This window comes from Odocoileus virginianus, chromosome 7, assembly GCF_023699985.2.
Source record: "Odocoileus virginianus isolate 20LAN1187 ecotype Illinois chromosome 7, Ovbor_1.2, whole genome shotgun sequence".
Taxonomy (NCBI): Eukaryota; Metazoa; Chordata; class Mammalia; order Artiodactyla; family Cervidae; genus Odocoileus; species Odocoileus virginianus.
In genome coordinates this window covers 68,621,051-68,764,401 of record NC_069680.1, presented here as the reverse complement: position 1 = coordinate 68,764,401, position 143,351 = coordinate 68,621,051, and the positions used below count along the sequence as shown (strand labels likewise).

The following is a 143,351-nucleotide window of genomic DNA, read 5'->3' as shown; positions in this document are numbered from 1 at the left end:
GGAGTAAAATTTTTCACACAGACATGAGGCTGCCTGGTAGGGTTAACCACAAGGTCACAAGCCTATTGGAGTCAACTGAGAACAGGCTAAAGGCTTCATGGGAGCCTCCAAACCAGCCCTGAAAGTCTACATCTGAATTTGTGAGGGCCGCATCTTATCCTATGAAGGAGGGAATGGTAACCCACTCCAGTATTCTTGCCTGGAGAATCCCATGGACGGAGGAGCCTGGTAGGCTACAGTCCACTGGGGTCGCAAAGAGTCGACCACGACTGAGCGACTTCACTTCACTATCTAATCCTAACAGATACAATGTACTATATGAGAAACTGGCTTTAAAATCCTTAAAAATCCTAAAAGTCAACAAATAAGAAATGTCATATTAAAAGATTCAGAAAATAGTGTAAACAGAAAAGTTACTCTTTGACCAAAAGTAAACAAACTCTGACAGAGCTATCTAATATCCCTATTGAAGCATTAAAGCATCATAAATTTGGTGAATTTAGCAAACTGATAATTCAGCAGGTTGGCTTTGAGCACACTGGGTTTTGTTGAGATGATTTCAAGTAAACTGCCCATTGAATGTACTGTATTTTCTCAAATTGAATTCTAGCCATTTTCTTGCTTCTTCCTTTCATATAGGAGCACTTGGTTCGCTGAACAAAAGAAAAACAATAGCTAACATTTATTGAATTATTGCCTTATGCTGCCTCTAAACTGGGCTTCCCAGGTGGCACTAGTGGTCAAGAACCCACAGGCCAATGCAGGTATGTGCAAGAGACATGTGTTCGATCCATGGGTCAGGAAGATCCCCTGGAGGAGGGCATGGCAACCCACTCCAGTACTGTCACGTGGAGAATCCCATGGACAGAGGAACCCGGCAGGCTACAGTCCACAGGGCCAAGGAGTTGGACACAACTAAAGCAACTTAACATGTATACAACTCTAAATTAACCATTTTCCAAGCACATAAAAAAATCAGTGTCCTATAGACCCAAAATCCCACAAAAATCTAATTATCATAATCCCCACCATCATCAATCTTCACCATTATTTGAATTTGAAGATATTTTTAGGGGAGGACAAACACATTCTGGTTCCCCCAGAGTTTCACCATGCCCTACTAGATACTTCTGCCTCCTTCATCCATTTAATTTAATGTCATGAGGACATTTCTGTTTGCAACCCTTGAATGCAGGATATCATATTTTAAGGTCAAAATGGTTGTATTAGAACATCAAAGTATACTGCTTATGGTACATCCCTATTGATTTGCCTGTCATCAGAAGAGCCTCTTGATGAAAGTGAAAGAGGAGAGTGAAAAAGTTGGCTTAAAACTCAACATTCAAAAAACTAAGATCATGGCATCTGGTCCCAACACTCTATGGCAAATAGATGGAGAAACAATGGAAACAGTGACAGACTTTATTTTCTTGGGCTTCAAAATCACTGCAGATGGTGATTGCAGCCATGAAACTAAAAGACGTTTGCCCCTTGGAAGAAATGCTATGACCAACCCAGACAGCATATTAAAAAGTAGAGACATTATTTTGCCAACAAAGGTGTTCTAGTCAAAGCTATGGTTTTTCCAGTAGTCATATATGGATGTGAGAGTTGGACTATAAAGAAAGCTCAGTGATGAAGAATTGATGCTTTTTAACCGTGGTGTTGAAGACTCTTGAGAGTACCTTGTACAGCAAGAAGATCCAACCAGTCCATCCTAAAGGAAATCAGTCCTGAATATTCATTGGAAGGACTGATGCTGAAGCTGAAACTCCAATACTTTGGCCACCTGATGCAAAGAGCTGACTCATTTGAAAATATTCTGATGCTGGAAAGATGGAAGGCAGGAAGATGGAAGGAGGAGAAGGGGACGACAAAGGATGAGATGGTTGGATGACATCACTGACTCAATGGACATTAGTTTAGGGAAACTCTGGGAGTTGGTGATGGACAGGGAGGCCTGACATGCTGCAGTCCATGGGGTCACAAAGTGTTGGACATGATTGAGAGATTGAACTGAACTGAACTGACTTTGCCAACAAAGGTCTGTCTAGTCAAAGCTATGGTTTTTCCAGTAGTCATGTATGGATGTGAGAGTTGGACTATAAAGAAAGCTGAGTGCCGAAGAATTGATGCTTTTGAAATGTGGTGTTGGAGAACACTCTTGAGAGTCCCTTGGACTGCAAGGAGATCCAACCAGTCCATCCTAAAGGAAATCAGTCCTGAATATTCATTGGAAGGACTGATGCTGAAGCTGAAACTCCAATACTTTGGCCACCTGATGCAAAGAGCTGACTCATTTGAAAAGATTCTGATGCTGGGAAAGATTGAAGCTGGGAGGAGAAGGGTTCTACAGAGGATGAGATTGTTGAATGGCATCACCAACTCAATGGACATGAGTTTGAGTAAGCTTCAGGTGTTTGTGATGGACAGGGAAGCCTGGCATGCTGCAGTCCATGGGGTTGCAAAGAGTCGGACATGATTGAGTGACTGAATTGAATTGAGAACTACACTGTGGGGACTTCCCTGGCAGTCCAGTGATTAAGACTTCACTTTTCAAACAAGGGCATGCAGGTTTGATCCCTGGTGGGGGAGCTAAGATCCCACATGCTCCGAGGCCAAAAAAGTCAAAACATAAAACAGAAGCAATATTGTAATAAATTCAATAAAGTCTTCAAAAATAAATAAGAAATGTATTAGAATTATTAAAATAAAAAAAAAAAAGAACTCCAGTGTGCCCAACCTGAAGCCTGGGCTGCATTTGTCTTATTCACATGTGTATCTCCAGGGCCTAGCAAATATCTATTGAATATTTGAGTGACTGATGCAACCTTTTCTCCATTTACTTTATATAGCTCCATCAATCTTTCATTTTCCCTGCTTTCCCTGCTTCCAACTTTACCTCCAGTGCACACCAGACATTTTCACTCCAATAATTAAAAAAAAAAAAAAAAAGTCCATCTCTGACTCACCATGGCTAAGGGATCAAGTAAAAACTCCTCACTTTGACACTTGATGCCATTCATGATCAGACCCTACCTGCCCTTCCAGCCTCACCTTCCTTCATTCAGTTTCACACTGTTCCTTCTTGAAACAATAAATTGCTCCTAATTCTCTGGACACACACTGCTCTATTCATATTTCCATATATTTGCTTATATTGCTCTCCTCTGTTCCCCACAACCCTGGAAACTGTGAGGGGTTTGCCATATCAGCATATGCTCATTCTATCCTACCTTGTCATCAGAACTTGCCTAAGGGTTCTTGTGATACTGCATTATTTGTAAATTTGTATTGGGGGTGGGGAGTGAGTTCAAAATAGTCTTTCCCAAAGAGATAACCAATCAATCGTTCACTTGTTCCTCTTTAATCTGAAATGGTGCTGAAGGGGAGCAGAATTTCTCACCTCAAAAAAAAACCCACCTTGACAGGAGGATTATTTTCTGCTAAAGGCAATCAGATCTTTGAAGCTTCAAGAAGAGTTCTTTTCCTCTCCCTCAACTGCCTAAATTTACATTGGCAGGGCTATCTGTAGCAGGATGAGAGCTATTACCACAAATGCCTTTTCACCAGGAGACTTATTTGTATAACAGGGCCACCTTGGTTTCCTGTGAATGGCCTTCCTCACCTTTGTATCCCCAAACACCTGCTCCTTTGCTCTGCTCAAGATATTACATGAGCTTCAATTACCTGACTGCCCTTTCAGTTTTTTATATCTTTAAGGGAATTTGTGTGATTTCATTTATTTATCCTGTTGTTCTTGTTCCCAAACCCCAACAGGTCAGTGATCCCTCTATCTTTGCCAGTCACAAATGCCTATCAAACAAAACAAGTTTCTATATAGCAGAGGAGAAACTTTATTAGTTAATCAAGGAATGGAGAAGGGAGAGCTCATGCTCTGAAAATACCTCTCTCTCAAGGGAGGACAGTGAGAGAATTCAAAGGGGTAGCAGGTAGTCATGTCATCAGGGCTGCAAAAGAGGGGCAGATTTCCAGGGGCAGCTGAGGGGCAGCTGGAGTATGCAGTCTTCCATGCTTCTCTGCACACTGCATGACTTGTGCCTAGCAGAGTACAAACCTCCCTCTTGGGGCAGAGTCTTAGCATGGTAATGAACCAAAGGTAATTGTCTGGACACCTCCAGGTCTTGTCTGTGCAAGTGCATTCTTGCAGTCAAGTCAGAGCCAGTTTGGGGTGCTTGACCACTACCTATCTCTTAAAGCACAGCTGCAAAATATCTCTGTCAAATATCAGATGCTTTTAAAACACACAAGAGAGATAAATTAAGGCAAGGATCCTTTAGGTTTCAGGGCCTGATGTGGGTGACAATCTATTTTATATAAATTTAATTATTAGATCAGCCAAAGAACCTAGAAGGGAAGAAGAGAATATTTTTCTGCCTGCACATGATCTTTATCATAAAATAAATGTTTGGGTACATGTCAGATCTCTCCAGTATTCTTTTCCATCAATGTATTTGATTTGCATGTCAAATACCAAATGTTTGGGATTTATTTATTTAGGCTGCATTGGGTATTGCTGAGCTCAGGCTTTCTCTAGTTGTAGCGGTGGTGGGGGAGCTACTCTTCACTGTGGCACATGTGCTTCATTGCAATAACTTCTCTTGTTGAGGAGCAGAGGCTCTCAAGTCCATGGCCTTCAGTAGTTGCATCACACAGGCTCAGTAGTTGTCCTGCATGGGCTTAGTAGCTCTGCTGTTGTTCAATCATAAGTTGTGTCTGACTGTTTGCAACCCCATGCACTGCAGCACACCAGGCTTTCCTGTCCTTCACTGTCTCTCAGAGTTTGTGCAAACTCATGTCCATCGAGTTGGTGATGCCATCCAACCATCTCATCCTCTGTCGTCCCCTTCTCCTCCTGCCTTCAATTTTTCCCAGCATCAGGGTCTTTTCCAATGAGTCAGTTCTTCACATCAGGTGGCCAAAGTATTGGTGCTTTGGCTTCAGCATCAGTCCTTCCAATGCATATTCAGGACTGATTTCCTTTAGGATTGACTGGTTTGATTTCCTTGTGGTCCAAAGGACTCTCAAAAGTCTTCTCCAGGACCACAATTTAAAAGTTACCTGGATAGTGTTACTTTTTACCACTCACCAGCAGTTGGCTCTGTCAGATGGAAACCAAGCTTGAAACTATCCCAAGATCTGTCTCCAAAGTAAGCAGCCTCTCCTCTTTGACGTTGAATGAAATCAGTGTGTCCATCCTCCTGTGTGTTCCTCCTCATACCTCCTGTAGTGGTTTTCTAGGGCTGAGTTTTAGAGGCTGGAAGTCAAAGACTGAGATGCCAAAACTGCTGGGTTCTAGGGAAAGCCCTCTTCCTGGTTTGCAGACAGCAATTTTCTCATGAAATACAGTTGCTGCCAAGAGAGAATTCCATTCCATGTAGTCAGTAGGGACCCAGAGGGACAAAGGTTCCAGCATCTTCTACACAAGGCTTGCATCACTTCCATGGTTACCCTGGATGTTATCTTCTAGTTGCCCTGAGGCATGTGGAATCTTCCCAGACCAGGGGTCAAACCAGAGTCCCCTGCATTGGTAGGCAGATTCTTATCCACTGTACCACCAGGGAAGTCCCCAACTGTTTTTAATTATTGTTGTTGTTTTATTCACTCACTAAGTCATTTCCAACTCTTTGCAACCCCATGGAAAGCAGCACACCAGGCTTCCCTGTCCTTTACTATCTCTCGGAGTTTGCTCAAACTCATGTCCATCGAGTCATTGATGCCACACAACCATCTCATTCTCTGTTGTCCCCTTCTCCTCCTGCTCTCAATCTTTCCCAGCACCAAAGTCTTTTCCAATGAGTTGGCTCTTCGAATCAAGTGGCCAAAGTATTGGAACTTCAACTTCAGCATCAGTCCTGTCAATGAATATTGATTGACTGATTTCCTTTAGGACTGACTGGTTTGATCTCTTTGCTGTCCAAGGGACTCTTGGACAAGAGTCTTCTTCAGGACAATTAGAAAGCATCAGTTCTTCAACACTCAACCTTCTTTACAATCCAACTGTCACATCCACACATGGCTACTAGAAAAACCAAAACTTTGACTACACTGACTTTTGTTGGCAGAGTGATGTCTATGCTTTTTAATATGCTGTCTAGGTTTGTCATAGATTTTCTTCCAAGGAGCAAGTGTCTTTTAATTTCATGGCTGCAGTCACTGTCCGTGAAATGGAGCAGGACCCTATGATCTTTCCCCCTGTCCCCACCATGTCCTCTGCCTGCCTTTTTTCTGTGGAAAATTTTAATCAAAGAATAAGTTTAATCAGAGAAATGAGAATATGGGAAAACAAAGGAAAACAGCCAAAGGAGACCAAACAATAATAATGTAAATATTAAGCATAGTCATTGACTTTTAGTTCCTTCTCAAGAACTATAGACAATATTCTGAGCCATATCCTGTGAGTTATCTTACAGATACTGAACCCCAGAGGGGAAAATTAACTACATGATGACCCAGACTGTACCCAGGACATGAGCTACCACAATTCTGAAAACTGACCACAAAGAAATGGGAACAAATGGACCCTAGAACTGAAGATTAACTGTACCTAAAACAACCAAGATGATGCTGTTAAGACCACTGATGACCAATTTGAAGATGACTGTTAGAGATGACTGTGCTGTTTCTGTTCGTTGACCCCTGCTCTCCAAATCTGTCCATAAAAGCTCTCACTCCCTGCTTGTTGGGGTGGAGCAGGGATCTGGCCTTTGGACAGATGTTCACCACCCTCCCCATCATATTGCCAGCATCTGAAGTAAAACAAACTTTCCTTTCCACCAAGGTGGCTTGTTTATTGGCTTTTGAGCAGCGAGCAGCCAGATCCCACCATTCACCTTTTGGTAACAGATTTTGGTGCCCAGCATGGGGCTGGCCACTGCTGGCTCCAGTGCTTTCATGGCACCTGGCTCTCCTGCCTCTTCCAGGGGAGAGCTGTGGCCATGACATGTATTAGGTTGCTGCTCATGGCTAGCTAGCCCTGAGTAGGGGTTTGGGGGACGTTCCTAGCAGCTGCCAAAATCATTTGTTTTGAGGATCTTCCCTGTTTCTCCCCTGCTCGGCATTGGCTGCCAACTTACACTTTTCCTTGGTGGCACAGAAACTTCCATTTGGGACATGCTGATGAGCTCCAAGACCAGGTAAGTCCACCGGTGTGCACACAGGCAACCTTCCCATTTGTGAGTACTGACTGCTATTTGGATGTTTTTGCCAATTGGTTCTGATGTCTGTCTGCCATTGAGGACCATTTATGAGTATGAAGTGCTTTTGGGGCATACTTGCCAATTGGTTGTGACATTTGCCTACCCTTGAGGACCATTTGTGAGAACTGAGTGTCATTTGAACATTTTTGTCAATTGGTTCTGATGTCTGACTACCACTGAAGACTGTTTGTTTCGGGGTGAGTGTTTGTTTGGGACTCTACCAGTCACCCTAGGAGAGGGTTTGTGACAGATCTGTTTGGTGTGTAAATGGGTATTCCATTTGTATGACCGGTATTCTTGTTGCCTTATGTAAAATGGGAAATTCAGGTTCAAGTCATTAAAAAAAAAATTTATCTATGGAATCATGACTAACAAAAAAGACACTTTTTTTTGGACAGTGTATAGCAACAATATTCTTTAGACTCTGGAGAAAATTGGTTAAGATGAAACTTAATTGGTAAAGTTTGGAATTAAGTTTGAAAATTGGTTAAGATGAAATTTTAAAAAAACAGCTCCTTTTGCATATGCAGTTAGAGAAAGCTAGCTTGATGAAACACTTTTTCAGACCCTGTAAAAACAAAAATATGCCTAGGAAAAAGCTTAAAGTTAACTCTTATCAAGTACTTGAAATACAAACACATTCCACTTTGCTTGGAACTCAAGCCTTGGGTTAATTGTAAAACTTCAAGCTAGAGAAAAAATAAATGAGTGTTTACAAATCAAATAAATCTAAATTTACCTACTTTTGTCTTCTTGTAAGACCAAAAGAGAAACTAAAGTTGTTTGGGTTTATTAAACATACATGTTGTACCACTAAAAAAAAAAAAAAAAGAAAAGCTATTAAAAAATGATGTTTTCAGAGGTTATTAAATATGTTCTCTAGTTTGCCAATCAAAATATACTGGCATAACATTTCAATCACTTGTGTCTTAATTTTTTTAAGGTTTCAAAGGTTAAAACTTGTAATATTTAAAAATGATAAGGAAAACATGTCTGTGTGTAAAATAAGTATGATGTGTGTTGTTGACAAACAGAAGATAGGAAAAAAATGGAGATATTTTTGTTAAAGAAAAATAATAATAATTTTGCCCTACAGTTGTTTGTTTCTGGATAGGGAAATAAAGGATAAATTTGTTTGGATCCAGAAAATGATAAAAAGTTTATTAAAAAAAAAAGAAACTTTAAGAAAAGAATTTTGTATGTTTTCAGGATTAAAATTAGACTAAATTTAATTAGGTATATATATTTTGTTATTAAGAACAAACTGATACAAGACTAAATTTTTCCCTCTGTTAAGAAAACAAAGGTCTCCTGGAATATTGATCTGATTTTGGTAACAGAGACTTCTAATGGAAAGTAATTGCTTTGTTTCTAATCATATTTTTGACCCTAATGTTCAGGATGGAAAAACTGTCCAGTAAAGTTCTCACACAGTATAACCATTCATAATGTGTAGCACTACTGGCTTTAAGTTTACTACTTAAAGCACATGTACAATGTTTGTGTGACAATTAGATATAAATGATAAAATGTATGGTCTATAAAACATTTCTCTATTAACATACCTCTGAGCCTGTTCACAATATCTGATAAATAAAAAGGAAATCTAGCACTAAGAGACATCAATGGACTCAAAGCAGACAAAACAGCCACTCTGGCAATGCTGAAAAATATATTGATTATCAATACTTCCTATGAAAGGAGTTACAATTAAAAGGGGAAAATGACATCCACCTCCCTCCCTACCCTAGTCACCAGCATCTGAAATAAGCTTTCCCTTCCACCAACCTGGCCTGTCTATTGGCTTTTGAGTGGCAAGCAGCTGGACCACACAATTCTTTTGGTAACATCGGCAGTGATTTTGGAGCCCAGAAAAATAAAGTCAGCCTCTGTTTCCACTGTTTCCCCATCTATTTACCATGAAGTGATGGGACCAGATGCCATGATCTTAGTTTTCTGAATGTTGAGCTTGAAGCCAACTTTTTCACTCTCCTCTTTCACTTTCATCAAGAGGCTCTTTAGTTCCTCTTCACTTTCTGCCATGACTGTGGTGTCATATCTGCATATCTGAAGTTACTGATATTTCTCCCAGCAATCTTAATTCCAGCTTGTGCTTCATCCAGCCCAGCATTTCTCATGATGTACTCTGCATATAAGTTAAATAAGCAGGGTGACAATATACAGCCTTGACATACTCCTTTTCCTATTTGGAGCCAGTCTGTGGTTCCATGTCCAGTTCTAACTGTTGCTTCCTGACCTGCATACAGGTTTCTCAAGAGGCAGGTCAGGTGGTCTGGTATTCCCATCTCTTTCAGGGTTTTCCACAGTTTATTGTGATCCACACAGTCAAAGGCTTTTTCCCTGAAATATATCTAATTATCTAATGGCTTGTTTTGCCTGTTTCCTCAAAGCACTAAGTGGATCATCCTGTTCTTCATCCTCAATTCCTTTTAGGTCAGCAACTGCAGTGACTAATAACTTGATCCTTGTACAGCTGGATGATGGGCAACATTCTTTGTTTTACAGTGCTTTTATTACAAGTTCTGACATTTAATTCATCCACATCTCTGAGGTAGGAACCAATATATCCCTACTTTACAGATAAAGAAACTAAGGCACAAATGGGCTAGATAATAGTCTCAGCTTGGAAAAGACCCTGATGCTGAGAATGACTGAGGGCAGGAGGAGAAAGGGGCAACAGAGAATGAAATGGTTGGATGGCATCACCACCTCAATGGACATGAGTTTGAGCAAATTGCAGGAGATAGTGAAGTACCAGGAAGCCTGGCGTGCTGCTGCTGTAGTCACGCATTTCAGGAAACAAACTCACTCAGAAAGACAATGCAGACAGTGGAGTGGTTTATTACACCAGCAGGCCCAAGGCAGAGTCTCCTCTTAGCCAAGGACCTTGACTAGTTATTGTGAAAACCTTATATACCCTAAGTGTACGTGCCCAAACCCACCTCCCCACATTCCCCGAAACTAGCCTCAACAAAGAAAAAGAAAGATAGAATCAAAGTTAACCTGTGATTCATAAGCCTTAAGCCTAGGTAGTTAACAGTGGACAATTATCAATAGGCCTGTGGTCATAGCCCAATAAGCATAATAGAATTTATGATTCTATTTGGTTACACAGATAATTAGGGTATTCTTTTAGGCGACAGCGAGTCTAGGTATGAGCCCTGGGGCTGTTCCATTGGCTGAGGGGGTGGGGGTTTGGTTTTCCAGTTGGTATGCCATTTCCATAGATCTGGGCATATAGCTCAAAGTTCACAGTCCAGTCCAAGATGGGAGTCCTGCTTTCAAGATGGAGCCTGTTCTGTCTGTTTCCTCCTTCATCACAGTCCATGGGGTCACAAAGAGTTGTACACGACTTAGTGACTGAAAAACAACAAGCTTGCACAAAATGTTAATGGCAGAACCAGGACTTAAACTCAGTTTCCCTGGTGACTCAGCTGGTAAAGTATCCGCCTGCACTGCAGGAGACCTGGGTTAGATCCCTGGCTTGGGAAGATGCCCTGGAGAAGGAAACAGCTATCCACCCCAGGATTCTAGGGAACAGCTACCCACTCCAGGATTCTGGCCTGGAGAATTCCATGAACTGTATAGGCCACGGTGTTGCAAAGAGTTGAACTCAACTAAGCTACTTATTCACTTTCACTTTCTATCTGTCCACCAACATTGCTCATAAGTGCTGTGCCATATGGATCCATACATCTTTAGTAATGAAGAGGAAGGGCATTATTTCTGTTGACCTAAAACTACTTAGACTGCCACATACTTCTCCAGGAAAAATAGATTTATTCCAGGATCAGCAGAGAATTACAATTTGGGGTCTGCAATCATGTGAACAACAACACAAGCTCCTGCCGCCCCACCAAAGGGAAGAACACTTTTAAGAAGAAAAGGACATTGGGAAGGCTGTAGAAAACAGAATCCATGGGTTTTCTTTGGCTGAGTCCTTGTCAGGAAAGAAGACTGGTCTTCCTATCAGCCTCTGCTAGCCTCACAAGGTGTGAGAGTGCCCCCTGTCAGTATCCCAAGTCTATTTAATTGTGGTTTTTATTTATTATTAACTTTTTGCATTTCCCACAGACCACAGTAGAGCTTAAGTTCAAAAATTAGCCTCAAAAATTAGCCCCACAGTGAACAGGATACATAGCCCAGAAATAAACCCATGCACTTACAGTAACAAAAGAAGCAAGACCACACAACGTTGGAAAGACAGTCTTTTCAACAAATGGTGCTGAGAAAACTGGACAGTTACATGTTAAAAAAAAAAAAATTACATCATTCTCGAACACCATACACAAAAATAAGCTCAAAATAGATTAAAGACCTAAATGTGAGACCAGACACTATAAAACTTCTAGAGGAAAACAGGCAGAACACTCTGACACAAATTGCAGCAATGTCTTTCTCAATCCATCTCTTGGAATAATGGAAATAAAAACAAAAATAAACAAATGTGACCTACTGAAAAACTTTTGCATAACAAAGGAAACAATAAACAAAATGAAAAGACAACCTACAGATTGGGAGAAAATATTTGCAAATGATGTGACCAACAGGGGATAGTCTCCAAAATTTACAAACAGCTTCAAAACAAACCCCATTAACTAGTGGACAGAAGACCTAAATAGACATTTCTCCAAAGAGGAGATACAGTTGGCCAAGAGGCACATGAAAAAATGTTCAACATACCTAATCGATTAGAGAAATGCAATCAAAACTACAATGAGATATCACCTCACACCAGCCAGAATGGCAATCATCAAAAACCCACAAACAATAAATGCTGGTAAGGGTGTGGAGAGAAGGGAATACTCCCACACTGTTGGAGGGGATGTAAATTGGTACAGCCACTATGAAGAACAGTATGGAGGTTCCTTAAAAAAATCTACAACTAGTGCTATCATGGAGAAGGAAATGGCAACTCACTCCAGTGTTCTTGCCTGGAGAATCCCAGGGATGGGGGAGCCTGGTGGGATGCCATCTATGGGGTCACAGAGAGTCAGACACGACTGAAGCAATTTAGCAGCAGCAGCAGCAGAGCTACCATATGATTCAATCCCACTCCGGCATGTATCTGGAGAAAAACATGATCCAAAAGGATACATGCACCCCAATATTCCCTGCAGCACCATTTACAATAGCCAAGACATGGAAGCAATCTAAATGTCCATCTAGAGAGGAAGGATGAAGATGTACATATATGCAGTGGAATGTCACTCAGTCATTAAAAAGAATGAAATAATGCCATTTGCAGCAACATGGACGGACTTACAGATCGTCATACTGAGTGAAGTAAGTCAGAGAGGGAAAAATATCACTGTACAGCACTTATATGTGGAATCTAAAAAGAAATGATACACACGAACTTACAAAACAGAATGAGATTCCCAGACTTAGAGAACACCCAGAAGTATCACAACATTGTTACTCAGCTATATATACCCCAATACAAAATAAAAAGTTGAAAAAAAAAACTAGACCCATAATTATCGCAAGCATAACGCACCATCTATTCCAACACCATTATCTTAAGCTCCACAAACTCGGGGTGGGGGGGGGGGGGGGTCTCTCCTGCAAGATGATGACCAGCCCACCAGGCCTGAGTGGGTGGGAACTCTTTCCAAGTTTCAAGCCAACAGACTCTTCTCCCTTAGGGGAGAGAAGGGAGGAGCTTTTGCCGTGGCCCCGCCCCAGCCTTGTCTTTATCTCCCCACGCACTGCGGGTGGCCTGCAGGGCATCCCAGGGTGTCCGCTGCAGCGATGGGGAACGCAAGAGAAGATGAGACCTACTTCCAGAGGAGCAGTCTGTTCTGTGTTACTGTCATCATCCTCTGTTTTGGCTATTACACAGTAAGGACAGTGGGCCCCGAGGAAGGCTAGGTGAGGGGCTGGAGTGCTGCCTGGAGCTGCAAGGTCCCACCTGGAGCCGTGGAGTGGCGGCAGGCGCATTCGCGGCTCTCGCGAGCTCTGAGCCAGGGGACTAGACCCAGGAAGAAAACGCAGGCGCACTCGTCTGTCTGCGCGTTTCGCCTGTGTTGAGATCTTGAGAAACCAGCTGCCCACGCTTTCCCTCCCCACCCCATGACTAGGTGACTAGATCTTTCAAAATGGCGGCGAAGTCTGAGGCTAGCGGGGCTGCTGCCTCCTACTTCCGTGTAGCCAGACCCCTGCCGTCGCTGGTCACGGTCCTGGTGCTGGGATATTTCGGGGTAAGGTGTAGTACGGCACGGCGCTTTTGTTTTGGCCCGCCAGGCTCCCGTAGAGCGAGGGGCACTGGGGAGCGGGGGGAGGAGGGAGGTCTTGCGCTTGCGCGTTTGGCGGTTGCCTAGGTAACTGGCGTAAGCGAAAGTTCGGTGGGCTTGTCAGGTTTTCGCTTGGAAATGTTCCTGCCTTTGCGTCTCCAAGGTTAGTAGGACTTATTCAAGTCTGAGTACAACTAGAGGAGAAAGAGGCCAAGTTGACAGTTCTAGGCCTGCCAAGTCAAGATAGGGCTTCCAAAGCAGAATGTTTGAGGCAGTTGGAATTGCTTGGAAAAGGGGGATAAACCTAAAGGTTGGGTTGAATTTAATTGGTAAGAAGGGATAGAGAGGATGTGCATATTATGACATAGATGTAAAATCAAGAAGACAATCTCTACTGAGAGGAGCAGGAACTTTTTTTTTGAGAGACAGAATTCGTTTAAATACAGTGAAAGTGAAAGTCGCTCAGTCGTGTCAGAGTCTTTGCGACCCCATGGACTATACACAGTCTATGGAATTCTCCAGGCCAGAATACTGGAGAGGGTAGCCTTTCCCTTCTCCAGGGGATCTTCCCAAACCAGGAATTGAACCCAGGTCTCCTGCATTGCAGGCAGATTCTTTACCAGCTGAGCCGCAAGAAGATACCCAAAACAGTGGGTTGTGGACTACTACATTGTGGAATTCAGTAAGAACAGAAGTCAGCTAACCTGGGCACTAAGTCTGATAACCACATAGTTTCCTTGGCAGAAACCTTCCACTGGAATGGCTTTTCAAAAATAGAATTCAAGAATTGAAGCCCATATGGCTTGGTTCAGAGTTGCTTTGGTCTGTTATTTGTTCTTGAAGAATCAGGATTATTTCATAGCCTTGGTTAAAAATACATTTAAATGATCTAAAAGCACTCTGGTTCTCTTTCAGTGGGTGGTCTTCTGGCCTGAGAGTATTCCTTATCAGAACCTGGGACCATTGGGATCCTTCACTCAGTACTTACTGAAGCATCATCACACCCTCATGCATGGTGGGTAAGTAGAGCTCCAGAAATGGGATGTGGTCCCCACAGCTCCTGTCTCCCTGGAAGGCCCATGGTTGCCTTCTAAAAGTGGTGCTCGTTCATATTAAAGCACCTTTATTTTGGAGGTTTTTCTGTTAGATCTCATGAGCAGAGGACCATCACCTTAAACTAGGCTGACTTTTTTTTCAGATATTGGCTTTCCTGGATGATTCACGTAGGAGAGTCCTTGTTTGCCATTGTATTGTGCAAGTAAGTGTTTTAGTAGCTCTTTGTTGCTTTTCTTTTGGTATCTAATATAAGTTAAAAGTAGCCACATTTGAATAATTCATGCACTTGTAGGCTGAGAACACTCTCAGGATAGAGTTGAAGTCCCACACGTAATACTGAGCTTCACTCAGTACTCAGAGGCAGTACTCAGTAAATAGTTAATGAATGAATTCATTTCGTTTGTATTAATGAGTCAATTATTTAGTCATTTAATTTAGATAATTTTTTTTCTTTTTTTCTAAAATCTCCTTGTAGCCCCAACTAGAAGGAAAGAGTAGGAGGCTGCCTTCTATTTTGAAAAAAGAGCTATATTGACCTAGCCCAATGACTCTCAACCCGTTAGTTTTGTAACCTAATCACCTGAGGAGCTTTCTTAAAATTCACCTCTTTGATTTCCAGACCCAGAGATCCTAATCTGGTAGGCCTTGCTTCAGGCACAGGAATGTGTGTTATTTTTTTTCAAGTTCTGTAGATGATTCTGGGGTGCAATGAAAGCTAAAAGTCCTGTGACTAGGCCCTACTCAGCAAATGCCAGTGTAAATAATAAATGTGAGAAAACTAGAAAAAGCTTTTCTCTACATTTAGACTTTATGTAAGCATACACAGAAAGTAAATGGTTATAGTAATGCCAGATTACTTTACAATTGAGTTTTTTTTCTTTGGCTCAAGATTAATTACTACCTCTGTTTTTGTGGTATTACTTCTAAAAGTGGAAAGTAAGATACTTTATTATGTTTTAATAATAAAAATAATTAATATTTCTTGGGTGCACACGATGCCAGACAACTGCTAACTGACTTAAATACATGTTACTTCACCTTCTGTTTTACTAAACAAGCTGGACTTTCTGAGGGAGGAGCATAAAGCAGCTTTATTTTTTTAACCTCTCTCTAATCCCCCATGGATTATTGTCTGCCTCTCACCCTAACCCTGGATAAAATCTAAAGCAGGTCCATAGATTGTTCAGTCACTATCTCATATTTTCAAGTCAAGTTTTAAAGTTATTAAAACTATGAACTTTTATCAGATTCAGTACATCTGTTCTTCAGCCAAGGCTCAGCAGGCTGCCATGGGGAAGACAGTGTAATTAACGTCTTCACTCTCATTCTAACTTTGTTCCTTGCTCACTAGCAGTAGTTGTTTATGGCCCCTTGGGGTGCTGGAAGTATATGTAAAGGAAGCAGGGTATGATCTGCCTTGTGATCAGGCAACTGGGTGATGTGGAAGTTGCATACCCATTGTTGATTCTTTCTCTCCAAAGGGTCCCTGGTGGATTTTTGAGAAACCACCCATCACCAGGGATCTCCCTTCCACAGTTCCCTTGATGGTTCCTTCAACCTTAGTCAGCATGTCACTTGACACTTAACAGTTTCCCCTTAGGGTTGATGATATTTTCCTCTTATTTAGGTTTCTTCTGCCCTTTAGTTAGGCCTCTGTGGCAGGGTCGCTTTTAAGCCCATGCATACCAGTGCCCTTCCACAAGACCTGTAAGGCTCACAATGACAGCTTCCTTATCCCTCCACTGGGATAAATCTGCAGGTGTGTGCCGTTTCCTGCGCAGCCATGTATCCTATCAGGCAGCTCTACTGGTATTTAAACTTGTGAGTCAGATGTTAACCCTCCCCCAAATCACAGGGGACTCTTGTCAGGCTCTCTGAATGGTTCTTTTGAAGCTGCTTTTCAGGGTGACTTGTGATAGGAGGTGCCACAGCACCAGTACCTCTTTCTGAAAGCCTCTTCACTTCTCAGTGAGAGCTCAGCTTGGAGGTGTGCAGTCCAGCCCTCCAAATTACAGTGTTGGAGTACATGACACCTATTTTGCAATTGGCATATGAAGCCTCTAATGAAAACAAAAAGACTCGAATTGAACATCCAGCTCTCCAGTTCTCTGAGGGGAAGCAGGAGAATAGGCATAGAGAGGTTAGGGCACTGTTATTATGTTCCTGAAATCATTTATTTATGGACTAACATATTGCAGTATATCATTGGTCACTGTAAATCAGAATGAGTATTCCTTTTATGAATGAATGAATACATTTAAATGAAAAAATCACTAAATGTGTTGTTGTAAGGCAGAATAAAGCAGTTTTTCTCCAATTTAAAAAAAAAAAAGAATCATGAAGACATGCAGAACATTTGTAGCCCTCGACCCCAAATTCCACTGTCCAGCAAAAGAAAGGAATTGATGAATTCTATTTAACTAGACATAAGATTGGACTAGATGTTTGACTTTATAGCTGCCATATATATATACATAATAGACACAAACTCTTCTATAATTTTTTCTATTGTCATATATACCTATTTTCCCATGTCTATACCTGTAAATTGAACTCATTCATTTCATAAGTACATAATATATAGATGTGTCCTAATGTATTTAACAAATCTTCCTTCTGATGGACTTTTAAACCTCTAGCTTTTCTAAACTACTATAAATAATTCTGTGTGAATGAATTTCTTGTATGTCCTGACCCACTGTGATATATATTTCACCTTTTTATTGTTTGGTGGTAGAATCTATGAATATAGTTGATGCTTATCTACTGACCTCACACCCAGTGACCTTGGTAAATTCATTTTTGAGTTCTAATAGTTCTAATTGTTCAACATTAATGATTTAAAAGATTCATTTACATTTTCTAGGTACCCAGTTTTATTTCTTCCTTTCAACTCCATATACCTTTTATTTAAGTTTCCTTCATTGCACTAGCTAGTAATGAAAGGTTGTTGCTGAGTAGTGAAGAGATGCTGGGATTCTCAGTTTCCGGAGGGGAGGAATTCAGTCTGGGGCCAGTGATAAGGCTTGATTGCTCAGAGGCTTTATTTTTGTGTAATAAAGTTTTGTTAAAGTATAAAAGAGATAGAGAAAGCTTCTGATATAGACATCAGAAGGAGGCAGAAAGGCTACTGCTAGCCTTTAGCAGTAAGTTATATACCTATTGAAAGTGAAAGTGAAGTCACTCAGTTGTGTCTGACTCTTTGTGATACCGTGGACTGTAGCCTACCAGGCTCCTCCGTCCATGGGATTCTCCAGGCAAGAATACTGGAGTGGGTTACCATTTCCTTCTCCAGGGGATCTTCCCGACCCAGGGATCGAACCCGGGTCTCCCGCATTGGAGGCAGACACTTTAACCTCTGAGCCACCAGGGAAGCCCATATACCTATTAACAAGCTGTTAATAGGAGAAAGGAGATGTCTCAAAACTCAGAGTGGCACCAAAGCCCCTCACCCACAACATGCATTTTGAGATAACATTGGCACCAGGTGAGTCATCCCAGGCCATAAACCGATTGACATGAATCTTGAAAAGACAGTTTCCAAGTAAATACATAGTTTCATTAACATAGATTAGGAGAACAGTGTATGAGTAAAACATACAGGTTTGTTGAGCCCTTATCAGTTATGGAACCAGATGCCATGATCTTAGTTTTCTGAATGTTTCTGAATGTTGAGTTTTAAGCCAACTTTTTCATCTGGTCCCATCACTTCATGGCAAACAGATGGGGAAACAGTGGAAACAGTGACAGACTTTATTTTGAGGGGCTCCAAAATCACTGCAGATGGTGATTGCAGCCATGAAATTAAAAGATGCTTGCTCCTTGGAAGAAAAGGTATGACCAACCTAGACAGCATATTAAAAAGCAGAGACATTACTTTGCCAACAAAGGTCTGTCTAGTCAAGACTATGGTTTTCCAGTAGTCATATATAGATGTGAGAGTTGGACTATAAAGAAAGCTGAGCACTAAAGAATTGATGCTTTTGAACTGTGGTGTTGGAGAAGACTCTTTGAAAGTCCCTTAGACAGCAAAGAGATCCAACCAGTCCATCTAAAGGAAATCAGTCCTGAATACACTGGAAGGACTGATGTTGAAGAAACTCTAATACTTTGGCCACCTAATGAAGAACTGACTCATTTGAAAAGACCCTGATGCTGGGAAAGATTGAAGGCAGGAGGAGAAGGGGACGACTGAGGATGAGATAGTTGGATGGCATCACCGACTCAACGGACATGAGTTTGAATAAACTCCAGGAGTTGGTGATCGACAGGGAGGCCTGGCATGCAGCAGTCCATGGGGTTGCAAAGAGTCGGACATGACTGAGCAACTGAACTATCAGTTCTGAGTCTTAAGCAGAGCTGACTTGAAGAAAGACAGAGTCTAGGGTAAATACATTGTTCATTAACATAGCTTAAGACAAACATTTCCATCAGAAAAACGCATTGGTTACCTCAAGGTTTGAGAACAGTTAAGTTTAGGTGGAACCAGGTGTCATCATGGCAACACAGAATTTTAAGAGAAACCTTTTTAAATTTGTATAGAGAAGGGAAAAAAATATAACACTAGTAGTTTGTTTCCTGGCCACTTAAGAGAGAGATAAAAAATGTCTGACACTTGTAGCCTATTTCCTCTGTTTGGAGACCCCTGACCTTCCTGCCTGTTACCCTCTCAGTAACCCAGTTCACTGTCAACTCAAAGTGGTAACAGTAGGCATCCTGGCCTTGTAAACTTTCAACACTCTGCGTCATGTTTTTTCTAGAGTTGTATATTGTATAGATCTATCAGATTAAAGTTCTGTTGTCTGAGTTTTCTAAGAACTTGTATTATTAAGAGTGGATGTTGAAATTTATCAAATGCTTTTTCTGCATTTTTTATGATCATACAATTTTTTCCTTTAATCTGTTAGTATAGAAAATTATATTGTTTTTGCATCTATTTTTTAAAATATATGAGACTTATTTATATACAGATGAAACTGTAGCAAGTCAGTCACTTGAACTGGGCCATTTTCTTTTGACCTTGGTGTTAAGCAGTTTAGTTTGAATGGGTGTATAAACAGTATTTATTATTTCCATGTGCCAAGCCCTTCACTAACCACTTTGTGTAACTTATCTCAAGGTGAGATAAATACTATTCTTCCTGTTTTTTTAGATGAGGAAACTGAGAGTGAGTGAGTGACTTGCCCAAGGTCATGCTGGTAGTTGGCCAAGCTAGGATTTGTTTTTTGTTGTTGAGTTCCTAAATTGTGTCCGACTCTTTTTGCTACTCCATAGATGGTAGCCCGCCAGGCTCCTCTGTCCAGGGGATTTTCCAGGCAAGAATCCTGGAGTGAGTTGCCATTTCCTTCTCCAGGGAATCTTCCCGACCCAGGGATGGAACCCGGGTCTCCTGCACTGGCCTCACTGAGCCACCAGGGAAGTCCAAGCTAGGATTTATATCTAATCTGTCTTCAAAACACTTGCTGTGAAGCTGTCCCAGTGATTTTTTAACCCTATATGCTCATCAAATCATGTGAGAAATAGTTTCATAATATCATCCCCTAGGCAGTAGCCAGACTTTCTCAGGGAGGGGTGTACCCTCCTACATGCATAAGAAAAACTAAATGAACTAACCATTCAAGTTAATAAGTGGGAGGAAAGTGCAAAATAAACCCAATGAAAGTAGGTAGAAGTAATACATTTTTAAAAACTGACTCGTGAAACCATAACACTTAAAGATTCTGGTGGATAGACTTCTCTCTTTTCTCTTTTTAGGTCGAAAGGCATCACAAACACCTGGACCCAACTGCTGTGGTTCCTACAGACGTTCCTTTTCGGGATGGCATCTCTCTATTACTTGATTGCTTTTAGACCAAAACGCCAAAAACAAACTTAAAAAAGATATCCAAAAAAACTGAAACACTTTATTGTACACTTGAAACTAATATAATATTTTTAACCAACTATACTTCAATTTAAAAAAAAAAGAGAGAGAGAAAATATAGCATATAAAGTTCCTAGGGGGTGAAGAGAAGATACTCAAAAGCTTTCTCTACACTTTGATATTCAGCCTCATCTTTTTTGAGGGGTGCTATGTTTACTTGATCTTCCTACTTTCTAGAAAGTTAAGGCCCTGGAGTTATTCATGATCTCTACATCAGCTTTAGTTAAAGTTAAATAGATCGTAGGAAAAGATTTTAGCTTTCCAATTACGCAGACTAACGTATTTGGCAGGGCACTCCCAAGGACCTTCCTGCGGTCCTTGGCTGCAGTGACATTCTCCCTGTCACCTGCTTTAAGCCACATACTAAGTTTGGGATACCTTTGCTCACACCTTCTGATTAAAACACCTTACCCTTAGCACCATCATCTTATCAGTTCTCCTTTCCTCCAATTTCCTTCTACCCACTTGGTCCAAAATAGAGTGAGGCCTCCACAGCACATCAATTCCACCCACAGTTATTAGACACCTGTGAGGCAGGATCTTCTCCTCTCGGGCTTCCATTTCACATTACAGAGAAAGATAAGACAAACAAGTGCCTGGAATGGGGTGGGCTGAGCAGTTACACAGGGGACATGCTAGGAATCCAGAAGAAAGGACTGGAGAATGCCTTTTCTGCCCTCCCAGCCCGAAGCGGTGTCTCCTTTCACTTGGGCCCTCCGACACAGCGCTCTGCACTGTGCAGGGTCTGACAGCCACTTTCAGGTCAGCACCACAGCTGAGACAGCTGCTTTTTTAACCCTAACACTTGTCCCACTGCCTCACACAGTGTTTACTCTGATTTCACTTTGCACTAGGTTCAGCAGCATTCCAATTTTTATCTGAAAACTGCAGGACCTGTTTAGTGTACACCTGTCTCAAGAGAAAAGCAGAGGACTGCCCTTGACTCCCATCTTTCTGTGGGTCTCCTTCAATGTGGGAAACCTGTATCATTTCCACACTATCCTTAATTACTTTTCTCCAGACCCTGTAGATGTGTCCTTCCAGTTCTGACTCACTCAGCCATTCCTGTTCTAGAGAGTCTAGCTCATGGTTCTCCAACTAATGACTGCCTCGCTCATTCACCTGGCTATCTCTTATAACTACTAACTGGTTGGGGCAGAAGGGTTATTGACTGCCACCTCTAGGAGATCGTAGGGTTCCTTTCCTGAAGGCCCCCTTGCTTGCAGGTTCACTAGGAACTAGACCTGTTTTTTTTTCCATGACACAGTACATCATGTTATTTGTTTTAAACCTAATATTTGTGAGAAACAGATCCCTCTCCCCGCTCCCCCCAAAAAAGAGGCTCCAAGTAAAACCACAGCCATGAAAGATGGTAGACTGAATTGCTTTTGGTGGAGAGTGACTTCTGCACAAAAATCCGGGTCTTTCCCACTGCTTCTTTTGTGATTGAGGGATTATTAATGGTTTCAAGGATAATATGGCAGATTACTGAATAAAATGTGAGTTGTATCTCCAATTAAATGCTTTACTGGTATGTCAGTTTTTTATGCATTGCCACACATTTGATACTATTCTTTCTCCAACTGACTCTATTCTGGAACTATTTTTAACAGGGTTTTGTTTGTTTTTTTCCTACTGCAGACAAAATGCAGGGGATTTCCCTGGCCATACAGTGGCTAAGACTACGCTCCCAGTGGGCCCCCTCTATGCAGGGGGCCCAGGTTCGATCCCTGGTCAGGGAACTAGATCCTACATGCCACAACTAAGATCCTTGCTTGTGTTTCAAGAGCTGCCTATAGTCCACATAACTCCTCCACATATACCAAGTCGTGGGTGGATATGAGTATCTCCTTTCACTGTAGGATTGGCCTCCTTTTGTTTCTATTACATTTCATTCGGTTTGATACACTGTATGCAGAAAGTAAATGGAGTACTGTCTTTAAAGGCAGAAAGTATAAAATGCTGTAATCTTATTTGGGGTATTATCATGGCTTAGAGCAAAACACGGATCATAGCAAACGGTGTGGGTCATTGATTTTTTGGAGCCATAAGCTGCATCCCATGGGGTGAAGTGACACACAGAGGCCAGACTAACTGGATCTCCTGTTCCTCTCCTCCCTCTCCCACAGCCCAGGAGTTTAGGAGTAAGCCTGTGAGGCAAATAAACATAGAGACATCTTGGACTTGTGTTGCAGTCACAGTGGTTATATGGGAGAAACATCTATGTGCAGTTTGGATGAGAAAAGGCCAAGCATGTTGGAAGCAACCATGGAGGGCAAATAGACTAAAATCCCAGAAATGACAATAGCAGATCGAGTTTGGAAGAACAAAGAAGGACCAATGGGAGGAACAAAAACAAAACTAATGGCCTTGTTACCAAAACCGTGGCTCCCTGTCCACCAGTGCCAGAAAGAAATACAGAGAGAGTTTGGAAGAAATGGAAAAGAGCAGCTTTATTATTTTTGCCTGGCCAAAGGGAAGCACAGCAGGGTAGCACCTCAAGAACTGTGCCCTGTCCTTCTCAGGAAGAGGGAGAGGTTTTATATCCTTTAGAAGGTCTTGCATTTTTTTTTCCTCTTGCAAAGTTTCAGAATGGCCACAGCTGGCATCAGACAATTCAGCAACCAGGACTTGTCTCCCTGAAGTTATTGGCCCATGACCTTTTTTCTTAAATGCAGAATGCTACAAGAGAGTGTTGGAGAAGGAAATGGCAACCCACTCCAGTATTCTTGCCTGGAGAATCCCAGGCACAGAGGAGCCTGGTGGGCTGCCGTCTATGGGGTCGCACAGAGTTGGACACGACTGAAGCGACTTAGCAGCAGCTGGTTTACATTTGGAGAACGGAATGGCAATCCACTCCAGTATTCTTGCCTAGAGAATTCCACAGACGGAGAAGCCTGGAGGGGCTACAGTCCATGGGGTCGCCAAGAGTCAGACACGACTGAGCAACTAACGCACGCACACACACACACACACACACACGAGTGTAGGGGGAAAAGTATGCTAGGTGCAGAATGTAACCTGTATGGAGTCAGAGTAATGAGCTCTGTGAAGGACAAGTCCAGTTACAAGTGTTTGTTAGAAGAATAATGAAGATTGTTTAACTCTTGTAGGCTTGTTTGGCTGGTACGTGCCAAAGGCTGTTCACTCATTTCTGTTTTTGCTGCAACAACCTCACAACTTAAAAACAGGCCACATGTATAAACTAACACTGTTCCCTACACTCAACGTGTTTATGACTCCATGCAATCCAAGTCCAAACATATTTTATAAGCCATGGTTTTAAAACAAATCTTGAGGTTATATTCCAGATGTGTAAAGAGGTTCTTTAGCAAAACAACTTACCATCTTGGGGCCTGTATGTATTTACACGGAGGACATGAAAGCACCAAAGAGACACTGGAGAACTGTTTGCCTTTGAGGTTAGAGTACAGAATGCAATCACATCATTAGAATTAGCCAGGGCCCTTGCTGGAACCTTGTTAATTAAAGCTCTTAGTTGAGCAATTTGGCTTATAAAAAATATATAAATATTTTTCCTTCCCTTCTTTACAAACAAACAAAAAAATCTAGTGCAGTCAAGTAATATATGAATCTATGAGACCCTTCTCTCTGCAAGGCTCCTTGTCCACATTGAATTGGAAATTATAGTTCCTTTTTCTGTCAGGGTTAGACAATAAGAGTGTGTACTTATCATTTTACATTTATTTTTATTTATGAAGACTTACACAGTGGACACTTAAAAATCTTATCCAAAATACTGCATTTGTAATTCTATCAACAAACATTTTAAGATGGCTCTTAAGCTTTCTGAATAGGTTTGAGTTATACTGGTATAGGTTTGAGTTATACTGGTCACCTCATTTCTGTTTATAGTAAGGCATAACGCTGGATTAGGGATTAGGGAAAATACTTTTACATGCTAATACTATTCAGAGAAATATTCATGAAGAATTTTTACTTTTTCTGTGTACCAACACAATGCACTAGATGTTTGTAGTAAATAAAAATTACTCATTATAAATTGTCACTAAAATCAAAGTTTTGACATTGCTGTAAATGAAAGAGGGATAACATCTATAATATAAAGTAGACAAGTGTTCCCTGAACCTGGAGCTTGGAGAGACCACGCTCAAAACTTTAGTCATGTCTACACTACATCCGAATTCACTTAGAAAACCTTCTCAAACAAGAATAATTGAAATGCCACTCCTGGTTAGTGTGTTCATTATATTTTTATACCTAAAATCACCATGCATACTAATGCTACACTCAGCACACTATTAATAATCAAAAAGTATTCTATCATCCACTGAGACTGAAGTTGGGGTTCACCTGGCTCTAGACATATGATTTTAGGCAAGTTTGTCACCTTCCTGGACTTCAGTTTCAACATTGAATATGAATAATTTTATATTGTGGCTGGGATGAAAATAAATGAAATCATCTATGTAAAGCAACTTTCTAAACTGTAACATTAAACAAGAGTATAGTTTTTGCTGGAAGATTGGTCATGGCTGATGAAATATGCTACGTTTCTCAAATTTGACTGTGCAGATGGATTCCATGAGATCTTGTGAAAAAGGAGGCTCTGATCTAGTGAGTATGGAGCAGGTTCAAGATTCCACATGTCTAGCAAGCTCCCTGGTGATCTGTAGACCACCTTGAATAGTAAGAGTTTTAGAGAAATTTTAGAATAAGAACCCACATGGTTTGACCCTGATTTCTTGATATTTGGGGTTGATTTCTAAACATGATAACATGTTTGTGTCAGTAATTAACATAGCTAAACACCTTCACTGCGAGCCCAGCACTCAGTGTAAACAATACTTGGAGTCCTGACAATGGTCAAAGAACACTGCTGCAGAGCTAAAAATGCTATGAATTTACAAAACACAAACAGACTGAAAGACAGAACAGACCACTAGTGGTCACCTGTGGGGAGAGGCAAGACAGGATGGGGGATTAAGAAGGTAAAGATAAGCTACAAGGACATACTGTACAGCACAAGAAATATAGAGTATTTTATACTAACGTTAAATGGAGTATAAAATTTTGTTGTACACTAGAAACTAATTTATATCATAAATCAACTACAGTTTTTTAAAAGCTGATGAAATTAGTTAATTGGCATATCTGCATACTCCCCCCTCTTTGAGAATAAAAATTTGGGATTGAGGTCTTTTGCAAGTGTTAGGTAGGAAGTTAGACATGAGCAATGAGGGCTGGCCTAGCCTAAAAGGATGCAAGCTTATCTCAAAACCCCATCCCAGACATGCCCAGGAGAGCTCAGAGATATGCTACAAAAATAACTACAGAGACTTTATCAACTCCTGCACATGTGCCCTAGGCACACAGTAGATACAAACTAACCACAGGGGCTTCTCCAACTCCTGCACATGCGCCCTTGATGCACAGCTGTGTCCTCAAGTAACCATAGTCAGCTAGGAGCCCATTAAGTGTTCATAAATATTCTATACACACACGTGTCTGACTGTAACAGACTGAATTATGGGAACGACATGAGCAATAGAGCCTGTTGTTATGTAACTTGCAACTGTCAGTTGGCCTTGAGCATACATGTATTTGCATTCCCTTTCCTGACTGGTGGCAGATACAAGCCCTGTTTTTGGACAGGGCAGAACCAAGAAGAGATAGAGAGTATAACAGTAAAAGCCAAGGGGTATCGTGGCCACTCCTTTGCAGCCAGCCCACTCCTACATCTTGGGGGTGAACTATCCACTGTCTATTTAACCGAACTGTAACCAGTCTGTTGTTTCAAGAAATCCTGCCTGCTTGAGCTGTAATTAGTCCATCATTCTAAATCTTTTTTACCACAAGAACAGAGGAAGAGAAGTAAACCAACCTGACAAAAGTTAAAACACACACACACACACACACACATACTCAATACTTTTCAAATATTAATTTTGTTCTAGACATTGATACAAAAATACCCAACATCCACAACACTCTGAGATAACAACTTATCACAGGGAGGGGAGATCCCTGCCCAGACAGCCAACTAGCTCAGGCCACTGAATCCTTCTCCCAAGATCAACCATGAAGAAACAGTAAATGTTTGAGAGAAGCATGAATTCCTAAAACCAAAGAGAAAATGTAGGGAAAGTCCTCCCCACTCCCGCCCCACTCCTCAGACAGAAAACTAGAATTGGTGTTGGGGGTGGATGAATTGGGCAGTAGGGAGTAGGTTGGTGGACAACTTTTAATCTGTTCTTGTCTCTCCATCAAGTTGAACATAGCTATGGGCCTGACCCTTCTGCACAGAAGTGAGCAACAGCAGGGCCCATGACAACTTCTGTTGATATTAGCAACACAAAAGCCCACTGGATGATGAGAGAGAGTTCAGGACAACAGACTGACAGCCCTCGGGCAATCACCCCTATACTGCCAACCAAAGCACCAGGATTGTGGACCACACTGGTAATTCTTGCCAAAGGCTCAAAAGTGAAAAACCTCAGGCAAAAGAGTGACCAATGGAATGGTATCAAACAGGGGTTCTTTAAGGGTTCTATGGTTCCTGGATTTTCATCCTTAAATCACTGATTTCAGTGTAGACTAGTGCTTGGCTTTAGCCCTCCCCCCAATGCATTATCAGACCTGCTGGTTGATGTCCCAAGGGATACAAGATTACAAATTAAAGCACTGGAAAGTTGAGAATCACAAATATATGCTAAGTCACACCTGTCATCTGAAACAGAAGTGTTGAAACAGAAGGACCTGAAATCTAAAAATTCTCCTTGAGTAGATGAGGAGTTAAAAAGAGAAGATGTTAGCAATACAGTATATGAACAAGAAATCACAAAAAAGAACTAAGTAAAAATATTAGGCATAAAAAATAAAATAGTTCAAGTAAAGATTCTATTAAATGAAAATAGAACACATGAAATAAAATGGATATAGTTGAAGAACAAATTTGTAGACAAAGGTCTATGAGTGTCTCACAGTGGGAAAATGTAAAACATAAAATACAAAAGAAGCTTGGAAATGTGGATGATAAAGAAATGCTAACACCTAGGGGCATAAGTTCCAGATAGAAACATAAAAACGGAATAGAAAAAATACTTGAAAAAAAAGTGGAGAAAAATTTCCCACAAACAACTGTATTTGGAAGCTCTTATAAGGGCTTCCCTGGTGGCTCAGAATCCCATCTGCCAATGCATGAGACACAGGTTTGATCCCTGATCCAAGAAGATCACGTGCCGTGAAGCAACAAAGCCCATGTGCCATACCTATTTAGCCTGTGCTCTAGACCCTGGGGACCACATCAAGAGAAGCCACTTCAGTGAGAAGTCGGGCACCACAGCTAGAGTTGCCCCTGATTGCCACAGAGAAAAGCCTGCACAGCAACAAAGATCCAGCACAGCCAAAAATAAATAAGTGAAAAATTTTTTGAAAATTTTAAAAAGAAAGGACTTATAAAGGGCCAAAAGAAATAAAGCATACTAATCTCTAGGCATAACAATAAAAATTGACAATAATCAAGACAAAGAAAATTTGTTAGTTTCCAGAGGGAAAGAACAGATCACCTCCAGAGGAACGACAATGAACAGATATCCAACAGCCACACTGGGTGCTAGAAGACAGGGAATAATAGTTTAAAAGTACTGGGCAAAGCTACTTTGAATGTAGAATTTTTCTTTGGTCAAATTATCATTCAAATGAGAGACAGTGATGGGGAAAAAAACAGTTCTCCGCTTTCAAGAGCTCAGAATGTTTGCCCTACAAAGACCCACATTGAAAACACCTGGGGGAAAAGTCCTTAATAAAAGGGAAATAAGTGAGACAATGCTGCAAGAGATATAGGGGAGGGAGAGGGAGAAGCATCAAAATAAATAAGTAAATAACAGGAGATAAGCCCAAATTTAAATTATATACACTGTAGTCAGTTTCCACAATGGGTAGGTGTATGAGTGTATGGAGGCGGGGGTGGGGGCTGGGGCGAGCAGCACTAGGATAAGTTAACCAGGCATAACAGTAAGTTGAAATACAGAGCTTCTTTGGTTATGTCCAAATAAACCCACTGTATATGTGTGCTAAGTTGCTTCAATCCTGCCCAATTCTTTCTGACTCTTATGGACCAGGCTCCTCCATCCATGAGATTCTCCAAACAAGAATACCAGGGTGGGTTGCCATGCCCTCCTTCAGGGGATCTTCCTGACCCAGGGATCGGACCTGTGTCTCTTTATGTCTCCAGCACTGGCAGGCAGGTTCTTTACCACTAATGCCACCTGGGAAGCCCAAACCCATTTCTACACTGAATAGTAAATTAAAAATTCATTTAATACAACTAACCTACCTAGCATCATAGCTTTGCCTCCATTCAGTTCAGTTCAGTCACTCAGTCTTTGCGACCCCATGAATCGCAGCACGCCAGGCCTCCCTGTCCATCACCAACCCCCCGGAGTCTACCCAAACCCATGCCCATCGAGTTGGTGATACCATCCAGCCATCTCATCCTCTGCCGTCCCCTCCTCCTCCTGCCCCCAATCCCTCCCAGCATCAGGGTCTTTTCCAATGAGTCAACTCTTCGCATGAGGTGGTCAAAGTACTGGAGTTTCAGCTTCAGCATCAGTCCTTCCAATGAACACCCAGGACTGATCTCCTTTAGGATGGACTGGTTGGATCTCCTTGCAGTCCAAGGGACTCTCAGGAGTCTTCTCCAACACCATAGTTCAAAAGCGTCAATTTTTCGGCTCTCAGCTTTCTTCACAGTCCAGCTCTAGCATCCATACATGACCACTGGAAAAACCATAGCCTTGACTAGATGGACATTTGTTGGCAAAGTAATGTCTCTGCTTTTTAATATGCTATCTAGGTTGGTCATAACTTTCCTTCCAAGGAGTAAGCATCTTTTAATTTCAAGCCTGCAGTTACCTTCTGCAGTGATTTTGGAGCCCCAAAAAATAAAGTCTGACACTGTTTCCACTGTCTCCCCATCTATTTCCCATGAGGTGATGGGACCAGATGCCATGATCTTAGTTTTCTGAATGTTAAGCTTGAAGCCAACTTTTTCACTCTCCTCTTTCACTTTCATCTAGAGGCTTTTTAGTTCCTCTTCACTTTGTGCCATAAGGGTGGTGTCATCTGCATATCTGAGGTTATTGATATTTCTCCTGGCAATCTTGATTCCAGCTTGTGCTTCATCCAGCCCAGCATTTCTCATGATGTACTCTGAATATAAGTTAAATAAGCAGGGTGACAATATACAGCCTTGACATACTCCTTTTCCTAGTTGGAACCAGTATGTTGTTCCATATCAAGTTCCAACTGTTGCTTCCTGAACTGCATACAAGTTTCTCAAGAGGCAGGTCAGATGGTCTGGTATTCCCATCTCTTTCAGAATATTCCACAGTTTATTGTGATCCACACAGTCGAAGGCTTTGGAGTAGTCAATAAAGCAGAAATAGATGTTTTTCTGGAACTCTTCCTTTTTCGATGATCCAGCAGATGTTGGCAATTTGATCTCTGGTTCCTCTGCCTTTTCTAAAACTGGCTTGAACATATGGAAGTTCACTGTTCACGTATCGCTGAAGCCTGGCTTGGAGAATTTTGAGCATTACTTTACTAGCGTGTGAGATGAGTGCAATTGTGCAGTAGTTTGAGCATTCTTTGGGATTGCCTTTCTTAGGGAATGGAATGAAAACTGACCTTTTCCAGTCCTGAGGCCACTGCTGAGTTTTCCAAATTTGCTGGCATATTGAGTGCAGCACTTTCACAGCATCATCTTTCAGGATTTGAAATAGTTCAACTGGAATTCCATCACCTTCACTAGCTTTGTTCGTAGTGATGCTTTCTAAGGCCCACCCGACTTCACATTCCAGGATGTCTGGCTCTAGGTAGGTGATCACACCATTGTGATTATCTGGGTCGTGAAGATCTTTTTAGTACAGTTCTTCTGTGTATTCTTGCCACCTCTTCTTAATATCTTCTGCTTCTATTAGGCCCATACCACTTCTGTCCTTTATCGAACCCATCTTTGAGTGAAATGTTCCCTTGGTATCTCTAATTTTCTTGAAGAGATCTCTAGTCTTTCCCATTCTGTTGTTTTCCTCTATTTATTTGCATTGATCACTGAGGAAGGCTTTCTTATCTCTCCTGGCTATTCTTTGGAACTCTGCATTCAAATGGGAATAGCTTTCCTTTTCTCCTTTGCTTTTTGCTTCTCTTCTTCTCACAGCTATTTGTAAGGCCTCCTCAAACAACCATTTTGCCTTTTTGCATTTCTTTTCCATGGGGATGGTCTTGATCCCTGTCTCCTGTACAATGTCATGAACCTCCGTCCATAGTTCATCAGGCTCTCTGTCTATCAGATCATCTTAAATTTTGAAAAACTTTCCACTTTGTAACCCTCTAGAGTCATCTAAATCTCAATGAACTAGAATTACTCATACTGATACAATCTCAGGAAACCCAAGTTGCATTAACCTTAACTTTCTGCTTCCCTGGTGGCTAAGAGGTTAAAGCGTCTGCCTGCAATGCAGGAGACCAGGGTTCGATCACTGGGTCGGGAAGATCCCCTGGAGAAGGAAATGGCAATCCACTCCAGTATTGTTGCCTGGAGAATCCCATGGACGGAGGAGCCTGGTGGGCTACAGTCCACGGTATCACGAAGAGTCGGACACGACTAAGCGACTTCACTTTCACTTTCTAACTTTCCTACTACTAGGAAATGAAATCACCCAAAAAGATAAATCTCATAAAGATAAAAGAGACAAAGAGAAAGCTTCCTAAGAGGGAATCTTGCAGGTATTCTACTTTCCAAGGGAAAGGTAACAACATAGCAACTCTCTGAGAGAACTGATAAATTATTTTTGTTGTTCAGTGGCTCACTCATGTCCAACTCCTTGGGACCCCATGAACTGCAGCACTCCAGGCTTCTCTGTCCTTCACCATATCCCAGGGTTTGCTCAAACTCCTGTCCATCGAGTCAGTGATGCCATCCAACCATCCTGTCCTCTGTCATCCCCTTCTCCTCCTACCTTCAATCTTTCCCAGCATCAGGGTCTTTTCCAGTGAGTCGGCTCTTTGCATCAGGTGGCTAAAGTATTGGAGCTTCAGCATCAGTCATTCCAATGAATATTCAGGGTTGATTTCCTTTAGGATTGACTGCTTTGATCTCCTTGCAGTCCAAGGGACTCTCAAGAGTCTTCTCAAACACCACAATTCAGAAGCATCAATTCTTCAGCGATCAGCCTTCTTTATGGTTCAACTCTCACATCCATACATGACTACTATGGATAGCCATAGACTACTACGGTTTATCCATATGAAAACCCACAGCTTTGACTGTACAGACCTTGTCAGTAATGTAAGGTCTCTGCTTTTTGATATGCTGTCTAGATTTATCATAGTTTTCTTCCAAGGAGCAAGCATCTTTTAATGTCATGGCTACAATCGCCATCTGCAGTGATTTTGGAGCCTAAGAAAATAAAATCTTTCATTGTTTCCATTATTTCCCCATCTATTTGCCATGAAGTGATGGGACCAGAAAATATTTGTTTTCTGAATGTTGAGTTTTAAGCCAGCTGTTTCACTTTCCTCTTTCACTTTCATAAAGAGGCTTTTTAGTTCCTCTTCACTTTCTGCCATAAGGGTAGTGTCATCTGCATATGAGTCTACTGGTATTTCTCCTGGCAATCTTGATTCCAGGTTGTGCTTTATCCAGCCTGGCATTTCACATGATGTACTCTGCATAGGAGTTAAATAAGCAGCGTGACAATATACAGCCTTGACGTACTTTCCCAATTTGGAACCAGTCTGCTGTTTCATGTCTGGTTCTAACTGTTGCTTCTTTTCTGCATATGTTTCTCAGGAGGCAGGTAAGGTGGTCTGGTATTCCCATCTCTTTAAGAATTTTCCATAGTTTGTTGTGATCCACACAGTCAAAGGCTTTGGCATAGTCAGTGAAGCCAAGGTAGATGTTTTTCTGAAATTCTCTTGCTTTTTCTATGATCCAACGGATGTTGGTAATTTGACCTCTGGTTCCTCTGCCTTCTAAATCCAGGTTGGATATCTGAAAGTTCTTGATTCACGTACTGTTGAAGTCTAGCTTAGAGGATCTTGAGCATGACCTTGCTAGCATGTAAAATGAGTGCAATTGTGTGGTAGTTTGAACATTCTTTGGCATTGCCCTTCTTTGAGATTGGAATGAAAGTTGACCTTTTCCAGTCCTGTGGCCACTGCTGAGTTTTCCAAATTTGATGGCATATTGAGTGCAGCACTTTAACAGCATCATCTTTTAGGAATTGAAATTACTCAGCTGGAATTCCTTCACTTCTACTAGCTTTGTCTGTAGTGATGCTTCCTAGGGAGCACTTGACTTCATGCTCCAGGATGTCTGGCTCTAGGTGACTGGTCACACCATCATGGTTATCTGAGTCATTAATATCTTTTTTGTATAGTTCTTCTGTGTATTCTTGTCACCTCTGCTCAATATCTTCTGCTTCTGTTAGGCCATACCATTCCTTTATTGTGCCCATCTTTGCATGAAATGTTCCCTTGGTGTCTCATTTTCTTGAAGAGATCTCTAGTCTTGCCCATTCTATTGTTTTCCTCCACTTCTTTGCACTGTTCACTTAAGAAAGCTTTCTTATCTCTCCTTGCTATTCTTTGGAACTCTGCATTCAGATGGGTATATCTTTCCTTTTCTCCCTTGCCTTTTGCTTCTCCTCTTAGTGATTTGTAAGACCTCCTCAGACAACCATTTTGCCTTTTTGTATTTCTGTTTCTTGGGGATGGCTTTGATCACTGCCTCTTGTATAATGTTATGAACCTCTGTCCAAGGTTCTTCAGGCACTCTGTCTATTAGATCTAATCACTTGAATCTATTTGTCACTTCCACTGTATAATCATAAGGGATTTGATTTAGGTCATTGATAGATAGCAAGTCACATTTCAATCTATCTGTAATTGTTATGCATATTTCCACTTAAGAGCAAAAGTCAGCAGGGTGTAATGTCACTCCCTTTCCCTTTGAGTGACAGCTCTCTTCAAACTGTCACCTAGTACTTACTAGCTATATTAGTGATACCTTGGATAAATTTCATGTCTTTGAATCCCAGTGTCTACTCCTTTCTTGTTTTATTTCCTTTTATCCCCAACACTCCTACTGCCCCCATATCCAGGCAACATTTCCAACTTGTTTGCTGTCCCTATTCTTAAAAAATGTACATTGTTTTGTAAGCAAGTATTTCTGATTTAAATGAAAAGTTATATATATGTATACACACACACACACACAGGACTTAAATACCCAGTAATAGTGTTGCAGAAGACTCTTGAGAGTCCCTTGGACTGCAAGGAGATCCAACCAGTCCATCCTAAAGGAGATCAGTCCTGGGTGTTCATTGGAAGGACTGATGCTGAAGCTGAAATTCCAATACTTTGGCCACCTCATGCGAAGAGTTGACTCATTGGAAAAGACCCTGATGCTGGGAGGGATTAGGGGCAGGAGGAGAAGGGGATGCCAGAGGATGAGATGGCTGGATGGCATCACCCATCATTCGATGGGCATGGGTTTGGGTAGACTCTGGGAGTTGGTGATGGACAGGGAGGCCTGGCGTGCTGCGATTCATGGGGTTGCAAGGAGTCAGACAAGACTGAGCGACTGAACTGAACTGAACGTTGCTATATGTCAACTGCTACTAAACTTTGGCATCTTGAGAAGAACTCCCAGAACTGCAAGTTTGGTAACTTAATCTAATTTTATTTAATTCTTGACTATTTGCCACAAGATTGCTTAGTTGCCCACATTCCTGTCGCTCTCCTGGAAGGGGAAAAAAAATCATCCCTGAGACAGTGTGGAAGCTAACCAGAACCTGCAAGATTTGTGAGCAAGACAGGAAATGATAGAAAAAGGAAGTCCAGGCTGGCCAGCTAGGATAGCTCATCTTGGATGCCTCCAAAAAGCTGTCTTAACTTTGTTTAGCTTCACTAGAAGCGTTTAACTACACAGGGAATGAGATCAAATAATATTTGTCAGCCACTCCTAATCAGAATTTCTTCATGAATCACAGCCTTGTTGTGGTGAAGGGGCTTGTGTAACTCAGTGAAGCCATGAGCCATGCTGAGCAGGGCCACCCAAGACAGACAGGTCAGAGTGAAGAATTCTGACAAAATGTGGTCCACTGGATGAGGAAATAGCAACCCATTCCACTATTCTTGCCAGAAGAACCCCATGAACTCTATGAAAAAGCAAAAAGATATGACACTGGAAGATAAGATACTCCTCCACCCCATCCCCGCCAGGTCCGAAGGTATCCAATATACTACTGGGGAAGAGCAGAGGGCAATTACAAATAGCTCCAGAAACAATGAAGAAGCTGGGCCAAAGCGGAAATGATGCTCAGTTGTGGATGTGTCTGGTGCTGGTTAAAAGTAAAGTCAAATGCTATAAAGAACAATACTGCATAGGAACCTGGAATGTTAGGTACAGAGGGGCCTAGCATGCTATAGTCCACGGGGTTGCAAAGAGTCAAACACAACTTAGTGACTGAACAACACCATCAGAATGTTGTAGGGGATTGCAGAAATCTTCAGAAAGACAACCCCCCCCAAACACACACACACCCGCATTTTACATCAGGAGAAATCAAGTGCCTACAAAGGTTAAGGCAACCACCAATGTCACATGATCAATCTGGTGGCAGACCTAGGTCTCTGACTCCTTGATATTTCACCAAGCTGCCTGTCAGCAGTGTTGGATGAACCACCAAAGTAATGCTCTCTACAGCATGGCTCACCTCCCAAATATTTTACAAATATTATCCAAGAAAGATGCATTAAGAGTGAGAATATTTTCCATCACTGTTGTTAGAGGCCCTAAACCCCTACATCCTGTTCATGTTACTGGCGCCTGCCTTTGATATTGTATCCATAGCAATGTACAAATACTGTAAACATCTGCAGACCTAGGGGATGTTCTTGCCATTGGTTAAAGGTACAGCAATAATATGTTGCACATGTACATTGAAAAGGGGTATTTATAGCATTTATGAAGCTTTAACATCTGTACAGCTTAGGAATTGGCTGGGCTTATGTTCTGAATATTACAGAACATTTCCTAGGAAACGGAAAATAAATATATTACGAAATTTCCATTTTGAAATACATTTAGTATTGTCCTGGCATCCTGTAATGCCTGTTGCAAAACACACTGTAGATATTATTAACTAAAGTACAGATTTTATTCAAATTTCACGAAATTTTATGCTAGTGTCCATTATTTGTTTTTATACTTTATTCGAGATCCCACATTGTATTTAGTTGCATTGAGAAGCTTCAACTGCATGCAACAAGTTCTGATAAATAGTCTTTTCATTTTTAATCTGTTACAAATATTTTCTAATTTTCCTTGTCATGGCTTCTTAGATACACCATCATTTAAAGCGGACACTTAATTTCCAATACATGGGGCTTTTAAAGTATCTTTAATATTAATTTCTCACTTAAATGCTTTCTTCTCTGTAATCACCCTTTGTGTCTCTGCAGTCTTTTAACTTTATTGAGGCTTTCAGTGGCTAAGTCAAAGATCTCTCTTGGTAACTATGACACTGCACTTGAAAATATGTGGGCTATTTTCAAATATCTTTTGATATTGATTTTTAACATAATTCCACAGTGACAAGAAACAGCCTCTGTATGATTTCAATACCTTTAGACTATGAAATTTTTGCACCTTGTTTTATGTTCCTGGATATGTTGCAGTGTCTCCTGGTTTATAGCCTATGGGAACTTGAATAGAATTTGTATCCTCCTATTGTGTGAAAATTATATAAATCTTAATTATGTTGAATTGGTTCATAATGCTTTTCAGGCCTACTACATCCTTCTACTTTTCTGTCTATTCATTCTATTAATTTATGGAAGTTTGATATTGAAACTACAACTAAAAATCTTAATTTATCTACTAAAAAATAACTGTAATAAGTAGTGGAATTATATGTAACTTGTTTTGTATTTTCAAAGTCTCCTGTAAATGTGTTACTATACTTTCATAATTTAAAAAATAAAGAAGGAAAAAAGTTTTAAAAAAAGGAAGAATGCTGTCTCCTCAGGAATTCTGGTTAATGCATCATACAACACAAACTAAGGAGGAAGGAGGAGACCCCAACAGGTAACGAAAATTTTTATGTTTGGGTTTCTTGTCTTGCCATAAAATATGGATTTCATTTCATCATATCTATACAGTGGAAATACCATGTAATAGTGTGCTGTGTCTCTTCTCTGCTTGGTGGTTGGTAATGTCATGTTGGTAGCTTAAAATCATCCACAACGGGAATATGTACACCAAGGAAATTGGTGAATGCTATGTTGGTTGATTTATTGTTTTGCTGCTTATCTAGATTTAAGAAAGTCAAGGAGAAAATATTAATAATGCAGATTAAACTTCAAAGTCTGAATGACTAGAGCTCAAGGTGAAAGAGGATGTAGTTCAATGAACATAGTTTGTACAAGAGTGAATTTACCAGTAGATCTTATCGTATGTAAGACAATCCATTTATTGGGAAAAAAGCAGACTGAGATGCAACTTCATATGCCAAATCATGGTTGAAATGCACCCATGATTTGACTATGGATTCAAGAGCATCCTGAGAGGAAAATCAACTATATCGGATTTGTAGGAAAGAAAACTGTGTATTTTATACTATCTGTAAATGTATTTTGTAAATATACATGATTAATATCAGTAAAACTTACCATAGTGTATGTATTAAACACATACACACACACACTGTAGGCCAGAGACAGGCATTCCTTATGTAATCCCATTATATCCTTTGAATTTGCAGGAATCCCACAGAATGACTTCTATGTTAATAACAAGAAGAAAAACATTCATTGAACAGTCACTGGGTGGCCAGGCATTATGCTTAGAGCCTTGTTTGCATTCTTTGACTTAATCCTCACTTTAACCCTTAAAAGGTTTGTCCTGCCATCCCATATTTCTAGTTATAAGACTGAGGCCTAATGAAATTAAGTAGCTTGTTAACAATCAGAGCTAGTGAGTGGCAGAACCAGGAATCAAATCAAGATCCCTGTGACTCTAAAACCTATGTTTGTTACATGTGTGCTTGTAGCCTATTGGTAAATTACAGATGCAACATAGTGTATTCATAGTCAAATACATTGCTCTGTGAAATACATATTTAAAATGGACTCCATCATCTAAATCCTTGTGTAGAAATTACTTGATTTCTACCTCAAGCAAGCAATCCATATTGTCTTTTAAAACAGAAGAGAGTATTTATAAGGATATTAGGGGATTCTTGGTTCTTGGCATTTAACAGAATAGATAATTCTACAATCCTTCCACTAAATATACAGACAAACTGTAACAAGAATCTATTAAATGCATGGATGAGATTTCAAGGAAGTAACTGACTTCCAGAGGCAAAAAACAAAGTAAGCTTAAGTGAGAGAACAAAACTAAACATCTGAGCTGATACTCTGCTGGGCCCCAAGGTGGGGTGGTAGGATTGGCCTAAATAGTCTGAAAGTATGAGTCTGAATTATCATGAAAGAATAATGCAAATGGAAATTTGTAAAATATTCACTCAATAACAAAACATGTCTCGATTAGCCTAGGCTCAAACAGGGGAAGAGATCCCTCCTACCAAAATCCTAACCATGGTTCAGGAAGTCACAGTTCAGAAAACTGCAAATGACCCTGATTGAGTGATATATCCCTGGGATCTCTGGTACAAGCAAATACAAAATCTCTTTGCAACCCACTTCTGGCCGAGCTACTGCTACTGCTGCTAAGTCACTTCAGTCGTGTTCGACTCTGTGTGACCCCATAGACAGCAGCCAACCAGGCTGCGCCGTCCCTGGGATTCTCCAGGCAAGAACACTGGAGTGGGTTGCCATTTCCTTCTCCAATGCAAGAAAGTGAAAAGTGAAAGTGAAGTCACTCAGTCGTGTCCGACTCTTAGCGACCCCATGGACTGCAGTCCACCAGGCTCCTCCATCCATGGGATTTTCCAGGCAAGAGCACTGGAGTGGGGTGCCATTGCCTTCTCCCTGGCAAAGCTACTACTACTACAGATAAAGCTATATTACAGGTTAGATCACATCCCAAATGAAAAACATTGAAGGAAACAATCTACCACATGTGTGTATGCTAGTCACTCAGCTGTGTCCAACTCTTTGCGACCCCGTGGACTGTAGCTCACCAGGCTCCTCTGTCCATTGGATTTTCCAGGCAAAAATACTGGAGTGGGTTGCCATTCCCTTCTCCAGGGGATCTTCCCAACCCAGGGATCGAACCCAGGTCTCCTGCATTGCAGGCAGATTCCTTACCCTCTGAGCTACCACGGAAGCTAGTCTACCATTAAATCCTTTTAATAGTTTTGTTTTTATATACAAAGATATTAACAGGAGTAGAGTCTCTGGCTTCCCTCGTAGTCCAGTGTTTAAGAATCTGCCTTGCAATACAGGAGACACAGGTTCAATCCCTGATCCAGCAAGATCCCTACATGCCATGGGGCAACTAAGGCCGTGTGCCACAACTACTGAGCCTACACTTTTGAGCCCAAGAGCCGCAACTACTGAGCCCATGTGCCCAAGAGCCCATTCTCCACAACAAGAGAAGCCCCTGCAACTGCAGTGAGAAGGCTATGCACCACAACTAAAAAGCCCTCGCTCTCCACAACTAGAGAAAAAGTCCACACGCAGCAATGAAGACCCAGCACGGCCAAAAATAAATAAAAAGGATTAGAGCCTCAAAGAACTTTTTAGGGAATCAATCTCTGCTGTCTTCAGACATACAAGTGCTCCCGGGAGGAAAGGGGGACGTCACCCCTGCCTCAGAGGCAAGTTTTACATGAAATCTGGTCTTGCTGGCTAACCACCAGATGTGTTAGAATCGCCATATCACTCTCTGCTGCTTCAAAACATCCCTTTGAATTGGCATCTAGAAGGAAAATATGTTTTCCATCTGAACATGAGTCTAACCAGGAACTGGTTAGAGAGGCCTCCTCTGAAACCGCTGAAGCTTGGGCCTTGTAAAGACTGCAATGATGCTTTCTGATTTCTCGTCGTAAGGAGTTAATTAAGAGGTGGAGTGGGAAGGCCAGCTCAGGAGTCAGAGCCAGGGAGCTGAGTGGGAGGGTTGATGTGGCTAGGAAGCAACATCTAAGGTCAAGTCAGTGGCACTGAGGGCTTCTGGGGGTACCCGACCCCTCGCCTGAGAGGGTACATGTGCTATTTTTCTATAATCACTGTGGCAAAAATAGATCCAAATCCTTGTCAACTGTAACTATCCCCAGGAGTACCACTTCTGGTGTGAAGACACTGGCAGAACAGGTGGAGCAGGTAGGGAAATGGACATTGGCCTTCAGGGCCTATGAAACCAGGCATTTTTTAAACAGTATCAGGGTGGCGGTTAAGAGGCCAGGGGAACTAGTGAGGGCTGGGCAGCAGAAAGGACTGTGTCTAGGAATGGGGCGAAGCTGAATCATCCCTGTGACTCTTGGGTGGAGGGAGGGGATTGCCTCCTAAAATGTAGCAAGGAGAACTCAGCCTTCTTCATTTAAAAGTTCTAAAATAGAGGTTTTTTTCCCTGGATCCAGGGATGAGTTAGTTAATCATTATCTGGGATCCAAAAAGACTCAACAGACAGCCTGGGGCCTCCAGGAACTGTTCTCTGGGGAAAGTGGGGGGCACGGGTGGATACAGTACCAAAGAGCTCAAAGGCACTAAGGAAAATGGATGGAGTAAATAAGACTGGAAGAAAGGAGCCGCTGCCACCTAACTAGCCACGTAGCCTTGAGCAAACCTTTTACCTCTTGAACTTGGGTTTCTTCATGAGGCAGTTGAACTTGAGATTTACATTAAGATTTCAGCTTTAAAATTCCATGAAATTCCAGAAGCACTATTGGTTAGTGAAACAATTAACTGGGAATAGTGAGTTTCCTGTCACTGGAAGTATTCAAGAAGAATGAGGATAGCCACTTGTCCAGTATGCCATGCCAAGAATTTCTATATTAGTTAAGAAGTTAAGATTTGATTTTGAGTAGTAAAAACAACAGAAATAGGGACTTCCTTGATGGTCCAATGGTTAAGAATCTGCCTTGCAATGCAGGGGACATAGGTTAGATCCCTGGTTAGGGAACTAAGATCCCAAATGAGGCAGAGCAACTAAGCCCGCATGCGACAACTACTGAGCCCATGCATTCTGGAGTGCAAGCAACACAACCAGACAGCCCGAGGGCTGCAACTGCTGAAACTACATATCACAACTAGAGAGTCTAAGTGCCACAGCTGAGACTTGACATGGCCAAATATACATAAATAAGTTTCAAAAAATTATTTTAAAGATCAAATAATAGTTAACATTGATTGAATGTACAATATGTGCCCAGCACTATTTCTAGTCATTTATACACATCTCATCTGATTCTCTCAAAAACTCCCAAAAGGACACAGTTGCTATTAACATCCTCATTTGACACTCAGGTCAGAGACAGCAAGTTACCAGAGATCTCTCATCTAGAAAGAGGCAGAACTGAGAGCCTAGAAACCATGATTCTCTGACTCACCCAGCTCTTAACCATCACCCAGTTCTGCGTACAGCCCCTGATGCAGCCAGGATGGGCATGCCTTCCTCTGGCCTGGGCTCTGGGTACAAGGTGATGTGACTGCCTCCAACTACATCTTCCTCCAAAGTGAACAACTGAGTGTGGAATGCAGACAGCCAGTATGCCAACAAGGTTGCTTTCCTAAGTCTTGTGATGTGAGCAGGAAGGAGCTGCCATCACTGGAGTTCCTTCCACCCACCACTTCATTTGGCAGAAGAGGACCCTAGCACCTAGAGAGGGTGAGCTAACTACCCAAGCACACACAGCAAAGAGCAGCAGAGCTGGGAAACAGCTGCCTTGAGGCCTAACTTCCAGGCCAGTTCTCAACATTGTTTTGTTTTGTTTTTCAGCTTAACTAATACATGTATAACATAAGAGCTGTGAATTGAGATTATTCAGCATCTTAGTTAGAACTATAGCCCAGGAGACAGCCCCTCAGACTGCTTTGAAGAACTGCTCTGAAAACGTATGTGATTTTGGAGGAGTATGTGCAATCAGGCACACATCTCTGCAGAAGGTTGCTATCAGTCACAAGGATCAGATATCTCAGCTAATGATTTTAGTGCTTTTCTAAGCATGGGCTGATACAAGAATTTGGGTTCATAAAAATTTCTCCTGAAAATATCTAACTATCTGAGGGCCTGTTCTGTCAGTTTTCCCAGAGCACAGAGTGCCTCATTCTTGAGCTTCACCCTGAATTCTTTCCAGAGAAAGAATTTTATGTCAGTATACGTATATACGTGCTATATGTCAATAACTGAAGTGGCATTTAGTGACTTGAGTCTTGTAGAAACGGGTGACAAGCAACATTCCTTAATTGGAGAGTTAATTCCTATGACCATGGTAGCTCACATATGTCCCTTGGTTTTCAGATCCAACATATACACATTTTTTTCTGATGAACCACAACAAATTAGAGATCCACATGAGTAGCAATTATTTAAATTCTCTGCCTCTCCTAAAAATTCAAATCTAACCTTGCCCCACACAACGGAATTTACCTCTTATTGATCCTGAATCGGTATTTCTGCCCCATCAAGCAAATTTCTTCACTAACATTGACCCAAAAGTACATATGCCCATCTACTAATCTTTGTCCAGGCCATCAGCTCAGCAGATTTCTCTCCAGGAGCCTCTCTTCTTTATCAGGGCAAACTGAAAATTCAGGCTCAAGTAGTCACCCTGAGCAGAAAGCAATCATTGGAACATCTGTTTTCAAACTAAATTTATACCTCAGTCAGAAACATGAAACTTCAGTCCCCCATTTAAGCTTCAGCACAACACACAAAAATTTCAATATATTTTAGATTTACAAAGGAATAAAATTTGCAGACTGGTTGGAACAGTTTAGAATTCTCCACTCATCTATTCTTTGGTCCTAGGGAACAGAGCTAAAGCAGAATTATTCCAGAGATAAAATGTCAACACTTGCATATACCTTCTTTTTTCTCTTCCTTCCTCTTGTTTCATTTCTGTTCTGGTTTTGTTCCTTCTTGGTCAAGTTCAGTGATGTTCAAATTTTGGTTGCAAAAATTAATTTAACTATGATTTTTTTTAAAGGTTTTTCAAGGCCTAGGTAAGTGTAGGTAAGTGTCACATGCTAGTTTGGGGATCAACTCTTAGTAAAATGCACTTTTCATATCCAGAGGCATAATCCACAGTGAGGGACAGGCTTTGGAGTCCACTGTGACCTTGGGTAGGTTTCTTATCTGTTCTCAGTCCCATTCATAAAAGGAGGGCAGTGAAGGTGGAATTAGTGGGTCCTGGGCTGTTCCATCCTGCTCTCTGGCATGCACTCCCTGTGCCTCTTCAGCCTCAGCTGCAGTTAGGATTGTCCTCAGCATCATTTCCTCAGTCAGCATCGTGGCCACCTCTGCCAGGTCCTTCACATGCAGGATCTGTGACCTATGCTGGGGCCCAGAACTCTGCCCTCTCCTTTCTCAAGGACCACGGAGCTCTCAGAGTTTGGGAGACAGGGCCCAGCCCCTTTTCTCCCTTAACAGTACATTTTCTACATGGTCTCCCCAACTGGGTGTCGTATACTCACCTCTGGTCCCTCCCAGCCTTGCTTTCTCATCTACTTCTCATCTGGCTGCTAACCTCCCAGCTGGACTTGGGCAAGGCCCCTTCTCTGGGCCTCAGTTTTCTTTCCTGGAAAAGAAGGAGTGGTGCTGCAACAGGAGTTGTTACTGCCATTACAAAGATATCCCATGCTTGCTGTGACACATCAAATCATTCAACAATGAGAAATGTCTAACACAAAGTTCCCAGTTAATTAGTACCCTCACTCTCTTCCTAATTCCTGTGTATAACAGTGATTGCACCTTTAGCAGCCGACTGTCCATTTTTTCTAGATATCAGTTATATAGAGAGTGACATGTATAACATAGTGTATAATATACATGCATACAGATTCACAGATTTACTTCTGGGCCCCAGCATAGGACACAGATCCTGAGTGTGAAGGACCTGGCAGAGGTGGCCACGATGCTGACTGAGGAAATGATGCTGAGGACAATCCTAACTGCAGCTGAGACTGAAAAGGCACAGGGAATGAGTGCCAGAGAGCAGGCTGGAACAGCCCAGGACCCACTAATTCCACCTTCACTGCCCTCATTTTATGAATGGGACTGAGAACACATAAGAAACCTACCCAAGGTCACAGTGGACTCCAAAGCCTGTTCCTCACTGTGGATTATGCCTCTGGATATGAAAAGTGCATTTTACTAAGAGTTGATCATGATGAGATCGTATTCTGCACATTTTTCTGCAAATTGCTTTCTTTATTCAACAGTAAATCTTGCAGGTAATTCCATGCTGGCATACATAGATAGTATCCACTCATTTAATTCATTTACTTACAGTTTTATTGACATACAGCACTGTGTAAGTTTAAGGTGCACAGCATAATGATTTGACTTATATATACATCATGAAATGATTATTGCAATAAGTTTAGCAGACATCTATCATCTCATAGATTCAAAATTAATAGAGAAAAATTCTTCCTTAATGAGAACTCATAGAATTTACTCTTTGAACAACTTTCATACAATATATAACATACAGCAGTGTTAATGTGTTAACTATATTTATCATTTTGTACATTACAACCTTAGTACTTATTTATCTTATAATTGAGAGTTTGTGCATTTTGACGGCCTTCATCCAGTTCCCCCTCTGACCACCCACACATCTGATCTCTTTTTTTATGAGTTTGTGTGATTGGATTTTTCAAAATATCATTGACTACAACACTGTCTTAGTTCCTGTTACTCAACTTAGTGATTTGATGTGTCTATACATTTCAAAATGATCACCATGATAAGACTAGTTGTCATCTGTCACCATGCAAAGATATGACATAATTGACTCTAATTCCCTACTCTATACATTTCATATCTGTCACTCATTTATTTTCCAACTGGAAGCTTGTACTTAATCTCTCTCACCTATTTTTTCTTCTCCCAACTTCCATCCCCTCTGGTAACCATCTTTTTGCTCTCTGTATCTATAATTCTGCTTCTATTTTGCTATGTTTGTTCATTTGTTTTTAGATTCCACATATATGTGAAATTATACAGTATATGTCTTTCTCTAACTTCTTTCACTAAGCATAATACCATCCAGGTAGACCATGTTGTCACAATGACAAAATTTCATTCTTTCTATGACTAATATTCCATTTTGTGTGCATATATATATATATACACACATCATCATCTATTAGTCGACACTTAGGTTGCTTTCTGGGCTCCCCTTGTGGCTTAGCTGGTAAAGAATCACCTGCAATGTAGGAGACTTGGGTTAAATCCCTGAGTTGGGAAGATCCCCTGGAGAAGGGAACAGCTACCCACTCCAGTATTCTGGCCTGGAGAATTCCATGGACTGTATAGTCCATGGGGTCACAAAGAGTCGGACATGACTGAGCAACTTTCACTTAGAATTAGATTGCTTTCATATCTTGGCCATTGTAAATAATGCTGTAATGAATGCAGGGATACATATGTTTTTGTTTTCTTTGGATAACTACCCAGGAGTGGAATTGCTGGATCATATGGTAATTATAATTTTTAATATTTTGAGGAATCTCTATACTGTTTTCCACAGTGGCTAAAAATTCAATGCAATCCTTATCAAAATGCCAAGAACATTTTTCACAGAACTAGAACAAATCTAAAATTTGTACAGAAACACAAAAGGCCCTGAATAGCCAAAATAACCTTGAGAAAGAAGAACAAAGCTGAAGGTAATATGCTCCATGATTTCAAATTATACTACAAAGCTATAGTAATCAAAACAGTGTGGGGTGGAACAAAAACAAACACACAGATCAAGGGAACTTAATAGAGCCTAGAAATGAATCCAAACAATCTATGCTGAAGGAGGCAAGAATATACAATGAGGGAAAAAAACCTCATTAACATGATGTTAGGAAAACCAAACAGCTACATGCAGAAGAATCAAACTGGACTACTCTCTCAAACCATGCTCAAAAATGAATTCAAATGGATTAAAGAATTAAATGTAAGACCTGAAACTATAACACTTCTAGAAGAAAACAGGCAATAATCTTTTTGACATCCATATTGGTAATATCCTTTTTCGATATGTCTCAGGCAAAATAAATAAAAATGAACAAATGGGACTATATCAAACTAAAAAGCTTTTGCACAGTGAAGGAGACTATCAACAAAATGAAAAGGCCACCTACCAACTGTGCAGTGCTTAGTCGCTCAGTCGTGTCCAACTCTTTGTGACCCCATGGACTGTAGCCTGCCAGGCTCCTCCGGCCATGGGGATTCTCCAGGCAAGAATACTGGAGTGGGTTGCCATGACCTCCTCCAGGGGATCTTCCCAACCCAGGGATTGAACCCAGGTCTCCTGAATTGAAAGTTGATTCTTTACTGTCTGAGCCACCAGGGAAGCCCATGCCAACTGGGAGTAGATATTTGCAAATGATATATCTGATATATATGTATTTTTTTACTTGTGTGTGTGTATACAATGCCTTTTTAAAAAATTATTATTTATTTATTTTTGGCTGCACTGGGTCTTCACTGCTTTAGGCAGACTTTCTCTAGTTTGGCAAGTGGGGGCTATTCTTTGTTGTGGTACTCAGGTTTCTCATTGTGGTGGTTTCTCTTGTTGCAGAGCACAGGCTATAGACGCATGGGCTTCAGTAGTTGCAGCTCTCAGATTCTAAGGCATGCAGGCTTCAGTAGTTGTGACTCACAGGTTCTAGAGCACAAGCTAGGCAACTGTGGTTCATGGGCTTAGTTGTTCCACCGCATGTGGAATCTTCCCAGACCAGGGATTGAACATGTGTCTCCTGAACTGGCAGGCAGATTCCTATCCACTGCGCCACCAAGAAGGTCCTTGATAAGATGCTAATATCCAAAATATATAAAGAACTCATACAACTCAACAGTAAAAACAAACAAAAAACAAAACAACTGATTTTAAAATGGGCATATCTAGACAGACATTTTTCCAGAGAAGACATACAGACAGTCAATAGACACATGAAAAGATGTTTAACATTACTAATCATCAGGGAAATGCAAATCAGATTTGGGGTGGGGGATGCCACACCATGTGGTAAAGAATCCACCTGCAATGCAGGAACCACAGGAAATATAGATTAGATCCCTGCATCAGGAAGATCCCCTGAAGGAGGGCACAGCAACCCACTCCAGTATTCTTACTGGAGAATCCCATGGACAGAGGAGCCTGGTGTGCTACAGTCCATAAGATTGCAAATAGTGAACACACTTCAGTTGGACACGACTGAAGCAACTTAGTGCACATGCATGTACCATGCCTAACTTCTGTGACCAAGGATCAAAACTGTGCCCCCTACAACGGAAGTGTGGAGTCTTAACCACTGGATCACCAGGGAAGTCCAAGAGAAATGCAAATCAAACCATACTGAGATACCATCTTGCACGTGTCAGAATGAGTGAAAGTCACTTAGTCGTGTCCAACTCTTTGCCACCCCCATGGACTGTATAGTCCATGGAATTCTCCAGGCCAGAATACTGGAATGGGTAGCCTTTCCCTTCTCTAGATCTTCCCAACCCAGGGATTGAACCCAAGTCTCCCAAATTGCAGGCAGATTCTTTACCAGGTGAGTCACAGGAAAGCCCAAGAATACTGGAGTGGGTAGCCTACCCCTTCTCCAGGGGCTCTTCCTGACCCAGGAATCAAACTGGGGTCTCCTGCATTGCAGGCAGATTCTTTCCAAGTGAGCTATCAGGGAAGCCCACGTGTCAGAAAGGCTATCATCAAAAATGGAGAAAAGGGAAATTTGTTCACTTTAATTTCTCCTTAGTACACCATATGCCTTCTGTGTACTTGTGTTTCATTATCTAAGTGAAATTGTAAAGTTAGAGTATACACATTCAGAATTGTTGTGGAAACTGGCAAATGCACCTCCACGAAAGCTGTACAAATTTACATTCCCACCAACCGTCTATGAGGCTTATATCATGGAAAGGGAAAGCCATCAGAAGAACCAAATTTGAGGAGACAGGTCAGTTTTAGGCCCATCCGAGCCTGAAAAGATAATCCTCAGCCCAGGGGCACTGGGAGAAATCCTCCCTCCACCAGGTTAAGAGCAGGTATAATAGTGACCTCCCCACAAGATACTCATGTACTAGAAAAGGGAAGGCAGCAATTCTGCAATGGAGAAGCCTGACAGACCTCACCTTTACCACATCGTCTTTCAAGGTTAACACCACCAGCAATGAGACAGAGCAATATCCTGCATGACTTCCGATGTGCCTTACTACAAAGTGAAAATCACTCAGTCGTGTCCCACTCTTTGTGACCCCATGGACTACACATTCCATGGGATTCCCCAGGCCAGAATACTGGAGTGGGTAGCCTTCCCTTCTCCAGGGGATCTTCCCAACCCAGGGATCAACCCAGGTCTCCCACACTGCAGACAGATTCTTTACCAGTTGAGCCACAAGGGAAGCCCAACGCTGGGGTGGGTAGCATATCCCTTCTCCAGCAGATATTCCTAACCCAGGAATTGAACCAGAGTCTCCTGCATTGCAGGCAGATCCTTTACCAGCTGAGGCACAAGGAAGCCCAACACAGCATCACTCGTATGAGATTCTCACCAAAAATGCGTGACCTCAAAGTCTTCATGAAAAACACAAGTTGAGGGACATTCTACAGAATAATTAGCCAATATTCTTCAGAAGTGTCAAGGTTATGAAGGACAAAAATAACTAGCCAAAACTCTTAAAAACTGTCAAAATTATGAGAGATTAAAAAAAAAAGACTGAGGAGCTGTTCTAGATTAAAGGAGCCTAAAGAGATACGACAACTGAGTCAATGTGGGGTCCTGGACTGCATCCTGTGCCAGAAAAAGAACATTAGTGAGACAACCAGCAACATCTGAATAAAGTCTGTAGCTTATGCTGCATCCCACCCCCAAGGCCACAGATGCAAGGCCTTGCACCAAGGCCACAGAGGTGGAGTCCAGAACCAAGGTCACCTCCGAAGCTGCATCCCTTTGTAACCATTGCCAAAAGTCCCTGATCATCACTAACAAGCTTCCTGACTCCCAGTCAGGCAAAGATGCCCACTCCAGTAAACACTCTATAGCACCCCAACCAATCACCTAACGCCAACTTTTCAGCTGGAATTTTCTCTGAGGCTATAAACATTAGCTATTAACCCACGAAAATTGTCAATTCTCCCTAGTGTGTCAAGAGGTCAGCCCGCTGTGCTCACAGTGCCCATATTATCTCAGCTCTTTGTTCTTAATAAACTCATTCCCTTCTGAAACGCTCTGTCTGGAAATTCTTTTCCAACCTGTGCTCTGACTGCCCCAGCAGCTTATTTAATGGTATTGTGTTAATGTTAACTTCCTCACTTTGATAATTCTACTGTAGTTTATAAGATGTTAATATTTGGGGAAGCTGGTGACGAATATCTGAGAACTCACTGTATAGTTTTTTTAAGTTTACACTTATTTCAAAAGAAAAACTTTTTAAAAAAGAAGGGGGTTAGCATGATTGAGTCATCCTTAAGCCAAAAACCCTGCCAGCACCTCTGCCTACACCATAAAGGGTGACTCTCCTAGAGTGTCATTCAAGGCCCTCAATAAGCTGGCTAAACATTCCCCAGATTTATGGCTCCCCTTCTCCTGTCACCTATCTACACCCCACCAATTTCCATGGCACACAGTACATACTGCTTAGAAAAACCCTACTTGGCGGGCAGAGTTGGGGAGGGAGGTTCAGAAGAGAGGGGATATATGTATACATGTAGCTGATTCACTTTGTGGTACAGCAGAAACACAGCGCTGTATAGCAATTGTCCAATTAAAAAGAAAGAGAAAAGAAGAACCCTCCTCATGTTCAAAGGCCTCCTTGATGAGGCCTTAACTCTGCACCTACTTCAGGAAGCAGAGTTAGCTGCTGGCCCTTGCTTGGTCTACAATTGACTTTCCTGACTCCCTGTGTAATAGGGAAGAGCAAATCTGACTCCATATTGGATCTGTTTCTTTTACTTTTACCTCTGTATTCCATTGCTTTTTCTATAAGCTAATCACTAAAAGGATGTTGTCTATACCTTTAAGTAGAGGTCCCCAACCCCTGTTAAGAACCGGGCTGCATGGCAGGAGGTAGGGGACACATGAATTAGCCAAGCGCCTGCTGCTCCCCACTGATCCCCATTGCTGGCTCAAGTTACTGCCTGAATCACCCCCTTCATTGCTCACATTTAGGTCTGAACCAACACTCACCATACAGCCTGCCCCAAGCATCTCTCCCCACCCCCCACCACTAATCTCCGTGGAAAAACAGTCTTCCACGAAACTGGTCCCTAATGCCAAAAAGGTTTGGGACCACCATCTTAAAGTATATATAATAGCCCATCTCTGAGAACCCTACCTCACATGCCTGAGCACTAAGCTAAAATATTTTTGTTTAAACTCACAGGAAACATCCTGACCAGGCCCATCTGTGACTGGCTTCTGGAAAGAAGAAATTAACACAACCCTTCCAGAGTCTGGCCAGAGTCAGGAAATATTTGCAACAACTTAGTTCCTTTTTCACTTGACACCCTGGCCTTCCCTTCTTTGTTCCATAAAAGAAACTAGAATCCAAACCTGGGCAAGATGGTTCTTTGGGAAACTAGTCCACCATCTTCTCAGCCTGTAGCTTTCCGAATACAGTCAATATTCTTTGCCCCAACAACTCTACTCTCGACTTACTGGCCTGGCCTGCCCTGCTACGAGCAGTTTGAGCTCAGGCTTGGTAACATCTGAAGACCCTGAACTTCATCTGAGGGCCTCTGCCAGCCTGTGCATTGCTCGCATCTTTTCCACCCTCAGCAAACTCCCAACCTGCAGATAAATAAGGTGAGGAAACAACAGTGACCAGCCCAGAAAAGCTTCTCAGAAGCAGGCAAGGCAATTCTCATTCCTTACTGTTACCCCCTCTTTGCTGGTGAGGCCGTTAGGTGACTTACCTAAGGCTACGCAACCAATAAGGGCAGAGTCAGTGGTTGAACTCCTCTTCTGATGGATTCTAACTCCAAAATGCTTTGAATAGTCAGCCAACTGATTTGACCTTGGACCTTTACTGCAGTGTTTGCACCTGGACAAATGTCTCCTGGAATACAAATAAATATAAATACAATGGAATACAAATAACACTATGAAAATAACTGCATCTTGCAATTGGGGCAAATCAAAAACAAGATGCAAAAAGACTATAAACCCAATGGCCTTTTAGGAGGTGTCAGAAACAAAAGCAGGATACAGTGCGTGAGCCCTGCCTGCAGCAGCACCGAGAGGGTGGGCACACGACCTAAGCCACTCTTCTAATTCAACCTACGATCCGCCCCTCCCCTCACCCCATTTAAAGGACCAGCTCCCCCTCCCTCAGGGAGCAAGCAAGGACACCTGCTACTTGTTTTCACTCCCTTCTGCTGCAGCACAAGTGTTAGTCCGAGCAAAGCTTTGCCTGCATTTCTCATCTGGCCTCTTTATCACTTTCTGCTGATTAAAGTGTCCAAGAACCCACATCAGTACACAGATGTCCTTAGTTTATATTTTTTATCCCAGCTCCAGTCTTGAAGAGCGAAATGAGATCATTGCCCCCAGAGAACACTGATAACAAGGTTCTCACAGAGCTGGGGGAAATGCCAGACGGCTCCCTACCCGCCAGGCCCACAGGACCCTGGAGTCATAAATGAACACATTGTTGGGAAATGTCTATCACTTTGACAATGGACTGAATTGACGCTGAGCAATGTGAATCTGCGTAAAAGATATCTCTAACTAAGCAGGTGGGATACCTTTAAGCTGGTTTCCTCCACTTTTAAATGTGGATTCATCACACTTCAAAAAACACCAGGTGGGAAGCTGCCCTTACCAACCTCTGGGATAACCACAGAACGCCGCGCTTACAGTACCAGCCGGGATGAACGAAGAAACAAGAACACAGTGCTTGGAATGGTACTTGACATAAAGTCGGAATCAATGAATGTCAGCACCAGTGAGTGTCGGCATCTAGGACTACAATTACTGATGGTATACTGGTTAACGTTAGGCCTGTACACAGCAGATTTCCTTACCTTCCTACATCTTCCCCTATCTGGGAGGATTTGGGACTGTTTGTCAGAAAGGGGATAGAGTTTTAAACAAAAATAAAACACAAAAGATTTCTTAAATCACCTTGTTAGGTCCCCTGCACCTTCTATCCCCTACAGAGGCATCTATACCCACACTCCACTGGTTCATTCTCTCCGCATGTAACTTGTGTGGCCATGGGCTAGCAACCCTGCTCCATCTGTGTGGAGGAGGGGTGGCCTGGCCCCCGCAGGGCTGAGACCTTTCTGGAACCAGTCTTGTCTGCCCAGAGACAAGAAGACAAGGAGGCTTTTGTGGACTCTGACCCTCCCAGCCACTGAGCCCCTTCGAGCTTGGCAGTCCCTCTCCTCCCCTCCACCTCCAGAGAGATGGCCAGCTCCCACTTACCATTTGCCTTGGCCCCTTGCCTTTGGGTGTGGGCTGGGGGAGAAAGCCCTGCCAGATGCCCCCTACCCCCTTTTATCGCCACGGTAGGCCAGCCTGGGAGGCCACATACATCCTGCAGTATTGCCAATGGGTGCACGGGTATCCTGGGAGCAAGTCTCCACATTTCTGTGTGACCTTAGGCCACCCCCTGACTTCTCTGAGCGTCACACTCCGAGTGAGGGTTCAACTGTGGATCTTGGTGGTAACTGCCAGGGCGGAAGCATGAGAGGAAAAGATGACTTCGCACGTTACAGCACTTTAACTATGCAGGCAGTTATGGGTCGTCTTTCCCTAACTTAAGAACTTGCCACTCTGAGCCTCCAAAGACCCAATTTGCCCTCTTCTACCTCCACCTCCCTCCAGATTTCCTCACTACCTAGTTACTCTCCTGGAGCCTGATAATGCTTCAGAGTGTGAATTTTAGAATCAGGTCCACCTGCCTTCCAACCTGGGATCTGCAGTTTTCTGATCTAATCAAATATATCTTCTCTGAAAATATATGGTTTTCACTGAGTCAATGATGCCATCCAAACATCCCATCCTCTGCCGCCCCTTCTCCTCTTGTCCTCAATCTTTCCCAGCATCAGGGTTTTTCCCAATGAGTTGGCTCTTCACATCAGGTGGCCGAAGTACTGAAGCTTTAGCTTCAGCATCAGTCCTTCCATTGAATATTCAGGGTTGATTTCCTTTAGGATTGACTGGTTTGATCTCCTTGCTGATATTAATATATCAGATTAATAATCAGAATACATAAAGGAAAGAGGGAAAATAGAAAAAAAAATATTTGAATAGGCAAACAAAAGTCAACTTCACTCATAAAAAATAACAAGGTAATTTTTTGCATCATCAAACTGTCAAAATATTAAAAGATAAATATCCAGTGTGCAAGAATGTACAGGGCTGCCAGTAGGACAACTTCAGGTCTCCCCACTGCAGAAGTATTTTATGTAAATGGCGCCACCTGCAGCACAATTCCAATACAGACTGCACTGTAACTGTGTGCCTTGGAGCCCTGCTCTCAGTGGCTCGCCCCTCCTTTGGGCTTAGGGAAAATCTCTGGCATATCCAAGAAGAGGCCAGCTTGGCTAGATTCCAGTCCAGTTCCCTCAGCTTGGTAGACTCTTCCAGTTCCTTGTCTATGTGGTTCCTAATATAAATTCAGACACAAATGTGTATACATGGAACTGAATAACATATGGAAAGTGAAAGTCTCTCAGTCCTGTACAACTCTTTGCAATCCCATGGACTATACCGTCCATAGGATTCTCCAGGCCAGAATACTGCAGTGGGTAGACGCTCCCTTCTCCAGGAGATCTTCCTAACCCAGGGATCGAATCCAGGTCTCCCACATTGCACACTGGTTCTTTACCAGCTGAGCCATCAGGGAAGCCTATATTTGGGGATTTTTACTTTCATGCTTTTATTTTCATGTTCATCTCATCAAATTTTAGAGATCATTCTATGTTAGTACACCTAAATCTGAGACAGGCTGGGACTGTCTCAGGGACTGAGACAGGCTGACCCTTTGCTCCGGTCCTTGATCCTGGACAAACTGTTTTCTCCAGCAAGAAAATACAAAGAAACTACAGGGGACTAAAAATAACTGTGCGGTTGTACAAACTAGGAACAACAAGATACAAAAAGACCAAAAACCCAACTGCCACTTCTGAGGGGTCAGAAACAAAAGCAGGGTCCTATGCATCATTAGTGCGCCCAGCACCACCAAGAGGGTGGGCAGACCACCTAAACACACCCCTCCAGCCCAGGCAGGATCCACCCCAACCCTGGAGCCATTTAGGAACCAGCTCACCCCCTCCCCCAGGGAGCAAGCAAGGGCACCCATACCTGTAATCTGGCGTGCTTAGGTAAGAGATCCAAAGCCTTGCCTGATCTGGCTTTGTATCAATTTCTTTTTTAAGTTTATTTGGTTGCCATCATATGGGATCTTCCATTGCAGCAAAGGGACTCTCTACTTGTGGCGCTCCGGCTCAGCAGCAGTGGCATCTAGGCTTAGTTGCTCCCCAGCGTGTGGGATCTTAGTTCCCTGAACAGGGATCAAACTCAAGTTCCCTTCATCGCAAGGTGGATTCTTAACCACCAGACCACCAGGGAAGCCCCCATCAATTTCTATTTAAGAACCCGGGTCAATAACAAATCCACTATAGTCCTTTGGAAAGTTATCTTTTAACAATACTGTTACTCCTTTAGAAGGAGAAAATTTCAGTGGAACGCAGACCATTTCTGAGCCTCCCTCTCAGATCGACACTGTCTGATGTCATCAGAGCTGATTACTCCGTGAAGTTAGGGATTCAGATCCTGTGCCAGAGGCGTGGGTGGCACTTCTGGAAACTGCAGCCTGCCGGTCTGTGAAATGGGCTCATAACGGATCACTGGGCCCCCGGTTCCATCATCCTCTGTTCTGTGCTCGGGCCCGGGGGAGGCGCGGGGGGCTCAGAGCGCGGCCCCTTCCTGGGGAGGCGCCCAGCCTGGCACATCGCCCCTCCGCTCGCTCGCGGGGTCTCTGGAGGGGGCGGGCTCGCTGGAGCCAGAAAGCCCGGAGCCGCCCAGGAATCTTGGCTGGAACTGCGAGCATTTCCTCCCAGGCGGGCCGGCGCGATCCCGGGGAGGGTGGGGAGGTCGGCCGCGGGCAGAAGTGGCGCTGCGCTCCGCCGGCCGGCAGCATGCGGCCACTGCTCTGCGCGCTTGCCGGGCTCGCCCTGCTCCGCGCCCCGGGTGTCTTCGCCGGTGAGTGGGGCCGGGCAGCGGGGCGAGGGCTAGGGAGACCGCGGACCGCGAGGAAGGAGCAGAAGAGAGGGAGGGAGGTGGGAACGGAGCCAGATGGAGAGAGAGATGGAGAAAGAGGGAGATGCAGGGGAGGGGAGAGAGACAGATGGGGAGAGAAAAAGGAAAGACGAAACAGAAAAAGGCTGAGAGATAAAGGCACCGGGACATAGAAAAAGGAAAGAATAAAGAGAGGAAGGGAGAGGCTGGGACAGAAAGATTTAGGAGATAAACAGATGGGTGTGAACTATGAATGAGGACAGAGAAAAAGGAGTTTAGTAGGAAAGAAACAGAGGAACTAAAATGGCAAGAGAAAGGGGAGAGAGGGAGAGAGGATATTGAAGAAAAGAGTAAGATTTGAGAGACAAAAAAAGGAGAGGGGATGGAGAAACCCAGTGCCGCAGGTGGGGAGGAAAGAGAGGAGGGGGCCAGGATCAGGAGGTGAATGGTCAGGTCGGCTGGGTGGCGCTGGCCTGCGAAGCACCCAGGCCTCCTCTCCTGGGGAATTTCCTGGGATGCTGAGCCCCAATAGGCAGACGACCCACGTCTGATCCGGCCCAGCTGGTAGGGGCCAGGCAGGCGGCCCCTGGAGGTCTTGGCTTTACCTACCTGGTAGTCTGAGGAGGTTCTGCAGTAGAGGAGAGGAGGCCAGTTGTCAGCCTTTTGGAGACATTCGCAGAGGGCCTGAGCAGCCTTGGGTGGGTGGGGAGGAGGCTGCAGGAAGGAGAAGCCCTCTGGGTGCTCCAGGCTGGGTTCCTTGCAGTGCCTTGTCCCCTGCACCTCCCCTGACAGCAGCCTTAGAGCTGTCCCCTCCCAGGTGAGGCTCAGACAGGAAGGCTGCAGGACTAACTGTACTGTACACATAGATGTTCCTTCCACCACAGCAAGACTCTGCACTTTATATGGCACTTTACAGTTGACATTTACCCAAGCTCTCTTGCCAGCCTCGACCAGAGATGGCTGATGCTCACAGCTGTGCACGTGAGGGGAAGGCTCAGTCTGTCCAGGCACGCGGGTCTCCTGACCCCTCAGCCACACCCTTACCCCATGTCAGGCTGCTCCCCCATCCCCCTGGAGCGGGCGGAAGTGCCCCGTGTCAGGATGGAAGCTCCCCTGACAGGGAACTAGGAGCCCCAGGGGAAGGGCTGAGGCCGGCCCTGCTCCTGGCCAGCCCCCGGCTGAGTGACCTTGGGGGAGTCGTGTCACCTCTCTGATGCTGTTTCCTCTTCTGTAAGTTGGGGAGAACGGTGGCCACCCGGAGAGCTGGCGGAGAGGGAGGTGCCCGGCGCAGAACGCCTGTCAACACAGGTTCCCTCGCCCCCTCAGACAGCTCCACTGACCTCTCTGAGCCAGTTCCTCCACTGAGCTTGGCAAAGGAGGACCAACAAGCCCTTCCTCACAGGCTGAGTGAGGAGTGGCTGACACCACCCAGCACTGAGCCTGGCCCACAGTGCCATCCTCCCCACCCCTCCTTTCCCGGCCCACCCCGTCCCCTCTTCCCAGAGACCCCACCTCCAGGAGCTGAGGGGACAAAGCCGAGTCTGTGCTCCCCAAGAGGGAGAAGCTGGCCACTGCCCACAGCGGCTGACCTTCTGTGGCCCTTTAGCTATGACTGGTATATACATTTTGTCTCAAAGCCATTTTAAACATTTTCTTCCTGATCATTTTCATTGCTTCAGATTAAGAAAAAAAGAAGAGAGTATTAATGTATTAATGTAATTTCACTTTGTGTTCGAACATTTTTGTATATAACCTTTCAGACTTCAATTATACCATTTTTTTTTAAACTGTTGATTATCAAATCTTTTGGATATATACACAGAATAGTGTAAGGAACTTCCATGGATTCTTGACAGATCTTAATTCATCTAATCCACCTTCTCTCCCCTCCCTCAGATTAAACTGAAACTCCAGGCACTGTATATTTTCATCTATAAGTATTACCTTATGTATTACTAAAGCATCAATAATCTTTTAATACCTGAAATACCACTATCACTCCCTAAAAATGGATAATTACTTAATATCATCAAATATCTAGTCAGTGTTCATGTCCCTAATTGTGTCATGTTTTTATATTTGGTTTGTTTGATTCAAATGAGGTGGATACATTAGGTTTTTGGTTGATATGTCCATTAAGTTTCTTTTAGTAAGCTTTAGGTTTCTTTATAAGGTTCTTTTCTTTTTTCTTAAAGTTTATTTGGTGAAGAAACTGCATTGCTAGTCCTATAGTTTTTCACATTTAAATTTTAGCTGATTGCATCCTCTATATGTCATTTAAATGTTCCTTTCCCTGTATTGTCTATAAACTGGGAATTAGATATAGAAGCATCATCTAATTAATTCCAATTAGCCTTTTTTTTGCAAGAATACTTTAAAATGGTTTATTGCTTTAATTTTCATTTCTTTGATTACTGCCAAGGTTGGATTTTTCTTCAAATGAATATTGGTCATTTCTAATTCTTGTGAATTGTTTTGGCCTTTTCAATTGTGGGATTGTGATTTTTCACATTGCTCTATAAAAGTCCTTTATGTGTTGAGTGAAACAGACTGTTCTGTGTTATTTGTAGAGAACTTTTTTTTAAGTTAAGGCTTCAGCTGAATTCCTTTTCTATTTTGCTATCAGAGGGATCTCAAGTCCTAGAGCCTAGTCCCATTAGCCATTCTCATCCATGCCTCAGGGCCTACAGGGATCCACCACCACTCCAGGTCCCTGTGGACTGTCTTCCATTGGGATTCTGCTTGTTTACTTTGGGTGAAAGGAGAATATGCTCAGGCTATGGTCCAATCTTCCCAGGTAGCACTAGTGGTAAAGAACCTGCCTGCTCAAGAGACTGGGGTTCAGTCCCTGGATCAGAAAGATCCCCTGGAGGAGGGCATGGCAACCCACTCCAGTATGTTTGCCTGGAGAATCCCATGGACAGAGAAGCCTGGCAGGCACTGGGATTGCAATAAGTCGGACACAACTGAAGCGATTTAGCACGCAGCACGCATGGTAAGGATCGCTGCATTTCTTCTTACAAAAATGGATGACGGGGGAGCAAACCTCTCAAAGTCAGTTTGATCCAGTGTACACAGTTGGGCTCTTGTTGGCCTCAGGACAAGTGCACAGGTGTCATGCGTATAGGTACTTTTTGCCCCATGATGGTCCAGCCTCTCACTTTACAGAGGAGGCAGCCGAGATCCCAAGATGGGAGGCCCTTAACTCCTCATAGAACTCCCAAAACACAGCATGGTGTCAGGCAGACACTATGGCAGACAGACACATATGTCAGGCAGACAAATCCTGTCCCCACCATCTACTAGTCGTGTCCGTGTAGTCTTAGGGTGTGTCTCAACCTCTTTGATCTTTGGTTTTCTAATCTATGAAAAGGTGATTCAGAGTACTGAGCTTACAGATAGAATTAAATGAGAATGCAGATGAGCACTGAACAAAAAGCTAGGCACATAATAAGTGATCATAAATTGATAGTGGATTCAAATATAGAGTATGGCTGTGCCCACTCTAAAGGTGGAGAAACCAAGGATCCAGCCAGTGGGACTGGCTTATAATGGAGCCCAGAGAGTCCGGTCAGCCCTGAACCCTCAGTGTGCTTTTTGGCAAAGCCCCTCCCAAGCACCCCTTGGATCCCTGTACTCTGTAGTCCCAGAGCAGATGCCTTCCCACCTTGAGGAGACCTAGCCAGAGTTACCTAGTGAAGAACACTGGCTCCATGTGGAAAGGAAAGACCATGAGGGCATACTGACCTGCTCAGGCTCCAGCCCACCTGATAAATGCCTTTCCTGGCATTTGCACATCACCTGGCAGTTCTCAGGTACCTTCCAATGCAGAATCCCCTTGGATCAGCACAGCAGTCCCGCCAAGAAGGCCAAGTAGACGGAGCAGGGAGGATTCCTTGCAGAAGAAGCTGAGTGAGAGGCAGAGAGCACAGTCAGTCAGCAGTGAAGGTGGGACCACACCTCTGACTCCCAACCTTGTGCTCTGTTCACAGCATGTGGGGAGAAGTTAATCCTGGATGTCTTCCTAGTCCTTGGCATGGTGCGGGTTTAGGAATGTTCTAGTACTTTATAACCCAGTGGATTAAAAAACGCAGGATTCTGAGGTAGAAGGAATCTGGTTCCCTGTATGGCCTTGCGGGGAGCAGAGCTGCCTGCCAGCCCAGAGCATCAGCCAGTCCACCTCTGAACTGATAAGTGAGAAAGAAAGAAACAACGTGTGTGACTGGGGGGCGGGGGAGGGCTCTTTGTTACAGCAGCTCAGCTTGTATCCTCACTTAACCACCCACTGACTGCATTGGTAAGCTCTCAGAGTCACCAGCAGGCTCAAATCCACCTCTGGAAAATGACCAGAGAACAAGGGAGACAGCACATGGCTCCCAAAATAAAAGTTTCCCAGCATCTGAGCTCCCTCTGAGGGGGCTTAAGTGGCCTTCTCCTGTTTCAGCCAGAGCAGGTCCACAGATTAGAGTTCTTCATATAATTGTTTGAAAATAGCATTCTTCTGCTTAAAAAACAAAACAAAACACTGGTTTGGAATGAAGCAGAAATTTTAATACAAATATTGAGTGTGGTCAAATTTATTAGACTATTATATTGAATGTGGTCACACAGAATTAAGCCCCAATCTACAAGTGTAGCTGGTCAGAGCTGCTCTTTTCAGGATCAGAAATCATTTGAGTTGTGCACTTTCTTAGTGAGTGTTCAGGTCCAGAGAAAAAAAAAAGTTCTCCTATGTCTGTCAGTGGGAGGGGGCCGTACTCCCGCCTCAGAGGCCGGAGGCCCAGTGGCGCCTACCCCTTGCGTCTACGCTGGGCCTCTGGTCCCACTCCACCCCCAGCCCCCACCGGCAGCCTGCTCTCACGATGTTCCACCCAAGGCTGCAGTCCAGGGTGCACATCGGCCCTGAGTGGGCGCCAGGCCAGGGAAAACAACCTTGCATCCAAGAAGGTCCATTTCCCAACTGGTCAGGCAGGGGAGGGAGGGAGCAGAGGAAGGCAGGGAACACTGGGAACCACAGCCTTGGCCGTCCGTGGTCAGGCGGGATAATCCTGCCACCTCCCCCACTCTTCTTGCTCTGGTTTGAGCTTCCCTGGAGCCCCTGAAGCCGGGGGGGGCATTATCAAGAGCTCCTTAAGACTGCGCAAAGAAGGGAATCCTTGCCTAACTCTTGCTTTGCTGGAGTTTCTGGGCGGAGAAGCAACTTGTCCTTAGACTCGTCTCGGTTCTGTCCTGGTAGCTCATTTGAGGTCTGAGAGACAGAGAGGAATCTTGGGTGTGCTGCATCTGTTCGGGAGTGCCTCGCCCTCCCCACCGCCCCACAACCCTTGTTCTGAGGAGGCAGCAGGGGCTCAGGGAGCAGAAAGTTCCCACGGCCGCACCAGTGCACGGCTGAGGCTCCAGTGTGTTTCTGCCTTCAGGCTTCGAGGTCAAAGCCTTGAGAAGCCCCGTGGGGAAGGGCGCGGCGGGGCAGGGTGGCCCGGCTCTTCCCGCCACCCCCCCAACCCGCCCTCTTAGCAGAGCTCCCCGGGAGGCCTGGATGAGCTCACAGACAGTTGTGCCGCAGCCCTGGGCGCAGTTGTGTCCAGATGCGACGGATTACTGCCATGTGATGTGGAGAGCAGCCTCAGCCCAGCCTCTTCCCTGGAGGGGTCTGGGAGCCAAGTCAGACCTCATCGCAGACACGCAGAGAACAGGATGTTTTAGGCTGAGCGAGGGGAGCAGATTCATGTTGTTCGTGACTTAGAGGGCTGGTAGAGCCCCGCTTGGCCGGCAGGGTCACCCTGCTTCCTCTTGGCCTACGTGCATGGGGGAGGGGGAGAGGAGTCGTTTAGGGTCTGGGAGAGGGCAGGTGGGGTGCAGGGGAAGGGCTTGGCCAAAGGCCCCTCTGGGCAAAGCCTGCAGGAGGTGTATGTGAGCACAGACCTAGACCAGGACAGCCCTCTGTGTGGCTGAGAACAGCACTGCCTGCCCCCTCCAAGTCCTTTCTCTCTAGCTGAGCACCCCAGTTTTCTCAACTGAGACATATGAGTCAACATCTAGAGTGCCTTCACAGTGACCCCATTAGACCTGCGCCTGCCTGTCCAAAGCCTTCTCGCAGTGAGTGACCCAGAATGGAGCACAGCCCTCCAGGTGGGGTCTCTCAGAACAACCCCCAACACACATCCAGAACATTTTGCATCAATGCACAAAGCGCATGATGACTTATGTTTTTTGCTGACAACCTCATTGGACAACTGCCTTACATTGTGGAAAATTTCAAACCAGGCATACAAAAGTAGACTAGCAGAGTGAACCCTCCAACCCCCACCCCATGTCCCCATTACTCAGTTTCAACAATTACCAGTCTTGGTCAGTCTTGACCAATATTCAATACTCCTACCCACGCCTCCTCCCACTCCCAGGCCTGGATTATTTTGAAGTAAGGCCAAGACATAATAGCATTGTATCTATAAATATTTCAGGATAGCTCTCTAAAAGGCTCCTTTTAAAAAGATAACCAGAGTGACACTATAATATCTCCTCCCTCGTCAAAGTCAACAACACGACCAGTGTTTTTTGAAGAGGCATTTCTAAGTTCAGTGGATGGATGTAATAAAAAGCATAAAGTAAAAACTGAAATCTTCCACAGAAGATGCTCAGAGTGGAAGGAAGTTTTGTCCCTGTGCTTGGCTCTCACCCCTGTGTGGAAGAGCTGGGGTCCAGATAGAGTTGGGACTAGAGACTCTTAGGGCACAGGGACTCTGGAGAGCTCCAGAAAACCAGCTGGCTGACATGGGGCCAGGAGGAGGCCAGGGTCCTTGGAGTTCAGTCATTTGCCAACTGTGTGATCTTGGACAAGTCACCCAGCCTTCAGAGTTACACATTCATCACCAGCAAAATGGCTTATCATCTCCATCCTTACCTCAAGGCCTGCCAACCTTCTAGGCAACTTTATATCATCCCCTTGGGCAACCCAGCCAACACTGAGGTCTTAGAGTTACAAGAGTTTTACATTTACAAAGATCAAGTCCAATAACTCTTACCCCCACTCAGATTCAGATGCCCACAGCCGTGGTATTGTCACTGTGAAGCTGCTCCACCTCTCAAAGCTAAAAATTGCAGTAAATTCCATTACTCCCATCATTGCATCAGGACCTCTAGTGCCTTCAGACCCTCCCTTTGTCCCAATTATTCAGTCTTCTTATTGGCCTTTCCCCCTTCCTTATTCAAGCTAGACTCCAGAACTCAGCCACCTAAGCCCTGCTGGTTGAATCGTCAGCTCCTTTCTCTTCTGCCCTTCACCACATTCATCCCTCGGACTCCCAGGTTTCAGCTTGTCCACCCATCTGTCTTTGCTGCTAACACCTACCTGCTGAGCTGCCGGGGTGGGGCTTCCTTGGCACTCTTACTCTGTATCAAACTCTTAACTCCTTCTGTCATTCTCCTCACCCCCTCTCTTTATTCAAGCTTCTTACCCAGGGGCGCTGATACACTGGCTCTTGGGAAACAAAGCGTTTGTCAGTTTCCATGGTGAAAGTACTCTTTGCCGTGGCTCCCATTTTAGTGACTGTGTCTATCAGCCTGCTCATAGAATTCCCAATAACTTCACAATGAACTCTCCTCTGCTAACCCTGCATGAGTTTTCAGCAGATGATTCCCCTCTTCACCGAGTGAATAGCAGTTATTAGGTGGGACTCGCTCAACTTCTTGACTCTTCTAAGTAGAACATTTTACCCATTTCTGCAGCATGTCCTCTCTGTTCCTTCCACGTGTGACCATCCCCATCACCATTTCTGGATTCTGTGGCCTCACATCTCTTCAGGAAATGCATTCTTTCAGTTCTCCTGGGTTCTTCCTGTCCTCAGGCTAAAAGCGTGAGTTTCTTCAATGCTTAAAAACCTGGAAATAACAATAAACACTTCTTTAGACATTGTGATCTGATCTCCCTTCGCAGCCAAGCTTGGTGGTAATGTTTTCCAGGATCTCTGTTTCCTTCTCCTGGCCTTTGCTTCCCTTCTCACCCCACTGTGACTACACTCTGCTCCGCTGGCTCCTCTTCACTAAACGCGCTGGGATGGCATTCAGCATCAACTTCTCTGTTGGTCTGTGTCTCAGTCTTTATCTTGCTAGACCGCAGTGCCTCTTTAGGCCATGCTGTTTCGTCATCTTTAAAGTGCGTGGCTTCTCTTTGTTTCTGGGGCAGTGTCCCCCTTCCTGAGTGTCCAGGTTTTCCAAGGATCCAGCCAACTTGGATGTCCTAAAAACATCTCAGAGCCACCAACCCTGCAACTTAATCTCAAAACCGGGCTGTAAGACTTCTGGTGTGAAGGTTGCTGGTGCCAGGAAGAATCAGGGAGGAGTCAACAGTGGGGAGGAAAATGATGTTGAACAAGTTGAACCTCAGAGCTTCTACTTACTAGCTGTGTGATGTTGGACCTATCATTTCACCCCTCTCAATTTCCTTATGTGTAAACTGTGGATAGTAATTGGTTGTAGAGGTTGGCTGAGTTTACACATTTGTTGAGCACACCATGTGGCACATAATGCTATTTCTAAAATATCTCCACACATATTCTTCCTCTTTTCCTACAGCTGCCTCCTTTCATCAGTTCTTATGCTGATTACTGCGATACTTCCTGCCTTTAAAGATGAATCTCTCCAATTCATTCTCTGTATTTTAAAAATTCATATATGACTACGTGACTCTCCTGTTAAAAGAACCCTTGAAACATCATGATTGATTTATTAGGCCCCGGCTTTGTTTCCACCATCCACCTCTCCAGTCTCATCCCCACCCACCCGGTACTTTCCAGCCACTCCAGACTCCCAAGGGTTTCTGCACTGAGCCATGCTACCTCATGTCTGTCTTTGCACATGCATTCTTTCTGGCTAAAACATCCCTTCCCTTCCTTTTCTTACCCAGTTCAGGCCTCACCTCCTTGAGGATGCCCACTTGGGTCTGTAGGTGACCATGGCCCTAGAGATGAGTGAGTAGGGCAGCCCTACACTCACACCCTGGCCCTCTCTGCTTCTCTTTGGACTGTTTTCAGGACTCACCTCCTTTGAGCCAGGTACTTTGTAGGAGACTCTAATGTTACAGGGAAACCGAGGGCCCCACGTTGACAAGACTTGTTTTCCCACAGCTGATGAACCCTTCATCCCCTCCCGAGGAGACTCAGCTCAGAGCACAGGGTGTGACAGATACATGGCTGTCCACAGTCGGCTGGATGTCATAGAGGAGGTAATGTGGGTGACCTGGGAGGACATGCAGCTTCGGGACCATCTGCCAGCTGGAGTGCTCAAGCCAATCTGGCTTTGGAAAATTGGGGCGATCTAGGCCAGTTCTCCTCCCTGGCCACCATGTTAAACATCTCCGTGCCCTACCTGTACTGTTAGGCTGACCAGCCCCCAACAGACCCTGCCTCCCCTGGGAACTTGCTTGCCTCCAGCCAGAGATCTCTGCGTATTCACCAGATGAGAAGGTGGAAATTCAGTTGCTGTGTTTTGTTATACAGCCACTGCTTGTAACCCAAGGTCCATAAACTTGTATGGGGGGGAAAACTGCACTTTATTTCACAAACCTTTAGCTGAAGTTTAGCATTCTCATTCACTATAGACAATAAACCACTATAGACAAAAAACAACTGTACCTTGACTTTGTCATCAATAGAAATCACAGATAATTTCATCCCATTATAGTCACTGTGAATATCTCAACATATCATTTATTCTAATCAGCGTGTCAAAAATTCAGTGGTTGCTAGGCCTGCTGTTACTTGAGCTAGGAAGTTTTATATCAAAATTAAATACTTTAATATTTTAATGCAGTTTATGTCCTTGGAAATCCTATATGTTTTCTCAATGAAAGCAGTCTTCTAATGGGGGTCTATAGGTTTTACCATACTACTAAAGGGATTCATTTACAAAAAAAGTTAAGAACCCCGAGTTAAGAAAATTTCAAAATGCCAAAACGGTCATTTGGCAGAGTCGCCACCAGGGGGCGGGGCAACAAAAGGAATGTGAATTCCCAGTGGTGTCATCTTGAAATAGGAAAAGGGATCCCAGAGTCCATCCTCGCACCCAAACCAGTGATTAAGTGAAACCCCTGAGCGCCAGAACCAGGAGAGGCCTTGAGTGAGCCCCTCAAATCTTGTCATCTGGAAGCCGAGAGGCAGATGCGGGCAGAGCCTGAACCAGGAGGACCCAGGTCTTCCCACTGCACCCTACTGGACTGCCATGGGCTCTGGAGGATGTGGCTGATGAAGCAAGATTGACCTCACTCTTGTCTTCCACTCCCCTACTGTCCTCCGCCTTCTCTCCTTGCTCTAGACGGTGGAGAAGACGGTGGAGCACCTGGAGGCAGAAGTCAAAGGCCTGCTGGGTCAGCTGGAGGAGCTGGCCTGGAACTTGCCCCCGGGGCCCTTCAGCCCGATCCCCGACCTCCTCGGAGACGGAGATGGTGAGCAGCTTGGGTTGCAGAGATGACAGCCTCTGGAACTGGGCAGCAGGGTAGGGACGACTGCTCCACTCCACTGTGTAACCTGGACAAGCCAGGAAGTCTCCAGCTTCTCTTTGGGACAGAATTGGGAGGAATCCCCCCCAACTCCCCCTCAAGAGTTGTCTGCCCACACCCCTGGGGTTGCTGCAGCCCAGCATCAGAGTTCCACTCTCAGCACCACCCTGACGCGGAGCAGCTGCCTCCTCCTTGAACCCTGTGTTCCTGGCACAGGAGTCCCTGGGGGACTGGGAGGGGAGGGCAGGCAGCAGTCAGTACCCGTTCGCTCACCCCCCAGGTTGCCCCCTCTCTTTCAGATCGCTTTTGAGCACCAGAGCTGGAGCCGCCCAGCAGCTGGCAGTGACACAACAGCTCTCCTCTGAGAACAGAACAGGCATTCTGGCCTGGCTTCCTCAGCTTTGTGCAAAATAAAACCTACTCCTTTGGTCCTCTCTGTGTCTGCTGACAGTGACCTCAGGAGCCACAGCCCCCTCTCCGTTTGCTCCCATGCCCTGAGACTCACACCCCTGCAGACTCAGACGCAAGAACACCAGTCCATCTGCACGCTTCCACCCTTCATATTTACAGGGATGGACAGGGCAGGGATGGGTTCAAGAGGTGAGGCCCCTGAAGCCCAGAATTTTAAGGCAGCACAGTGGAAGGGCCCTCTGAGTAGCCTTGTTAATCAGCATGTGACCATGGGTGAACAGTAAAGGAGTCACCTGGAAGCTTATCAAAAGTGCTGAATTTGGGGCCCTGCCCAGAACCTACATTTTAATGAGACTGCCCAGGGGATTTGTATGCATGTTAAATTTTTCTCGACTAAAGAAAAAATTTTTTCGACTAAAGTAAAATTCATGTAAAATTCTAAATTTTAACTGTTTAAAATGGTACAGATTCAGTGGGTTCACAGTGTTGTGCAATCACCACCACCTAATTCTAGAAATTTTCATCACCCCCTAAAGAAACCCTGTACTATTAAGCTGTCATTTTCCATTTCCCCTCCCATCCTCCCTTGGAAATCACTAATATTTTGTGTCTGACGTTTTTTCACTTACCATGTTTTCAAGGTTCATCCATGTTGTAGCATATATCAATATTTCATTTTTGTTTATAGCTGAACAATATTCCATTATGTAGCTATCACATTTTATTCATCCATTCATCAAATCTGTGGACATGTGGGTTGTTTATACTTTGGAGTTATTATGATTAACACTATGAACACTCATTCATGCATAAGTTTGGGTGGGTATGTGTTCTCATTTCTCTTGGATGTAATTGTTCAAAGAGTAACTCTTTAAGTTTTTGAAGATTCACCATTTTTGCATAGCAACTGTACCACTTTATGTTCCTACCAGCAATATATATGTAAGATTTTCAATTTTTCCTTATCCTCCCCAACACATCTCATTGATTACAGCCATCACACTAGATGTGAAGTGGTATCTCGTGGTTTTAAGTTGCATTTACCTGATGATTAGTGATGCTGAACATCTTTTCATGTTTGTCTGTCACTTTTGTTATCTTTTGGGGGGAAAGTCTATTCAAATCCTCTGCCCATTTAAAAAACTAGGCTGTCTTTTTCCTGTTGAGTTGTAAGAGTTCTTTATGTACTGTGGATACTAAATTTTTATCAGAAATATGATTTGCAGGTGTTTTCTCCCATTCTGTGGGTTGTCTTGACAGTGTCCTTTGATATCCAAGTTTGTTTTGATGAAATTCAGTTTATCTATTTTTTGTTATTGTTGCTTGTTCTTTTGGTATCAACCTAAGAATCCACTGACATATCCAAAGTTATGAATTATTTATTCCTGTCTCATAAGATTTTTATAGCTTTAGTTCTTACATTGTTTTGTTTAAAGCTATTTTAGGTCAATGTTTGTATGTGGTGTGAGGTGAAGATTCAACTTCATTAATTGGTTTGTGGGTAGCTGTTGAAGAGAACATTCTTTCCCCATTGAATGGTCCTGGCACCCTTGTTAAAAATCATTTTAGCATAAGGTTTACATCTCAATTCTATCCCATGGTTCTATATACCTTCTTTATGCCAGTATCACAATGAATTACTACAGCTTTGTGGCAAGTTTTGAAATTAAGAACTATGAGTTCTCTGCCTTTGTTCGTTTCTAAGGCTCTTTTGGCGTTTTGAGGAATTCCATGCACTTCCTTATGGATTTTAGGATCAGCCAGTCCACAAGGACAAAAGGCAGTTGAAGTTCTGGTATGTATCGGATTGAACTTATAGATCAATTTTTAGAGTATTGCTATCTCCACAGGACTAAATCTTCTAATCCATGAGCACAGGATTTTTTTTTTAGTGTGTCTTAACACCACCTTGGTTAAATTTATTCCTTGAGCATTTTGCTCCTTTTGTCTGTTTTATCCAATAGGGTAAGTGAAGTGTTAAAGTCTCCAACCACTATTGCTTAACTATTTCTCCCTTCCATTGTCATTTGTTTCTGACTTTTCTGGGGCTCTACTGTTAGATGCATATGTTTACAGTTGTTATATCTTGATGGATTAAACATTTTATTAGGGTATGTCCTTGGTCTGCCAACATCTGCCTCTTAATTGGGAGCATTTACTCCCTTTATATTTTAAGTACTTATGGGCTTCCCAGATAGTACAGTGGTAAAGAACCTGCCTGCCAGTGCAGGTGTAAGAGATGCAGGTTCAGTCCCAGGGTCAGGAAGATCCTCTGGAGGAGGAAATGGCAACCCACTCCAGTATCAGTGCCTGGAAAATCCCATGGACAGAGGAGCCTGGCAGGCTACAGTTCATAGGATGGCAAGAGTTGGACACAACTGAAATGACTCAGCCACATTAATAACTTATACCACTTAGCTATTTGTTTTGTATCTTATAATTTTTGACTCCTTAATTCCTCCATTATTGCCATATTTTGTTAGATGATCTCAAGTGTACCACTTGATTCTTTCCTTTACTGTTTTTTTAGTTATTTTCTGGGATTACATTAACATTTTAATTTATAACAGTCCAGCTTATAACAGTCCAGTCCAGTACCAAGTTTCAATAGTAGACCAAAACTTTATATATGTCCTGTATAACTCCATCACCCACCTTTAATGTTATTGTCACAGAATACATCCTTATACATTTTGTGCCAACTATAGTATTATAATCATTGTTTGGTGTCAGTTTTCTTTTAAATCATATAGGAAAAAAGTACTATAAATTTAAAAAATACATATTGATATTTATATTTACCTGTGTTTAACAATATTTTATTTCTTCATGTGGATTTTAATTACAGTATCCTTTCATTTCAGTTTGAAGGACTTTCTTTGGCATTTCTCATACAGAAAATCTACTAGCAAGAAAACTGTCTCAATTTTTGTTCACCCAGGAATGTGTTAACTTTTCCTTCATTTTTGAAGACTATTTTGCTAGGTATAGGATTCCTGTAGACATTTTTTCCCACTGCACTGAATATGTCATCCCATAACCCTCTAGCCTCCATCGTTTCTGACAAGCAATCAAATGTTAATATTTTTGAAGATCCCTTGTATGTGACAAGTCAGTTCTCTATTGCTGACTTCACAATTCCTTGTCTGTCAACAGTTTGGTTATATGTCCCAAAGCAGATCTTCATAAAAATACCTCTTATGATTTGAGTTCCTGGGATGTGTGGATTAATATCTTTCATCAAATTTGTAAGATTCCAGCCACTGTTTCTTCATATATTTCTGCTTTCTCTCTCCTATGACTACCATTATGTGTATGTTGGTATACCTGATGATGTCCCACAGGTCTTAGGCTCCATTTTCTTCTCTCCTCAGATCGGGAGATCTCAATTGACCTAAAGTTTGCCAACTCTTTCTTCTGCTCTCTCAAATATCTTCTTGAACCTCTCTAAGTGATCTTGTTTTTCTGTATATGGGTCATATTTTGTTTCCTTGCATGCCTTGTAATTTTTGTTGAAAACTGGGCATTTGTTGATTATGTGAAAACTCTGGAAATCAGATTCTTTCTTTCCCTTCCTGAGTTTGTTGTTGCTGCTTGCTGAATTTCATGTAGTTTGTCTAATGACTTTCTGAACTGATATTTTAAAAGTTTGTATTCTCTGTCAAGTGTGGCCACTGAAGTATCTGTTCAGCTAACTTAATGGCCTCTAGTGATTCAACTTTAACTCCTGGAACAACAAAACCCCAATCTCCCAGTTACAAGTGTGTTCTGTGTGTATTGGAGGCAAATCTTTTGATACGCAGCCAGCCAGACTGTGACTCTGCAGTAGCGTTCACTTCCTGCAAATGCAGAGCCTGAAGGTCTGCCAGAGGTGAGAGTTTAGGGCCCTCTCAAGTCTTCTAGGCATATGGCCAGCCCTGAACATGCATGCGGCCTTCCAGATTCCCAGCAATTAGTGGAAGCACCCCAAAACCATTACTCCACAAAGCATCACACTGTCAGCCTTTGCTCCCCAAACTTTTCAATTTGTCACCTGTTTGTCCCAACTGTTATCCCTCTCTCCAGGCATTAGTGCTAATGAAACTGCCTTCAAATGTCCCTAAAGGTTGCCACCTCCAGCTTGCAAGAGTTCCATATTAGGTAAAATAAAAGAAAGTCATTTCAGTCAGTCTTCCTGGCAGCAACCAGACAGGTCAAAACAACCAACCATACCTCTTGAGAACAAGGTCCATTCTGCTCCATCCATTGCTAAGGACCTATAAAGGACTGTGAATATTGTTCTTGAGTCTGCCAAGCTGGGGTGAGGAGGATAAGGCTGGGGTAAGTGAGAATGCCACAAGACCCTCTTACCAAGACTCAGTTTTTGTTTTTTTTAAAGCTTTTTTTTTTTTAATTGCTGCAAACTTTCATTTTCAGATTTCTCATAAAGTTGATTCTGACATCTTATCACTTTTTTGGAGGAATAGGCTTTTCAAGTTCCCTACTCTACCATTTTTGCTGACAAGAATGAAGTTTAAGAAGCTCTGATCTATAGTCTCCCCTTCACTTTAGGCCCAAAGAGGAGAAGTAACTTACCGGGGATCACACAGCAAATCAGTAGCTGAGCTGAGGCCAGAACAGGGATGCCTGACTCCTGGACCAGTGCTCTTTCTGCTTCAGGGCTGCACTGGGTTCAGAGTGAACACCAGTATTAGGCCAAAGTGAGTTTTCCAAGGAGTGGGAGGGGATGAGAGCCCCTTGTAGAGATGGGGGCTTGACTGATTGAATCCTTTGCTGAGATTGAACCCTGTATAGGGCCAGGTGGAGAACTGAGTAACGATGTCCTTGTTTTTAGAACACAAGCAGAGAGCTTTCAGGTTTCATGAAGCAAACATTTTAAGCTAGTATCTGCCTGGGGAAATGATTTAGCTTGATTTCTAGGCTAGGACTATAACTCCCTGCCAAAGCACAAGGATGGCCAAGCATGCTGGGTCTTGGTCAAGTGGCTCCAGGCATGGGAACTGAGGCAGAGCTGAACTGACAAGCAGGGCCTGCCTGCCTTCCATTCCAGAGCCCACAGCAGCCTTCTCTGGCAGGGTAGAGCAGGCTCTGTCCAGCTCATGCCCCTTAGGCCATCTCCTCTTCTGTGTCTAGAAGGCAGGGAGGAGACAAACTGGTGTCCCCAAGCAGATGTCTACTTTGTGAACAAGGCACTCCCTGTGGCCTTTCCTAGGGCTCAGCAGGTTTGGGCTCCCACCCTGGCCTCTGGCTTCTCTCCTTTCTAAACTTTCATCGTAAGAAACTACAAAGGGAGTGGAGATCACTGACCAGAAGACATGCTCTGGGCTTCTGGATGAGATGCAATGATTTCTAGAAACTCTGCCCCTTCTGGACTCGCCTTCTCCGGATACCACCAACAAAGGGGCAAAGGGCCCCCCAATAGACCACAGCCTGGAGCTCCCTTTCAGACTGAAGCGTCCCTGTGGGGAGGAGCTGATCTCATGCCTCTCTGACTTCCTGTTGTAAGGCTACCCCCAGGAGTCATGCACACTCCCTTCTGTCTGTGCCCTTCCTTCCAGACCCGGGGAAAGAACCACACTCCTCCTACTTGCCCTAATGGACTTCACTGCACCCACATCTTACCAAAAACCCCGTGTGCCTTTTCAGCATGCGGGCCCTGAGCAAAGATTTCAGGAACCTCCATTTCTCATGTCCTTAAGACCCAATCCCTGCATATTACTTATATTCAGGGTTTCCTAAGCACAAGTTTCTATTTAAAGCCATATAACTTTTCACGAGCTAATAAGGCTGGAACCCCTAAGCTACAGGGCAGAATCATGAAGCATGGGAAAGCAAACTGGCACCAGGAAAACACTTCCAGAACATTCCAGAGCTGGGTGACTTTAATTTGGAAACAGCATTTGGCCATCGACATTCATGTTTAAGGCACATTCTCAATTATAAGAAGCCCTGTCACTGGCAGGGAGCTGGCTTTGTTCTTGTGGTTTGCGTGGAAGACAGAGGAGATGACTTTCCGGCCTTTTCTTTTCTAAAAAGGAGTGAGTTTGGCAATAACAAAGCTCTTGACACATTTTCACCAGATGCAGATTGTGTAACCTTAAGGGTTTTCCCTTTTACTCCTCAGTGAAGACAAGGTACTCCAACCCCCACCTCTTTCACCCAAACTTTGTATGCAGCAAAGATGTGTATGCAACTGTCTGCAACTATATATTAAAAAAAAAAAAAAACCTTCTAAACATACGAAATTACATGACTAAAAGGAAGCCAAGAGTTTCAGCCATAAGCAAAGGGGAATGACTGCATGAGTGAGGAAACAAAACATCTACTTTAGCTGCAAGATGCTGTGAGGGGTGGGGATGGGCAGGAGGCGTCCTGAGACTGACGAGGTTCAGCACAAGCACAGTGCACGGATCAAGAGGGTGGGGGAGGAGCTGGAAACACGGCTCTACGGCTGGTCTGAATGGTGACACCTGGGGGCGGTTTTGTAGATTTGTTAGAAACAGACAAATGTCCTTTTGGCCTTTTCCTGGCACTGCTGTTGCCAGCAGGTGGAGAGAAGTGACCCACCAGCCACTGCTCAGTCGTTGCCACCACAGATCTTCAGCAGGATCTTCCGGTAATCCCCTGAAGTGTCTCCCTGGTCACAGGAAGGAGTAAGACATCAAGTTAAGAAAGGCTCGACCAGTTCTGGCTCCCTGGCTCTTGATTTTCTTCTGCCCAAAGTGCCCTTACAGAGAGGTGGCCCTATCTTATGAAATTTCCCATTCTGCTGAGAAGGCGAGCAGCTCACATGCTGGCATCACAAGTGCATGGACCATGGACAGTGTAGTTCAGCCTCCCTAGTCTCCTCCATTAAAAAAACTGAAAGCTGTACTCACCCCAATGATCAAAGTCAGAATTTGAAAAACAAACACAAAAAATTTTTGAACAGCCAGAAACACCCCTACCCAGGTCTAACTAATGGCGGCCTTTGCCCAGTGCATTTCTGTTGCACTCAACAGGGATTATACCATAAGGCACTGCTGTGTCCTGTACCAGAAACGTCATCTACTGTGATACGATCATCCAGTGGAGGAGACGGTTACTATTTCAGCTCCCAGTTCACATTAAGCTCTCCTCCAACTGTCCACTGCACTTAGACATAAGGCCACAGTGAGCTAATTTCTAATTATTTTCTTCCTTGAGGGCAAGGAGTATGGCTTATTCCAGATGCCCACAGCCTACTGGCAAACACAAGATTGCTATCAGCAGCATTGTTTCTATAGCCAAGAAAAGACAGAGAAGCTTCTCTCAAGAAGATGCCCAACATCAGGACCTGGGTGTGGCCATTTAAAGATTCATGTGAGCTCAGAATTTAACTATCAGAAGGCCCCTCCTTCCCACTCCCCCTGCAATAGGAATCAATTCTGTCAGACTATCTCTAGCACACAGTGATAAGAGAGGCACTACTATCTATCAGATACGTACATGTCATACAATATGCTTTACATGGACAGCTTCCTTCAAGATACAACACTTCTGGGGGTGGGATCATCTCAAGGATGATGGAACTAGGGTTCAGGGAGGTTTAAGCAAGCTGTGTGAGATCACACAGTGAGAAAATACTAATAGAAAAGCCAGAATTAGAACCCAAGTGGTGTGACCCCCGAGCCCTCGCTCTGAACTGCCTTCCTGTGCTGCCTTCACCATAAAGCTGAAAGAGGTGACTCGTCAGGAAGGGCTTGGGACCTGAGTTCTCACTGATGGATGCCAGATCCACAGGGTGGCTGGACTCTGGAGGTCAGGCACCAGGTGTACATGTGTGTGGGGGGTGGTACTGTGTGTCTCTCATGCTGATTGTGGACCCTCCTCTGCCAACCATTTCCTGAACAGCAGTTGTGCTAGATGCTGGTATAGAGGGAGGGTCAAGACCCTCCCTGCCGTCAGGTGCTGACAAGCTGCTGCTGTGCAAGCAGGTGAACAAGTGAAAGCTGAAGAGGGCAAGCAGAGGACCACAAACAAGATGCCTTGCTTGGCTGAGGCCAAGCCTATAGGCGCTCTGAGGAAGAGCAACGGGGATAGTGGGGGCGGCCAGGGAGACAGCCCAGACAGCCCCCAGGGGCCCGTACCGTGATATCGTGGTACAGCGACTTGCCATACAGCCGCTTATACTCCGCTCTGATGTCCAGGAGGTCGATCTCGCTGCGAGACACCATGATGCGGATCAGGGTCCTGTCTTTGGTTCCTGCTCCCTAAAGAGAGTGGCCCAAGGGCATGAGCTATGGACCTCCTCACCATCCAGTCCCCACCATTCCTGGGCCCTGGGCCCCTCCCCGCCCCCTCTGGAGGAAGGGTGGCTCTCCTCAAGCTTCCTCCCCTGAGCAAGGTCCCAATCACAGGATGGGCTGAGACACCCCCCTCACCCAGACCCTACACCTGGGGATTACCTACCCTCATGGCCTTGTTGAGCCTCTCAGCAAAGAAGGCTGGGGTATTCTTAAGACATTTCACTGGAAGAGAGAAACAGCATGAACTGATCTGCAGAAAACTCAGTCAGGGGGACATGGGGCACACAGCCGCCTCCTAGAAGGCCGGCTGTCCATCAAACACACCAGGGAATCCATCTTCCTCCCCCCCTCATCTCCTCAGGCTCAATTATCCCACGATCCTGGCTCCAGCCCTCTGGAATAGAAACATGCAGCCTGGACACCAACGCAACTCCTTTCCTGGTAACCAATGTGATGGAGGAAGCTGGTAGGGAAGGAATGTGGATGGTCGTAAGGAACCATATGGCTGCTCAGGCAGGAGGGGACCCACTGGGGATGGCGTGACCCTCGGGGGGGAAGGCTGTCTGAGCAGAATGAATATCTAACTAGGGTTCTCAGGCCATGATACCTACCCTGGGGGACATGGGGGAACCTGTCCCATTCAGAAAGCTCCAAGAAAAGCAAAGCAGAAGATGGACAACCCATGAGAGTCCCAAGTGGGTATAAAGAGGGGCCAAACCCGCAGGTGGTGGGCAGGGGGAGGACTGGTCTGGAGCATGCCAGGCCCTGCTCTGAAGGACGGGACCCGGGCACTGTGGGAAGCGCACAGCGTCCCGGGAGCTATGCCAGTTTTCCTCAGCCAGGGCCTGTTTTGCTGTTGCAAGTAAAAAAAATCTTTCCACGTGTTCCCATCACAAACATCTGACAACTGCCTGCAGGGATATATTTTTAGAGAAGACTTGGCAGGATGTGAGTCATCTTCCTCCCGGAGAGCGGCTGGTCGTGCTCCCACTGGTGCTCACACTGCAGCTCCCTCCCCGAGGCTGGGCTTGAAATATAAACAAGACCACTGGGGGCACAACCACACACAGTTATCCAGGAAGCAGCCTGATTTCCCACTGCGTAGGCAGCTGGATTTAACAATCTTGGACCCTTTCACTATGCTCATCCTCAACCGGAGGGTGGGTGAGCACCCAGAAAACTCACAACACACCCCAGGCTCCAGCAGGAGGGCTGAGACACCTACCCACAGCCAGCATGCCCTGCTCCAGGTCCCCGGACATCTCCCGGCAGATGCTCTTCTCAATGTCACGTCCTGTCATTCTCTGATACTCATTAAAAACTAGTGGGAAGACAGAGGGACACGTTATGAACTGAATTCTGTCCCTGACACTCTCCCCAAATTCCTATGTTGAACTGTCCTAACTCCCAGAACTTCAGAATTTAACTGTACTTGGAGATACAGTCTTTAAAGAGGTAATTAAGTTAAAATGAGGCCCTCAGCATGGGCCCGAATCCAATCTGGCTGGTGTCTTTTTAAGAAAAGGAGATTTGCACACACAAGCAAACACCAGGGCTGCAAACACAGAGCTAAGAGCATGCGCAGACACACCAAGGAGGGGCCGTGTGCAAGCCAAGCAGGGAGGCCTCAGGAGAAACCATCACTGCCGGCACTTTGATCTTGGACTTCCGGCCTCCAAAACTGGGAAAAAATAGATTTCTGCTGTTTAAGCCACCTGGCCCATGGTATTTTATTATGGCAGCTCCAGTTGACTCAGACAGGACACATGGTGAGACCTCTGCCTCTTCCCAGAGCCCCTCTCTCCGACTCTGCTCCTGGCACTCTAGGCGGTCCCAATGACCACACTAGCCCAGCTCTCAAGTCTCCCAGTTCTTCACCCCAAGGCAAGTGTACTCCCCCACCCCCCCAGGCCTGCTTACTCAGTCCCCTTACCAGCACCTCTGCTTACCTATTGTAACTCAATCCCCTGTCCAGGAGCCCTGACACTGATATGCTCTTCTCAGATCCACCACTTCCAGCCCCAGCCCTTCTCCATCATTCTATGTGTCGGTCTTTCTCAATCTGACTGTAAGCTAACACCCCTCCAGCACCCCAGCTTACCCTGGGTTGGGCTGAGCACCCGTGGGAAGTGGGTTGTGGGTTCTAAGAGAGGCAGGTGGAGCCATGGAGACCTGGGTCCTAACTTGATTCTGCCCCCAGGATGTAACTTCCTCTTCTCTGGCCAAGGTCTCAGTTTCTGTGTTCTCCAAACTGCTGTCATTTGCGTATCAGAATCATGATTTCTACTACCTCTGTATCCAACTCAGATCAGCTCCTCTTTCCTCCTGACTAGTGTGCAGTTGGGGTTCTGATAAACATATCTCATACTTACTAAAATAAATAATGACCAAGATGAACGTATGTGCACTCTTGCTCCATTATAGTACAGTGCAGAGGTTCAAATGTGTGCTGTGGAGGCAGTCAGCCTGAGGGCAAATGGCAGCTCCGCCACATCACCAGTTGGGTACCTGACTTCCCCAGCTGCCCTTTGCCCCACTCCTCATCTGTAAAGTGGGAGAATGGCGCCTATTGGAATTTATTAAAGGCCCAGCGCATGCCCATAGTGGGTGCTGGAGATCCCACCCCACTGCTAGGTGTGGTCATCGTTCTCCATCCTCACCTGCTCTCTTATACGCTGACACTGCTGGCCTCTAGGACACCCCTTTCTCTGGGTGCCCCTCCGAAGTCTCCTGCCATGGCCAGAGCCCTGTCCTCAGACCACTGTGCTCCCTCCCAAGGGGACCACTTGCAGTCCCAGAGCCTCAAACTCCTTCGACCCACTCAGCTCCCAAACTTCCACCTCTAGCCAGACCTCTTCTGACCTCCAGGCTCACAAACCTAGTGGCTTCCACGGCACCTGTAGCTCGATTCCCTTGTCTCCTTAAAGCCTCCCACTCTCAGTCAAGGGTCCCACCCTCTTCCTCTTCCACTGGCTCAGCAGGGACAAATCCCGGGGTGCTTTCTCTCACACCCCACATCCAATTCATCTGCAAACAGAGCCAGAATCTGACCCCTTCTCAACACCTGCTCCTACCAGCTGTCCACACCACCATCACTTCTCCCCTGGACTGACTGCAGCCGTCTCCTAACTGGTTTCCTTCCTCACCATAGACCCCGTCACTCTTCTCAGCACAACTGTCAGTACACTTGCAAAACCTAAGTCAAATCACACCCCTCCCTCACACCACACTCTCCACTGGCTCCCTGTTTTATTCAAGATAAACACCTAAGTCCATGCAACTGTCAGCAGGACTTCCTACTATATAGAACAGGGGACTACACCCAATCTCCTGGAATGAACATGGAAAAGAAAATTTTAAAAAGAATGTATAAATGTGTAAAACTGATTCACTTTGCTGTACAACAGAGATTGGCACAACATTGTAAATCAACTATATTTCAATTAAAAAAAAATTAAAAACTGCTCCCAAACAAAAACTCTGCAATTCCATATTCTAGCAGGTGAAGACACCAGCCACCAGGAGGCCCCCCTTCTCTCACCTCCTCCCCAGATTTCCTCAGAACCAGATGCCAGCACACGCAGGAAACACGCTGAGACTGTCTTGCAAATCGCCACTAGGGGGCTCTTCCAAGGAAGTGAAAGCTCCATGCAGTGAGGAACTGCCAAGTGTTTCTGCAATCCATTTCCTGACTACAGGGAAGCCAGGACGGCCTTACCTGCCACCAGGTGGGTCCGGCTCCGGGAGCACAGAATTGCATTGAACTTGGATTCATCTGTTCCCAGGCGGTTCTCCCCAGCTGCATAGAGCTCCTGGACAGAAGATGGACAGATAGGCATGTAGGCCTCACCCCCAACTCCAGGCCCAGGTCACCTAGGACAGCTAGGCAGTCTCTCTGGGCTCTGAAGCCCAAAGGGGAGGGAAAGGGGGGCAGGGCCCCAGCTGAGTTCCATTCACTGTGCTGAGACAGATGCCATCCACACATCCTGAGCCAGGAGAGCCTAGGCTGCTGGGGTCCAGGACAGGCAAGGAACCAGGGGGGGCAGCAGCACAAAGGAAAACATAGGTTGAGTACTAGCTCTGCCACCCACTTGCCAAGGGACTCTAGGCAGGTCACTGGCCCTCTCAGCGTTCTCAGCTCTAAAGTGGGAAGAGTGAATTAGATTCAGGGTCACCAACCTGAAAGCCCAAAGGGGCCACTGGGTAACTTAAATGCAGGAATCAGGGCATTTGTAAGGCCAGAGAGTGGTGGGGACCATGGGAACTACACAGAGGTGCTTCTCAGCTGACAACAAGACAGAGGAACAAGGCTCACAGCCCGCAGATCCACTTTTCATGTAGTGGTTTAGTTGCTAAGTTGTGTCCAATTCTTACAACCCCATGGACTGTAGCCCGCCAGGTTCCTCTGTCCCTAGAATTTTCCAGGCAAGAATACTAGAGTGGATTGCCATTTCCTTCTCCAGGGAATGTTCCCGACCCAGGGATCAAACCTGGGTCTCCTGCACTGCAGGCAGATTCTCTACCAACTAAGCTACCAGGGGAGCCAGAAATCCAGATGTCCATATGAAATTTCTCATCTTTAAAGGCAGTTTCCCTATCTATAAGCAGGAACACATAAGACAATAACTATTACAATTAATAAATCGCAGTTATGGATGTGGGGCTTTATGTGACAGGTGCCTGCCTGTCATTTTATTGCATACACCATTTTATGTTTGTAAATGGGAAGAATTTGCAGTTTCCTCTTAAGCCACTGAAGGTCTAAGCTCAGTATATATGCCAATTGGTAACCTCTGAACCAGATGGCTCCAAAGAGCCTTCCGGGCCTCAGGTAGCAGCAGCTCGTGGACTGAAAGGCACCGATATTTGAGGGCAGAAGGTGCCCATCAGGGGCTCAGAGACCCCACACATCAAGGTAAGGCCAAGCAGGTCCAGAACTAAGAAGGCAGAGTAGTCGGCATGAAACCCTTCAACGAAGGAAACTTCTGCCTGAGCTAAGAAACGGCCTGGATAGGAAACAGCAATGGGAAAATCCCCACAGGGGCAAGGCCAGAGCCTGGGGCTTTGAGGACGTCCAGCCCTGAGTTCAGTTATGGGAATGGGGGCCCCAGCCCGGGAGATGTTAAGGAGGGGTCTGGGCCCAGGGCAGAGGCAGGCGCTGTCTGGGCACAGGATGTGAACGAGGTATCTGGCCTCTGTCCAGGCTCCGCCTCCAGGTTTCTCAGCACACAGCTCTGCCTCCCTGAGCCTCAGTGTCCTCACCTGGACACCTCAGTGCCCTCCAGCCCCCGAAGCCGGGCCCTCCCCAGCCAGAACTGCCATGGTGTTCTGACATCGTCGGTGGGAAACCCAAACTCCTCTGGAGAGGCACTTGGATGCCTGGACAAAGAGAGGAAATGGCCAGAGACAGCTCCCCCTTTGGTCTGCAGTTCACACCAGGCTGGGGACAAGGGCAGAATTCCAAGGCTACACAACTAACATGGCAGCTGGTTTCTAGGTTCAAATCAAAAGCTTAACAGAATAATGGTCTAGGCAATCAAACACACGTACAAAATCACATGAAATCCCACATCCATCACTGATCTACCAACTGTTAAAATTAATATTATTCCACATGGTCCCTCCTACAGGGCGGGAGACTGAGGCCTATGGAGGTGGGGTGACCTGCTCAAGGTCACACAGTTGATAAGCAGCAGAGCCTGTGAAACTTACAGCATCTGGAATCTACTCCTAATCTTTGCTGTTTCCACCCCTCATGACACAAGGAAGTGGGAGACGCTCCCTGCTCAAGAAGCCAGGTGAGCGGCCATCACTCACCTGCACATCTCTCTGGACGAGAGTCATGTCCACGTTCGTGCTTTCATCCCGGTTCCCCTGAAAGGAAGCAGGCCGTGAGGCAAGGCCACTCCATGGAGTCACATCCCTCCCTCCCTGCTCCTCCTCCCTGTGGCTCAGACGTCCACCTCTCCCTGCCGTGGGCCCAAGCTCTGCCCTGGGAAAGTACCTGAGAGAGAGAGATGAGGAGCCGCTGGAAGTGCCCTGATGTGTCGCTCCGAATGGCCTCCTCCAGAGTCTTTTTGAATTCTGAAAGCAAGATGCAGGGAAGGGGCACCCTGTAGTCCCGTGGACCAAGCTGCCCAGTGCACAGTCAACAGTGAGCCTGGCATGAGGAGACAGGTGGCCCACATGGCCCCCAGGAACATACAACTGGAGACCAGGAAGGGCTATGACTCCCAGGCTGACCTGACCCTAGTCGTGCCCAGGAGGTTTTCCCTCAGCCCTCCCTTAACCTCAGTCACCTGCTTCTGTGTAAATAGCAAGCAGGGCTGGGCTGGGATGGAAGCCCAGTGTGTTGGGGATGGCAGGAGATGAGGAGATAAGGTCAGGAAGGAAGAGTTCAGGCCCCGGGAGAGGGTGTGGTCATGGTGGGTGAGGCCCTGGGGCCAGTCTAACCTGTCTTGTAGAGTCTGTTCAGTTCCCGGATGTGCTCATTGCTGCGGGAGGCGAGGATCTCAATCAGGCAGGCTTCATCAGTGCCCGCCCCCTGCGGAGCCAGAGCACAGGACAAAGCAGGAGCTTGTGACAGCCTCCTTGCTGGCAGGCAGGGAAGAGCAGGTGCCATGATCCCCCAGGACACAAACCCCAGTGGAAGAGGCCACAGACACAGGCCCACCCATCATGCTGCTGCTGCTGCTACCCTGGCCTGAAGCAGCCAAACTCCCCCACACAGTCTCAGAAAAGTACCAGGGAAGATAGCAACATGGTGACAAGTGGAGATCCATTTGAAGGATTATCCCCATTCCATCTTCCAGGACACCAAGAAATCAGAGAAGTGTGGTGACTTGTCCGAGGCCACACAGTAAACGGTGGGGCTGAGAGGCAGCCCTAGATCTGTTTTACTCCAAGTTCAGTCCACGGATAAGGTGACAAACAACTGAGAAAACGGGTTGAAAGCGAGAGCATGGACATGTGGGAAAACCTGACTCCCAGGGTGGAGAGTGGAGTATCCTGAGACACTGAAGAAAAGGCAACAACACTGAGGATGGAAGAGACAGCAAAGGATGGGACAGTGAGAGGCAGGGGACAGGGTCAGCAGCCTGGTTTCTGTATCGGGTTGCATCTTGGTTCTGACAATCACTAGCTATGTGACCTTCGGCATGTTACTTCATTTCTCTGAGCCTCTGGTTCCTTGACCATAAAATGGGAGTGATACTGGGGCAGATATGGTAGGGTGTCCTGGAAGCAAGAGAATCAAGAAGGACTTTCTTGACATAAGAGAAACCATTTCTGGTCTAAACCATTTTGTGATCTAAGCCTGGCCACGGTACTTGTCCTTAAGGGAACAACAGAGCAACAGGAAAGATAACAAAACATGTAAAGACCCTGGGTTCTGTGTCAATGGTAAAGACAAGCCTGAAGCACTTTCTTGAGCTGTTCTGCAGAATTTAAACCCCCCTGGGCACTCAACCACCAAAACAAATGGAACCTAAGGGATGATGATGTTGACCTTTTCAGGTATGGACTCTGTGGACCATCCAAGCCCCTTCATGAATATGCACCTGTTAGCTTAAATTTTTCCCTGTTTTGCAGTTCCAGGAGACACTGCTTTGGGAAAGATCCCTGATGTTCTCATTTGCTGCAAGTAATAAATCCCTCTCCTGCTTCCTGGGCTTCCCCGGTGGCTCAGACAGTAAAGACTCTGCCTGCAACGCAGGAGACTCGGGTTTGATCCCTGGGTTGGGAAGACCCCCTGGAGAAGGGAATGGCAATCCATGCCAGTATTCTTGCCTGGAGAATTTCATGGACAAACAAGCCTGGCAGGCTACAGTCCACGGAGTCACTTTCTCCTACTCCTTGACTTAGTTGTGTCTTTTGACACCCACGGAGAGATGAACCTAGTTTCAGGGGATGTCCCTTCAGGGCAGGAAGAGTCACTGCGCCCACTAGGCCCTGAGAAATGTTAGATTTCTTCTGGGGCACCGGCTCAGTTCACAAGGACTCCCCCATCTGTGGGAGTGGCCCCATCCCATCCATAGGACACCTGCTGAGGGGCACCTGCTTGACAGTCACAGGACTAGGGGGAGGCTGAACCCAAAGTCCATCAAAACCTGCCTCCTATTTGGAATTTGGACCAAGGGACAGCTGGCCTCCTCTGTGGCTGGATCTCTGACAGGTACTCGGGGAGGGGTCCACAGGGATGCTGTGCCAAAGAAGGAGAGGCACAGAAGCAGATGGAAGAATGAAGGAGACACTCAAGCAGCAGACATGAGAAATTCTGCCCAGTCCCGTCCCTCTCCAAGTCAGGCTGCTGTCTCTATCCTCCTGATTCTCCACCCTGGCTCTGCTTAAGCTCCTCAAGAGTGTTCTGTTACCTGCTAACAACAGAGTCCTGATGAATGAGGATGATATCATCCACTCCTCCCACCCCTACTAGCACTGCATCACTGATTTTCTCTGAGCCCCAGCTCCTACCATTTAAGGCAGAGAGAGTTAAGATGCTCCCTGATGATGAGTGATGCCTCATTTGCCTCTTGGAGGAGCCACCAAAAGTTCCCTTTTCTATAGTACTTGGATCCCAGAAGCTATGCTGACAACAATAGCTAATAATCGAGCTAAGACATACCATGTGGTCTAGGTCTTTATGTTCATCATGTCCACACACATACAGAGAACATACACACCTTGATAGCTTCCTTTATCTCATAAGCATCAAAGAGGACAGGCGTCTTCATCAAGGCCAAGATTGTCTTCTCAAAGTTTCCTGACAGTTCAGATTTCAGATCTTTGATCAAATCCTAATTGGACATTCAGACAAACAAGACCTATTTTGAGAATCCACAGGAGGTGACCAATAGGAAACAATATCCCAGATCCAGCAGCATTTACATAAAAGACAAACCTCAGGCCCCAGCCTGACCTGCAGAATTGTAACCTGCATTTGAACCAGATTCCCAGGGAACTCATAGCCCATTAAAGTAGGAGAGACACTAGGCCAAAGCACTAGCCTGCATGTACTAGTCTATATGTACTCAGTGGTTATCTTTCTATTAATTAAGATCCAAAAGCCCCCAAATTCAAACTTTCATGTGTTCAGTACTTAAAACCTCTTCCTTCAAAGAGAAATAACTTGCCCATAGTCTCAGTGAGTCACAGCAGAGCCAGGATGGAACCCAGATCCCTGGGCACCTCTCAGCAAACCAGTACCCTGTGGACTCTGGGATTTCTGCTTCAGAGCATCCTTTGCCTCTAGAAGATGCCATCAGTTGACAGCCACCAAGAAATGCCCTAACATGCCTTACAGTTCATCTAGGAGATCCAGGTCCCGAGGAAAAGCAGGAGTAGGCTGCTCCTATCAGGAGGATATGCCCTGATTCAGGAAGGAACCCCCACCAATACTCACCTTCCCATATGCTGTCTTGAAGGACAGGAGGATCTGCTGCCGTTGCTTGTTGGAGCGACTACCCAGGCAGTCAATGATGGCTTGCTCATCAGTCCCTGGTGGAAGGAGAGGTGGGAGTGGGCGTGGCTGGGGTCACAGGGATGCTCTGTGGCTAGAGACTTTCTTGGCCTGGATCCTCCAATTCTCCTGAGCATCCGCAATACATCCCCATATCCACCTTCTCTAACACTCGGGCCAGGCTGCCTCCACCCAGCGACCCCAGCCCACAGAGCCACTGTGTAACTGCCGAGGGAGTCAGGAGGAGGCAGTTGGGACTCATGCCACACTGGGTCTCTCACCAAAGCCCTTCATGGCCTTCCGCAGGACCTCAGCATCTCGCAGGGGGTCAAAGCCAGATGCATCTGTGATGGTGCCTCGGTTTCCAAACTACTCAGACAGACAGACAGACAGACAGTAAGATGCTACATTTCCTAGATGTGAGACTGCCTGGCCCAGACTCTGGAGATGACCTTTCTTCTAAAAGCTGGGGGACCTGAAGGAGCCTGCAGCTGACAGCACAGGGGACTCACGCTAAGCTGGCCTAAGGTACATTACCTGTCCTCGTATCCTGACACTGAAGCATCTGCCTGGCTCCCGTGGCTCGGAGCCTACCTAGAGCTGAGTCCTGGTGCTAGAAATCTACCCTATGCCGGGGTCCTCCAGGCCTGGGCTCCTGATGAGGGGGAGGCCTCAGGAACAGGGTCCCAGCCTCTCCTCAAGGTCTCAGCACTGCACATCAGGGCTCCCCTAACAGGCCTGCTCAGTCACTCTGTGCACATCACAAACAGGTGCTCCTCTGGGATGCCTTCATGTGTCAAGCCTTCACGACGGTACATGCAGACCAGCTACCTCCTGGATTCACTCTGGTTTCCTGGCACCGTGTTCTGGACTCTACGACCTGCTTGCCTGCTGGGCTTCTTCCTCAAATGACAGCTACACTCCAAGCACACTGGATTTTTCCTGCCTAAACTCTCCCTTGATGGATGATCTAGGATGAACTGGCTTTAACAGAGGAGATAAGCTGAGAGAAAGATGAGGGGAAGGCAGATAGGGACGAGGCAGGGCAGGGGTGGAGGGACATGTGGGTGTTGGGGAAGGAGGGGAATGGACCCTCTGACTAAAAATAGTAGTCAACCACATTCCACTAGCCCTGTGCTTGGCTGGTTTGGCTGTGTAACCATGACAATGAATTCTAGGCTCTGCAAACACGAACTGCTCTCCAAAATGAGCCAAGAGCAGTCCTGAAAGAACTGGCAACAATTTTACACACTCAAAGGGGCTGGTTTTGAGTCTGGGAGGGCACATCCAGGGATTAAAGACTAAGGGCCACTGGGCAAAGGCCTTTTGAGACAGTTCTCACAAAGCCCAGGCAGTAAATAACACAAGAGGATGAAGAGTACCTGGAGGCATTCAGACCCGCCTCACACGGGGACCATCTAACCAAGCTGGGACAAACAGGGTGGCTCCCTCGGCCCTCAGGTGTGCAAACAGGGGTGGGAAGTCAGTGAGAAAGTGACACTCTGAACACTACAAGTCAGAGCTACAGGACTAAGCCCTCCCCCGTCCCTGCTAGGGGACACTAGGCCCCTAGGGGTCTCAGGCCCTTAGGGCCAGGCCCAGACAGACAGTAGCACAGGGTTGGCACTTACCTGGGCTGGGGACACGGCAGGGGTGACAGTCCCAGAACCTGAGTACCCTGGATAGCTTGGCACCGGCTGCTGCCCAGGAGGTGGCATTGGTGACTGTCCAGGGTAGGTCATGGGCGGCTGTCCAGGGTAGGCCCCCGGGGGCTGCTGCCCAGGGGGCAACATGGGCTGGCCTGGCACAGGGGCCCCTGGGTATGGCGGATATGAAGGCATCCCAGAGGGTGGGTTTCCTCCAGGGGGCGGGTACATTCCATACGAAGGAACAGGCTGCTGGGCGGGAGGGGGCTGCCCAAAACTCCCCGGGGGAACTGGAGGGTAACCAGCCCCAGGGGCCCCTGGGTACAGGTTTGGCACGTTGGCTCCTCCAAACGTCCCGGACATGTTGGCTGCCTGCAAGTCCACAAAGCAGAGCCTTAGACTAACAGCCCTGGAGAGGTAAGGCCACACTCCATCCATCTATCTGCCCTTCCCCACCCTGAGCCCTGCAGTGGGTGCCCGGGAGCCACGCTTAGCCCAAGTTGCCTCTGAGCACCACTGGCTTCTCAGCAGGCCAACAGTGCCCACCCACCTTGTCGCACATGCCCTCTGCCTGCACCACTGACCCCTTAACCTGCCTGTGCACCAAAGCACCCACACTTGCTTTAACACCACACCACTGTTTCCTTATGCTACTGTCTGTCTCCTCTCAGTGGATGGTAGGTACTCCTAGGCTGGGGTTTTCTATCCCCAGCACCTACAATAGGCCTGGTGCAAATTAGACTATGTAGTGGTTACCCTGTTCACACTGAGCATACGTTTATCTTTAGATTATAAAATACACCATTTTATAAGCAAATCAAAAGTAGCACGCCTGCCTGTGTTACCAGGCACCTGCCCCCAGGCCCAACCAGGACAGTCATCCACATGTACCAACATGGACAACACACACCTGAATGTGGTCACATGTGCATCACACACACACACACACACACACCCTCACCTTCCTCCCGTCCCTATGCTAAGAGCATACAGAAGGTGCTCAATGCATATTCCTCACCCCTACCCAATCCCCCAGCGCTGAAAGAAACCTGGAAGACCACGCAGCCCAACAAATTGCCCCACCCCTCACTTTCCAGTCGAGAAAAACGAGATGCACAGAGGGACTGTGAGCTGGCGAGAGCCTTGATGGAAACCCTTCTGTCCTAAGATATAGTTCGACACCCTGGGTGCCCACAGGTAAACACACACCCCTGACACCATGGAAGCCAGCAGCTTTCCTCCCTCTGGCCCCAGAAGAGTGGCCCCCGGGGCAGCCCAGTGGGAGGGCTGGACTCACCACTCCTGAGAGGTAGTCCTGGTTGAACTGCCCTGCGTAGTTGGCCACATTATCCAGCCCGATGGGAGGCATGGTGGGTGGCGGGTAGCCAGCACCTCCCCAGGCACCGCCACCTGAAAGCAACACCGATCCATCAGTCCCCCGATCAGCCACCAAGAGGACGAGGCAGAGGCGTCAAGTTCCCAGGTGGGTCAGAGAGGAGGCCAAACGGAGCCTTGGGCAGTCCTATAGGCCACAATGAAAATGCTCAGGCAACAAAGTCTAGCCTGATCCCACTGCCAGAGAAGAGAAGGAGGAACCTTCCCCACCTTTCAGGGAAGAAGGCACCACTCAGCAAACACTCCGAAGACTCTCTGCAGGGTATTACGGTGGGAGGACCACGGGCAGACCTGCTCTGCTGGGCTCACCAGCACGGACCAGGAGTACAGACAGGTCACTCAGGGAGGCTATGCTGAGCCCAGCAGAGTGGGGGCTCAGGGAGCACTCAGAGTCCACAGTGACGGGAAAGCACGGCGGGTGGGGCGGGGGGTCCTGCTCATTGGGTGGTATGCGTCCCCACATGTGTGTAAGAGGCAGGGAGAAGCAGGATGACAGGACAGAGGGAGACAGAGCTTGGCTGTGGAAAAGACACCTGTCCTAGTCAGGAGGACAATCGGGGAACAGCAGTACAAAGTCCCAGCTCTGAAAGCAGCAGGACTGGGGTATGTGCCCTGGGCGAGCACTCAACCAGCCTGGCTCAGTCTCCTCGTGCGAAGTGGGCATAATCAGTGATGGCCTCAAACTGCTACGAGGAGGATTGAGAGAGTTACTGCCAGGCAGGGCTTAGCCGGGAGCCCGGTGAGCATCCATGTGTGATAGCCCTCACCGTAGCCCCCACAAGTAGCCCAGCAGCTAGCATCACGGCTGGCCTGTCAGAAGCAGCCCTGTCCACGGCTGCGAAAAGGCCCTGGGGGCCTCCAGTGTGGCTCTCCAGCTCCGGGACACTCAGGACAGAGCCTCCCTGGAATCACTCGGCAGTTCCCTCTCCTGCTGCTCAGGTGCTGACAGAGGTGGAAGTGGTGGGACACAGACAGCTGACGGGCCGGCGCAGCCTCCCTGCTACTGGCCCACAGCAGCAGCTGCAGCAGTAACAGCTGAGCCCCAGGACCGCCTCTGCTTCCTGCCCGTGCAGGGGCCCCGCTGCTGGGAACCACGCGCCGTGCACACAGGGCCGGAGGAGTGACGGGGCCTCAGAGGACACCGCCAGAGCCTTCACCCGGCTATCGCGGTCCTGTCTGGGCCAGCCCAGTGATGGAGACACTGGAATTCATTTGCAAAGGAGAAAACTGCGTCTCAGAGAATGGAACATGTTTGTCTGTTCCTAATACTGGAGAAGGAAATGGCAACCCACTCCAGCACTCTTGCCTAAAAACTCCCATGGACAGAGGAGCCTGGTGGGCTACAGTCCCTGGGGTCACAGAGAGTCAGACACGACTGAGTGACTTCACACTTCACACTCATCAGCTAATAAGGCAAGAAACTGGGGCCTGGCCTCATCCTGGCTTTTCAGAAGTGGCTTCAAACCCTGGCCTCGCCTGGCCCCAGGTTCCAAGCTCTTCTCCAGCCCCTTCCCACCTGGCTGCACTGGGTGGGTATGAAGGGAGCAAGGAAATGACTGGAAAGCACCATCATTCCTCCCCTCTGCATGCCTGGATGCTGTGAAGAGAGGGCAATCCCTCCCCCACAGGCCCCAGACCTTCTTACCTGGTGCAGCTGGTGGGTAGCCACCTGCGGGCGGGGGGTAGCCTGGGTAGCTCATGGCTAGATCTGAAAGGAAAGAGGAAAGTGTGCTCAGGCTCGGCCAGGGACTCCCATTAGCTTTACGGGAGAACAGCGACACCCACAAGCCAGCCCCGGTAGGAGGAGCTGCATGAGGCCTGACCCGAGGTGGGGCAACCCAGCTCACCGTTTACCCACCAGGCCCCTGCCAGAAACTGCAATCGGGGCATTACAGGATTCATCACCCACGAGCTGGTGAGTTTCCTTCAAAACCCCTTCCACCCAAGCTCTACTCCCGCCTGTGCGGACAAGGGATGCCGCACGTGTGAAGCTGCTCTCCCGTCTCTCTCTCAGGGGTCCAGGTCTATTTGCCTGAATCTTCTTTATTACCATTCAGCCAGCATCAGGGAAAGCCCACGCTCCCGCCTCCCTGTGCCCAACCTACAGACCCTGAGCGATCCACAGTGGCCTCCAAGTTGCATCTGCCCCAAACTACACTTTGTGTTCTCCAGCCTCTGGTTCACCCGGCAAGGGAATCTTTGGGTATGGGAACCATTCCCAGAAATAAGGAGAGCCCTCAGGAGGGCTCATCTGATCAAGTGAGGCAGTACCATCCTGTCCCTACAGATGGAGCTCAGACAGGGCGAGACTTGCAGGTCAGTAGTAAGGGAAGGAGACAGGTCCGGAACCTAGAATTCTTGGTGATGGTGGGAAACCTGTCCTCACAAACCCCTCTCTGGACAGATCCCTCTGCCGTGTCTCATGCTAGTGGAGCTGCCCAGAGGGACACGATCTGTTGTGATATCACACTCTCAGACCACCAGCAGCCTGCTTACTCCTGCCAATCAGTGGCTGTTGCAATTTGAGAGGCACCCAAGGACCAGTGAGAGTGAGGAGACCTGTAGGCTCCCCTAATAATCACACCTGCTGAGCCCAGGTGAGCTGCTCCTCCTTGCACGCCAGGCCCCAAGCGAGTTCTCCAAACTGCAGTGTGCATCAGAACCCACCTGGAGGGCTAGTTAAACACACTGCTGGGCTCCACCCGCAGGGTTTGAGTCAGCAGAGCCAGAATTCGTATTTCTAACTAGTTCCCAGGTGATGTTACTGGTCCAGGAACTCTGAGAAACACCTCTCTAGACACCATTATCCACCTACAAGATTCTGGGCCGCCCTTCACAGCTGCACTGGAGAACTGCACACGCTGTTTTTAAGGAAGATGAAGGGCTTCCTTAAGGTGCCACTGGTCCCCACAAGTCTGGTTCTCAGCCCTCTGGGCATGGTAATTTATTTGGGTCAGTGGGTCCATGGGTGACTGCAATGGGAGGCCAGATGGTGGCCTAGTGACCTTGCAGAGAGCTAGAATTGGCAACATGTGGTGTGGGCCAAAGTCCTTTTCCCAAGCACTCTGCGATGTGGCAACTAAGGTCCCCAGTGGTGCTTCAGTCTGACCCCTCTGCCAGAACCCTGAGGCCTCACTGGTGAGGCAGCATCCTGGGGATCTGAATGATGGATGGGCCAGGAACCTCCTCATGGAATAAAGAGGAACTGCCCATCGGAAAAACAGAGGAGCTGCAGTCCTGTTCCTGACACCGTTCTCCCTGGAGACCACCTCCCAGAGGAATGAGCCTGGAAGCCTCATCCACAGTGGGATGGGAAAACAAAACGGAGGAGCGGGATACTGCCCTGTCCCCTACATCAACGTAAAATGTCAGCCAGACACTGAGCTTCAGACTTCAGAAGCAGTCCTTACCCCCAAAGATAAAATTAAGTTTCTGTGTAAGACAGAAATACGGAAAATAACATAAAGACAAGAGAAAGGACAAATTTAGGGAAAACGTTTTATGGTAAGAAAAAGACCAATAACCTTTAGAGAAACTCAAATGATGCAAACTATAACAGAAAAGGAACATTAGATGTTCACCCTCACTAACATGGTGAGGCTCACCAAGTAAAAACACAAAGATGTTGAAATTAAAAATGACACAGTCTTTGACTCAGAAGCTCTACTTCTGGAAATCTATTTCCCAGATGCACTTAACTGTGACATTTACTACAACAACAACAACAAGGAATCCCTAAATACCCACCTGCAAGAGGCTGGTTAAATAAATCACAACGGATCCATACAAGGGATACTCTGTATACTGTATTCATATATCTATATATTATATTATATACTTCAGAATTAGCCAGCTCTATGAGTGGCGATTTGAAATGATCACCATTATTAATCAAGGTGTAGTGCTGTGTGTATGCTAACTTTAAAAAAAGAAAATGTACAAATTTAGCACTGAACACACAAACACACACACCCTACAATCCCTGGAATGTTAAACAAGAAACTGGGTAACACTGATTGCCTCTGGAGGGGAAAACTGGAATAGAAATGAAATTCACTGTTTATATTTGCATTTCTTGCCACATGCATTTGGGCCTATTAAAAAAACAACTTTAAAAAAGACCCAATTCAGTTGGGGATTTCTGAGCTCACTTGAGGTCGTGGCTGTTCTTCCAAGATTCGAATAACTCACACAGGGTCCATTCAGCGCAAGGCAGCCCAGCTCTGAGCCTGGGGTTAGGATTATTACATAAATACACCATGGCACTTGGACCTGGAGGGACTGCTAGGGTTCCCACCTGGGGCAGAGCCACAGGCCAGCCTCAACCACTCACACAGTGATGGTGCTCATTCCCAGAGCTCCCTGATGATGAGTCTGCCCTGCAGTGTCCACAGGCCCGGTCTAATCCTACACCCAAAGAACAGTCCTTCCTCCCACGCCCCCCTGGCTTCTCCTCTCCCCAAAAGCCCACCTTCAGTCTTCCCCTCTTCTGAAAGAACAGTCTCATTTTCTTCTCACCATTTCCTGCCTGAAGTGGTTTCACGTTTGTGACCCACTCCCTTCTTGCTCGCAGAGCTCCCTTGGGAAGCAAAGGCTCCAGGTAGGGTGTGGAGAGCCCACAGCAGTAGCTCCCCCAGCGTCCCTGGACTGGTAATACCTGCATGTTCTGGACAATGGAGACAGGATGCTGATGCCTGTTAAATTTCCCCCCTCCATTCTACCTGTTGCTCCAGACTACAAGATCTCCTGCAATCTGGACCAGTATCAAGCATCTTAGAGCTCTCTCTCAGCTTTCTTTTATATTCACTGGTTGGGAAAATGTGGCATTTGCGTTCTTCCCAGTGAGTGACACTGAAAGGGCGCTCCTGCACTGTCGCTACCAACCTCTCCCCACCCAGGACCACTCAATCAGTTATTGGACCACCGAACTCTACCACAGCCCGATCGACACCCATTTCCTCATCTAGTTCACAACAGTAGGAAGAGGGCCTCCGTCAGATGAGGATTCTAACACATCTCCCCAACCCCTCGCCCGCCTAGAGCGCTCTAGCTTACCTGTCTAGGACTCTCCAGGAGAAAAGCAAAGGCAGCCAGGGAAGCTGGGTCGACCTTCAGGGGCCCTACCCTCAATCCCAGTGCCGTGGCTCGGCCCCTCCCAACGACCACATGTCCTAGGAGAGCCCAGGATCAGCAGGCAACTCTTAGACGCCCAACATCTACAGTCTTCGCCTCACCTTTTTAAAATAATTTTACTCATTTATTTTTGGTTGTGCTGGGTCTTGGTTGCTACGCAGGCTTTTCTCCAGTCGTGGCAAGTGGAAGCTGCTCTCTAGCTGCAGTGTGTGGGCTTCTAGTTGCACTGGCTTCCCTTGTGGTGGAGCACAGGCTCCAGGGCACACGGGCTTCAATAGCTGCACCCGTGGGCTTGGCAGTTGGCAGCTTCCAGGCCCGAGAGCACAGGCTCAATAGCTGTGGTGCACAGGCTTTGCTGCTCCATGGCATGTGGGATCCTCCCGGATTAGGGATTCAACCCATGTCTCTTGACTGGCAGGTGGATTCTTTACTACTGAGCCACCAGGGAAGCCCCCTTTTTCTGTGAAAATTAAGAAATTTGCTTATGGCCCAGTCTTTACATACTCTGGCCTCCACTTTTTCTCAAGAGGCCACCAGCAGGGTCCGCTGCCCTTGGCAAAGTTAGTCTGCACCCAGGGTACCAAATCTGGCTCAGAGGGGAGTTTGGGCAGGGCATGGTCGGGGCAGGGGTGGAGCCCTCACCTTCCCCTTTGCTCTGTCCAACCCTCACTCTGCACAACAAAAGGTAACACAGTAAATGACCTGCAGATCTGCTTTCTCTTTGGCATCCACAAATATCACACCTTCTATGCTGACCAATGCCTTCCTCCTACGTCTGCCCTTTAACAAAGAAAAAAGGTGCCTGCGTGGGGTGCTTCACATAGTGGACAGGCTGGGATTCTGACAGGCCAGGCACTTCCCTGTTCTGTGCTGGCTCTCATCAGGGCACTCTGTCTTGGGACTCACTGGAGAGGGCCTCCAGGTGCCGCAGGCAGCTGGCCTCTTCTGGGACTAATCCAGTTCCTAGAAACCAGTCTCTGGGGAACTTTCAGCCTCAAGTACTGCCTCTCAAGATGCAGCACAAATACCAGCCTTCCCTTCCTTCCTCACTGGGACCATCTACCTGCAGCTGTGCACCAAATCTCATCCAGCTGTGGCCCTCTCTGGCTAAACTAGGGCTCCTCGTGCTTCAGGCTGCAAGACAATCACCTGCTGGACTTGTTTTCACCCAGATTGTCAGGTCCTGGCCCCACAGTCTCTGCAGGGTGGGTTTGGGAACTGGCCCCAAAATGCTGATGCTGCTTGATTCTGGACCAGTTTCTGCAGCACTACTTCCTCATGCTTGGGAATCACCTGGACAGCTTGCTAAAAATGCCCAGGCCTTGGCCCCAATCATTCTGGGCACTTCAATCTGGGACGGTCCTGGGAATGTGAAATATAAACAAGCACCCTATCCCCATCTCCAGGAATTCTGATGTAATTGATTCTGCACTCCACAATCTAGGAAACGCTTTTTCCTTTAAGGTACTTGGACACTTTCTGGCTTATTCTATCTAATCTTTATTCTCAGCAGTAAGTAAACTCTGAGGATAAACACCAAGATCTGAGCATCCCAGGGTCCCTTGAGACCAAGCCTCAGCTTACTTGGTGAATGTTGAAAGCAGAAAGCAGGTACAGAGGGGGCTTCTTGGAGCCTATAAAGTGGCTTATTCCCTAAAACCGTGTACATGTATACAAGAATACCATTACATTTCAAGGATTCCACAAGAGTAGGCACCCAGAGTCCTCAAACACAGCAAAATAGAAACACTGTATTGGGAGAAGAGGCAAAATCACCCAGAACAAGAGGTACCTCACTGCCCTGACCTAGCCACCGCCCCCCATGATGAAGAGTCTTGTCGTTCCCCCACCTCAAGAGTGGGAGATGGAGATATATGTTACGCTGGCTATGCTCTCTGCACATATTCTCGTGTCCTGCCTGACTTCCAGTGATGTGGAGGAAAAAGGATGGTGGCAGGGCCATGCATGCCTAGCACAAGGATCATGCAGTGTCCTCCCCAGAGGGCTAGGGTTGCAGCAGGCTAACACTGAGAGGAGGCAGAAACCTGGAGCTCTTCCTGGGCCAGAAGTCACATGCCGTGAGACCTCCTGCCCAATGCCCAGCAGCAAACCAAAACGGCCTGGACTAGAGTGCATGCTTTTATGGGATGATCCCTTCCCAATCTGGGGGCTGGAGTACTTATCTGTGTGTTAGTTCATTAATATTAAATCTTCAATCTGTTTTTATGCGAAAATTTACATATAGAGCTCACACCATACAGTTCAGATGATCCCTGCTGGTTTCTTTTTAAAAATCAAAGGAAGAGAAGACAAACTACAGAATGGGGGGGATGACGTTTAAAAAGACACATGTGATAAAGGACTGTTGCCCAAAATATAAAAGGAACTCTTAAAAACTCAACAGTATATATATCTGAAACTAAAACAACACTGTAAATCAACTATACTTCAATTTTTTTTTAAAGGTAAGAAAATTCAATTAAAAAATGGGCAAAAGATCTGAACAGATACTTTCCCCCAAAATACATATACATGGCAAAAAAATGTACGAAAAGATGCTCAACACCACACATCCTTAGGGAACTGCAAATTAAAATAACAGTGATATACCACCACACACCTATCAGAATGGCAGGAACGCAAAACACCGATGACACCAAATGCCAATGAGGGTATGAAGCAACAGAAACTCATTCACTGCTGCTGGAAATGCAAAATGGTAGAGCCACTTTGGAAGGCAGTTTGGCAGTTTCTTACAAGCTAAACATACTCTCAGCTTACGATCTAGCAATAGCACTCCATGGTATTTACCCAAAGGGGCTGAAAATATATGTGCACACAAAAACCTGTACATGGATATTTACAGCTGCTTTCTTCATAACTGCCAAAATGTGGAAGCAAGCAAAATGCCTTCAGATGGTGAACGGATAAACTGTGGTACATCCAGACCATGGAATATTATTCAGCAGTAAAAGAAATGAGCTGTCAAGCCATGAAGAGACAAGGAGGAACCTTAAATGCATGTTACTAAGAGAAAAAAGCCAGCCTGAAACGGTTATGTCCTGCACAGTTCCAACCATACATTATTGTGAAAGAGGTAAAACTATGGAGAAGTTAAAAAAAATCAGTGATTACCAGGAGTTAGGGAAAGGAAGGCATGAACAGGCAGAGCACCGAAGATTTTTAAGACAGTGAAGCTATTCTGTATGACACAAAAACAGTGGATATATTAGTCAAAACCCACAGAATGTACAACAGTAAGAGTGAATGCTAACAATAAACCATGGACTTTGGGCGATAATGGTATGTCAATATAGGGTCATCGACTCTAACTCTGATATGAGATACTGACAGTGGGTGAGGTGATGCTGTGAGACTAAAGCTGCTCTATAAATTAACTTACATTTAAAAATTAAAAATAGGGCTTCCCTCGTGGTTCAGTGGTAAAGAATCCTTTTGTTCCACCTGCCAATGCAGAAGACATGGGCTGGGTCCCTGATCCGGGAAGATCCCACATGCCATGAACAACGAAGCCTGAGTGCTACAGCTACTGAGCCGGTGCTCTAGAGCCCGGAAACTGCAACCTCTGAGCCCACAGGCCACAACTGCCGAAGCCTGCAAGCTCTAGAGCCCACACTCCACAACTGAGAGAAACCACGCAATGAGAAGCCCACGCACCGCAACTAGAGGGTGGCCTCCATTTGCCGAAGCTAGAAAAGAGTCCACGTGGCAACAAAGGCCCAGCACAGCCATAAATAAGTAAATAATCATAAAAAAAATAAATAAAACGAATATAAACACATTGTGTGGAAATTCAAACAGAACAGAAAGGCACAAAGTGAAAAGCAAAATTCACTCTCTCCTCTAATTCCCTAGCCAAAGGTCACCACTGAGCAGTTTCCAAAGTAAAATTCAAGACAAGACACACTTTCACACACACACACAAAATGCAAATACATGTGTGTTTATCTATAGTTTATATATGTTCATATACATAGAGAGAGAGAGAATTTTTAAAAAACAAGAAAGAAATTTGTCTATCAACAGACTCTCGCTCCAGTTCAGAGCTAGGTTTGGGCAGGCTCTGGTGTAATTAGTCAGCCACATGCCTCCCTGGCCCACTTCCTGCACCTGGCTGTTGGGAAGATGAACAGTTAGCCAGCCCTGAGCTGGTCTGAGCAGCTGACGACCACACACAGCTGGGAAGCAATGACCCAGAGCAGGGTGCAAAAGGGTTTGCCCAAAGCAAGACTATTTAAGGTAGTTCAGTTCAAAGAATCTCATGGAAAAGGGTCCCAACCAGTGACCTGGAGCTAGGCCCTCACCTCCACAGACCTTGGGTGTGACAGGTGGCTTCACCTCTCAGGGCTCTTCCTAGTTGGACTTCACAACTTCTGAAGGTGACACCTCTTCAGGTTTTCACCCCAACCCTAGACTTAGAGGCTCCCAAAACTGGAAAGGAACTTGCAGTTTCCAACCATCTTGGTTTTGCAGCTAAAATATGCCAGGGACCCAGCTCACTCAAGTCACAAGCACATGGAGAGAGGGTCCAAGGTGGAACTCGGCTTTCCTGAGAGAGATCAGAGCCTCCCTGCCTTCCCCAAACAGGGCTGTGTTACAAAACCTGTGAACACTGCAACCTGGGCTGGGCTGGTTTGTTTGGTGGTCCCAATCAGTCTTGCCACTGATGACCTACTTTAAGACCTCTCTCTCCTCCAAGGGCAAAGGAAGACAGTGCAGTAACTGCTTTGAACTGGGGTCAGCCAAGGTCACTCCTCATGGCCAGGAGGTTCCAGAAACCCTCAGGTGCCTCCGCTGACTCCACAGGCCTCTACCCATACCTAGAGGGAGGAGGGGAGAGAAGCCTGGTGCAGCCAAGCTCTGCCACACACAGATCTAGCTTCACTCAGATCTAGCCTGGTCCATCTCCAGCTCAGCCTGGCCAAGCAGAAACAGGCAGCACGGTACAGAGCTCCATGCTCCCTGAACTGCGTTCCCTGACACCAACTTACGTCTCATGAGTGAAGAATTTACCAGGTACCCACTTCAAAAAAGAGGCTAGTTGTCCAAAAACTTTGAAAACTGCTGCCTACTACATCCTCTTCCAGGAAAGTGCTCATTTTTGATAGCATAATAAAGACTCTGAGAAGTCCTATAACAGGTGTCTGCTTAACTTTACCCCTCAATTTCTCAAACTTACGAGACAACAGTGATAGTTAACATTTATCAAATACTCATCATGTACTAGGCCCTCTGTCAAGTGCCATACATGAAACTGAACTTTACAACTCCCTAAGACACATAACACTTGAGATCATGATCTCTGCAGTAGAGATAAGCAAACGGAGGTATGGAGAGATTACACAGATTACCCCAAGGTCACGGCTAGTAAATGAAAAGCCAGGATTCAAACCCAGGCAGCCGAGCCCCAAAGTTCAGGACTTCATCCCTACAGTGCACTTCCCTCCAGGGCCCACCAGCCCCAGAAACTACTATTTCAAAGACTGAAACTTTAAAAACACTGGTTGATGAAACAGAACAGGATTAGGAAGCAGGACACTAGGTTTTACTGTGATCTCAGGTATTTCACTAAAGGCAGTCTAGAATGGTGGGAGGAACATGAACTCTGATGCCAAGAGGCCCAGGTTCAAATCCCAGTTCTGCTCCACTGGGATGTGTGGTCTTGGGCAGGTTATTTACTACTCTGGGCCTCACTTTTCCACATTTGTAAAATGCAGATAATAACAGTTTAATATCAAATATGTTCTCATTATATCATTGTGAAAGTGAAAGTTTCTCAGTCGTGTCTGACTCTTTGCGACCCCATGGAACTCTCCAGGCCAGAATACTGGAGTGGGTAGCCATTCTCCAGGGGGTCTTCCCAAACCAGGGATCGAACCCAGGTCTCCTGCATTGCAGGTGGATTCTTTACCAGCTGAGCCACCAGGAAAGCCCAAGAATACTGGAGTGGGTAGTCTATCCCTTCTCCAGCGGATCTTCCTAACCCAGGAATCGAACTAGGGTTTCCTGCATTACAGGCAAATTCTTTACCAGCTGAGCTACCAAGGAAGCCCCCCAAAAGTTCTAGTCACTCAGTCATGTCTGACTCTTTGTAAACCCCTATAGTCCATGGACTTCTCCAGGCCAGAATACTGGTGTGGGTAGCCGTTCCCTTCTCCAGATCTTTTCAACCCAGGGATCTAACCCAGGTCTCCTGCGTTGCAGGCGGATTCTTTACCAGCTGAGCCATCAGGAAAGCCCCACATGTCATCTAACCTCTCACTATATCAGTTTCCCTAAAATAGCAGGTTAAATTAGAGGGTCCCAGAGGACCCTAGACCACTTGATAACACTCAGGATGAGAGATGTGGGGGCAGGGAGGGCATGCGGTGGAACACAAGAGCTTGGAGAGTCAAGACAGTGTGAAGGGCAGAGGGCGGGGGCACGGCACAGAGAGTTAAGTCTGCTGGTTCCTTCTCCACTCCAAGCCCAGCCCCTAGCAGCAGATCCTGGGTGGGAATGGCTGCATTGGATTTTCCAATCTCCCTAAGAAAACACCAACAGGAAACTGGCAATGTTTCCTTTCTATCCCTGCTGTAGGCTGGGGTGCCTGGGGGCTTGGTCCAAACTCCACAAAAAAAGCTGGAAGTGAGGGGCGTAGAGCTTCCCAGGTGATGCTAATGGTAAAGAACCCGTCTACCAATGCAGGAGACACAAGAGAGGCAGGTTTGATTCCTGGGTCAGCAAGATCCCCTGGAGGAGGACATGGCAACCTACTCCAGTATTCCTGCCAGGAGAATCCCATGGACAAAGGAACCTAGCAGGCTACAGTCCATAGGGCTGCAAAGAGTCGGACATGACTGAAGCGACTTAGCAACACGCCTGCAGGCACACAGGGGCCAGGGGTGGGGGTGATGCAGGAGGAAGCACCTCTGAAAAGACCTTAAGAAGAAACCTGCCCCGGGAGGAGTGACTGGCAGAAGCAGAGCCTCAGTCTGCACACAGTTTCAGCCCCACCACTACCTAGGAGCCTGCTGCCTGTATGCCCACTCTGGGCTCGGCCCTGACAGAAACCATTTCTGCTTTTAGCTGAGAAGACCTTTCCAGACCGTGTCCTGGGAACTGAGAAAGAGGAAGTGAAGCAGAAGCGGACACTCCACGGAAAGGCACCTGCAGGCAGACATAGATTCACAGGAGGTCACTCTACAACCTCTCCACGGCACAGCCCTGGTAAACCTTGGTCCATTCAGTTCATGGGAAGAGTCCCCTCTGACAGACGCCCACACTAGACAGGATTCTGGAAGCACCAACACTTAGTCAAATGCCAACCCTGATTCAGGATTTCTGAGGAGTGAAAAGTGGCCACAGAGGAAGCAGGTGAACCCAAATATGGTGTCAATATCTGGCAGATAACCAGGCTGTGACAGATGAGGCTGAGGTCCCTGGAGTCTCCAAGGTTCTTCTGACAGACACAATTTCTGTCACAAAGACAGTGACAGAAAATCCCTCCCACCCCCACCAACTTAAGTCCTAGGTGTGGCCAGGACCTTATTAGGAAATACCCCCTCCCCCAAAGGGAAACGGAGGTTTGTTTCTAAATGCCTCTGGGGCTGGGGAGGCAGGCCTGTATCTGTCAGTTTCACCACTTCCGCATGCAGAAGCCGCTTGCAATTACCCCACCTGATCAGAATGGGCTCCTCAGGATCAGGCGATTAAATCAAGCCCAACTCCTGAGAGTACAGAAAGCCTCCTTGCTGTCCCCGACTTAGCTCTCGAGTCCCTCCATTTCCTGCAAGTCCAACCCAAGAGTTGTGCCTCTAGAACCACCTGGGCCCAACAAGGGTGTACCCTCCGAGCTCTGTGGAGGGTACTGTCTGCACAACAAAACCATCAGCAGCTCAGCTGGAGGGGAACTTGGGGAGTCCCTTCTCTGAACCCCTCCTTGGTCTGGCTGGGGAAAGGGAGGCTGGGCAGCTCCCGCAGCCTAAGCATCACCAACACTGGGTCTCATAACATTCAACCCCAGGTCCTCTGCAGATGCTTCTACTACCTCCAATTATTCTCTCTTCCATCTGTGCACAACCCACACTCCCCTATTGAGCCACAGACATCACAAGACAGTCCTAAGAGACTTCTCAGCTCTGTCATGTGAACTTTACCCATGGCCCACACAGCCCTGATACCATCTCTAACACTGCTGCTGGGCAACCGGGGTGAAAAACGTGGTCCAGTGACAATAGTCCTAACACTTGCTGGCTGTGTGAGCTTGGGCGTGTGTCTTGACCTTTCTGAGCCTTTCTCCTTAAAACTGGGAAGGTACATTCATCTTACTACGTGGCCATGAGGGTCTGATGCAGAGATACATGCATATAAAGCTATCCACCATGTAGCTTATTAGCATACAGCAGGTGCTCAGTTAATCTTACTCCCTAAGAAGCATTAGTTTGGTAGCTAGGGTCTAGTTCCTTCCTAATTTCACCATTTGCTGTGTGACATTTTCAGAACTTAACTTCTCTGAACTTCTAAGCTGTCTGCAAAAATATGACCTGCCAACCTACTTTGGTATTATTGTGAGGACTCAATGAAGTAAGAACAGGGAAGACTTTTGTAAAATAGGGACCATTTTCTGTGCTTTGTCACCAATTCAACCTGGGTTGTACCCTTCCAAGTGGCCAAAGAGGACAGGCTCTGAAGTTTGGAGAGGGGGAGAAAGGGTCATCAAAGATCCTGAACAGACTTCCAAACTTATTTAGTGTCTACTAGGTGTCCAGCCCACACAGTGAGAGGAGTACCTAACCAATCGTCATGGTCACAGGTAGTTCAAGGCTGGGAAGGGAGAGAAAGGAGGGCTTTCAAAGCCCATGATCAAGGCACCATGAAGTTTCTGGATTAGGTCTGTCAAAAATATCCCCAACAGAGAGTCAGTATCCTGACCCCCCAGAATCTGTGACTATGTTGCCCTAAACGAAAAAGGGGCTTTGCAGATGTGATCAAGGCTACAAACCTTGAGATAGGGAACATACCCTAGATTATCCAGGCGGGCCTATGAGTCCTTTCCTGGCTATGGTAAGAATGAAAAAAAAAAAAAGGATAAGGAGAAATAAAGATGAAAAGAAAGATATAAGAAGCTTGAGAGGGATTCCATCCACACAGGAAGGGTGCCAGAAGTCAAAGGATGCAGATGGCCTCCAGAAGCTGGAAAAGACAGGGAAGCAGATTCTCCTCCAGAGCTTCCAGAAAAAATGTAATCCTGCCAACAAACACCAAGAGACCCGTGAGACAAAACTGTACAACAGAAAGGTCGTGTGCTAAAATGGTGCAGTCACAGTGGCAAACAGTAGGGCAGCTCCTCAAAATTAAACATATGACCTAGCAATTCCATTTCTGTAAATATACCCAAAAGAATTGAAAGCAGGACTTGAACATATTTGTCCACCAGTGTTCCAATGCTCACAGCATTTTGACTGTTATTCACAACAGTTTGTTTTGGATAAACAAAATGTGGTATATACATAACAAAACAGTATTTCGCCTTAAAAAGGAAATTCTGATACATGCTAGAATATGGATGAATCTTGAGGTCATTATGCTGAATGAACTAAACCAGTCACAAAAAGATATTCTATGATTCTACTTATGTGAGGGGCCTTCCCAGGTGGCACCAGCAGTAAAGACTCCACCTGCAGATGCAGGAGACGCAAGAGACACAGGTTCAATTCCTGGGTTGGGAAGATCTCCTGGAGAAGGAAATGGCAACCCACTCCAGTATTCTTGCCTGGGAAATCCCATGGGTAGAGGAGACTGGAGGGCTACAGAACACAGCATCACAGAGTTGTACACAACTGAAGGGATTGAGTATGCATGCTCCACTTAAGTGAGGTAAGTAGAGTAGTCTGATTCAGAGACAAAGTAAAATAGTGATGCCAGGAGCTGAGGGGAGAGTGAATTGGGGGTTAATGTTTAATGGGGAGAGAGTTTGTTTGGGAAGATGAAAAGTTTTGGAGATGGATGGTGGTGATGACTGTACAATAATGCTTTCCAATTGTGGTGCTGGAAAAGACTCTTGAGAGTTCCTTGCACTGCAAGGAGATTAAACCAGTCAACCCTAAAGGAAATCAACTCTGAATATTCATTGGAAGGACTGTGGTTGAAGTTCCAATACTCCAGCCACCTAATGCAAAGAGCCAACTCACTGGAAAAGACTCTGATGCTGGGAAAGACTGAAGGAAGAGGGAAAAGGTCCTGACAGAGGATGAGATAGTTGGATGGCATCACATCAACTCAATGGACATGAACTTGAGCAAACTCTGGGAGATAGTGGAGCACAGAGAAGCCTGGTGTGCTGCAGTCTATGGGGGTCTATGAAAGAGTCGCAAAGAGTCAGACATGACTTAGTGACTGAACAAACTTAATACCACCAGACAGACACCTAAAAATGGTTTCAGGGAAAAAAAAAAAAAGGCACTGTGGTATTAAGCCCCTAAATATGGATATTTTGCTACAGCAGCAATAGAAAGCAAGTTCATACAGAGACCACTGCTTCTCTCCTTCCCTCCAGATCCTTCCATGGTGTCCTCTTTGAAAAGTTCCCTCTGTATAAGAGACCAATGCACAGTTTGAACTCACTCAGCAGAAGCAGCAATAAACCCCCAAGACCACAGGAAAAACCATTTCACTAAGAAAGGAAGGCCCAGGTGCATGTCTCCTACATGTCTGGGAATAAGAGCTCAGTCAATAAAGCTTTTCTTGCTTATAGTATCAGTCAACAGAGTCACCATGGTGAGACCTGGGGCTTGTGAGTGGGTTCTGTATGCCCAGCCAGACACACCCAGCCAGCAATGCAAATGCTCCTGGGAGGGAAAATGTGGGCAGTGTGATGCTTGGGTGGGTGGGGTAGGTGAACACACCCAACCAGCCAGGACCAAGCAACTGGAATACCAGAGGTCATTCAGCCTAGAGATGACTCAGTTCATTCCTGCCCACCCCACCTTGGCTCCTATTAAACAAATGGAGAAACTGACAACCAGAGAGGGGAAGTGACAGGGCCAGGTGACACAGCAAGATCCTCCCAGGGCTGGTTCAGGGCCCTTCCGCTCCTGCCTCCAAGCCAGGGGCCCACTGTCCAAAAGGCAGGACCGCAGCCAGTCACTAGTTTTTCACAGCATCTCTGGCGGGGGAGGCTCAGGTTTTATGGAGTCTGAAGCCTATATAATTTTAGGGGTCCTTTTTAAGATGCCAGAAACAGAACGCTTTTTTTTTTTTTTTGCAAATTCTACAAAACTATATGACTTTGTTAATTCACTGCCAAGGCCTCTCCCACAGCCTTGGAGGGACCACACCAAGTGACTAGGATGTGGGGGTTGGGGGGCTTCAACTAAGGACTGTAGCCCACCAGGCTCCTCTGTCCATGGAATTCTCCAGGCAAGGATACTGGAGTGGGTAGCCATTCCCTTCTCCAGGGGATCTTCCCAACCCAGGAATGGAATCCAGGTCTCCTGCACTGCAGGCAGATTCTTTACCATCTGAGCCACCAGGGAAGCCCTAAGTTTCATTAGTTTCACGCTGATTTTACCTCTGGGCTCAAAGAGGCACCCAATGCTGGGGCTCGACTCCCCTGAAAACAGGAGTTAAAAAACAGAGTTCTGACCTGCACTAGGCTTTCCCTCTATCTGGAGAGATAAATACAAAAGAGCAGTCACAGGAAAACACTCACCAAGCGTTTAAGTGCCACTCCCAGGCAGAATGGAGATTAAGGTTGAGAATCAGGAAAGGGCTTTTTGGGAGTAGAGAGGATACGTGTCTAGGAAACCCACTTCTTTCTGATGGCCCTGGCCAACCTCAGGCTCCCCTGGGCATCTCTCCCTCATCTGTGAAATGAGTGAGCCTGTGAGGAATTCACGGTTGTCAACTCGTCCTGCCCAGGGCCTGGGGCTCCTTGGAGGTTCTGTAGTTCACAAACATTAATTTTGTTGTGGGGAGGGGAGGGGCGGGGCTGCAAAAGAGTCTCTCCAACTTAAATTTTGTTTTAAATGGAAAAAGGAGACCAGGACACCAGGAGCCCACGTGGTGGCACACAGCTAGGGCTGTGGCAGCTGCCCCTTCATCCAGGGATGCCTGCCTGGGTTGCCCACTGTCCCCACCAGGGCTGTCCCCGCAGGCACCTGTATCTGTAATGAAAGGCACAGATGTTCACCCAGGGCTCTGCTAGGTAAGATGCGATCAACCACCTCACCTTCATATGCAAGTCAATCACAGATCCTGTCCAACAAACTGGCGAAGAGGGGTGGAGGACAAGATGAAACATCAAAAGGCAGCAGGGAGTCCCCAGGGCTTCCACAGACCTAGGGCCTGTTCAAATGCCTTTGGAAAGACCTGGTCCCTTCAAACCTCAAAGACCTGACAGAGTACCTATTTCAGCTCCAAAAAGTGGAGCACCCCACCCTGCCTAGGAGCCCCAGAAACCTCTCCTTCAAATAGCACTTCTCAAGAGCAGCTCTTCTAATGGTGACCAAGTCCCCAGCCAGCCTCGCTCAGCTGGAAGATGAAAAGAAATCCCCATCAGGGCCTACAGATCACACTGGAGGAGGAGATGCTCTTTTAGATCTCAGGGGGATCTGACTGCTGAGCAGGTGGAACCCTAAGACCTACCAAGCAGCCCTGGGCTGTGCCATGGCAAGAAAATGGAAGGTCCCTGGAGGTCTCCATGTGATGGAAAGAAAGCAGGAAATGCATGTCTACAGCTCAGTCAAGTCGATACCTCAGCATTTTCCATCTTCAGAACTTCTGCTCAGTCATCTCTCTACCTAGTCTGTCCTCCTGTCTCCTTTGCTCCTTTGTCTGCTCTCTTTAAGCCTAAGTCAATTCTGGCTTTTCCTTTAAGCCAGATGGAGGTCCACTTCTTTCAGGAAACCCACCCTGATCTCTCCACCCACAATGATGACCTCTCTTTCTGGAACTTACCAGCACTTGGCCTAAAATGTTTTCTATGTCCTCTAGTGTTCTAATAATACTCCCCTCTTTCCAGTACCTAAGTCGCTTCAGTCATATCTGATTCCATGTGACCCTATGGATTGTAGCCCACCAGGCTCCTCTGTCCGTGGGATTCTCCAGGCAAGAATACTGGAGTGGGTTGCCATTTCCTACTCCAGGAACACATATTACTTCATCATGTATCACCTCATTAACCTTCACAACGATCCTGCAAGATAGGTATTATAACCTCAAGGGGACTACGGCTCAGAGATGATTCTTGACAAGCAAGGATCACACACCTGACGTGTGCCAGAGCCAGAATTATTTTTTCTAGGCCTCCCAGCAAGAGAGTCAGTGCCGCGGCTGTAGGATAGGCCTCTCTCCTCTCCTCCTGCACCAGTTAGCATGGGCAGGGCACTGCGAGGTTCTGACAGGACATCAATGGATCCTGAGTATATCTCTTTCATACCCTGGTGGCACCTGTCCCAATGACATCTTTGGTATGGAGGCTCCAGGAATTCTGGGGGCAGAGAGAACTCATCTAAAACATTCTTTCTCTCCCTCCTACGATAAGGCCTGACCTTGAGTGACGGAAGAGGCGTCCGAACATTCCTGACTCTGCCGGGGCACTGCCTCACCTCCAAGGTGTGGGTCATGAGGTCATCAAGCCCCAGAAGCGATCGAGGGAGCCCCAGGGCAGCACCCCACCAACCTAGACCATCCTTTCCCAAGCACTGAATAGAAAGCCCACAGAAGGTGCTGTTAGACATTCAACACCCCCACCCCCCACCACACACACACCTATGAATCAAGAATAGCTGGAGCACACATCAATCATTAGGCAAGCAGTGCCTCCGACTCTGCCCTCCTCTGAAGGCTGGCACCTGGGGTGGCCCCGCCCAGAGGAGCTCCGGGTACAGCAAGCTGGGAGAGTGGACACGGGCCAGTGTCCAGGCCTGACCAAGGAGCTGAACATGAGCAAGCAGGCTCAGAAAGACACTGCTGGGGAATAAAGTCAGTTCCCAGCGTGCTAGCTTTGGGATTACACAGGAATCCTACAACATCAGAGCTGGAAGGGGCCTTCAGGAGACCCTTTGACTCCACTGGCTTATTTTACTTAGGTGGGAGCTGAGGCCTGGAGAGCAAAGCCTGCCTGGGTTCTCACCATTGGCTGGGGTGGGGCAAACACTCAATACATGTTTCTTGACCTCCAGGCCAATGCATCCAGGCCCAGGCTGGCTCCCCTCCCCATTCACGCTGCTGCATTCTACTCCACCTTCCTGGGTTGAAGAATGGACTTGGAAATGTGAAGACTTTCCTGGGAAAGACAGAATGAGAAGGTGACCCTGCTGCCTCCAAATAAAGTCCCACGTCATCAAGTCACAGAGAAAGTGTCCTCTTCCCAGGGAAGCCTCTGTGACATGGCTTCTCCCCAGGTTCTTGCCTATGAGTTAACAAGAGCAGAGAGCAGGGATTGGCAGCCACTTGTTTTGATCTCTCTGGGGTATCAGGAGCTGCACTGACCATCAGCCCAACTCAGCTCAGGGTTCAAATGGGCTCTGTCTCCACACTTTCCCAGAAATAAGTTACTGATGTGTCACACCTGGAGTTGAGGCAGGTCAGTCAGGAGAAGAAAGCACAGTAAGATACTCTCTATCCCAAAGCTAGGTCTTGGAGGGACACCCGCCCCCACATCCCCAGGGCCTCTAAGGTGGCTCCACATGCAGAATGCATGGCTGCCAAACCCGACCACTGGGAATGGCCTGGAAGCAGTGATGACCCTCAGATCATCAGCAAAGCAGCAGCAGCAACCTGCCTGCTTAGTCACCAGCCCACTGGATCAGACACTGCCCTCCTCTGCAGCGCCTGCTGGCATGCCACTGTCATGAGATCCCATTCTTATTATCCCTCAGTTTCAGACTGAGGACAGCAGTGGGTGGTGTTCCAGAAACTTCTGGTTGTCCCCCCTCAACCATCTGCCCATCTCGCTTCCATAACAGAACACTACCAGCAGCCTGGCACCGGGCAGCCCCAAATTAGGACTATGCTCCTGAGCTTCCCTGGCAGCACGGCAGGTCTCTGGCAGGAAGTCAGCTGTGCTGGGTCACGCAGGTAAGCGAAGCAGAGCAGGGCTGTGGTGCCCGGACGGCCACATCGGCACAACCTGAGTGACCGTTAGAAAGGGAATTTCTCAGTCCTCACCACAGACCCCTTAAATCAGAGCCTTTAAGGATGGGGCCCAGGAATCTGTTTTAACAAACCTTCCAAATTAGTCATAAATGTGCTTAAGTTTGAGAACCAGAGCCCTGGAGAACGCCAGGAGCAACTGTGCCTAAGGAGTCTGGTGCCTGGACAACCTCGTGGAACAGGCACTTACTAACTCTGGATTCCAATGTCTGGAGACAGAGGGAGAGAGAGACTCTTCTTAAATCATGGCCAAGCCTGAATCCTAATGCAGGTGGGTGAGGAAGAGGAATGATGAGAAACTCAACCAAGACAGCAGAAAGTAGGAAAGAAACAACATCCAAGTGTAATAAATAAAAAACAGACAACAAGACACAAGAAATACAATCAAGACTATCTGGCATGCAAACAGTCTGAATTCTCTACCAAAGACAGAAATGACCAAATTCAGTTTGTTGTTATTATCACTGCCTCCTGCCATCTCCCCTTAACTCCAGTCACATGCTGATTACAAGAGAAACACTTTTCTTAAAAAAAGGAAAAGAAAAATTGAAAATTAAGGCAAAGACATATTAGGTCAGCATGGAGAAAAACCAGAAGTGGAAATATTAATATTAAAACCATGTTGAGAACTTTCCAATAACCCTGCCTCTGCAGACTGAGGGTTTTTTCCAGCCACTTCTCAGCCATTGCCTTTATCTGGAAACACAGGACTTGGAAAACTACTCACTAGGATTTCATGGTACAACAAGGCTTAGGCCCTTCTAGTCCCATGAAATAGTTTACATGACTTAAAACACAAGCACAGAAAAGACTGTAAAACTTGGGGCCCAAGCCTTTATAGCTGAATTTGGTCTTAGGACATTTTTGTGTACTATTTTGTCATATCCCTTGAGGAACAGAGAGTCTGTTTTGACACTGTAGATGAGGAAGGAAATATAACTCTGCGTGAGAGCCATCTACTTGGACCTATGGGATGGGGGAGGAACCAACCACAAAGTCAGAAGTCCATCCCTGGGTTTTGCGAACTGACCTCCTTTTATCCATCCCTCCTAAAACCTGGCCATCATGGGGGCCACTGAGACAGACAAGAAGGGGGAGCTCACAGTCATCATAAGTCTAAGAAGCAGGCAGAGCCAGCCTGACTACTACCTACTCTGCATAAGCCTGAGTGGAAACTAAAGGATGTGGCTTACCCCCTGATGATGATGCCTGACTGATGCTTGCTTCCCAATTTCTGAGCCTTTTACTTACTGTCCTATAAAATGCATTTAATTACTAATTCCAGGACTACAAAGAAGGAATTCTCCCAGATTATTGACAATATATGCTCCTAAAATAGATAATATGGAATTTAAGGCCAAAGGTACAGAATAAGTAACAAATGACACAAGGTACAATCCACAAAGATAAGCTTGATAAAGCTGTATACACCAAACATGCACACCAAATTCACAAATCCAGAGCAAATGTAAGTCGAGTTTGACTCAAAAAAAAAAGGTTCAATAAGTAAGGATGCAGAGGGCACCCTCAAGATCAAAGAAATATCTGACGTCTGTGTTCCACAGAGAATACATGTCATGAAAGCTTTTCAGGCTGATCATGTAGCTGGCCACAAAGAAAATCTTAAAACAGTCCCACAAGAGATTCTGCCAAGCACCTTCACTCAATAGAACCGTGCATGCATGCTCAGTTGCGTCCAACTCTGCAACCCAGGGACTCCGGCCCGCCAGGCTACTCTGTCCATGGAATTTTCCAGGGAAGAATACTAGAGCAGGCTGCCACTTCATACAGGGAATCTTCCCAATCCTGGGAATAAACACGCATCTCTCCCATCTCCTGCATTGGCAGCTGAGCCACTGAGGAAGCCAAGAGAACTAGCAGCCAACATTAAAATATGATCAGACTGCCCCAAAACTTCCTCAGAAATTAAAGATGCTGCCTTCTAAAAAGTCTTTGGATCAGAAATAATCTACAAAGTACAAGGAAGCAATGGAAAGATGAGCATTTCATATAAAGGCCCACTGGCTAGACTGGTACTCAGAAGGAAATTTTGACGTCTACATAATTTTTAAATTAAAAAACTAAAAATAAATGAACCAACTTAGATGTGAAAACTAGAGCAATGAAATAAGCAAAAAGTAAGAAGAAATGAGTAACAATAAAGGTTGAAATTAATGACCAAAAAAGTAGAAAGTTCAAAAAAATATTTACAAATAATTTCCAAATTATATAACATATTTTATGAAATATACACTTCCAGCATATCCAATTAGAATCCCATTCTTAGTATCTAACAAAGACATTCTATATCACAAGGCCTATAATCTGTCCTTGATCTGGAAGACTTAATATTATAGAAGTGTTAGCTGTTCCTCACAAAGATTCCTACTGGTGGCTCAGTGGTAAAGAATTCGCCTGCAGTGCAGGAGACCCAGGTTCAATCTCTGGGTCAGGAAGATCCCCTGGAGGTGGGCATGGCAATCCACTCCAGTATTCTTGTCTGAAGAATTCCATAGACAGAGGAGCCTAGCAAGCTACAGTCCACAGGGTTGCAAAGAGTGGGACACAACCAAAGCGACTGAGCATGCACAGACTATTTACTCCAACACTGTTTCAAACTATAAAAATAGTCAATAGCCTCCATACCCAGCAATAAAGGAAAGGTTGAATAAATTATTTTACATCTGTACTACAAAACAGCCAGGGACAACATAGGGTGGGTGGGGGTGGCCTCTGCTTTTGTGCTCACAGTACAAGGCTAGGCAAACAGTGGGTACTCACTAACTATGAGTTCAACAGCAATATGCTTGTCACTAGCTTCCTAAAATAGCCATGACCTTTTAGGTGAACACAGCAAGCTCAGTCCGCTATCACCAGCCCCCTCACAGACACACCCTTTTCCCCAAGGATGCCATCCCCAGGCTTACCCTCCACCTCCCTGTCATCAGCTCTGAGTTTCTCCTCGTCCCTCACTCACCATCCTCCAAGCCAGTCTCTCCCCATGCTACAGGTGTAAGAGGCTCCGGGCACCTGACTTCCCTTCTCAATTTCAGGAGTCATTCCTCCCCCTTTTTCCTGCTAAGGCAGTGGTACCTTCAGGACCATAAGCCCTTGGAAGACTAGAACTCAGAGATCACAGAACCAGGATTCAGCTACCTACCACCCACACACTCCAACCCCAGCTTCAAGATTCCTTGCAGCAACCCAAGATATCAACACTGCCATCGCCACCCCCTAACTGATATCAAGCCCCTTTTGCAAACATCTTCTCACCAGATTCTGCAAACAACCATTTTACTACCCAGAACACTGGGACCCTGTTGTGGCTATGTGGCTTGTCCCAGGATACCCAGCACAGATGGGAACTCTGCCTCCTCACCCCTCCATTGACCCCACCTGTTACTTTCTCACATCAGGAGCAAAGTCAGCTGCGGTTTGAGTCACTATTCACGCCACACTGTCAGGATCCTCCCAGACCACCACATGACATCTGACCTTTATTTCACCAGGTCCCGGGATCAGGGTCAGTAGGCCTCCTGTGGTATGGTTTCAGTGTTATTAGAAAGCTCCGCTGAAATTTCAACAACTGCTTTTAAAAATGCAAATTCCCAACAAAGACATTTCCGTTTCTCCATTTCTCCTAAGAGTGTTCCTATCTAGGTATCCCTCAGATTCCTTATGTTTTACAGACAATGGGCTCACAAGGTGCTGTTGAGAAAAATCCAGAGAAACCTGAAACCGTTCACTTGGCTGCGATTGTGAAATACACCTACACACAGAATCTTCCTCCAGTGCCCACCATGGGACAAGTGCTAGGAACTGCTTAAGTGGGAAAAGACAGCAGATGAAAAGAGAGAGGAAAGAACAGGAAAGAGTGAGATCCAGAAAGGCCCTAGGTTCTCTGAAGATTCAGCACTCAGCATAGATTTGGTTTCTATAGTCACCTCCTGCCCACACCAGCTTTTTTTTTTTTTTTTTTGCAGTGAATGCCCAGGAAAATCCCAGTCACCTATTCAGGCTCAATTCTCACTCCTACCATCCCAAGCTACCCATCCTCCCCAAATCACGTGGCCAAGGCATCACTAATCAATCTTGGCCTTCTAGGTGCCGCAATCCGGGACAAGCCCTGACAACAATCCTTGACCTGATAACGTAAAGGAGTCCAAGGGGACTTCCTCTTGACCTTTCTGCCAGTTCCTATGCCCATCTCTCAGTCTGAACTCACGTCCATCTCACTCTCCCCACTTTTTCTTTTTTTTTTACCTATCCAAATTCAGTTTCCGAGGTCAAATATCCCTGGCCTGCCTCTTCACTTAGCTAACATCTGCTGAGTACCAACATCAGGCAAGGTCCTTTCTGGATGCTGTGAGACCAAGAGATGACAGAGGACCCTCCAGACAGAGGACGGGGCAGAAAGATGTTGGCTGTACAATTACTTCTGCAGGGCAAATACTGAGAAGTGATGTTAAAGGAGTGGAGGAGGGCTGTGTGGGCTGACCACGTGTCTTGCCCCTTCCTGCTCCAGGTACCTGGATGGCTCCTAGAAGGGCGATGAATAACAGGCAGAACTGGGGGAAGGAGGGCAAAAGATTATCAGCGAAGACAGAGGAACAGGTCAGAAGGAGAGCAATTCAACTAGGCTGACCTTCAGCTGCATGAAGGGAGTAATAAATATTATTGACTCTTACCGATGAATACTAATGTGTCAGGCCCTGCTTTAAGCTTTACGTCTATCTGGGACAAAGAAGCATAGTCACCACCTATTCAGATCAGTGACTGAGCTGTATGGTTGTTTAGTATATTAATTTATTTACTCCTCACAATAACCCTGTAAGGTAAGTATTATGATTGTTGCTGTTGTCTTCAGTCACTAAGTCATGTTCGGCTCTTTGCGACCCCATGGACTGTAGCCCACTAGGCTCCTCTGTCCATGGGATTTCCAAGGCAATAATACTGGAGTAGGTAGCCATTTCCTTCTCCAGGGGATCTTCACGACCCAGGGATAGAACCTGCGTCTTCTGCACTGGCAGGCAGACTCTTTACAGCTGAGCCACCAGGGAAGCTCCAGGTATTATTATTACCCCCATGTTAAAGCGAAGGAAACAAACGCAGAGAGACTAGTAAGAGGCGAGATTTGGAAGGGATGCCCAAGGTAGTGTGCATCCCATGCCGGGGCAACAAACAGCCCTGGAACCTCACCTAGTTTCTCCTGTCAGGGAAAACCTTGCGGCAAGGAGAGTGCCTTGTGCGAAGGGGCCCTGCTAATTCTCCTGGCATCCCGAACAACTGACTGAAACAAGGAAGGAACATAAGCAGAGCCAGTTGGGGGATGAGCAAGATAACACGCCCTGCCTGGACTCAGCCTGGCACTGCCCTCTTAGCTTTTGTTCCTGCTGTGGGGGTTGGGCAGAGGCTCACCCCTTGATGGGTCACTCCAAGTCCAGGTCAAGGCAGCCGGGGAGAAAGTGAAGGCAGGGAGGGAAGGCAGAGGGGTTGGCTACCAAAGATACCCTGGGTCTGTCCTAAAACACCCAATCGCCAAAGAAAGGTCGCTAATTTAGAGGGGAAGGAACAGAAATGTGCTAGGCAAACTGCTCCCAACTTGGGCTGGAACTGTCTAGCTAGGCTTCAGCTCCCCAAAGTCTCAAGTTGATGAACTGCACAACTCTCCGTTAAATCAACAGACGCATTTCTTAAAGGTTTTTCAGGGGGAGAAGTCAAGAAGCCCTGCCTGAAACTGTAGCTCAAGGCTGAGATGAAGGAACAGGCAGAGAAGGTAAACACACAGGTGAACACAGCACCTGGGGTAGATCCCGCATTCTCTCAAATAAAGTGCCTTATAAATCAACTGCAACAGCAGCAGCTCCCAGGAATTTCCGTCTTTCCAGTTCCGGAGGAAAGTTCCTGAAGGCAGCCACCTCTCCTAGGTCCCCTTACAGAAGCCTTTTCTGGAAGGGTATACACACTCTCCAGAAGTCAGCGAGGTCAGAGGGGTCGCGGCCTCCGCCATCCCCACACCAGCCTTCTTGTCGCAGGTTAACTGGCTCCCAGGCCCTGAGCCACGGACCCCAGCGGAGCAGCACAATCACGCGGCCCTGGCCACTGGGGGCCCCGCCCGTGCACCGCCCACCTCACAAGGAGCGCCCCCAGCCGCTGACAGAGCTGGGCAGGCAGGCTGACGAAGCCCGTCCGGGACCAGCTCGACACCCTCGCCTTTACCCCCATGCTGTGTAACCAGGAAGCCTCAGGGCCGGGCTGAAGGTGGCGCGGGGCAGTCCGGGGCCTCCCGGCGCGGGCCGCGGCACCCTGCCTCCACCTGGTCCCGTGCCCCCCTCAAGCCGGAGAACCCTCACTCACCTGGCCAAGGGGCAGTGGGGAGCCGCGAGGGGAGAAGTGGGACGCGGGCGGGCAGCAGCAGCGCTCTCTCCGGGCGTCCCAGGCGCGGCACCTCCCACCGGACTCGAGTTTTGTCCCACTCCCACACTCGGAGCACTCAGGGAACTGGCGACCCGCAGGCTCCTCAGCCGTCAGGGAGGAGCCGGAGGAGGAGCCCACTGGGCGGAAAACCCCGGGCCCGAGGCCCAACGTGCCCCGGGGCGGGGCCGCGTGCGCCACGGAGGGGCGGGGGCCGGGGTGAGCGAGGGCGGGGCGTGGTAAGCACGCGGTCCCGCCCCCAGGTGAGAGTCGTTCTGGGCCAGCACACTACGGAATGCCTCTACCAGTCTGGGAAGGAAGCCACAGGCCTTCCGCCGCGAGAGGTTACGGCAGGCTCCCGGAGGTCGGCGAAGAACCGGTTCACTGCACCGCCTTCCTTGACCTGTCCTGGCCTGCGCCGCACTCCGGGGGAGGGGATTTCCCCAAGCCCCCTCCAGCTCAGTGTCTCTTCTTTATTGACTCTGTACATTAAAAAGTGACACAACAGGATGGAAGTGGAGGTGGCGGAGAGTAGCTTCATGGTGCAGAAACTGCAGTCAACTATTAATATCTCAGCCGGATGGTCAAGGTCAACGTCAAGAAGGATAGATCAACAGTATGTACCGATTGTGGTCTTCTTTTCAAAAATGCATAATCCTAATCTAGTCGTGAGAAAAACACGATTAATCCTTGCTCAGGGATATTTTACAAAACACTTGACCAGTATTCCTCAAAATTGTCAAGGTCATCAAAACCAAGGAAAGTCTGAGACACGTTGGTACAGTCAAGAGAAGCCTGAGAAAATGTGAAAACTAAATGTAATGTTTCCTGGATAGGATCCTGGAAAAAGTACATTAGATAAAGACTAAGGACACCTGAATAAAGTATGGAGGTTAATTGATAATAATGCATCAATACTGGCTCATTCATTGTGGCAAAACACCATGCTAATAAAAGATGTTAATGATAGAAGAAACGAGTTTATGAGAACTCTATCTGAAATTTTTTCTAACAAACTATTCTAGAAAATAAAGTTTATTTGTTGTAAAAAAAAGGTCATCTATGTAATATATATTTATTGTACTTATTTTAAAATATAATATATATTAAATATTATTTAAATAGCAACCCACTCCAGTATTCTTGCCTGGGAAATCTCTTGGATAGAGGAGCCTGACAGTCTACACTTCTGGGGTCGCAAAGAGTCGGACAGGGCTGAAGCGACTAAGCATCCATAATATAGTTTAAAAAAACAAATTCACTCTTCATTCTCTCAGCCCACTTTTAGACGTATCTTTCATACAGTAGGTAGATGTACTGTTTACAAAATGGTGTTGCAGTGTTTTTCTGCAACGTGGTTTTTTAGTCACTATATATTGGAGGGTCTTAGCTAGCAAGTGCACTGGGATCAACTTGGTTCTTCCCAACCACTGCACAATAGGAGCGGTTTTGCGCGTCATCATTCTTTGTCACTTAGCTCCTTACAAAGGACTTTTAGATTGTTGCCCATTTGGGGCCGTTAAAAACAAAGCTGCTGGTTCGATTTGCATTTTAATAGCGAAGGAGCTGGACTGGCCGAGGAGGATGCCAGGTCAGTGTGCTGCGCTCGGTCCCTGGTGCAGGCTTGGCCGCAGGAGCCCAGCTAAGAACCCTGGGTATCCAGTCATCTTCCGCAGCCTCTCCAACACCCCCACCTCCCCCAAGGCGCGGCTCTTTTTTGTGACCGTACTGCATTTTTTGGAGATGATTGGGCGGGTGAGGGTGAAACGCAGGCCAAAGGCTCGCGAGCGGCTCGAAGGAAACGCGCCCCGGAGCAGAAAAAGAGCGGAAAGAGTCAGAGGCACAGGAGACTCTTGCAGGGTTGTTATTACTCTGATGCGGGCGCCTGCGGCGTTGTTAGTGCGGGCGCCCACTTGAAGCGCCCAGCCGAACCCGCAGCTTTCCGGGGCGGGGGCGGGGTGCGGCTTATCTGTTACCTGGCGCTCTCTCTGGGCTGGGGGTTTTGTCTGGTAAATTCACGTGGCATCCGCCCAGCCCGAAAGCCTGAAGACCCAGCACCGCGGTGTTCCCAGCTCCTAAGTAGTTGCAAAAGCGAGTTTCTTTGATTGGCTCATTTTTCTCCTGACTGAGCGAATGCTTTTAAATACGACGTTGATAGATAAGTCAGTCATTTACACTGAAATTCTTTTTTTGTGTAGCAAAAACTTTTCTGCCTTAGAACTGAGCCCCTCGAAGCCAAAATAGTTACCTATGGGTTTTGTGACTTAGTAGGAACACCCTGTGGGGAAAAAGACTAGATTTGGTGTTCAAATACCTGTGTTCTAGTTCCCATTCTGACACTTGGAAGGGGTGCATTCTCCAAGCATTGGTTTTCTCACCTGTAAAATTTTCAAATTAATCTATAAAAATCTGTAAAGTAACCTCTACTTCATTGTTGCTCAGGGCTGTTGCAAACATCAAATGAAGCAAGGGAAAGTAAGTGCCTTGTAAAAATGTCAGGTGCTGTATACCTCTGAGTAGTACCGTATTAAATCTTTTTTACATTGATTCACTCATCTGACCATGGTTGAAACAGCCAAGGTGACCCAGCCAACATGACCAGCCCTGTACTAGGTGCCTCAGGAAGAGGTACAAAAGAAAATCACATTACTCTAAATACAGTTCTTCTTTAATGGGAAAAAAATATTAAGTTGTAAATATCCCACACAATCAGTTCAGTTCAGTCACTCAGTCGTGTCCGACTCTTTGCGACCCCATGAATCACAGCACGCCAGGCCTCCCTGTCCATCACCAACTCCCAGAGTTTACTCAAACTCATGCCCATCAAGTCAGTGATGCCATCCAACCATCTCATCCTCTGTCTTCCCCTTCTCCTCCTGCCCCCAATCCCTCCCAGCATCAGGGTCTTTTCCAAGGAGTCAACTCTTCGCATGAGGTGGCCAAAGTATTGGAGTTTCAGCATCAGTCCCTCCAATGAACACCCAGGACTTATCCCACACAATACAGACTTGCAAAAAGGACCCCGGGGTGAATCAGAGGCAGGTGAGAGGCAGGTGAAAGGCTGGGGTCCAGAAAGTCTTCTGATCTGTCTTGCCAGATTTTGCAGTGAAAGTGAAAGTCACTTAGTAGGTGCCAGACTCTCTGTGACCCCATGGATTATACAGTCCATGGAATTCTCCAGGCCAGAACACTGGAGTGAGTAGCCTTTCCTTTCTCCAGGGAATCTTCCCAACCCAGGGATTGAACCCAGGTCTCTGGCACTGCAGGTGGAGATTAGGGAATCTCCTAGTTTTTAAAATCATGTTAATTCTCTCTCTCTCTCTCTTTTTTTAAGGATCTATTCCTTTTATTTCTGCTTTTATCTTTGTACTTTTGTTCCTTCTACTTTCTTTGTGCTTGCTCTAGTGTTCTTTTTCTGATTTCTAGAGTTGAATGTTATTTATTTTTAGAATCTTTTGTTGTTGTTTTCTCTTGGAAATGCCATACAACTACTTTTTACAAGATTTAAGAAATAGATCTGAGTATCTGCTTTTAATTGGTGAGCTTAACCAGCTTATATGGATAACGACTACAGAAATATTGAGATTTATATCCACCCCTTTTATGTTGTTATATTTGTGTGTGTGTGTGTGTGTGTGTGTGTGTGTGTGTGTGTGCGCGCGCCTTCAGGACTGATATAACAAATTGAAAAATTTCCATCCTGTTCAGTAAACAGTTGTTGTTGAGACCTTACAGTACCCCACCCTTGACCTTCCCCTGGATCCAGCAACAAAAAGAGGCATTAAAAAAAGAAAAAGAGGCATTAAGCCATACAGGTGGCACATGATTTGTTAAATATCACATGGTATATACTTCCTCTTTGTTTCTTTTTTCTTTTTCTACCTTCTTTTGGATTTGAATTTTTTCATTTAAACAGGGGAGTGATACTAGAATTACAAATGTATGAATCAGTAACTTCTGTATACCTTTACCAAAATATTCCTCCAAAAACTCACACTTATAATGTCAAAAAATGAACTAACCATCTTTCGCTCTCAATCTGCTTTCCCTCTGGGTTCTAAATCTCAAGTGAGATACCACCTTCTGCCAAGGCATCCAGCCTAGACCTCTGGTAACTATTTACTTTCCCTCTGCCAGAATCACCACCGTGAAGTTGCAAGCCCCTGGTTTCCGTGGATTCCTCGTGGGAGAGGCTTCACGGGTTTTCACTTCGTAGTGTTTTACGTAGTTATCTGTTCTTGTAGGATTTGCAAAAGTAAGCAAGCTATTGTAGGAACAAACAGTTCAGCCAGCAGGCTCTGCCTCTCCCTCTGCAGCAGCTTGCACGGCTCTAATCTTTCTCAAAATGTCAATTGCCTCCAGGGGGAGAAAACCCGGAGAAGCCAGCTATTTCTCTGCACCCCACCCCCAGAGTCTCAGAAAGACTCAGCCCTTGAAGATCTAAGGTACAGGTAAGACTGCACACAGGGCCGCAGGGCATGGGTGGAAACCCTAGGTCACTTTCTCTGTTTACTTCAGGGAGATATGGGAAAAGGGAGACTTGAACTGTGGGGACTGCAGAATGGTAGATGTAAGGCAATGAACTTGTTTTTGTTCTTGTTTTTTAACTAGAGGCTAATTACTTTACAATATTGTGGTGGTTTTTGCCATACATTGACATGAATCAGCCATGGGTGTACACGTGTTCCCCATCCTGACCCTCCCTCCCACCTCCCTCCCCATCCCATCCCTCAGGGTCATCCCAGTGCACCAGCCCGGAGCACCCTGTCTCAGGCATCAAACCTGGACTGGTGATCTGTTTCACCCTTGATAATATACATGTTTCGATGCTGTTCTCTCAGATCATCCCACCCTCGCCTTCTCCTACAGAGTCCAAAAGTCTATTCTTTACATCTGTGTCTCTTTTGCTGTCTCACATATAGGGTCATCGTTACCATCTTTCTAAATTCCATATATATGCATTAGTATACTGTATTGGTATTTTTCTTTCTGACTTACTTCACTCTGTATAATAGGCTCCAGTTTCATCCACCTCTTTAGAACTGATTCAAATGCATTCTTTTTAATAGCTGAGTAATATTCCATTGTGTATATGTACCACACTTTCTTATCCGTTTGTCTGCCAATGGACATCTAGGTTGCTTCCATGTCCTGGCTATTGTAAACAGTGCTGAGATGAACATTGGGGTACACATATCTCTTTCAATTCTGGTTTCTTCGGTGTGTATGCCCAGCAGTGAGATTGCTGGGCTGTATGGCAGTTCTATTTCCAGTTTTTTAAGGACTCTCCACACTGTTCTCCATAGTGGCTGTACTAGGTTGCATTCCCACCAACACTGAAAGAGGGTTCCTTTTTCTCCTCACCTTCTCCAGCATTTATTGTTTGTAGACTTTTTGATAGTAGCAATTCTGACCGGCGTGAGATGGTACCTCATTGTGGTTTTGATTTTAATTTCTCTGATAATGAGTGACGTTGAGCATCTTTTCATGTGTTTGTTAGCCATCTGTATGTCTTCTTTGGAGAAATGTAAGGCAATGAATTTGAAAGGAGGTAAGTAAGATACTGGGCTAAGCAAGGAATAAGCAAAAATTTGCATGTTGAATAATGGGACCTCAGACCCTGGGAAGTCAGCAATCTGATTTACCATCCACAAGCAGGGAATTGGAGAATTCATTTGTGCAGAAAATGAGCATCTCAGACAAGTGTCCTCCAGTGACTGATATTTACTGTTTCCCTCAGTGCCAGCAATGATGGATGGTTAAACACCCTGCGGCAAACTCCATCAGTCAACAAACCCTACTCCCAGGCAGAGATTCCAGGCAGTGTTTAGTGCTTCGTCCCCAAATGTAGATGTCCAGCCTAGGATCACCAGCTTGTGAGGAAGGCCTCCAGGCAGGTGACCCACTGTCCTGGTTTGCCAGGGACTGAGGGTTTCTCAGGACACTGGACATTCAGAGTCAGAATGGAAAAGTCTGGCAAACTAGGGTGAGTTGCTCCAACAAGTATGAGCAAGATCTATCAGTTTGGCTTTGGTTTAATAATTTGCAAGCCTGACTTTCTCTATGCACAGCTTGCAAGCTGTGCATAGTCATCTGCTATAATTTATAGGGTCTTGAAGCAAAGTCTGCCAAAAATTGGATTAAATGGTTTATGACTTTTGCTGATCCTTTCCCAGCCTCTGACACCATATGTAGAGAAAAATATGGTCTACATTATTTGTAACTTCCAGCCCAGTCAACTAAAGATGTGTGTCCTGGCTTCTTTTGTTATTAACTTGATCTTCTTCTTCTTCTCTTTTACAGATCTAAGTAGCTTTAGCGCTTCCCAGATGTCTCAGTGGTGAAGAATCAGCCTGCCAATGCCGGAGACGCAGGAGAGGCGGGTTTGCTCACTGGATCAGGAAGATCCCCTGGAGAAGGGAATGGAAACCCACTCCAGTGTTCTTGCCTGGAAAATCCTAAGGAAAGAGGAGCCTGGTGGGCTACAGTCCATAGGGTTGCAAAGAGATGGACACAACTGAGCGACTGGGCACACAATCACAATTAGCTTTATTCAGCAATTATGATTGGGCAGTAAATAGTAAATTGACTAGATCACACTTAATTCGATCTTTAATCAATTGAAACCACCTTTGGATGTTTGCTTCCTGCTGGACTCAGTTGCAGCCCACCAGCCAGTGTCAGTTCTTCAGGGTCAGTGTCTGTGTCAGGCAGGTAGTTAAATGTGGTCTTACCATGCCATCCTGCCCTGCTCTGGAAAACAGAAAGCCAAGCAGTCTCTGGGATGTAAATTACCTGATTTTCATGTCATGGACCAGGAATGGTCTTAATAGACAATTGATACTACTATCTAATTATCTCCGGAAACAAGGGCTACCAGTTCTGGATCTGAAATAATAATTATGATATTAATACATAGCCTCCAACTTTAGGGAGATTTATAGAAAATAATTATAAATAGTAAGTTTATTTAGTTTCTTTGGGAGGAAATTCCACAACCAGTTTAACTAGCAGGATCTGTTGCTCAAAATGAAATGTGCTGCAGATTTTTGCACGTGTCGCCAAACAGAGTAGATGGTTAGCAACCCACTTTACCATTTTTCCAGGCTAATTTTTATTGCTGTCTTACTTTAGGATGTTGAATTGTGGGGCTTCAATTACCTCCACTACTTGTTGCACGGCTAGAGAACTCTCAAAATTCCTCCCAAAGCAAATCTTGGCTCTGCCGGCAAGGACTCCCTTGACGCACTTTGGAGGGGATGTGGGTTGGCCTTCTTTTAGGATCATGTACTTGTCGGCGCCTGAGTTTTCATAAGAGGACTGAATCAAAGTCCCAGCCCAGTTTATTAGTAAGGCATGCGGCTCATTTCTTAACTGGCAATGGAAAGCACCACCGTTCCAAGTAGAATCTAAAACCCACAGCCACAAAGGACTTTTCAAAAGCTTGGCTAACTGAAATGCTGTTTGTGGACAAGTGCCTATAAAGTATCTATTCTGTTCAATCTCTAGACATGTGTTCTAAAATATATCACCAATTCAGCCACAGCAGTAGAGTTCTGGTCTGACTAGAACGCATAACTTCTTGGAGAAGTCATGCTTTGGTTGGAGGCCTTTGACCTACACTGAGGAACATTATACATAATACAGTTTTGAACATTGATCCCCTATCTGTTGTTGGGATGTTGTTGAGGGCATCGCTTAGTGTAATCATTCACAGTGATTATACATGTGGACCTCTCGTAGAAGTGAATCTGCTCTTTGGTCTTACTATCTGGAATAGTTTCTTTTTCTTAGCAACCTGCAAATATTCTGAATCTTATAATGTTTCATCTTTCCCTCTATCAGCTGCTATGTCACTAACTAAATTAGTGAACAACTATGTGTACATGTGTGCTAAATCGCTTCAGTTGTGTCCAACTCTTTGTGACCCTATGGACCATAGCCCCCCGGGCTCCTCTGTTCATGGGATTCTCCAGGCAAGAATACTGGAGCAGGTTGTCATGCCCTCCTCCAGGGGATCTTCCCGACCCAAGGATTAAACCCAGTTCTATTACATCTCCTGCATTGGCAGTTGGGTTCTTTACCACTAGCACCCCCTGGGAAACCCAGTGAACAACTATGAGATCATACAAAGGAGACTCATCCCTCAGGTTGACACCATTGATGCGCATGGAATCAGAGCATACAGGACTGGCAAGATGCTCTAGGGGACTGTACCTGCCATGTTAAGTGTCCAAGAATCCCCTGGAGGAGAGTTGGAGACAAACATAGGTTCCTCCAAACCAGTCCTATAGAGGTGCCTTCAGATCATCCCTCTTCCTTAGAGTGAGGTTTAGGGTCAGGTATAGGAGGGCAATGGCAAAGGGAGAAAGACATAGCTGATCCTATATCCTTCTCCCTCATCAGATTTCTATCTTGTAACACACAGGACATGATTGGAAACTGGCGGGCACTGAATATGAAGTCAAGCACCATGTGCTTTCTGTTTGTATCAGCCATTGTGGTCCCCAGGTCAAGGTGCATTCTTACCCCAAGTTCACGTCTAGTATGTAAGCTGGGAAATAGTACACTGTAGAAGTTAAAAAATGTGGGCTCTGAATTTCACACTGCACATATTTAAATTTTTTTCCCAAGCCATTGTTGGTTTTTAAATTTTATTTTTGCTATCTTTTGCCATTAGAGATTATTATTATGTTACTTGTTTAGGGTAAAGTCTTCTGTGGGGGGTGCAGAAGATTAGATGGTTGGATGACATCACTGACTCAATGGACATGAATTTGAGCAAATTCCAGGAGATACTGGAGGACAGAGGACCCTGGCGTGCAGCCATGGGGTGACAGAGTCAGACACACTTTAGCAACTGAACAACAACTTATGTATATGGGTATGAAATTCAGCCTATGTGTGTAGTCAAGTCTTTTAGCAATTTTCTTTATACCTGTGCTCTTGTTTGTTTAATAAAGACAGCCCTTACTAACAGTTCAACATTATGGGGAAAAAAAAAAAGCGTGGGCTCTGGAGTCAGAGAGTTAACATCAAACCCTACCTCTACACTCACTGGCTTAGTGACCTTGGATAAGAAGCTCTCTTCATCTCCAAATGTATAGAACTGCTTACCAAACACAGTTACTACAGGAAATACATTATGTAACCACTGTGGATTCATCTAGCCCAGAGCTCAACATTGCGATAGATAGTTGCTATGAAGAAATACATCATGGTCATTAAGAGTTTGGGGCTTTGGAATTGGATATACTGGAGATTCAAATTCTAGCACTCCCTGGGCCAACTGTGAAACTTTGGGCAAGTTTCTAACTTCTTTAAATCTTTGCTTTTTTTTTTTTACATCTGTAAAATGGAGTAATAGTACACATAAAACCCTTGCATGCCATTTAAAGTGTGTGGTCTGTAAATGATGCTCTTAATTGCTTGTTATTTTACTGCTCCACCAGAGAGCATGCAGCTAAGCTAAGCAGGCAAGAGAGACCACTTAAGGGAGATTGTCCAGAGCTGCCAGCCCTCTGTGGCAACAGGGAAACTGATCTCCATCCCTAACATAGGGTAGTAACACTGTTCTCTGTGAGCTCAGCAGTGAGCTGTGAGTTTTATATTTTTGTTATACTGGGACTAGGTCAGGTGGATCTTAATATTTTAAGGGCCACAAGTAGACAAGTATCAGTCCGGGTCCAATCAGGAGGCAGAAACCACGTAGGGTTTAAGAAATGGAAGTTTGATATAAAGAGTATTACATACACTATGATAAAAGAGTAACTATAGGATGTAAAGGCTTCCCAGTGGCGCTACCAGTAAAGAATCCACCTGCCAATGCAGGGTTCAATCCCTGGGTCGGGAAAATCCCCTGGAGGAGGAAATGGCAACCCACTCCAGTATTCTTGCTGGAAAATCCCGTGGACAGAAGAGCCTAGTGGGCTGCAGTCCATGGGTCACAAAGAGACAATACTGAGGCCACCCATCATGTATATATATAACATAAGTGAACCCCTACAGGGCTACTCTTCCTTCAGCTGAGAAAGAGGACCCACGAAGGAGGCCCCCTCCCCAGGCTGGGGATCAAACCTTGTTGGACGAGGTGTCATGGCCCCCCTGGAGGCAGAGAGATTAGCTGGTGCCTGGGCCAACGCTAGTCAGCAGCCGCTGGACAAGCAGGAAGCAATTACCTGGTAGGTGGGTATGTGGGCAGGTAGAGGGAGTGGAGTGGCAGTGTGGGCAGGTGATACAAAACGTACAGTGTCTGTGTTGGGAGGGTCATGGGAAAGTGATCACCAGGCCAGGCAGGCCTGCAAAGGTCACTGGAGGCCCTTCTGGGCACGTGGCTGGGGCAGAGCACCACAGGATGTCCTACGACGCCTGCCCAAACCAGCGAGAACTGCCCCTTCCTCCTGCAGTGTTCTCCCAGCACCCTCTCCTAAGAAAGCTTACATTATAGCATTATGCTCATTGTGGAGGAGAGTCGCCTATGGGAATTCTGTCCATTATCACAGAGCAGGTATTGGTGAGTGAACTTAGAGTTGAGGAATAATACATGAATAACTAGCACAGACACCTTGGGGGATTTGAAGAAAGCTGGGAACATATAAGTGTGGATCCATATGCTCGTGCATGTGCTCATATACATATAACTTCCTTTGCTTGTTGGGGTTGGGAGGGGATACTACTCCTAGGGTGTTCACAGACCTCAGGTGAGGAGCACTTGGAGGGGAAGTTATCCAAACGCAGGCTCGTCTATGGTACCAGGGCATCCACAGGAAAGCCTCCACAAAGCATTGAACTTTTGTGGGGAGGTGGGGCATTCTGCATTATTTTTTAACTTTCAGATTTTCTGTCTGCATATGTGAACTGAAAGTGCCTTCAGAGTAGATTTTGCCTTTGAGAAACTAACCTGGTGCCCTGAATTAGGAGTCAGAAAATCTGACCTAGCTGTGTGTTCCGGAGCACATCACCTTGGCTCTCGGAGCCTCGGTTTCCCCAAGCGAAAACAGGAACCTTAAGTCAGCCACTTGCCCTGCGACTGTTTTACACCAGCATTTCAAGCTTCCAACGAGGGTTCTGATCCCTGAGCCGGGAAGATACCCTGAAGAAGGAAATGGCAACACACTCCGGTATTCTTGCCTGGAAAATCCCATGGACAGAGGAGCCTGGCGGGCTACAGTCCATCAGGTCGCGAAGAGTTGGACACGACTGAACACACGCAGAGAGTAAAAGGACTAAAGGCCTGTTCCAAGTCCCTGTGCTCTTCCGCCAGCGTGTCCCAAACTGCAGCTTCTGCAGATGCTCACTACGTCTTTTCACCAGAGGAGTAGGAGGACGGTGCTTCAAATGGGAGCAATGGACATTTCGGAGGCATTCAGGAGTTTGGAGATTGCGGAAGGACAACCAACTATTCTCTGCTTATCCTTGCGATAGGTACGTTAAGAGTCGGGAAAGCTCGCCATCTGCTGGTCACTTTTTGTATAGCAGCATCAAAATATTCACAGTTTTATAGTTTTATAGTTTTATAGCTAGAGGAGGAGCTGCTTGAGTGGCATGACCGACTCAGTGGACCTGAGTTTGAGCAAGCTCGGGGAGATGATGAAGGACAGGGAAGCCTGGCGAGCTGCAGTCCATGGGGTCGGGCACGACTGAGCGACTGAACAGCAACAAATTTAAACTCACCTAAGGATCGGAGAGAGGAAGTGGCATTTACTGAGTACCTACTGTTTACAGGCGGTTTCCCCCGTGGCACAGTGGTAAAGAATCCTCCTGTCAGTGCAGGAGACTTCCAGGAGATATGGGTTCGATCCATACAGTCCATGGGGTCACAGAATCGAACACAACTGAGCACACATGCAAGCACTGTTTACAAGGGATCCACCCACCTCAAGGGTGGTCTGAATGCAGATATAAGTTATCCTTGGACGTTGCCTGTAAGGGCTTCCCTGGTGGCTCAGAGGTAAAGAATCTGCTGCAGTGCAGGAGATGCAGAGACGTGAGTTCAATCCCTGGGCTGGAAAGATCCCCTGGAGGAAGGCATGGCAACCCACTCCAGTATTCTTGCCAGGAAAATTCCATGGACAGAGGAGCTGGCGACCTACAGTCTATAGAGTCACAAAGAGTCAGACACGACTGAAGAGACAGCATGCACGCTGCCTGTAAAGAGGGCATCGGTTCCAGAGAGCCAGGGCTGCGTTTCCCAAGCACATGCTTCAGCTGCTCTCAACTTCAGTTTTCTCATCAGGTGGATGAACGAAGGATTTGGAAGGACGGCCTTAAAAGATAAAGAGGTTGTTACAGGTGGGTACTGAGAAGGAAAGGAGGGCACCCTCGGCAGGACCAAGGTGAGGGTTTCAGAAGACACCGTTGGAAAGCCTGACACGTGTCCTCGTCTTGTCCCCGTTTGTGAAGCCACTTAAGCTCCAGATCTCTAGGTGTCTCACCTCCTGACGTCTGGTCAGGGGCAGGGACAGAGGAATTGGAAAGATTTCTTCAAGGAAGAATGAAACGAACACCTGTGTAGACTCCACCAACTTTAAGAAATAGGAGCCATATCATTGTCTTTGAGGTATCCGATTATATGAAAATACTGCCATTTATTTACACATTCATGGTAAATAGATGGGGAAACAGTGGAAACAGTGGCTGACTTTATTTTTCTGGGCTCCAAAATCACTGCAGATGGTGATTGCAGCCATGAAATTAAAAGACACTTACTCCTTGGAAGGAAAGTTATGACCAACTTAGACAGCATATTAAAAGGCAGAGACAGTACTTTGCCAACAAAGATCCATCTAGTCAAGGCTATGGTTTTTCCAGTGGTCATGTATGGATGTGAGAGTTGGACTATAAAGAAAGCTGAGTGCCAAAGAATTGATGCTTTTGAACTGTGGTGTTGGAGAAGACTTGAGAGTCCCTTGGACTGCAAGGAGATCCAACCAGTCCATCTAAAGGAGATCAGTCCTGGGTGTTCATTGGAAGGACTGATGTTGAAGTTGAAACTCCAATACTTTGGCCACCTGATGTGAAGAGCTGACTCATTGGAAAATACCCTGATGCTGGGAAAGATTGAGGGTAGGAGGAGAAGGGGACGACAGAGGATGAGATAGTTGGATGGAATCACAGACTCGATGGACATGGGTTTGGGTGAACTCTGGGAGTTGGTGATGGACAGGGAGGCCTGTCGTGCTGTGGTTCATGGGGTCACAAAGACTCGGACACGACGGAGGGACTGAACTGAACTGAACAGCATATGGACATTTGAAATGTTTCCCATTGCTTCCAGTTTTTTGCTGCCTTGGACATTCATATGCATGCATATCTGTCAAGTATATAATCAGGGAGTGGAATTGTTGGGTAGTAGACCATGTACATTTTCAACTTTAGATAATTACAATTTATTATCCCAAGAGGTTCCACCAATCAAAACTCATGTTAAAAGTGTGTGTGTTCATGTGTGTGTGTGTGTATAGGAGGGAGGATATTCCTGTTACACCAAATTCACTGCAAAAACTTGATATTGTCAGGTTTTTTTAAGTTTTGCTAATTTGGTGGGGTGAGATGATGTCATTTCAATTTCCATCCAAAAGTGACTCTGTAATTGTTAGTCATCTTGAGGTATGCCATAATTACTTTTCCTAATTTGTGCGTTTAAAATTTTTCTTGGAGTAAATAATTTTTTCTTTATTGATTTACCATATTTTTATGTACTCAGAATGTTTCATTCCCAACTCTTACATCACATGTGAAGTATCCTGTAAATAGAAGTGCCTTGGAGATCTTTTTCCTGGCCTGGAGCTTTCTGACCTGCCCACTTCTGTGTTAGTTCTGCAGGCTCACTGCACAGTTGCTAGATGGAATTTTTTTTTTTTAACACTCATCCTGGGCATTCTCATTGCCATTTTCTTCTGTTTTCCTGGATCCCTTATCATCTTCCTCCTTCCCAATTTACTCTCTTATTTTTTTTTCCAGTACATCCTCTGCTAGTTTCCTGAGAAAGAATTCCCAGAAGGTAAGTTTTTTCCTGAGAAAGAATTCCCAGAAGGTAAGTTTTTGGAAGTCTTGCACGTGTATAAATATCTCTACCCACAAACTTGAGTGATATTTTGTTTTGATAGCTAGTTCCATGTTGGAAAACATTTTTGCTATGAGTTTTGAAGGCATACCTGCTTTGCCTATGGGGGTATGATTTTATTAAGAAGCCTAATGTCTAACTCTTGATATTTTTGTATTATTTACTCAAATTTTTTTCTTGGAACTTGCTTTTTATTCCTGGGGTTTTGTAATATCCTGGTGGTGTATTATATATGAATTCATCCATTTCACAGGGTGCTTTGGGTGTCCTTTCAATCTGAAAACTCATGCCTATCTATTCCATAAAGGTGTTTTTTTTTTTTTAATTATTTACCTAAAAAGTCTTTCCCTAATCTGTTTTTCTCTTATTTCTTTCTGGAAGTTCTACTTATCAAATGCTGCCTCTCTGGATGAATTTTCTAATTTTCTCGCCTTTTTTTTTCCTCCCGTTTTCTATTTCTTTTTTTTCTCATACTAGATTTTGGAGAATTCCTTTACTTTCATATTCTTTTCTATGGAATCATCATCTCTGCTTTTTCTTAAATAAAATTCATTGGATATTTTTGTCCTGTGACCATTCCTTTTTTTTAACTACCTGCTCTTGTTTCTGAGTATGTAACTGGCATAGTTTTAGTTTTTTTCTACCTGCATGGTTTTTGTGTTTCCTTTTTTTTTCTCTTTTATATATATATAAAAAATATCTATATATGTGTATATATATATATTCCATTTATTTTTATTAGTTGGAGGCTAATTACTTTACAATATTGTAGTGGTTTTTGTCATACATTGACATGAATCAGTCATGGATTTACATGTATTCCCCATCCCGATCCCCCCTCCCACCTCCCTCTCTACGCAATCCCTCTGGGTCTTCCCAGTGCACCAGGCCTGAGCATTTGTCTCATGCATCCAACCTGGGCTGGTGATCTGCTTCACCCTAGATAATATACATGTTTCGATGCTGTTCTCTCGAAACATCCCACCCTCGCCTTCTCCCACAGAGTCCAAAAGTTCTGTTCTGTATATCTGTGTCTCTTTTTCTGTTTTGCATATACGGTTATCATTACCATCTTTCTAAATTCCATATATATGCGTTAGTATACTGTATTGGTCTTTATCTTTCTGGCTTACTTCACTCTGTATAATGGGCTCCAGTTTCATCCATCTCATGAGAACTGATTCAAATGAATTATTTTTAATGGCTGAGTAATATTCCATGGTATATCTGTACCATAGCTTCCTTATCCATTCATCTGCTGATGGGCATCTAGGTTGCTTCCTTGTCCTGGCAATTGTAAACAGTGCTGCGATGAACATTGGGGTGCACGTGTCTCTTTCAATTCTGGTTTCCTCAGTGTGTATACCCAGAAGTGGGATTGCTGGATCATATGGCAGTTCTATTTCCAGTTTTTAAAGAAATCTCCACACTGTTCTTCATAGCAGCTGTACTAGTTTGCATTCCCACCAACAGTGTAAGAGTGTTCCCTTTTCTCCACACCCTCTCCAGCATTTATTGCTTGTAGACTTTTGGATAGCAGCCATCCTGACTGGCATGTGATGGTACCTCATTGTGGTTTTGATTTGCATTTCTCTGATAATGAGTGATGTTGAGCATCTTTTCATGGGTTTGTTAGCCATCTGTATGTCTTCTTTGGAGAAATGTCCGTTTAGTTCTTTGGCCCATTTTTTGATTGGGTCATTTATTTTTCTGGAATTGAGCTGCAGGAGTTGCTTGTATATTTTTGAGATTAATCCTTTGTCTGTTGCTTCATTTGCTATTATTTTCTCCCAATCTGAGGGCTGTCTTATCACCTAGCTTATAGTTTCCTTTGTTGTGCAAAAGCTTTTAAGTTTCATTAGGTCCCATTTGTTTATTTTTGCTTTTATTTCCAATATTCTGGGAGGTGGGTCATAGAGGATCCTGCTGTGATTTATGTTGGAGAGGGTTTTGCCTATGTTCTCCTCTAGGGGTTTTATACTTTCTGGTCTTACATTTAGATCTTTAATCCATTTTGAGCTTATTTTTGTGTATGGTGTTAGAAGGTGTTCTAGTTTCATTCTTTTACAAGTGGTTGACCAATTTTCCCAGCACCACTTGTTAAAGAGGTTGTCTTTTTTCTATTGTATATCCTTGCCTCCTTTGTTGAAGATAAGGTGTCTATAGGTTCGTGGATTTATCTCTGGGCTTTCTATTCTGTTCCATTGATCTATATTTCTGTCTTTGTGCCAGTACCATACTGTCTTGATGACTGTGGCTTTGTAGTAGAGTCTGAAGTCAGGCAGGTTGATTCCTCCAGTTCCATTCTTCTTTCTCAAGATTGCTTTGGCTATTCGAGGTATTTTGTATCTCTATACAAATTGTGAAATTATTTGTTCTAGTTCTGTGAAAAATACTGTTGGTAGCTTGATAGGGATTGCATTGAACCTCTAGATTGCTTTGGGTAGTATAGTCATTTTGACAATATTGATTCTTCTGATCCATGAACACCGTATGTTTCTCCATCTGTTTGTGTCCTCTTTGATTTCTTTCATCAGTGTTTTATAGTTTTCTATGTATAGGTCTTTTGTTTCTTTAGATAGATATACTCCTAAGTATTTTATTCTTTTTGTTGCAATGGTGAATGGTATTGTTTCCTTAATTTCTCTTTCTGTTTTTTCATTGTTAGTGTATAGGAATGCAAGGGATTTCTGTGTGTTAATTTTATATCCTGCAACTTTACTATATTTGTTGATTAGCTCTAGTAATTTTCTGGTAGAGTCTTTAGAGTTTTCTATGTAGAGGATCATGTCATCTGCAAACAGCGAGAGTTTCACTTCTTCTTTTCCTATCTGGATTCCTTTTACTTCTTTTTCTGCTCTGATTGCTGTGGCCAACACTTCCAAAACTGTGTTGAATAGTAGTGGTGAGAGTGGGCACCCTTGTCTTGTTCCTGATTTTAGGGGAAATGCTTTCAATTTTTCACCATTGAGGGTAATGCTTGCTGTGGGTTTGTCATATATAGCTTTTATTATGTTGAGGTATGTTCCTTCTATTCCTGCTTTCTGGAGAGTTTTAATCATAAATGGATGTTGAATTTTGTCAAAGGCTTTTTCTGCATCTATTGAGATAATCATATGGTTTTTATCTTTTAATTTGTTAATGTGGTGTATTACATTGATTGATTTGTGGATATTGGAGAATCCTTGCATTCCTGGGATAAAGCCCACTTGGTCATGATGTATGATTTTTTTAATATGTTGTTGGATTCTGTTTGCTAGAATTTTGTTAAGGATTTTTGCATCTATGCTCATCAGTGATATTGGCCTGTAGTTTTTTTTGTGTGGCATCTTTGTCTGGTTTTGGAATTAGGGTGATGGTGGCCTCATAGAATGAGTTTGGAAGTTTGCCTTCTTCTGCAATTTTCTGGAAGAGTTTGAGTAAAATAGGTGTTAGCTCTTCTCTAAATTTTTGGTAGAATTCAGCTGTGAGGCCATCTGGTCCTGGGGTTTTGTTTCCTGGAAGATTTCTGATTACAGTTTTGATTTCCTTGCTTGTGATGGGTCTGTTAAGATCTTCTATTTCTTTCTGGTTCAGTTTTGGAAAGTTATACTTTTCTAAGAATTTGTCCATTTCTTCCAAGTTGTCCGTTTTATTGGCATAGAGCTGCTGGTAGTAGTCTCTTGTGATCCTTCGTATTTCAGTGTTGTCTGTTGTGATCTCTCCATTTTCATTTCTAATTTTGTTAATTTGGTTCTTCTCCCTTTGTTTCTTAATGAGTCTTGCTAACGGTTTGTCAATTTTGTTTATTTTTTCAAAAAACCAGCTTTTAGCTTTGTTGATTTTTGCTATGGTCTCTTTAGTTTCTTTTGCATTTACTTCTGCCCTAATTTTTAAGATTTCTTTCCTTCTACTAACCCTGGGGTTCTTCATTTCTTCCTTCTCTAGTTGCTTTAGGTGTACAGTTAGGTTATTTATTTGACTTTTTTCTTGTTTCTTGAGGTAAGCCTGTAATGCTATGAACCTTCCCCTTCACACTGCTTTTACAGTGTCCCATAGGTTTTGGGTTGTTGTGTTTTCATTTTCATTCATTTCTATGCATATTTTGATTTCTTTTTTGATTTCTTCTATGATTTGTTGGTTATTCAGAAGCGTGTTATTTAGCCTCCATGTGTTTGAATTTTTAATAATTTTTTTCCTGTAATTGAGATCTAATCTTACTGCACTGTGGTCAGAAAAGATGACTGGAATGATTTCAACTTTTTTGAATTTACCAAGGCTAGATTTATGGCCCAGGATGTGATCTATTCTGGAGAAGGTTCCGTGTGCACTTGAGAAAAAGGTGAAGTTGATTGTTTTGGGGTGAAAGTCCTATAGGTATCAATTAGGTCTAGCTGGTCCATTGTGTCATTTAAAGTTTGTGTTTCCTTGTTAATTTTCTGTTTAGTTGATCTAGCCATAGGTGTGAGTGGGGTATTAAAGTCTCCCACTATTATTGTGTTACTATTAATTTCATCTTTCATACTCGTTAGCGTTTGCCTTACATATTGCGGTGCTCCTATGTTGGGTACATATATATTTATAATTGTTATATCTTCTTCTTGGATTGATCCTTTGATCATTATGTAGTGTCCTTCTTTGTCTCTTTTCACAGCCTTTATTTTAAAGTCCATTTTATCTGATATGAGTATTGCGACTCCTGCTTTCTTTTGGTCTCCATTTACGTGAAATATTTTTTTCCAGCCCTTCACTTTTAGTCTGTATGTGTCCCTTGTTTTGAGGTGAGTCTCTTGTAGACAGCATTTATAGGGGTCTTGTTTTTGTATCCATTCAGCCAGTCTTTGTCTTTTGGTTGGGGCATCCAACCCATTTACATTTAAGGTAATTATTGATAGGTATGGTCCCGTTGCCATTTACTTTGTTGTTCTGGGTTCACGTTTATACAACCTTTCTGTGTTTCCTGTCTAGAGAAGATCCTTTAGCATTTGTTGAAGAGCTGGTTTGGTGGTTCTGAATTCTCTCTGCTTTTGCTTGTCTGTAAAGCTTTTGAATTCTCCTTCATATCTGAATGAGATCCTTGCTGGGTACAGTAATCTAGGTTGTAGGTTATTCTCTTTCATTACTTTAAGTATGTCCTGCCATTCCCTTCCGGCCTGAAGGGTTTCTATTGATAGATCGGCTGTTATCCTTATGGGAATCCCTTTGTGTGTTATTTGTTGTTTCTCCCTGCTGCCTTTAATATTTGTTCTTTGTGTTTGATCTTTGTTAATTTGATTAATATGTGTCTTAGGGTGTTTCGCCTTGGGTTTATCCTGTTTGGGACTCTCTGGGTTTCTTGGACCTGTGTAGATATTTCCTTCCCCATTTTAGGCAAGTTTTCAGCTATTATCTCCTCGAGTCTTTTCTCGTGGCCTTTCTTTTTATCTTCCTCTTCTGTGACTCCTATGATTCGAATGTTGGGGCGTTTCACATTGTTCCAGAGGTCCCTGAGGTTGTCCTCATTTCTTTTGATTCTTTTTTCTTTTTTCCTCTCTGTTTCATTTATTTCCACCATTTTATATTCTACCTCACTTATCCTATCTTCTGTCTCCATTATTCTGCTCTTGGTTCCCTCCAGAGTGTTTTTGATCTCATTTATTGCATTATTCATTTTTAATTGACTCTTTTTTATTTCTTCTAGGCCCTTATTAAACATTTCTTGCATCTTCTCAATCTTTGTCTCCAGGTTATTTATCTGTAACTCCATTTCGTTTTCAAGATTTTGGATCATTTTTATTATCATTATTCTAAATTCTTTTTCAGGTAGATTCCCTATCTCCTCCTCTTTTGTTTGACTTGGTGGGCATTTTTCATGTTCCTTTACCTGTTTGGTATTTCTCTGCCTTTTCATCTTGTTTAGATTGCTGTGTCTGGAGTGGGCTTTCTGTATCCTGGTGGTCTGTGGTTCCTTTTTATTGTGGAGGTTTCACCCAGTGGGTGGGGTTGGACGATTGGCTCATCAAGGTTTCCTGGTTAGGGAAGCTTGAGTCGGTGTTCTGGTGCATGGAACTGGATTTCTTCTCTCTGGAGTGCAATGGAGTGTCCAGTAATGAGTTTTGAGATGGGTCTATGTGTTAGGTGTGACTTTGGGCAGCCTGTATGTTGACACTCAGGGCTATGTTCCTGTGTTGCTGGAGAATTTGTGTGGTATGTCTTGCTCTGGAACTTATTGGCTCTTGGGTGGTGGTTGGTTTCAGTGTAGGTATGGAGGCTTTTGGATGGTCTCTTATTACTTAATGTTACATGTAGTCAGGAGTTTTCTGGTGTTCTCAGGTTTGGGGCTTAAGTCTCCTGCCACTGGATTTCAGTTTTATTCTTCCAGTAGTCTCAAGACTTCTCCAACTATACAGCACTGATAATAAAACTTCTAGGTTAATGGTGAAAAGATTCTCCACCATGAGGGACACCCAGAGAGGTTCACAGAGTTACATGAAGAAGAGGAGAGGGAAGAGGGAGACAGAGATGAGCAGGAGGAGAAAGGGGGGACTCAAGAGGAGAGAGACAGATCTACACAGTTCTTTGTTCCCAAAGTGTTCTCCGTAGCCCAGACATCCACAGAGATTCACAGAATTGGCTTGGGAAGAGAAGGGGGAGGGAGGAAGTAGTGGTGTTCTGAGGTAGAAAACAGAGTCAAAAGTGGGAGAGAGTAATCAACACACTCCTGACTAAAAATGGCTACCGAATATTTTATTCTTAAATGTCCAAAATTGATATCAAATACTGAAAAACAAAGATTAAAAATCTATAGTAGAAGTTAGACTCTTAAAAATACAATATTAAAATCAAAAACACAAAAAATTTTAGAAATATATATGAAGTTCGGTTTAAAAATAGGGTTTCTCTCTTTTTTTTTTTTTTGCAAGGTTATAGTGAAATGAAAATGAAAATTAAGGAGTAACAGAGGAGTAATAGAGGACTTTAAAAGAAAATAAGAGAAGAAAAATAAAACAAGAAAAAAATTTTTTCCTAATTAATAAAAACAGTAAAAATATATGAAAATGAAAGTTAAGAAGTAATGGTGGAGTAATAGGGAATTTTAAAAGAAAATAAAAGAGAAAAAAGAAAAAAAGAAAAAAAAATTTTTTTAATTAAAGAAAAAAAAAGTAAAAATATATCTAGGAATTTCTCTGGAGCTGTTGCAGTCAGTGTGGGTTCAGTTCAGTTTAAGATAGCTCCTCATTCCAGGTTACACTTCTCGATATCTATAGGCCCCTTCCAGTGTAGTCAGTGTTACCTACAGGGATTTTAAAATGTTGCACCAGTCACTTCTGAAGTGGTTCCCTTTGTTTATTTGGCTTCTGTTTGCTGGTCTCTTCAGCATCTAATTTCCGCCCTGACACAAGCGGGCGGAGGTGGTCTCTTGTTTAGGTTCGCTTGTTCAGTCGTGCTCTGGGGAGGAAGGGGAGCTGCAGACTAATGTCACTGGCGTGTGTGGGGAGCACTCTGTGTTCCGGCCACACTGGGTTTGCCCCACTCACGGGTGTGTGCTTTCCCCGTCTACACTGCTCAGGCTCCAGGCTGCTCTGTACTGAGTGGGCCCTGCGTTGCGTGCGGTTCCAGTTTTTGGGTATTCCACAAAAGCGCAGACTCAGTTGGGCCTGCGTTTTGTGCCTTTCCCGGCCCGAACAGCTCAGGCAGCCAGGAGCTTGACGGGCGCACTCTCCCCGGGTGCGGTGCGCCTTCTCCCCTCCGCGGCCCCAGCCTCAGTTTCCGCCTGTGCCAGTTGGGTGTGTGCGCCTTGTGTCTATTCTCAGGAGCTGGCCTCTAGCTGCAACCCTCCTGGCAGATGTCGACCATCCAGAATCTCAGGAAGTCTTTGGTTAGAAACTGGAGACCAGTTTGCAGTTTGGTAGGGGACGCCATCTCTGGGGCTGAGTTTGCCCTTTTCCCCTCCCTCCTGCCTCCTGCCTCTGGCTGGGGATGGTCCGGTCTGCTGCCAGCTAGCTCTTCTCTGTAATTGCTCAGTCCCTTTGTTCTGCGAACAGCTGGCAGTGTGTTCGGGCGGTTAATTTTCTCTCTCTCTCTTGCTATCCCACAGTTTAAGTTGCTGTCTCACGTCAGCTCCCTCCGATTGCCCTCAGGGCATTCGGGCCGGGTCCTTACCCTAAGCAATGCCGCCCGCTCCTCTCTGTTCAGCCCCCACTTGCTGGTGGTGGATGTGGGCGTCTGGGGTACTTTTCTGCTGGGAGTTGATTTTAGGCATGTAATCTGTGGGTTTTATTTTTCCTCCCAGTTAGGTTGCCCTCCGAGTTTCGAAAACTTCCCCCAGACCCGCCTGTGAGAGGGTTTCCTGGTGTTTGGAAACTTCCTCTATTACAACTCCCTTCTCTCCGTCCCTAACTCTATTGTCTCTCTTTTTATCTTTTATGTTTTGCCCTACCTCCTTTCGAAGACGATGGGCTGCTTTTCTGGGCGCCTGATGTCTTCTGCTAGCGGTCAGAAGTTGTTTTGTGAAGTTTGCTCAGCGTTCAAATGGTCTTTCGATGAACTTGTAGGGGAGAAAGTGGTCTCCCCATCCTATTCCTCCGCCATCTTGGCTCCTCGTATTGGTTTTTGTGTCTTCTAAGTCGTTTAAGGTGTATTGTTTTTGTTTGGTCTCCATCTTTTATGTTAAAACTCTGTGATAATTTCTGGAAATACTCTAATGAGACACCGAGACATCTATTGGCATCTTTGTACATGAGTAGTGCTTGTCATGGGATTCCCTGGTGGTTCAGATGGTAAAGCGTGTGCCCGCAATGAGGGAGACCCGGGTTCGATCCCTGGGTAGGGAAGATCCCCTGGAGAAGGAAACGGCAACCCACTCCAGTACTCTTACCTAGGACTGTAGGGTAGTTGCGACTTAGCAGCAGCAGCAGTTGTGTTATGGTTCATCACTCAACCGTGTCTGACTCTGCAGCCCCATGGACTGCAGCCTGCCGGGCTCCTCTGTCTATGGGGTTTCCCAGGCAAGAATACTGGAGTGGGTTGCCATTTCCTTCTCCAGAGTATCTTCCTGATTCAGGGATCGAATCCGTATCTCCTGCATTGCCAGCAGATTTTTTACTGCTGGCTATTTTGGTACAAATGCTTCTTCTGTTTATGGTTATCCCCAGGAGGACTGAGATACTACTATGTTCTAAAATATCACAGGAAACTAATTACATAAAGAATTTTCAAAAATTTGGAAGGAGGGACTATGTAACACTTGTTTACAGCATCTTATCATTGTTTACTTGTTTGTTTATATCTTAATTTAAGCTCCTGGGAAGAAGGCATGTCTTTTTAATTTTTTTCTTTTGATGAAGTCAATGTACTTTTAAAATCTTTGTATCTTGTAGACCATAATTTCTTCATTGAATTAATGTGTAATGAGAAGATATTGAGATGATCATATAGGGTAAAAGGGAACTAACATTTCTTGAGCATCTACTGTGTGTCCAATGTTATGGGAGAGTATCTTAGAATTTGGTTGACTTTGAGAATAAAGACAGCTAACAGAACTGTTCAGAGCTGGCCTTCAAAGGAGAGGAAGCTGCTGTGTTTTGTTGGCTGTAGGCTCTAGCTGGGCTTCCCTGGTGGCTAGGTGGTAAAGAATCTGCCTGGAATGCAGGAGACCTGGGTTTGATCCCTGGGTCAGGAAGATCCCCTGGAGAAAGGCATGGCAACCCACTCCAGTATTCTTGCCTAGAGAATTCTATGGAGAGAGGACCCTGGCAGGTTACACCCCATGGGGTCACAAAGAGTCAGGCATGACTGGGAGACTAAAAACACACATAACTCAGGCTCCAGCTAGGGGTCATGGGGGAGAGTACAGCCTTCACAAGTATACAGTGGAGCTCCATGAACACCAGTTGTGACACCAATAACTGGTGGCTGACAGCCTAGATTTACTAAAGCCAATAGTTTGCATCAGGGGCTTCTCTGGTAGCTCAGTCGGTAAAGAATCTGCAAGCTGTGTGGGAGACCTGGGTTCGATCCCTGGGTCGGGAAGATCCCCTGGAGAAGGGAATGGCAACCCACTCCAGTATTCTTGCCTGGGAAGTCACACGGACAGAGGAACCTGGTGGGCTACAGTCCATGGGGTAGGCTACAGTCCATGGGGTCACAAAGGGTCAGACACGACTGAGTGACTAACACTTCAGGAACACCAAACCTGGGGATCTGTGCTATATACACGTTCAAAATCCACAGAGATCTTATAAAGATGGATGAAAAGCCAAAATGAACAAGGAGAAATTCTCAAATTTCACAAATTCAGGATTAGGGAAGATCTGATTCAGGAAGAATCCTTGGGATAAAGTATAGGAATTTGGGTTGGCTCCAAAACTAAAATAAAGCAAAACCTCTTTGCTATCTTTAGTTACAAGGATGTAAAAACAAGAACAAGGGAGGTGATAGTCCTATTTCACGTTTCTCAGTGTGTTACACAAGGCCTGTATTTGGTGTTGAGACTGTCCACTGTACAGATGTTCAAGGATGGAAAAGCCATTACACTGAGGATACCATGTAATGAGTACTGTAGTCAGAGTCCAGAGGATGCTAAGGCTGTATTACCTCACTGTGCAGGACCACAAAGGTAAGGGAGAGGTGTCAGGAACGCTTCCCAGAGACCCCATATCAGTTGATATCTGAAAGATAAATAAGAGCTCTATAGATGGATATTTTAGTCCAGATGGCCAAAAATAGACACTGGTACAAGGATAGTTCTGAGAGGGAACAGCATGGGTAAAACTACAGTCCAAACGGCACTGCTGCTTGTTCTGTTCAGTTCAGATGCTCAGTCATGTCTGACTCTGCTATCCCATAGACTGTGGTACACCAGGCTTCCCTGTTCATCACCAGCTCCTGGAGCTTACTCGAACTCATGTCCATTGAGTTGGTGATGCCATCCAACCATCTCATCCTCTGTTGTCCCCTTCTCCTCCTGCCCTCAATCTTTCCCAGCATCAGGGTCTTTTCAAATGGGTCACTTCTTCACATCAGGTGGCCAGAATATTGGAGTTTCAGCTTCAAAATCAGTCCTTCCAATGAACACCCAGGACTGATCTCCTTTAGGATGGACTGGTTGGATCTCCTTGCAGTCCAAGGGACTCTCAAGGGTCTTCTCCAACACCACAGTTCAAAAGCATCAATACTTTGGTGCTCAGCTTTCTTTATAGTCCAACTCTCACATCTGTACATGACTACTGGAAAAACCAAAGCTTTGACTAGATGGATCTTTGTTGGCAAAGTACTGTCTCTGCCTTTTAATATGCTGTCTAAGTTGGTCATAACTTTTCTTCCAAGGAGCAAGCTTCTCTTAATTTCATGGCTGCAGTCACCATCTGCAGTGATTTTGGAGCCCGAAAAAATAGTCTGTCCTGGTTTCAATTGTTTCCCCATCTATTTGCCATGAAGTGATGGGACCAGATGCCATGATCTTAGTTTTCTGAATGTTGAGTTTTAAGCCAGCATTTTCACTCTCTCTTTCACTTTCATCAAGAGGCTCTTTAGTTCCTCTTCACTTTCTGCCATAAGTGTGGTGTCATCTGCATATCTGAGGTTATTGATATTTCTCCCAACAATCTTGATTCCAGCTTGTACTTTATCCAGTCCAACATTTCTCATGATGTACTCTGCATATAAGTTAAATAAGCAGGGTGACAATATACAGCCTTGACATACCCCTTTCCCACTTTGGAACTAGTCTGTTGTTCCATGTCCAGTTCTAACTGTTTCTTCTTGAACTGCATGCAGATTTCTCAGGAGGCAGGTCAGGTGGTCTGGTATTCCCATCTCTTTAAGAATTTTCCACAGTTTGTGGTGATCCACACAGTCAAAGGCTTTGGCATAGTCAACACAGCAGAGGTAGATGTTTTTCTGGAACTCTCTTGCTTTTTCGATGATTCATTGGATGTTGGCAATTTGATCTCTGGTTCCTCTGCCTTTTCTAAATCCAGCTTGAACATCTGGAAGTTCATGGTTCACGCACTGTTGAAGCCTGGCTTGGAGAATTTTGAGCATCACTTTGCTAGCATGTGAGATGAGTGCAATTGTGCAGTAGTTTGAGCATTCTTTGACATTGCCTTTCTTTGGGTTTGGAATGAAAACTGACCTTTTCCAGTCCTGTGGCCACTGCTGAGTTTTCCAAGTTTGCTGGCATATTGACCGCAGCACTTTTCACAGCATCATCTTTTAGGATTTGAAATAGCTCAACTGGAATTCCATCACCTCCACTAGCTTTGTTCATAGTGATGCTTCCTAAGACCCACTTGACTTTGCATTCCAGGATGTCTGGCTCTAGGTGAGTGATCACACCATTGTGATTATCTGGGTCCTGAAGATCTTTTTTGTATAGTTCTTCTGTGTATTCTTGCCACCTCTTCTTAATATCTTCTGCCTCTGTTAGGTCCATACCGTTTCTTTCCTTTATTATGCCCATCTTTGCATGAAATATTCCCTTGGTATCTCTCTAATTTTCTTGAAGAGATCTCTAGTCCTTCCCATTCTGTTGTTTTCCTCTACTTCTTTGCATTGATCACTGAGGAAGACTTTCTTATCTCTCCTTGCTATTCTTTGGAAGTCTGCATTCAAATAGGTTTATCTTTCCTTTTCTCCTTTGCCTTTCACTTTTCACAGTTATTTTCACGCGGCCTGAGATGGGTGCAAACCAAACTCAAGTAGGGAGACCTCTGGTGGTGACTGAGAAAAGTACAGTCTCACAGACTTGGCTGTAGGCCTGGAGGCTAGGGAGGGATTCTGAGTCCCAGGGTGACAGACCCGACCACTTTGGAGAAGGGGACAGGGGAGGGGAAGAAAGGTAAGTATCAGCAAGATATAGCAGGATAAAGGAATTTTGAAAGGAAAATCGAAGTGTTTACGGGGAAATGTTACTAAGTTTCTGCTGTGTGAGGTGAGATGGATTCTTCTTCCATCTCCCCAGGAAATAGTCTGTAAACTATTCATATCAAGGAAAGAAGGGAAGGAGGGCGAGAGGAGGTCACTTGAAAGTGACAGGGAGGCTGGGTTAGATACACGATGCATGGAGAGAAGAAGATTCAGGAGGACACAATTACCGACATCTTCAAAGTCACCATAGTTGTGTAACAGTCACAACTGTGTCCTGTGCGTAGAAACTGGGTGGAGATAGATTTCGATTCTCACTAGTTTGAGACCAAGCCATGTAGAAATAGAATGGACTGCTTCAAGAGGCACTGAGCTCCCTGTCACCAGAAGGGCACAAGCAGAAACTGGTTCGCCATCCTCCCAAGAGGCTCTTCATGTGATTTCTGCAAGAGGTGGGATGTTGATAGGTGAGCCTGAGGCCCCCAAGCTTTTGATGGAGGCTGAGAAAATCAGTCTCTTCATCCTGGGTCCTCTATTCTCAGCCAACTCATTCAGGTACTGAGGTGGAAGTTCTGATTGCATTCTTTTGAGGGAAGGTGCTAAATTCCACCTATGTGTTCAGATTAAGTCTGTGGAGACACAGGGAACATCTAGAAAGAAATATAGGAGAAGGCAGAATCTTCAAGGAGAGAGGAGGAAGAGTCATTGCTGATGGTCCAGAGCTTAGATTGCAGGAGTCAAGCATACTCTATCTGCTCCAGGCATTTAGACATCATTTTCCCTTGAGGGCTGTGTCCATTAGGGTCTCTTCGGGAAACAGAATCAGTCCAGGTGGTACCCATGAAGATGCTGTAATAAAGAAACTATTGATAGAGTGTGGGCAGGTTAGGGGAACAGACAGGGAAGCAAGAGGCTTGTAGAGACTAGCAGCGAGGGGAAGCCCCAGGCTGAAAGGATTAGGAGAGAAAATTGTATTCTGGGCCCCTTGAGAGCAAAAGCTATGGAGGAGGGGTCTCCTGAGGGAATTCTGATCATGGAGGTCACACTTGCAGGTGGAGACATGCTGATAAAAAGAGAGTGGGGAGCATGGGAGAGATAGCCCAGTGCTCTCTCCTTTTACCTTCCAGAATCCCCCTTCCCCTTCTTCATTAACCCAACCAGAAGCCAGAGGCTGAAAAGCCAGGAGGACTAATTTTGCAGGGGTGAGGTCACCCCAGCACAGAGCTGAGAGATAAGGAAAGAAAAACGTGGAAGGGGTGACAACAGAGAATGACCACTATAAGGGCTCCTTTCCTTGCCTTTTGTGATAGAGACTGCAGGCTGTCCCATAGTATCCTGCTGTCTGGAATGCAGACACATCAGTGGGCCAGTTTGGACCATGAAGATGAGGGCAGAGAAACTGCAGTGAGCCTGGCACCAAAAGACACAGGGCGGCTGCCCTGAGGATTGTTACATGAGAGAGATGCAAAGTAGCAGTGGCTCCAGCTGTGGACCTGTGCCCACCCAAGTTATTACAGCCTTTGTGGATTTTGAGAAGGACAGAGTCCCCCTCTTTGAGGAGGCTTCAAGAGCTTATTGCATGTTCTTACAGCACTGCACAGGGACCTAGTTCCTCCCTTCTTGCCTAGGAGAAGCAAGATGGTGCCTAGCCATCACCCCCATCCCAGTGATGGCTCAGAGCAGCTGTTACCTTGCACAGAGAAGCTCTCTTCCAGTGTGAATGTCCTTCCAGTGTTCTCTGCAAAGTGTCAGCCCCGCGTAGGGTGGGGCAGGCTGGGGCTGGGTGAAGGATACTGCGGCTCTGTGTCTCCTCCCCAGTGGGTGTTCTCCCCATCGTGGCTGTGACTTCTCAGCCCCTGACAGCCCATGGGATGGCAGTGATGCTGGTAAGAATCACTTCCTGCTGGGTCCTGAGTTGAGAAGATAGAGATGGCCCATCGTGCAGCACCATCTCACTTCCTGTGTCACTCCATTAAGCTCCCCCTGGAAGCAGCCGGGGCCACTGCTCAAGCCTCCCGGATGAGTGTAGAATGCCTGGACTTGACAGGAAGTGTGAGGGGGTGGGGATGAGGGAACAAGAAAGCTTAGACCGTTTGTATGAATTTCTGTCAATCCTATTTTGTATTGGTATTTCTTCAGCTTACAAAGCAATTTCTCAGAGTTTCACTCCTTCTGAGAAGTTTGGAAGAAACAGTTTTCATTCTCATTTTGCAGATGAAGAAACTGAAGTTTCCAGGGGTAGAGAAACTTACCTAAGGACATGTAACTCATAGCCAGCCAGGCTAGGAGTAAAGCCCAGTTTCTTGAATTTATGCCCGATCTTCTCCTTGTTCCAAAGACCTCTGCATAGTGAAAGGAAAACTCTTCTTTAGTGGACATTTTATGAAACAACACTTAGAAAATGCTGAAGGTCTCCCTCTGCCCTGCCCTGGTTGTCAGGGGACACATCATGGGTTTCCCATCTCCATGAGTGACAAAGATAGGTTCAGATAGCTTGTCTAGACTCTTCAGGCCTGTACTTTACCACAAAGTGTGGGGTGTGTCTGGCGTGTGTGTTATGTATGTGGTGGTGCCTGGGTATATAATGTGTGTTGGTGATGTGTGGTGTGTGTGTGCCCGTGTGGAGTAGCATGTGTGTGTGGAGTTGTGTGTGTGTTGAGTCTTCACTTGAGGGTGTATGGGCATGTGAATGTGTGTGACATAATGGTTGGTGCATGTGTGATATATTGTTTGTGTGTGTGTATTGTGTGTCGGTGTTGTGATATTCTTGTGCATGAATGTGATGGTGGGTCTCTCTGAGTCTGCTGGTTCAGTGAGTGTTGTGGGTACATTCTCATGTGTGCTGATGGATGTGTGATATGCCATATGTGTGCTAGAAAGAAAAAGTGTGTGTGTGTGTGTGTGTGTGTGTGTGTGTGTGTGTGTGTGTGTGTGCAGACAGCAGGTCTGGCACAGAGGGAGCCAGGACAGGAGGCTCACCTTAGCAGCACATGTTTCGTGGCTCACGGCCCCCAGGTGCCTGCCCCAGTGTCCCCACCAACTTGGTCAGTTTGCCCAGCTGAGGCCTGTTTTGGTGTCAGCTGGGGCTTCCTCTGTTCTGAACAGGCCGGCATCTTGGCACAGACCGAGATTTCACCCTGGCTCGTCCCCAACTGCAGGTCCCCTCTGGGCCAAGCCAGCTGCCCCGCTCCCTTGGGACTTCC

General features: G+C 45.5%; 3 protein-coding genes and 2 long non-coding RNA genes across 9 annotated transcripts; 2 read left to right on the top strand and 3 right to left on the bottom strand.

Annotated features, from left to right (window-relative positions):
• The first annotated feature begins 12,938 nt into the window (after positions 1-12,938).
• TMEM254 (transmembrane protein 254) lies at positions 12,939-21,977 on the top strand. Of its 3 annotated transcripts, none has more exons than XM_020878106.2 (4): positions 12,939-13,085; positions 14,393-14,496; positions 14,676-14,735; positions 20,288-21,977. In XM_020878106.2, exons 1-4 carry the CDS (start codon positions 12,996-12,998, stop codon positions 20,406-20,408), a joined length of 375 nt encoding a protein of 124 aa, XP_020733765.1. In that variant the 5' UTR covers positions 12,939-12,995; the 3' UTR covers positions 20,409-21,977. The 3 variants fall into 3 exon arrangements, with proteins under 3 accessions (XP_020733765.1, XP_070327031.1, XP_020733764.1); XM_020878105.2 differs by lacking the exon at positions 12,939-13,085 and adding an exon at positions 13,252-13,444; XM_070470930.1 differs by lacking the exons at positions 12,939-13,085; positions 14,676-14,735 and adding an exon at positions 13,242-13,444.
• Positions 21,978-38,863: 16,886 nt separating this feature from the next.
• Positions 38,864-54,379, bottom strand: LOC110127754 (uncharacterized). Its single transcript, XR_002310917.2, has 5 exons — positions 53,949-54,379; positions 52,065-52,309; positions 50,552-50,694; positions 50,190-50,426; positions 38,864-43,210 (listed from the first exon to the last, which is right to left on the bottom strand). It is a non-coding gene; the product is annotated as an uncharacterized lncRNA (long non-coding RNA).
• Positions 54,380-54,688: 309 nt separating this feature from the next.
• PLAC9 (placenta associated 9) lies at positions 54,689-72,058 on the top strand. Of its 3 annotated transcripts, XM_070470927.1 has the most exons (5): positions 54,689-54,848; positions 64,007-64,104; positions 65,193-65,322; positions 67,493-67,582; positions 68,652-72,058. In XM_070470927.1, exons 1-4 carry the CDS (start codon positions 54,785-54,787, stop codon positions 67,573-67,575), a joined length of 375 nt encoding a protein of 124 aa, XP_070327028.1. In that variant the 5' UTR covers positions 54,689-54,784; the 3' UTR covers positions 67,576-67,582; positions 68,652-72,058. The 3 variants fall into 3 exon arrangements, with proteins under 3 accessions (XP_070327028.1, XP_070327030.1, XP_020733771.1); XM_070470929.1 differs by having other exon boundaries at positions 67,493-72,058; XM_020878112.2 differs by lacking the exons at positions 67,493-67,582; positions 68,652-72,058 and adding an exon at positions 65,676-65,807.
• On the bottom strand, positions 71,642-113,447 carry ANXA11 (annexin A11). Its single transcript, XM_020878111.2, has 15 exons — positions 113,202-113,447; positions 88,198-88,260; positions 86,455-86,567; positions 85,143-85,529; positions 83,793-83,880; positions 83,455-83,549; positions 82,736-82,849; positions 80,508-80,598; positions 80,059-80,138; positions 79,872-79,928; positions 77,773-77,866; positions 75,280-75,375; positions 74,218-74,276; positions 73,896-74,018; positions 71,642-72,424 (listed from the first exon to the last, which is right to left on the bottom strand). The coding sequence occupies exons 2-15, from the start codon at positions 88,250-88,252 to the stop codon at positions 72,365-72,367; spliced, it is 1,512 nt and encodes a 503-aa protein (XP_020733770.1). The 5' UTR covers positions 88,253-88,260; positions 113,202-113,447; the 3' UTR covers positions 71,642-72,364.
• A 26,249-nt stretch (positions 113,448-139,696) lies between these two features.
• On the bottom strand, positions 139,697-142,092 carry LOC139036075 (uncharacterized). Its single transcript, XR_011488809.1, has 2 exons — positions 141,839-142,092; positions 139,697-140,997 (listed from the first exon to the last, which is right to left on the bottom strand). It is a non-coding gene; the product is annotated as an uncharacterized lncRNA (long non-coding RNA).
• Positions 142,093-143,351: the final 1,259 nt, after the last annotated feature.

Bases quoted from the DNA above. Each gene is read 5' to 3' on its own strand.
- ANXA11 (XM_020878111.2), bottom strand. From the start codon at position 88,252: ATGAGCTACCCAGGCTACCCCCCGCCCGCAGGTGGCTACCCACCAGCT. The intron at 74,019-74,217 runs GTAGGTAATCCC...CACTCTCTTTAG, and splicing joins GGCTCAACAAGGCCATGAGG to GGAGCAGGAACCAAAGACAG. The intron at 72,425-73,895 runs GTACGGGCCCCT...TCCTGTGACCAG, and splicing joins CGCTGTACCACGATATCACG to GGAGACACTTCAGGGGATTA.
- PLAC9 (XM_070470927.1), top strand. From the start codon at position 54,785: ATGCGGCCACTGCTCTGCGCGCTTGCCGGGCTCGCCCTGCTCCGCGCC. The intron at 64,105-65,192 runs GTAATGTGGGTG...TCCTTGCTCTAG, and splicing joins GGCTGGATGTCATAGAGGAG to ACGGTGGAGAAGACGGTGGA. The intron at 65,323-67,492 runs GTGAGCAGCTTG...TTCGTTTCTAAG, and splicing joins CCTCCTCGGAGACGGAGATG to GCTCTTTTGGCGTTTTGAGG.
- TMEM254 (XM_020878105.2), top strand. From the start codon at position 13,343: ATGGCGGCGAAGTCTGAGGCTAGCGGGGCTGCTGCCTCCTACTTCCGT. The intron at 13,445-14,392 runs GTAAGGTGTAGT...GTTCTCTTTCAG, and splicing joins TGGTGCTGGGATATTTCGGG to TGGGTGGTCTTCTGGCCTGA. The intron at 14,736-20,287 runs GTAAGTGTTTTA...TTCTCTTTTTAG, and splicing joins TTTGCCATTGTATTGTGCAA to GTCGAAAGGCATCACAAACA.